Source organism: Delphinus delphis, chromosome 4 (genome assembly GCF_949987515.2).
Source record: "Delphinus delphis chromosome 4, mDelDel1.2, whole genome shotgun sequence".
In the NCBI taxonomy this organism is placed as follows: Eukaryota; Metazoa; Chordata; class Mammalia; order Artiodactyla; family Delphinidae; genus Delphinus; species Delphinus delphis.
The window spans coordinates 116,306,669-116,450,847 of record NC_082686.1 but is presented as its reverse complement, the minus strand read 5'-3'; the positions used below and the strand labels follow the sequence as shown (position 1 = coordinate 116,450,847).

At 44.6% G+C, this 144,179-nt stretch overlaps 3 protein-coding genes across 3 annotated transcripts in view; 2 read left to right on the top strand and 1 right to left on the bottom strand.

Moving 5' to 3' along the window:
* Positions 1 to 2,789, top strand: part of RBP2 (retinol binding protein 2) — a 22,112-nt gene extending 19,323 nt beyond the window's left edge. The window contains exons 3-4 of the mRNA XM_060011336.1: positions 787 to 888; positions 2,437 to 2,789. Of these exons, the coding sequence (XP_059867319.1) occupies positions 787 to 888; positions 2,437 to 2,487 (153 nt within the window). The 3' untranslated portion in view covers positions 2,488 to 2,789. The remainder of the gene's footprint in view (positions 1 to 786; positions 889 to 2,436) is intronic.
* Positions 2,790 to 52,095: 49,306 nt separating this feature from the next.
* COPB2 (COPI coat complex subunit beta 2) lies at positions 52,096 to 83,278 on the top strand. The gene is made up of 22 exons (XM_060011334.1): positions 52,096 to 52,205; positions 56,344 to 56,481; positions 59,990 to 60,076; positions 60,284 to 60,410; positions 61,285 to 61,433; positions 63,280 to 63,426; positions 64,356 to 64,455; positions 65,104 to 65,246; positions 65,496 to 65,695; positions 67,015 to 67,125; positions 70,170 to 70,258; positions 70,349 to 70,455; positions 71,525 to 71,668; positions 72,315 to 72,445; positions 72,716 to 72,923; positions 78,737 to 78,847; positions 80,099 to 80,313; positions 81,686 to 81,778; positions 81,867 to 82,047; positions 82,234 to 82,302; positions 82,456 to 82,527; positions 82,789 to 83,278. Exons 1-22 carry the CDS (start codon positions 52,203 to 52,205, stop codon positions 82,882 to 82,884), a joined length of 2,721 nt encoding a protein of 906 aa, XP_059867317.1. The 5' UTR covers positions 52,096 to 52,202; the 3' UTR covers positions 82,885 to 83,278.
* Positions 83,279 to 83,667: 389 nt separating this feature from the next.
* MRPS22 (mitochondrial ribosomal protein S22) lies at positions 83,668 to 103,022 on the bottom strand. The gene is made up of 8 exons (XM_060011335.1): positions 102,844 to 103,022; positions 96,231 to 96,394; positions 95,000 to 95,164; positions 93,014 to 93,157; positions 92,625 to 92,708; positions 90,995 to 91,140; positions 84,894 to 85,002; positions 83,668 to 83,896 (listed from the first exon to the last, which is right to left on the bottom strand). The coding sequence occupies exons 1-8, from the start codon at positions 103,013 to 103,015 to the stop codon at positions 83,801 to 83,803; spliced, it is 1,080 nt and encodes a 359-aa protein (XP_059867318.1). The 5' UTR covers positions 103,016 to 103,022; the 3' UTR covers positions 83,668 to 83,800.
* Between the last annotated feature and the right edge of the window lie 41,157 nt (positions 103,023 to 144,179).

The following is a 144,179-nucleotide window of genomic DNA, read 5'->3' as shown; positions in this document are numbered from 1 at the left end:
AAAGAGTATACACAATGTTATACTTTGAAAGGTAATGTAAAATTGCCCTGCAAAAAGATTCATACCGATTTATATATGCACCAGCCCTGTGTGAGGGTCCATGCTTCTCTGTACCCCCTCCAACCCAGCGTGTTATTAGACTCTTTGATCTTTGACCACAGGATGAATTGTATCTGAAAAACAAACAGACTTAACTTGCATTTCTCTTGTTATAAGTGAGGTTGAATATATTTTCTTATGTTTAAAAGCCATCTGCTAGGGTGTTTTGTTTTGTTTTGTTTATCCTTGTAAGCTGTTGGGTTGGTGTCCTGTGTTGAAATTCCTATTAGGTTAATGATCTTTTCCTTATTGATGTACAGGTGTCCTTTGTATGTAAGGAAATCGGGTCTTTGTCTGATACGTGTTACAATTATTTTTCCCAGTTTGTTATTCACCTATTGACTTTGAGGTATCTTTCCCTTCCAGAAATTTTACCTTGTGACATAGTTCAATTCATCATCTTTTCCCCCACCGATCTGGAATGCTGTCTTTACCATATGGTAAAATGGAAGAGTAGAAGTCTTTCAAAGAGAACAGAACCGGCCAAGATAAGTCGGTCTGGCTAGAATGAAGGGCATATGCGGAAATGAGGCTGGTGGGATGCTGGCGCGGCTGTGGCCGAGAGCTCTGCTCTGGGGACGGAGCAGAAGCCCAGGAGTGGCTGCAGGAAATGCAACTGCAGGTTTACATGTGTTCAGTCCCCATCAAGACCATACATTTGATTTGCCTGGAAACCTCTCATTACAGACTCTGATCACCTGGGAAGGTGATGTCCTCGTGTGCGTGCAGAAGGGGGAAAAGAAGAACCGAGGCTGGAAGCAGTGGGTCGAGGGGGACAAGCTGCACCTGGTAAGTCCCCAGCTCCCCTCCACTCTGCTTATGCCAACCGCCGGTTCACCCAGCCAGGTGCTTTGACGAGAAAAAATGGCCTTGTCCTCCTCCCCTAAGCTCCAGCCAAATGCCTGTGGTCAAATGCGTGAGCCATTCCCATCTGGCTCAGGGGACTCCAGGAGGAAATCTATATGTCTGTTTCTGTGAACGGCTGAAATTAAAAGGAAAGTTCAAGATGCTGAGTTAGGAAGCCGAGATCCAAGGAGAAATACAGGGAAGCTGTCAAAGGTCAGCCGGGGAGAAATGCGAGGCACAGAATTAAGATGCCCTGGAGGAGGGTGAGACCCGGCCTCCTCAGTGATGTGAGCCTAGGAAGGAGAGGGGTTGTCGTGGGCTCGGGATGCATGGGAGCGGGTTGCACTGGGAACTGCCTGTAGACCGCAGGCACTGGCCTCACACCCTAAGCTATGTCCACCTGATCCCCAAATATTTTAGTTTAATTTGACACCGGAACAGAGCAGTTGGAATAAATTATTTCTGATTTCCTTGTATAAATTATATCCGTCTACATAGCTTAATTTTTCACTCTTCAGTCTTTAAGGCAAGCGATTTGTCCAACATTCAATAGTGAAAGATCTTTCACTCCTTCATGCATTCAGTCACTCGCTTGTTAAAGGAATGGCTCATTTAATGGATGGCTCTTTATTCATTCACCTGTGGAGTCAAGCAGGTACCTGGCTCTAGTGTCAGCATTCATGTCACAGGGTGCCCTTCAGAGCCAGCCTTGCCTCACCTGAGCTCTTTATTTCAGAGACAATGTCAACTGGTGATAAATGGGAAGCAGTCACTGTTTTCCATCGACAGTTTTCCCTACCTGCTCCGGTTTGGAAGGTGGATTTTTTTAATTGTAGTACAAACCCCAGCTGTCCCTGTGGCTAAGCCAGGGGATTCATCATCAACTGCAATGATTTTTGTGGTCGTTCCCACACTCGTGTTTTTCCTCTCCTCCCTCAAAGGGTCACGAGGCGCAGATAAGGCCTGGGGGCTCCCTCTGTCCAGATGAAAGGCAGCATCTTGTCTGCCCAGGCAGGCCTGGGGGAGCCCTTCCGCAGCCCATGCCCTGTCATTGCCTGTGCTGCCACCAACCAACGTTCTCATCACCAGAGGCCAGAAAACCCACAGGGTGCAGGGACAGCTCACCAGGCCCTTGCCTTCCAAATGCTCCCCACTAGATCCTGCCCTTCTTTGTGGCTTTGCTGCCTTTTATAAATTAAGCGATGTTGCTTTAATCACGAGAGTAGGAGAAATCCTGCTCAAGAGGATAATTTCTTTGCATTTTTCATTTTTATAGTTGTTCAAGCTCAATTCAAGTGTCAAAATCAAATTACTGCTACCTGCAGGGCACGCCAGCTGATTGGGTCTCTGAGAGGCTCTTTGCGCAGAATGACTGAGTGTCCTCTTCATTCCGGCTCCTCCCCCACCCCAACTCACAGGCACCCAGAGGGCTGGGGGTGGGCGGAAGGAAGGCCTGGCTTGTTAGTCACTCACCTGCTTCTGATGTTGCAGGAGCTGACGTGCGACGACCAGGTGTGCCATCAAGTGTTCAAGAAGAAGTGATGGCCGTGAGAAGTGGACCCCTTGTCCCCAGCTTCCCCAGAGCCTCTCGAGGAGCCCCATGTCTCCAGATGACCCCTCCCAAGTCTCGCCTTTGCTCACCACAGCCTCAAATGACCCTCAAAAGCACGCGCTCCATGCTCCCCATGAAGAGCTCTCTGCTGGCTTTGGGGAGCAGCCGCAGGAACCCCCTACTCCCGATAGAGCCCATGGAGGCACCTGGATGGGTTTTAAACAGAACGAGTATGTGACAGACATAGTCAGCCTTCCTTGAAAACTGGCATTAAACGAGAAAACAAAAATCACTCCCATACTTTGAAACCCTTCCATCTATTCCCCTTTATTTCTAGAACTGTCACTTTTATCCGCAAGCAGAAGAGGTCATTGCCTGCATGGTGGTTTTCTGTGCAGCTTTTGTTGTTTAGTTTTCAGTTTAGTTTAGCTTCGTTTCTTTGTCGTTAGTTTGGGTGTAGGGGTTGTTTTACCTGGAAACACTCTCCGGCCAGCACAACATATCCCCTGCTAATTCGTGGACATTGCCTATTGGAGATTCTTTCCTATGGGTAGCACATTTATTTCTCCAAGGTCCTATTTTAGGAAGCATACGCTTTCCAGTTTGTACTTCCCCTTAAGCAGCCTGAGTGGCTCTAACCTCTAAAGGCCTCTGCAGGTCTGCAGTATCATCTGCTTTTGGTCCAGGCCAGTCCTTTGCCCTTCAGCCCTGGGCAGACTTTCACCCCTGCAGAGGGGTCACCAAGCTCTGCCAGGTAGCCTTAGTTCAAGCCCTGTGCTCCACTTCTTAGCTGGGTGACCATAGGCACATCATTGGGACTCTCTATCCTTGTTGATGTCTTCTATAAAATGGAGGAGACAAAAATAGCATCTCCTCCACTGGGATGGGTCTCTGTGAGGATTAAGGGAGTTAACACGTACAGAGTGCTTGGAACAGGACCTGGTACGTGGTGAGGGCTCAGTCCCTGCTAGCTCTGGTCATTGTGTGGATCTGCCCCCTCCACCACTTTTGGGGTCCAGATGAGTGGACGCTCAGTAGCAGTAGGTCAACACCTCCGAGACTTCCTGCTGCTTCCAGAACATTAGGTGCGTTACTCCGAGGAAGCACTGTATTTTCCTGCTGGATATGCAAATGGAATAGTGCACCTGGAACAGGAGAGTAGTTAATAGGGATGGATTTATGCTGGATCCTTCATGGGATCCTGAGAAGGCACTGCAGGTCAGAGCCATCTCTGTATCCTTCTGTAGCGGAGCCTGGAATCCCACCATTAGACAAGCACTGCCTTTGAAAGGTAGGTTCATGCCAGGAGGGATAGCAGGTGGTATTAGCACCCTCTCGTATGATTTTTTTTTTTTTTTTTTTTTTTTTTTTTTTTTGTGGTACGCGTGCCTCTCACTGTCGTGGCCTCTCCAGTTGCGGAGCACAGGCTCCGGACACGCAGGCTCAGCAGCCATGGCTCACGGGCCCAGCCGCTCCGTGGCATGTGGGATCTTCCCGGACCGGGGCATGAACCCGTGTCCCCTGCATCGGCAGGCGGACTCTCAACCACTGAGCCACCAGGGAAGCCCTCTGGTATAATTTGAATGATCACTGATCCTGAACATCCTAAAAGGAGAGAAAGTCTGTCAGCTGCCCACGTGACCCAGGGCCAGCCTTCGCTCAAGTGCTTGTGACAGGCGGCCACGACGTGGACCTCCTGGCAGGCCGTGCTCTCCAGCAACTATTGCCATGTCCAAGAAAGTGCCTGGTGGGGCCTCATGCTGGCTGAGGACCTAGGGGAGGTGTGGTCCTCTCTCAGGTGCCGGGGAGGGCGGGCCTCCTGAGGAGGTGCAGGCCCGTCTCCTGGGGCAGACCAGGGACCAAGTGGAGGGACTGGTGAAGTGGGCCCCTTGTCCCCAGCTTCCCCAGAGCCTCTCGAGGAGCCCCATGTCTCCAGATGACCCCTCCCAAGTCTTGCCTTTGCTCACCACAGCCTCAAATGACCCTCTCCTTTGTCGCTCAAGAAAACTCTGTTGAACGAGATCATTGAGGACTAGCTAAAAAGTGTTCTGCACATGTAAGGGGTTATATTTATTAGTAATATTTGATCCTAGTTTTTGCAAAGTATATTCTAGGGAATGTTAGCCACTCAAGATTCTGCAGAACGGTTCATGGTCAAATGAACGTCGGAAATGCTGAGAACTATATCGCCTTCTTAGAAATGTACAGTGAGCATTAGTGTGTTTAAAGCCCTGAAAACTCCTGTAGCAAAGAAGCCCGGCCTTAAACCCCAGGACCCCCTTCACCCTGCAGCGTTTCCTGTCCACAGGGTGTTTTGGAAACACTGTACATCTGCATTCAATGAGAGAAAACAAACAATATCATTTAAAACTCCCCTTTCCCAAGTGGGATTTTCTCAGTATATTTTCTTTCCACAAAGGAAGAGTAACTGAATTACTTTACATATGGTATGAAAGACTGGTTGTGGCAGTATTCATTCTACTGACCCTTCTTTCTCAACTAAGATGCATCTGAACTCATCAGAAGTAGTCAAGAGGGAGGTACCCATTTTAAAGCAAGGGCAGGTATTTGGGGCCAGGGCTGGCCTCCCAGTCCTGCACTCACTGCGGATAAGGTAGGGCAAGTCCCCTGCCTCCTATTCCTGTTCCCTCAGCCTATTTCAAAACCAAATCATGACAGGAATGCCTCACCCTGATACCGACAAGGCTGTCTGGGGACAGAGTGGAAAGGGTCACCTTGGTGGGAAAGGCACCCAGACCTTCAGGACCCCAGCCTCCAAGGCGTGTCAGGAGAGAGACTGGGGTTAACATAAACCAGGGGGCCTGATCTGTCCCATGAAAATCCCAGTGCACATCTGGGCAGTGCCGCTGAGTGGTTTAAGCATGGCCTTCTCTGTCAGCCCTTGGATCAAATCCTGCCCCGCCTCTCTCCAGCTGTGTGACAGTCTGGCAGTTACTTTCCCCCTCTGAGCCTCTGTTTGTCCATCTGCAAAATGAGGAATAAGGACTGTGATTCATGAGGGGTAGTCAGGATTGAATAAGATCTTAGCACGGTAACCGAACCAACAGTCAGTTACCCTTATTACCTACCCTCAGTGCTCTGTATCCTCAGGTTCTGAATTTAGATCCCCGCTTGGTTGAATCCATGGGTTCAGAACCTGCCAATGCAGAGGGTCAACTGTATTATGCCATTTCATATAAGGGATTTAAGCATCCACGGACTTTGGTATCCGTGGGTAGCCTGGCACCAATCCCCTCGGATACTGAGGGACGACCACATGTGTGTGTATATTACATATACACACACACACATATATATACACATTCTCCACCCCAGTCCCACATATCTATACATACATACATACATACATACATAGTGAGATAGTGATTCCCTTCATTAAAACTCTTTGCTTTCTAAAAGCTTCAACACTGAGATCCTTACTACAATCCCCAGATGGGAAGATCACTAGTAAGACTTACTAAGAAGACAGATTCCTGCCCCCCACACCCCTTCCGAGACTCTGGCTCTGAGGTCACGGGCGGGGTCCAGGCATGTGTGTGCTTACAAGCTCCCTAGGTGAGCGCCCTCAGGTGCTTGGCAAGCACACCGACAAACGCTACGTTGTTCAGGTAAAGCATGATTCACTTTAAACGTGTACCCACCCACGTGTCACCCACGAACACCCTCAAGCAAAAGCCGGGTCTATCTCTGCAGGTGGCCAAAGGTCACGTGACCCACCCACACGTTTTTTTCCCTGCCATATGGCATCGGGGCCGCTGCCTGTGTGGCTGAGCCCTGTAACAGAAGTGACGGCACACTTTCTGGAGCTGCTGTGTGACAGGGGACGCACTTGGGCCCTGGAGGATGGCGGTGGGTGATGGAGACAGGGCACAGCGGAGAAGGAAGTGACGTGAACAAAGTCAGGGGGCGGAAAAGGCAAAGCGGGCTGGGGTGGGGGGAGTGGAGCACCTGCCGTGAGGGTCAGTGAGGAGGCCGGGTGCGGAAGGTGTTCGTCAGCCGAGGGAGGTTGTAAAGGCCTTGCTGGGCCTCATGGAAGCATCATGGGGGCCGGTGCAGGCTTCTGAGCAGCAAGTGATGTGATCCGATTCATGCACCAGGAGTAATGCTCGGCCACTGTTGGCAGGACGGATGGAGGCGGGCAGAGGGACTCAGGATTACCTGCTCAGAGGCTGTTACAGTGTCATTCCCAGGAGAGGCTGTGAGGGACCCACCTCAGGGCCAGGGAGTGGTTGCAGGGAGGGAGGGAGGGAGGGAAGTGAGAGGTGCTGGGAGGGGCCCCTGCACTAGGTGATGGCTGCACAAAGCTCCTAGAGGACGTGAGGCAACAGGATGGTGTGAGTTTGGGGAAGAGGGGAAGGAGGAGCATCAATGCGGCTTAGCAGTGGGGGGGGGGTGGGGGTGGGGAGTGGGGCCAGAGGGAAGGTCATGGGTTTGGGTTAGGCCTGCTGCACATGCGGTGACAGAGCAGTGATGGCAAAGCCCACACGCCTCTCCCATTACCCACTGCCACCCTCCGATGGCCAAGTGTCACCCCCTTCATCTTACCTTCCTGCTGGGGTGGGAGGCTGGGCTGGGGCTGGAGTGGCCAGCTGTCACAGACACTCATGAGGCCAGGAAGTGATGATGACACCAGAGGGGGGGAGGGGGGAGGGGAGGGGAGGAGGGGAAGGAAGGGGAGGGGTGGGGAGAGAGGCAGAGGGGAGGGGGGAGGGGAGGGGAGGGGGGAGGGGAGGGGAGGGGAGGGGGAGGGGAGGGGAGGGGGAGGAGGGGAGGAGGGGAGGAGGGGAGGGAGGGGAGGGGAGGGGAGGGGGGAGGAGGGGAGGAGGGGAGGGAGGGGAGGGGAGGGGAGGGGGGAGGAGGGGAGGAGGGGAGGGAGGGGAGGGGAGGGGAGGGGAGGGGAGGGGAGGGGAGGGGAGGGGAGGGAGGAGGAGGGATGCCTTGACTAACCAAGTACACAGACCATAGCCAGAGTGGCAGTGACTGAGACACACCCCAGGGGCTTTATCTAGTTTTGTTCCCCACAGACACTCCCGAAGCACAGGAAGGTTTCTTTAAATATAACTAGGCAAGTCAACACAGAGCAGTTGTAATTACAGGCGCTCAATAGGCTTGAACACCTTAATCGGTGTTCAAAGAGAGGATACTGGGCCTTTTGTTAGGCACCTCATCAGTACTGGGGCACTTTCTAGGACTAGGATAGAGGAGCCCACTTCACAGAGGAGGAAACTGAGGCTCTGACTGAGTCCAACACTCACCCAGGACTCCACAGCTGGTAAGTCACAGAGGCAGAATTCGAACCCAGGTGGGTCTGTCTCCAGAGTTGGAGACCTGCCACCGAGGAGGCAGCCCCTGTCAGGCACAAGGTGGCCGTCCCCATTCCTGGACGTCCAGTCCCACCCCTGCAGGCTCCGGGCCCCCGGCATGTTCAGGAGACCACGAATGCCATTTTTTCCCAATCGTTTGAAATCAGGTTTTATTTTTCTTAAATCAACATTCACTTTGTCTCCTTCAAGACTAATGCTGCTGCTGACGGGACGTCATTGGAAGTGACTCATTTTCATTCTCCCGGCTGGGGGCTTGGGTCCTGCCGCTGTGCAGAGCCTGACAGAGCTGATGGACAGAGCAGGCTTCCTGGAACTGATTTTTCCACTTGCACTGGCATTTTTCACTCGTGATTTGTGATTGATTAGAAGGTCAGGAGTTGGGGATATTTAATTTTGGCTCACTGATTACACTGGTTATATAGATGGATCCTATTAGAAGCTGGGGCTTAAGAAAATGAAATAGAATTTTCAGAACTTTCAAGATTTGTTCATAGATTTTCTGGGACTGGCCCTTACTTTAGTTGTTCCTCATGCTTCTGATTGCTAAGGTTATGGAAAATGAAGGAGCGCCAAGGGGAAGGCCTGGAAAATGTGGTCAGACTCCACCTTTTTAGAATATTATAATAGAAAACGCACTTGACCAATAAGAGATTAGTGAACTCTTGCCATGGTCAGAGGCTGGAGACACAGATGTGTCAGTCTGCTCCTGTCAGGGAAATAGCCATGGAAGGCATTTCTCATGGAGGGCATTCAGTTCAGGGGATTGCTTACACAGAAGATGGGAAAGCTTGGAAGCCTACTAGGAGATGTGGAACAGCTGGGAGCTTGGCCACAGCAGGAAGCTGAGGGACAGATGCGTCAGGAGGAAAATGGTTATCAGAAGCCAGAAGCCAGCTGCCAGGTGGGGCTGGACCATAACAGGAGAGGCTATCCGATGAGACCAAAAAGCACCACCAAAACAGAAGAGGGAGGAAAAGACAGAGAAACACCTTGGCTTCTCCTTTCTTTCCACGTCTCAATCTCCAATCAGTGCTCCCACGAGTAGAAACTAGCCCAAAGCCTGTTGCCAGGAAGCCTAGGAAACGGAGGCAACAGCACAGGGAAAGGAGGGGAAGGCATCTGAGAGCAAATGGACACCGAGGGGCACTCGGAGGAGTGGCCCCCAGGCCCTGCCCTCCAAGACCTCCCAGTCTGACTCAGGCCAGGGAAGAGGGGAAGGGTCATGATGAACTGACCCTTCCTTGTGCCGTGCGGTGTGCCAGGTGCTTTCCATATGTACCGTAGCTCTCTTAATCCTCAACACAACCTTGCACGGCAGTACCATCCCCACTTTACACAAGAGGCTTGGCAGGGTTGGGAGAGTGACAGTAAAGACACGGGAGGGCGGGGGTTTGGATGCAGCCTACAGAGCCCAGGCTCCTGTTGGCATTTCCAGTGCCTGTGGCTGCCTTACTCCTGACATCCGTCAGCCTTTGGGCTAATGTGACCTTTTCCAAGTGCAGACAAACTCATCCCAATCCTAAAGGACAATGAAGTTGATAAAAGGGAGCACTTACCGAATTGAAACAAAACAGACTATTTTATTCGCCTTACTTTTAACTCCTATTAAGTACTTAAAAGCTCAATGGAAATGTTTTCTTTTATTAAAGTTCACTGTTTTAAGCTTTAAAAGCGATGGAAGGGTCTTCCCTGGTGGCGCAGTGGTTGGGAGTCGGCCTGCTGATGCAGGGGACACGGGTTCGTGCCCCGGTCCGGGAAGATCCCACATGCCGCGGAGCCTGCGCGTCCGGAGCCTGTGCTCCGCAACGGGAGAGGCCACAGCAGTGAGAGGCCCACGTACCGCAAAAAAAAAAAAAAAAAGCGATGGAAACCTCTCTAAAACTTCCCTAGAGCCCAGATCTTTGGCTAACCACAATCCCACAGGCTAGCCCACGGCTGTAGCCGGCGTGCTTACATGTGTCTGGGCAAGTGTGAGATGTGAGTGACTCTGAACACCCGCTTTGTGGCACCTTTCACACTTGTAATTGTATAGTGATTTGTAATTCTTATTCACTGTCATTCCCATCCTCCCGGCTCACAAACTCCCGCAAGGGCAGAGGCGGTTCTGGTTTGTATCCTGCTCTCTACAACCTCTGGTGCCTGCTGCTGCCTCTGCCCTTTGCCTGTCTGCATCGCAGACATGGTCAGCCAGGAAGTATTTATCAGACACCTTGGTGCCAGGGCCTGTGACAGATGCAGACATTTTTCTTCATCAACCTATTCATTCCAGGAACACTATCAATCATCTACTCTGAACCAGACCCAGTGGCCAGGCACTGACGGGTTAGAGAGAAACGAAGTAGCCATGTTCCCTCCTACCAAATTTTGTTTCTAAGCCCCACAGGCTTGCAAGGCAGGCGTCATTATCCTCTTTTTATACATGAGGCTCAAACAGGATAAGAAGCCTTCCAAAACACACTCCTGATTTGGAAGTGACCGGGCCAGGCATCTCACCTCCTCTCCCTGCCTGGCACTGCCCCTCCTCCTTGCTGGGCAGGGCAGGAGGCAGAGAGAGAACCTGCAAAGTAACTAGAGAAATTGGAAGATGCTGTTGCTTTATGTGTTTCCCATAATAAGAGAAGAAAATAAAAGACCCTTGTAATCCACTAGCCACTGATAAACAAGATCTTGTCTGTAAGGCCCTTAACCCAGCACCTGGCAGGTAACAGTCACACAGCAAATCTAAGACAATAGTCTGTAATTACTTGTTTTTAAGAACAAAATGGGACCATTTTTTAAAACCCAAAAAGGAACAATTTTGCCCTCCAGGGGACATTCAGCCTTGTCTGGAGACAGTTGTCATAACTAGGGGTGGGGTGCTACTGACATCTAATGGGTAGAGACCAGAGATGCTGCTAAACGTCCTACAATGCACAGGACGGCCCTACAACAAAGAATGTTGTGGCCCCAATGCCAATAGTGCAGAGGATGGGAAGCCGGTCTCCTGGAGACTTTTCTTGCATCATTATTTTTTATAACATTATTTTCAGCAGACACAGAGAGATCGATTACATGGCTGATGATCTAGACAGTTGGAAGACTCTTTTTTCCTTGTAACCTAAGTATAGGATTAATCTGCTTTATCCCAGCTTCACAGATGAGCTTCGGCGCGTTGCCACCCATTGACTCATCCCACCCCCCCTCCAACTTGTTGGCTCTCTCAGGGACCATGGAGGAGTTAGACAAACCTACTTCTTTGCAGAAAGAGAACTCCAAGACTTAGTTCCTATTTTAAGTGCTCTCCCTCTCTGAGTTCCTTCTCTCCCTGTCACAGGCCTGGAGGCCCCTCTTAGCCCCATTATGGTCTTGAGGGAATGTTAATGCACTTTCCAATAATGGGAAATCTGAAAGCCAGCGCCATGTGATGTGAGCCCAGCCAGATTAGAACAACTTCAAATCCCTTTAGACTTAAAGAACAGTGGCCTTGTCGGAACTGTAGGGATAATTAGAAAATATGGTGCCGCTTTCTCTAATCCGAGTGAGGTTCTAGGATTGCAGAGGTGTCAGCTGGGAAGCAGCTACATCTTCTGTAACAGGTGAGGCTATAGAAGACCTTCCAAGATACCCTTCACACATAACCAAAGGGACCCTAGTCCCTTTGCTCTACCTTGGCCAGAGGTCGGGTCCCTAGTTTGTCGTATGTCCATGGCACCTCAATAGAGCTCTTTTTTTAAAAGTCAAAGCTCTGTGGTGGGAACCTGGTTATAACTCTGGCTGTAGAGATAAGGATTTCAATAAAATTCACAGAACAGGAGCCAGGAGGAGCCTTGGTGGTCATCTGACATCCCTCCCCCTGCTAGAAGCCAGAGAAGGGACTTGCTAAAATGGCCTACTGATGTGGAAGCTGGGACTCGAATTCATGTTTTCCCAACTTCCGCTCTAGATCGTTTCCCAATCACAATGACACCTAAGGAGAATAAGCTCCTCACTGAATGCCATGCTGCCCACTCCCATGCTCTTCTTTCCAAATAGGGAGAAATCATAAGGCACAGCGCTGGGGTCACTAAAAGGGCCACCTGACATTCATGAAACATCTCTAAGTTTGCACGGAATTTTCATCCTTGTTATTGTGTGTAATCTTCTTAAAAACCAAGAAGAAAAGGCAGGTAGTGTTAAAATTTCCTCGGCAGATGAGGAAACTGAGGCACAATGGGGTTCAGTGACTTTCCCCAGGTCACTCAGATGCTAACAGCAGAGCAGGCCCTCAGCTGCAGTTCTCCTAACCTGTGTTCCAGGCCATCACCCACTCCTCTGAGGACTACATTTGTTCCAGCCCCAGGAAATCCAAAAGGCAGTAGAAACCTCAGGGTGCCCAGAAATCCCCAGTGGGAGCCACCCAAGTTTGGGAGACTCCCTTTGGAAAAGGAGAGAAAGAACCTGGAAGAACAAGGCACTCACTGACATGGAGGGTGGGCGTCTGAAAGGCCAGAGGAGCCCAGAGCCTCCTGCTGGCGCCTGGGAAGGGAAGGCCCCTTGTCCAGGGCAGGGGGATGGAATGGATCTTCCTTGACTCTGGTTCTCCCATCAGAATAAGAAGAAGAAAGAGAAAAAGGCCACACACACCCATCTCCCTGCACCCCTCCAGGAGCAAAGGTTAGGCGCCTCCAGCCCACAAGTGGACTCTGCCCCTTGGCTACTTTGAAAACCAGCTTGTCCAAAGTCCTGTTTCCATTCCCGTATTTTGCACCAAACATCAACAGGGAAACTCCTTGGAAGGAACCACATCTTCCAATGGGTGAGTCAGTGTGTTTGCCTCAATGGCATCGACATTCCAGGGGCAGGACCTGTACTGATCCACTCAAACCTGCCCGGATGGGCTTCACTGCCATGTAGCCTCCGGGGGAGCTGCCCCAGCCTCTCTGTATGGGAATGTCCTTCTTCTCTCCCTCCTCCCTGTCCCCTGCCTGTCACACCCACACTGGGAGGACTTCATCATTAACTGATAGTGGGGAGTCGGGAGACAAAGGTACATAGAGGTAGGAAGGGAAAACGTGAAAAAGCATTGCCTGTGGGTAGGACGCAGGGGAAGGGCTGGGTGCCGGGGAGCAGCTGGTTGGCGGCTAAGGGCTGGGGGTTGGTACAAGTCTAGCACCAAAGTTCTAGGATGTGCATGTGGCGGGATTGTCTCTGAGTGCATTGTTGGGTACCAGGCAACTACAGAGCCCAAACTCAATGGCCTCTGGGCCTCCATAGGGCTCTAGACCACAAAGAAGCTCTGAGTGGGCAGGGAAGGGAAAAAAGACCCACTGTTTCTCCTCCACCCGTGTGACACTGAGTCCTTTCTTTACCTCTCTGAGCCCCTTCTGGCAAGTAGGTAGACTAATCCTTGCCCACCTCTCAAAGTTGCCATGGGTCTTCTTATGGTCAGGCTACTCAAGATGGCTGTTCTCCTGTTCTCTGGACATCCCCGGCTCAACCAGTGCCTGTTTCACCTACACCCTACACGCATGACTACATACTTACCCCAGGCCCCAGCTAGCGACAGCTTCTCAAAGGGGTGGTGAGGGGTGTGCGCCTCTGCTGGTTTCCCTGCTAACTAATGAACCCACCTGATGTCACTCCCTTATAACTGGCAACCCCCCCTTGCCCCTGGGCGTGAAGACTGCCACCACTTCCTGCCCACCATCTGTCTCACACGATGGAGTGTCACTCCAGGACCTTACTTCAGATGTGTAAGCTCTCCTATCCATTAAAACACAGACGTCTCTGTTGCTGACTCTGGACTCTTTTTTGGTCTTGAAGCTGGGCAAGCATAGGCCTTGTAGGCCTCCTGGGTGCATCCCAACAGACTTCAAGAAGCTAGAGGAGGGGCTTCCCTGGTGGCGCAGTGGTTGAGAGTCCGCCTGCCGATGCAGGGGACATGGGTTCATGCCCTGGTCCGGGAAGATCCCACGTGCCGCAGAGCAGCTGGGCCCGTGAGCCATGGCCGCTGAGCCTGCACGTCCGGAGCCTGTGCTCCGCAACGGGAGGGGCCACAACAGTGAGAGGCCCACATACCGCAAAAAAAAAAAAAGAAAAAATAGAAAAGAAAAAAGAAGCTAGAGGATATGACAGTCCTAAAATCCTGGGAGTGCTTCCCGTGTGCCAGGGTGAGGCATGTATCTGTTAGGACATGTTGGGGGGTTGCTTGCCTACCCAATCCACAATTCTCCCCTGCCCCCACTTCCAGTCCAGTCTCACGTTTGTTCTGGGACCCACCCAGCTCCAGCAGGAAACCATGTTATTGGCTCTGGGGTGCCCTTAGTTGCCCGGTCGGGCTGCAAGGATTTACATTTCATGGTTAGGGGAGGGGGCTCTTGTACCCCTCATGGTTAGGGGAGGGGGCTCTTGTACCCCACCCTCACAAGAAGGCAGGTACTTGCCATTTTCCCTGCAGCCATGTGGAGACTGAAGAAAACCATCTTAGGAGGATGTCCACAGCAAGATGGCAGAGCCCAGACGCAAGGACGGCCAGCATTCTTAATGACATCGTTGAGCCACCTGTAGTCCCTCACCTGTGTAGTCAAAATTCAGCCTCTGTACCTTGACACGAAATTGAATCTCGGAGACAGAGTTTTGGGTGAAGTCGAAAAAAATTGCTTTGCCAGGCAAAAGGGGCCACAGTGGGCTAATGCCCTCAAAACTGTGCATCCCGACCTGGAATGGGTAGTGAGGAGTTTTACAGTAACGGTTCAAAGAGGGTGTGATCAGCTCGTGGACATTCTTCTGATTGGCTGGTGGGGAGGTAAGTGGGAGTCAGCCTCATCAACCTTCTGGTTCCAGTAGGTCTGGAGTCTACATGCTTGTGAGCAGCATACAGTTAACTTCTCCCACCTGCAGGGTGTTTCAGCATCTGCAGAACAGCTCAAAGATACTGTTGTGTGTATCCCTTGAGGGGGTGCCAGGACCCTGCCCCATGACTGCACTATTGTTTCTTTTAACTGTTACTCTCCTGCCTCTCCATCCCCTCCGTTCTCTGATTAGCAACTGTTTGAACCTGCCTGTTGGAATTCAGGGAAGGTCATGGAGGCTGAATGAAGCCTATTTCCTGCAAACAAGAAAACAGGAGGACACAGAAAGGCTTTTGTGCCCAAGAGCCCCGCTGGGTCCTGCTCAGTTTCACATGGAGCCCGCCTTACCCCTGCACTTCTAGAATTGTGCGAAAACAAATAGCCCTATTTTTCAAGCCCATTTCTGAGACTGGCTACCCAAGCATCTTAACTGCCTGAGGTGTGGGTGTCTTTCTCACACCAGCCACTGAAGCTGTCCCAGGTGCTGCTAGAAACTGCCCCACTTCTCCTCACACCCTAGGAAGCAAAGCAGCCACACGGTGGTGGGACAGAGCGAGGTCACTATCTCCCCCCACCCCCAGGATCAATGGTCACTCTCGGGGCCCCCTGTCGTTCAGGTGCTCTCCTCCTCCCAGCTTGCCTTACGTCCTGGAATGCCTGTCCCAAATCTCTGTTTCCATTCTGTTCCTGATTCTTCTCCAGACCTGGATGGAACCCTGGACGCTGACCCATGCAGACCCCCAGGCCCTTCCCTTATGGGCAGACTCCTCATTTGGACCTGCACACCTTGCCTCTGCTCAGGGGCCCAGACCCCACAGGACTCAGAGGGACCCTCCATCTTACAAGAAGCCCCTGCCCCTCTCCTGTCATCAGTGGCAGCCACCGAAGGGCTTCAAGTAGTGCGAAAGGTATGTTTAATAGCTCCATGTTTAGAAAGACCCTACTGGAGGCCCTGTGGAGGGTGGATCATGAAGTGGGCCCAGTGGACCTGTGTCTGGGCCTCAGGCCCCAGGGTCTGTGCAAGGCTGACAGGTTGATCAGTCTTCTCTGGAGTCCCAGCTTTGACACTGAGTCATTGTTTTGAAAGGAATAATAAATATACAGTAATAAAGGTTCCCATTTTTGAATACTTACCATATCCCAGGCACAGTGCTAGATCCCTCCCAACCATTTACTTATTGAGTCCTCACAATAGCTCAATAACCATTTTTGATCCCCATTTTAGAGATGAGGCTCCGTGCTGTTCAGAACGTTTATGTAAACTGTCCAAGCACCCCCAGCTGCAAAGCAGCAGAGCCCACAGTAAACCCAGATCCAAAAGCCCCGCTGGCTCTTAAGCAAGTGCTGGTTCCCGTCCTATAACACACATCATGAACAGCACATCTCTCACAGGGCAGGAGAGAAGAAGGGCTGGCCAGCGGGGCTTTCTCAGGAGCACCGTGTCAGATACGCTTGTTCATTGTTCATTGGGGCAGAGCCCTGCCCGGGCTCTGGGACCTGAGCGGCCACCCAGGGCAGAAGAGGCCGGTCTAGGAGGAGGTCTCAAGGCCCTTCAGAATCCTGATTCCCCTCGGCTCTGAGCTCAGGGATGTGAAAATGATACATGTGGGAACAGTGGGCCCCACTGTATTCAGGTTGTGCTCTCTTTATGGGTGGGCAGTGGGTGGGCATGATGCCGGCGGTGGGGGGCTGGGGAAAGCATGCCAAAAAAACCCCAAGGTTCTTGTGTGTCCTAGAGGTGGGCCCTGGGTGGGTGAGAAGGTCAGTCCACAAGACCAGATACTTGCAAACGAAGAGGAGGAAGAAAAGTTTTCATGATCTGTCCCCTTTTGGATTTCTGGATGCCAGTGGGAAATGCTGGTAAGAATCCAGCAGGTCCTCAATCAGTAATGCTGTTAAATCTCTAGAACCTGAGATTTTATTTTATTTTTTTATTATTATTTTTTTAAAGCACGATCTTTCTTTTTTTTTTTTTTAAGATGTTGGGGGTAGGGCTTCCTTGGTGGCACAGTGGTTGAGAGTCTGCCTGCGGATGCAGGGGACACGGGTTCATGCCCCGGTCCAGGAAGATCCCACATACCGTGGAGTGGCTGGGCCCATGAGCCATGGCCACTGAGCCTGCGTGTCCGGAGCCTGTGCTCCGCAAAGGGAGAGGCCACAATAGTGAGAGGACTGCGTACCGAAGAAAAAAAAAAAAAAAGATGTTGGGGGTAAGAGTTTATTAATTTATTTTATTTTTATTTTTTGCTGTGTTGGGTCTTCATTTCTGTGCGAGGGCTTTCTCTAGTTGTGGCAAGCGGGGGCCACTCTTCATCACGGTGTGCGGGCCTCTCGCTATCGCGGCCTCTCTTGTTGCAGAGCACAGGCTCCAAACGCTCAGGCTCAGTAGCTGTGGCTCACGGGCCTAGTTGCTCCGCGGCATGTGGGATCCTCCCAGACCAGGGCTCGAACCCGTGTCCCCTGCAATAGCAGGCAGATTCTCAACCACTGCACCACCAGGGAAGCCCCTGAGATTTTATTTATATTCACTTGTCTTTCATTTTTGCTTATTCACCACCATGCTTTGAAAAAAGAGACCTTTAGCTGATTGCAAAACGTCCCTGATCAGCCGGACTCTGGCCCTGCCCTGCCTCCGCCTGCAGTATTTCCTCCAATTCAGAGGCCAGGCAGGCCGCCCTCAAGCTGGAGAAATCACTGAAAAGGGAGTCTAGCTGAGCTCCCATATCCCAGTCACAGCACTTTCCCGCCCTGGTTTCAACCTTGTTAGTTAAGAAAGCAGACTAGGCCTGGTTGTAAGGGAGACTATTGAGCCTGCTTCTCAAAAGCAAGGGCACCACTGTAAGAACCAGTTGGCACAGCGACTGAGCCAGGAAGGTGCTTTCAAAATGGACAATTTAATTTAAAAAATCATTCCGTTTTTAACTAAATGTCACATTCCCATGATTCCAAGGACAGCTAATTGGGCAATTAATTGTTTGCAATCTTTTATTTCTGTTCTCTTAGTCCACTTAATGTGTGTGAAGGCACACACACACACGCACACACACACACACAATCCCTCACAATACGGGCCAAGTTACTTAATCCCATGGTTACCAATGACGGAAATTTTGAAGAGCTTAGTCTCAACGATTGACCGTTTGGTGGTGGTTGATTCATGGCTGATTCATCAGCTTCATCATTTCCTAATCGTGTTCACCCCAAGACGTCACCTCATCCCCTCCTCCCACACCGAGGATGTTGATACCCTCCCATCCAGAGAAGGTTGATGAGGGTCAAGATACTGTCAAGCCCCATGCAGAGGCACACCCACCTGACAGAGATGAAATTTACCTAGTGGAGGGACTCTGACTTGGGAAAGTTATCACCTGGACCTTCATGCATTTTTAAATTCTGAAGGCCCTGGCCTAAGCACACACCTAGGTTCACTTGTATATCCATTTTTCTAAACACTGACCTCAGTGAAAAAAGCAGATGTTGTCCTCTGAGGGAGAAATCGCTTGGACGATGTGCAGGCGTGCTGTTTGCTGTGATGAATCCTGGGTTCATGGCTATAGGCTTGGTGCCTGAACTGGAACTCAGCTCTTTGAGTTCACTGCTTTGATATACTAATTGCCATAAAATAGGCTTTGTTTTAAACGTTGTTTCCAAAACTCTGATCCTGTGAACAGCTCCATTTTGCTGGGTTCCTGTGTTAGCTGACTTCAGAGAGAATGTTTTCACCGTACCCTGGGACAGGCTGTCCCTCCAAAAACAACATGGAGGGCTGGTTCACTCATCTTAATTATTTTTTAAAATCCAAATTGCTGTTCTGAATAAGCTAGAAGGAACCGAATGTGCTCAACTTGTGTTTCCGCCCAGGGCAGCAGGCTGACTCTGCTGTTTGATTGAGCTGAAATCCAGAGATGAAGAGCTGGGAAGCAAGAGCCCGTCACCCCGTGGGGGAAATGGAAACCCTACTCATCTCAGAGGACAAACGCCATTCTGACCTCTCAACGTTGACCGTGAGCCTTTTCAGCGCAAAGCTTTCCCTTTGTTCTGATTTCCTGACAAATGTTTAATCATGCTCTATTCATAGAAGTTACAGTAGAATTCTCTTGTTTCCCACATATCAAATAAGATAATGCACAGGGAAATCAAGTTCTGGAAACAAATATTTGAGTTATAAGTCTCCCGCCAGTAGTGAAATCCTAAATTGTGTTGAAGGCTAGATATGTGGATACGGACCAGGGGACAGGGAGGGCATTTATCCTCCACAAATATTTCCTTGTAAATTTGCCCTCAACCCAAGGTCCAATCATCAATAAAATTTTAAAAATCTAATTTTAACAGCACAATGGAAAGACTTTAAAGAGGGAAACTGACATTTATGGAGTATCTTTCTAGTATGTTATTTTATCTGATTCCTACTATGACCCTATAACATAGGCTCCATTAACTGTATTTTATGGACAGAGAAACTGAGCTAGAGAGGAGAAATAATTGCCCAAGATTGCCTTCCCAAAAAGTTGCTGGGTTCTTAATCTTTCACCACCCCATTCTGCTTCCCAAAACAGGTCATCTGCCACAAGTCCGACGTCCCAACAGCTGCCTGCCCAGCTGGTCATCGGTAGCTTTAGGTCAAGCAGCTGTTGCTGAAACTTCCCAAAGGCTCAGGGCTATAGAACTGTCCTAAGACCAGGCAAGGTGTTCGGCCACTCATTACAAAGCAAACGTGACCTGGTTTCATTCTGTCTGGTCCATCTCATCCCAGATGGCTTCAGCGACCTTGCAAGTCCCCTGAGCCCAAGAAAGGCAGAAGGGGGTATAAGCTTCTTTTTTTTAACAAAAATGAAATCAATATATATATGACGTAGAAGAAAAAAGTCAACTCAATACAGAGAAATGCAGAGAATGAGAAATGAGAGTGAAAAATGAGAAATCCCATCATCCCGAGACAGCCATTGATAACATCTTAGCAAACACTCTCTTGGGCACTTTTCCAAACATAAGTACACAACTACAAGTATGCAGATCAGCATCCAAAGGGTCTTCCTTGGGAATTCCCTGGTGGTCCAGTGGTTAAGACTCCATGCTCTCACTGCTAAGGGCCTGGGTTCAATCCCTGATCAGAGAACTAAGATCCCACAAGCCACACGGTACAGCCAGAAATGAAAGGGGGTGGGGTCTTCCTTTACATGTTGCTTCATATCCTAATTATTTTCACTCAGAAATCTTAAAATCCCAATCTTCAATCTCAACACTACAAGGTATTCCTTGTATGATTTTCCATCCTTTACCCAACCAAGTTTTGACTATATAAATCATTTTTGCTTATGATTGTAGACAACAGTAGAAATATCCCTGAACGTATATTGTTTTTGTTTGTTTCATTTTCTCCTTAAGCATGAATTCCCAGAAGTAGAGGGCTAATCAAAGATCTAAGGCCATTTCTTTCTTTTCGTTTTCTTTCATTGCTATAAAAATCTGGTGAACGGCCAACTGGACAAAAACAACTGCCTCAAAATGGCTAGAGGGAATTTTCTTTTATTCCTTGAGATTTTCTTCTAATCAATGTTCTTCATCTATCCTCTGACTTCTATGTGTTGCTTGCTTTCATATTTACATATTTCTTTTTGCTTTGGTCATTATAATGTAGGTACCTCTGACAAAACTTCCTTTGTGGACTCTGTTCCAATGTACCCAAAGGCTGTTTGTCTTCTCCAAGCTCTAGAAACTGGGGTAATGCAAGTCTCTCCAATTTTTTATATCCTGAGGGTGCAGTAAGGAAGAGGACTCATGTATAAACCTGGAGGATTTTGGCTTCCTCTCCTGGGATTTTATTTAAGCTATAGGCAGCTCCCCTAAGGCTTTAGAATGGTCCCTTATAACCCCCCTTCAGAAAGGAGCCTAAGGAATGTTAAGTCTTATTGCTAATGAGACCTTTCTAGGGTAGTTAGGGGCTTCTACTTGAGGTGCTTATGTTTTTTTTTTGGTTTTTTTTCTGTATGCGGGCCTCTCACTGTTGTGGCCTCTCCATTGCGGAGCACAGGCTCCGGACGCGCAGGCTCAGCGGCCATGGCTCACGGGCCCAGCCGCTCCGCGGCATGTGGGATCTTCCCGGACCAGGGCACGAACCCGTGTCCCCTGCATCGGCAGGCAGACTCTCAACCACTGCGCCACCAGGTAAGCCCCGGTGCTTATGTTTTGTTTTTTAATTTTCTACAGAGTATCTGCTCATTACCTCGGTCTAGTGTTGCCAGATTTAATAATAATAATAATAATAATAATAATAATAATAATAATAATAATAATACCAGGACTCCCAGTTAAATTTGAACTTCAGATAAAGAAAAAAAATAATTTTTTAGGATCCATAAGTCCCAAGTATTGCATGGAATAAATATTATATTATAATATTTATAAGTATAATTTAAAATTATATTGCAATGAACAAAGAATTATTCATTGTTTATCTGAAATTCACATTTCACTAGATATTCTATATTTAAGCTGGCAGCCCTGCCTTTGTCACTCTTGCTCCAGATGCGGGCATAGTTGTGTGAATTCTCAGAATTTTGTTCACTCACATTCTTCTGGAAAGTTTACAAGTCATGGCAAGTCAAGCCAGACTTCTTTGCTTTGTTCCTTGACCGCCACTCTTTGGACTTTTTGGCATGAAGTTGTACCCCTTTCCTTGATTGGCTGCTGCTGGTTTTTATTTGTAGGGTGGGGTGGGTGGGAGGGGGAGGTTGGTTTTAATTTTGTGATTCTTTCATTAAGTATCCCAGGAAAGTGAGTTTGTGATCCAACTTCATTCTCTCTCTAGAGCTCAGGAATTATATTCTCTATTGGAACGTTTTGAAAAACACAAAGGTGAATCCAACCCATAACCCCCAGCAAATCTCCTTGGAAATGTTTTCTCTCCTTCCTAATTCTCTTCTACTCCACCCTCTCTGAAGACCTTCATCAGCCAAAATGCCCTCAAACTTATGACCCTCTACCTCTACCCTTCACAACTTTTTTTTTCTCACCTCCTCCATTTTTTCTCTCAACTCTTTACTCTCCTGGTGTGGACGAGGGGTGGGAAAGTATTGAGGTAGGGCTAGAATGGAACCAGGTAGAAATTAAGGGGAGTGGGTTCTCTTTGGTGGGCTGGGAAAGGGGAATATCTTTGAATCTCTCCATGCTAATAATTGGTATCTTATCTCAAGTTCAGTAGTGGCCTTTACAGTTTAATGGTTCAGAGGGCTTAAGTTGAATTGCGCAAAGTCACATAACTAGTCAGGGATACAGCTTGAACCCAGACCTTCGGATTCCAAAGCCTGGGCAGTTTCTATCTCATGATCCTGCTTGTCTCATATTTTAAGTGTACATCATAGTAGCGATATTAGTATAACATTCTTTACCTGATGGTAAATGTAGTGAACATGATGATTCGCTCCCCAACGTCTAGTCTGCCTCTGTATTAGTTTGCAAGGGCTGCCATAATAAAGTACCAAAAGTGAGTGACTTAAGCAAAAGAAATGTATTGTCTTATAGTTCTGGAGGCTAGAAGGCCAAGATCAATGTGTCTGAAGGGCTGGTTCCTTCGAACAGCTGTGAGGAAGAATCTACTCCCAGCCTCTCCCCTAGTTCCTAGTGTTTGATGGCAATGTTTGGTGTCCCTTGGCTTCTGCTGCATCACCCCAATAGCTGCCTTCATCTACCCATACTGTTCTCCCTGTGTGCAGGTCTCCCTGTGTCCAAGCTTCCCTTTTTATAAGGATAACAAGCATATTGGTGTAGGGGTCCACCCTACTCCAGTATGACCTCATCTTAACTAATACATCTACAATGACCCTATTTCCAAATAAGGTCACCTTCAGAAGTACTGCAGGTTAAGACTTCAACATGGAAATTTGGGAGATGGGAAATGGGGACACAGTTCAACCCATAACAACTCCCCAAGATTGGTATAAGCCAATACGGTTCTTCACCACCTTGTTGGTTACAGGTTTAGAAGTGGGCATGTAGTTTAGGACCCGCCAATGAGACCTGAAGGTAACCCTTCCAGGACCTTGCAGAAAAAGATTCCTGGTTCCTAAAGAAAGAGCCACAAAAATGGATTTCTTTCTTGCAGTGTTGACAAAGTCTGGGTGTGACATCTAGAATCTCCGCAGCCATCATACCCCTACCCTGAGAATACACCAACACATAAGAGCCTGCAGAACAGAAACTGTCACAGAGCAGCCAAGTGCCCCAGATGAGCCGGCATTTGATTTTTCTCCACAGAGACCACGCACTGCTGGAGCTGGACAGGCAGGGCGGGAGGAAACCTGGGGAGGCAGACCCTGTCCGTCTGGTGAGGCCAGGATCTGAAGCACTCCCTAGATGGTAGTTTGCTCCCATAGGAGATGTCTTACTCATCACGAAGGATACAGATGAGCAAGGAGCCAAGTCCACACTGCAGCCCCCGCTCAGGACATGTTAGCGCGAGTTCGTGGGCCCGACGCATAGTGAAGCCAAATACAGCAAAACGTCGGAGTTTGGAGCATAGAAAGGTTTATTGCAGGGCCATACAAGGAGATGGGTGGCTCGTGCCCTAAAAAGCCCCAAGCTCCCCGAAGGGTTTCAGCAAAGCATTTTTAAAAGCCAAGTGAGGGAGGGGTGGGTCCCAGGGTAAGTGATCAGCTCGGGCACAATTCTCCGATTGGCTGAAGGTGAGGTAACCAGGCAGTGTCACAGGGGTTAACCTTATCAGTCCGTAGGCTCCAGGAGGCCTGGGACTATGCGCTCATGGTCATCAAGTAGTTAACATCTTCCATTTGGGGGGACAGAGTTCACATACGTAAAACAACTCAGGAAATGGGCATCAAATACGGTTATCTAGGTACTTCAGAGAGGAACTAAAGCAGAGGATATGAGGGAAGGTCTGTCCTGGGAAAGACCCATAGGATCCTGCTGGGTTATAGAAAGACATGCCAAAATGGGTAGCCCCCAACCAAAAGTAGGCGGCTGAGAAGCTAGATTGTTTGTTGTTGTTGTTTTCACTGCCTTTAGTCTGAAAGAAAGAACAGGAAAACTAGAAATTCAAGAAGGCAGGCTGCTGCCAAGTACCATTGTTCTTTGGAAGCCACTGATGGGTCTGCTGTGCTGGGGAAGAGAGCAGGTCAGCGCCTCTGCTTTAGACACTCAGGGACCCTGAGTGACTTTCCTCCGAGAAAGGACAGTGCCCCCATCCAACACACAACATTTTGCAGGGTGGGGCGTTGTGCCAGTGGGGAAACAGAGACCACTCTGAATTCACCATCCTTCTTCTCTAGCTCTAGACAGACACGAAGGTTCCCTTTCCATTCACAGCTGGACCACAGGCCCAGGCCCAAGGTCCCAGAGGATCTGTCTCTTCCCTTGGACTTTCATATGCAACTGTTTCTTGAGTCCTGCCATTTCTTCACTCCTAGACTGTAATCTTGGAGTGAAGGAGCTGATAAGTGGAACCCAGAGCAATCATCTAGCCCAAGCCTTTCATTTTGGAGAAGATGCCCAAAGAAGGAAGTTGACTTGTCCAAGTCACACAGGATGTTAGTGACCAAGGTGTGCTGAAGAAAGACCCAACTGAGGGCTGGTGCTGAGAAAAAGCTGGCCAGGAGACACATTTTGGCCCAGGTTTATGCTTATATTTCTTACCAAAGAGAAGCAGAGGGAAGGGGCAAGGTACATGTCAATGAGGTGCAAGGCGAAGAAACACACAGGGAAAAGAGTTAATCTTCAAAAAGCCCCACCTCTGTTCTGGGTATGAGACACTTTACCTATAACTCCAGTTTACCCCTATTTTACTGATGAGAAAACTGAGGCCCAGAGAGGTTAAGTGACTTGCTCAATGGCACACAGCCCATCTCTAGTAGAGCCAGGGTGAGAAGCCAAGTCTCTGTATAATGCCCTTGATGTTCATACCTTCTCTCTAATCCCCCCAGGCTCCCAGCAGGTCATATCAAGGTTATAGCCAACCTCCTGGCAGGTACACCACCATGGTGTTCTCCACAAGTCAAGTAACCTCCACATCACCCCTAAATCACTTTTCCCAGAACATCCCTGTTTAAAGTTGACAGAACACCATGTAAGTGGAATTGTGTAATTATGTGTCTGCCTTCGTTCACTTACCATGTTTTTGAGATTCACTCACGTTTTGCATGTTCATCCCTGGTTTTAAAATTGCTGCACAGCATTGCATTGTATGGACATACCACAGCCTTTCATCCATTCACCAGCTGATGGGCATTTGGACTGCTCCCAGTTTTTGGCTACTATGAATAAAGCTGCTATGAACATTCACATACAAGCAGTGTGAGGACTTATGCTTTCATTTCTCTTGGGTAAATACGTACGAGTAGAATTTCTAGGAATTATATTAAGTGTGTGTTTTACTTTATAAGAAACTGACAAACTGTTTTCCCAAGTGGCCTTATGATTTTACATTCACACCAGCAGTGTATGAAAGTTTCAGTTGCTCCATATTCTTGCCAACTCTTAGTATTGTCTTTTTAATTTTAGTCATCTAGTGGGTGTGTGGTAGTATCTCACAGAGTTTGTGACTAGCATTGAGCACCTTTTCATGTGTTTATTTGACATCTATATATGTTCTTTATTAAAGTATTTGTTCAAGTCTTCTGTCCATTTTTTTAATTGGGTTGCTTGTCTTCTCATTATTGAGTTGTAAGAAATGTTTCATGTATTCTAGATACAAGTCCCCATTGTCAGATATATGTTTTGCAAACATTTTCTACTAGTCTGGGGCTTGCTGTTTCATTTTCTTAACAGTGTCTTTTGAAGGCACTGTCTTTTTTTTTTTTTTTTTTTTTTTTTTTTTTTTTGCGGTACACGGGCCTCTCACTGTTGTGGCCTCTCCCATTGCGGAGCACAGGCTCTGGACGCGCAAGCTCAGCAGCCACAGCTCACGGGCCCAGCCGCTCCGTGGCATGTGGGATCTTCCCGGACCGGGGCACGAACCCATGTCCCCTGCATCGGTAGGTGGACTCTCAACCACTGCGCCACCAGAGAAGCCCCTAAGACACTGTCTTTTAATGAAGTTCAATTTAATCATTTTTTCTTTTATGATTCATAATTTTTGTGTCCTATTTAAGAAATCTTTGCCTAACCCAAGATCGTTAAGGTTTTATTCTATATTTTCTTCTAGAAGTCTTTTAGTTGGCTCTTACATTTAAGTCTATGATCCATTTCATGTTAATTTTTGTATATAGTGTCACATAAGGGTCAAGGATTGTGTTTTTGCATGATATCCAACTGTCAACCCTTCTATTCTTGAGGCTCCTGATACTGAAAAAAAAGAAGCTACACCAAAACAGAATCTTAAAATATTCTCAAGTATTTTAAGTGGTCACATTTAATAAGTTAGTACTCTTAACCTCAAATTATGATGAGACAGTGATTATATGTAAAATCTCATTTGCTCAAATTATCTCGAGGTCCCTGAAGACAGGCCCCACCCACAAGCCTTCTTCCATCAGTCAACCTGTAACTCCCCAGGGCCTGAGCTATTATCTTCACACTCCCTACACTCTTCAGAAGGACTGGAGGGCAGGCAGGGACTCACAAGAGATGGATAGATATGTTACCCACATCCATATTACACAGCATGTACAAATGGAAATAACATGCTACTGTCCTCATTTTACAGTTGCAGAAACTGAGGCCCTGAAGTTTTAAGTTCCTTAGCCAACGTCACTGAATGATGAAACAGCAGGGGAGCTGGGATTTGAGGCCAGATATGCAGAGACTAGAGCTCTACTCCCCACCCCTAACCATCTCTCCACAGATCCAGGCTTGATACTTGTGATCCCATTCGTGTGGGTTCCTGAAGCCCTGCTCACGTAATCATTTCAGTTGGATGGAAGTGACTTTTGCCAGTTTTATGGGAATAAAGGGAAGAGGGTGTTTCTTCAATAAATGAAGGATATAAAACCAGGTTGTAAAAGTAATTTTCCTTCAGACTTTTTATTTTGAAAAATTTCAAACAGAATACTGAATGAGGATGACTGTCGTGTTATACGCCTAGATTAACAACTGTTAACATTTCGCCACATTTGCTTTACTTTATAGACTTTTTCTCGGAATTATTTGAGAGTAAGTTGCAGACATCACCCTTAAGACACTTCACCCTTATATAGTTCAGCATGTATCTCCTAAGAACAAAGATGTTCTTCTACAGAATGATGATACCATGATTACACCTAAGGAAATTAATAATTTCTTGGTGTCTAATATCCAGTTCGAGTTCAGATCTCCTCAAATGTCTCCAAAATGGCTTTTATAACTTTTTTTTTTTTTTTGGCTGTACGCGGGCCTCTCACTGCTGTGGCCTCTCCCGTTGCGGAGCACAGCCTCCGGACACGCAGGCTCAGCGGCCATGGCTCACGGGCCCAGCCACTCCGCGACATGTGGAATCCTCCCGGACCGGGGCACGAACCCGTGTCCCCTGCATCAGCAGGCGAACTCTCAACCACTGCACCACCAGGGAAGCCCGGCTTTTATAACTTTTTAAAAATCAGGATCCCATCAAGGATTGACACATGGTATTTTGTTTTATGTTTTTACGACACTGACTTTGTAAAGAGTCCAGGCCAATTTTCTTGTAGAACATTCCACACTCTGGATATGTCTTGATGTTTCCTGGTGGTATGCTTTCACTTACTCCTCTCTCTGTAGAGGAAAGAGTTTTCAGCTTAGACATCCTGGTTCCTTTAACCAGCCTCATCTGCATTTGAACCATTATTATGTGAATAAGAAATGCATTGTACTTACAAGAGCTCTGGCTGTCCACACCAGCTGAAAAATGAGATGATTTACTTTTATAGTCATATAACAGCAACAATAACGATAACCTAAAGGTTTACCTTCCCAAACGATTGACTGCTTGCCAGGAGCTGGGTAAGACACAAAGAGCCACCAGAGGCCAGTCCTCCATGGCACTTGGCTCCAGGAGTTGTCAGGCGTAAGTGGAGAGAGAGCCATGGCTCCCAGCCTCCCAGTGACAGGCTGAGCCCTGGGAATCAGAAATGGGAGGGATGCCTGGGATTACATGAATTTCTTGGTAAACAAAGGCTGTGAAGTGCAGAGAGGCAACAGGTCCCTTGGCAGAGAGCAGGACAGGCATTCAGGAGACCTGGCTTCTAAGCCCAACCACCCCTAACAGCAGCCTGCCTTCTCAGACCCTCCCCCCCAGTGTATGATGGGGGATATGCCCAGGTGATCTCCACGGTTACCAGATATGACCTTATGGGAGGGCTCAGGAAAAACTGGGGCACGTGACAAGACACACCACCAACCTGAAGGCAACCCCATCGGCCAAAACTGGAACAAAATGAGAAATAAGTAAGGACTGTGTAATAATCCATAAAATAATATAAACATCCATGATTCCATACTGATATAAATTTTCAATTGCATAAATAAATGGGGAAGAAGGGACAGCTCTTCCTTAAAGAATTCCAAGAAATAAATGTAGAAGAAATAAGAAATGTAACCAATCACGATTAGGCAAACACCACAGTGATAGTTATCACAGGCAAAACCTACAGATGGATGCTCAAATTAGTATGAGAAGGTTTGAGGAGAAACAGAATAGTTGCAGAGTTTCAAAGTATTTCCCCCGAGATGTTTATTAATTATAAAGGGAAAATAACAATTTTACAGTAGAGAAACCCAGCAGACACCACCTTAACCAACTGCTCAAGGTTAATTATCACCAGTAGTAAGGCATATTGACATCATCTACCCCCAATATGTACGCTGAGAAGGTCACATCCCTCTGAGATATTCCTGCCAAAAATCCTTAACCTCAATCTAGTAGTGAGAAACATCTAACAAACCCCAATTGACAGATATTCTACAGTATAACTGACCAGTATGCTTTAAAATTGGCAAAGTCACCAAAGTTGAGGAAAGACTAAGAAACGGTCACAGGTTGGTAGAGACTAGGAGATGTGGCAACTAAATGCAATGTGAGAGCCACATCAGTGGAAGAACTGGTGAAATTCAAATCATAATAGTGCTAATAATAACATTCATAGTACCACTGTTAATTTCATGGTATTGATCACTGGACTACAACTAGGTAAGATGTTAGCATTTACTTCCAGAGGAGCTGAGAGATGGGTCCTTTCGGGGCAACTTTTCTGTAAGTCAAAATTCATTTCAAAATAAAAAGTGAAAAAAAAAATACTGCTGTATACTTAAGTGAAGTAGGAGTTCCCTTAGACACTGTGGTCTGAGGGACACAGGTAGGAGTCCCCTGCTTTCATGTTTTCCTCTCCAGCCTGTCAAGATGTCTGAAATCCCATCAGTCAAGACGCATGCCTTTCAACTAAGGTCCAAATAGTCATGCAACAGATATTTATTGAGCACTTTCTACGTTCAGAAACCAAAGACATGCAACACCATTGTCCAGATAGTAGGTATGGCATTTCATAAAAAAGATGTTCTTCCTGGCATCACAACTTGGTGCATTGCACCCATGTCACTGTGTAAAAGAAGTAACACAACACAGTATAGATAAGAACCCCACCTGGCAACTGTTAGGTACTAGGGATAGGCGGAGAAAAAGACAGATGAGACGCCTCTTCCCCTTGAGCTTATAAACAGTCATTAGCATCTTAGTATGAATTAGTTGGTTTGCTCCATTTTCTACAGCAGCTACAAATCAGGCTACTAAGGAGGGGGAAATTTCAACAAGTAAAAGAGGGAAGGTTTAGAGCATGGGGCAGGTGCCGTATGCAGAAGGTAGGTCTGCATAGGGACTTCTAGAAGTTCCAAGATCTGAGCATGGCACTGAGACAAACAGGTTGGGGCACTGGGTGGCAATACAGCCCCTACCCTGGGTGTGAAGGCCAGCGAAGAGGTGAATGCACATGAGTCCTGAATTGAACCTGAAATAATAGGAGTAGCCAACACCTGCAGAGCACTAACTATGCAGCAGGTACTGTTCTCATGGTTTTAGAAATGATGACTCATTCGACCCATCTAACAACCCTATGAGACAAGGTACTATTACTATCCCCTTTTATAGATAAAGAAACTGAGGCACTAGGAGTTTAGAAATTTGCCCAAGGTCCCACAGCGGGTATGTGGTGGAGCTGGGCCACGGACCGGGGCTGTTTGGCTCCTGAGTCCATGCACTTAACATCCGTGCTCTAATGCTTCTCCCAGAGCTAAGGGGAAACACTTTGGCACGGGGCAGGAAGAAGAGTGCCACAGAGCCAGGACAAAGGCCTTCTCTGCCTCTAAAGGAGCAAAAAGAAAAAACCCCGAATCTTGTTTTATATGAGTGCCTGCTATGTGTTAGACGATGCCCACGGCTTTTCATGTATTCGACATGTAACACTCATACTTCTGAGGTCCTATCATTCCTTTTTTACAGATGAGGAAGCCGAGGCTTAGGGAGGTTAAGTGTTTTGCCCAAGGTCACATAATTCTAGCTAGGATTTCGTGGATTTGTGGAAAGAGACTTGGAGGCTATCAGTCTCCCCCATGGCCTAGTACTAAATAAGCTCCCCCCCCCGTCTCCTTCTCTCCTCCTCTCTTCTTCTCTCCCTCTCTCCCTCCCCTTCACGCGATAAAGTTTATTATTTGATGCCCACAATATAGATCTTGAGTATGGCATTTTGCAGCCCTGAGCTTTAACAGTGCATGTTTAAATACATTTAATCCAATGACTATTTCAAGGTAATTAATCTCCATGCAGTGAGAGAATGCTCAGGTTTCCCAGCACATCATAATACATCTGAATCAGCAGAGGGAATGATTTGCTCACTCTGCAGTAGGTTGAGAAAGAAAGATTCACTTAAAGGCTTTTAGAGCTGACTCCCTGGTGTTGACAAGCAAAAATGCTGCCACTGAGGAGAACTAAAGCACTGTCTAGTGGCTGAAACTATTTATGCAGAGACAGAATATGGCTAACAATTGTAGGACAGGATACCGGCTTGTTTGTGTGGGGTTTTTTGGAGCGGATGCCCTGCAAATATCTGTTGAAAATTATATATATATATATATATATATATATATATATATATATATATATATATATATATAATGTATCAAATAACATGACCACTTTAAAAAATAAATTTACTTATTTATTTATTTATGGCTGCATTGGGTCTTCATTGCTGTGCGTGGGCTTTCTCTAGTTGCTGTGACCGGGGGCTACTTTTCGTTGCGGTGTACGGGCTTCTCATCACGGTGGCTTCTCTTGTTGCAGAGCACGGGCTCCAGGCGTGCGGGCTCAGTAGTTGTGGTTCGCAAGCTCTAGAGCGCAGGCTCAGTAGTTGTGGCGCACGGGCTTAGTTGCTCTGCAGCATGTGGCATCTTCCCAGACCAGGGCTCGAACCCATCTCCCCTGCATCAGCAGGCTGATTCTTAACCACTGTGCCACCAGGGAAGTCCCCATCACCATTTTTTATGGAGATGAGAGTGGGATGGGGATAAGAGTGGGTGAGAATTATGGTCACACACCCACACGTCCCTGCCTGGATCCTGTAACCCTTCTGTGAGGTGTTGAAATGACTGTGTTTGTTGAAGGTTGAGTTTGAGGCCACAGAATTCCATGGAGTTAATAGACCTTCAGTGATTTCCAACCCATGACATTAGTAGTCGTAATAGCCGCCATCAACTGAAGGCTTATGGCTGTGACCATGTGTGTATATAAGTATGTTGTATGCCATGTATATATATGGCTCAGAACTTAAGCAACTTGCCCAAGGTCACACAACCTGTCAAAACCAAGCCTACTAACTCCTGAACGCATGTTATTAACCTCCATATTACACTGCCTTTGTGGCACATATTACACTGCAGTGAGCTTGTGTTACCGGCATCCAATCAACTAATATTGTATATCCACTTGATGCATGGTACTGTGCTTGGTACTGTTGAGAGAACACACACACACACACACACACACACACACATACACACACACACACAGAGTATGATGCCCATCCTTGAGAATTAAATAGTTTTATTGGATAAGGTAATGCATAATTGGTTAAGAAGTTAAGTAATCTCAATGTATATATGCATATGTATTCAAGCCGACAGAACAACCGTAGAAGATAAGGCATTAAGACAATGCTTGTTTAATTGCCAAATAGTATTGACAAGAATTGTCATGATAAAGTTTAATTCAGGGGACATATGGGGGGGCGGATTTGAAAGCTGGGTAAGATTTAGGTGGGCTGCGGGAGCAGGTAGTGCTTTCCCAGGTGGAGGCTACCCCAGAGGGTCATGAAATGTGGTGAAGTAGCCAGAAAACACTGGGATGGGGGCTCAGAGACCCAGAGACTCAGTCACTGGCTTGCTGGGCACGCTTAGACCAGGAATCCTTCTCTATTTGTGCCTCAGTCTCTCCACTTGTAAAATCTTTGGTGTTGGCTCCTCTAGGAACCTCTTTGGTCTGAAATTCTATCATTCCACAAGCCTGGAAGTCTGAGTCCCAGTCCATAAAGAGCTGCAGGGTGTTAGGGAGTTTTCTTGGTGGTGAACTGGCTGAGCTGTCCCTTCAGCGGCTCATCACTTGGGTGAAGGAGAGGCAAGTCGCCCCACCCACACTCATAAACGTGCTGAGGGCGCCCCCTCATGGTCAATGGCAGCACACCCTCTGGGATGGTCTGGAGAACCAAAGACATGCAACACCATTGTCCAGATAGTAGGTATGGCATTTCATAAAAAAGATGTTCTTCCTGGCATCACAACTTGGTGCATTGCACCCATGTCACTGTGTAAAAGAAGTAACACAACACAGTATAGATAAGAACCCCACCTGCCAAGTACAGCCAATTGATGTGTACTTTCCCATGAATGGTCTGAAGTTCCCAAAATATACATGCTCTCTTCTATCTCCAGGATTTGAGCATGTTGCTCTTTCTGCTCAGAACAGACCACACACTCATACTCATTCATACATTACTAGGCATATGCATATATATACCTTTATTCACAATACTCACTGTAATTTATTCAGTTATTACCAAGGGGTATACAAATATTTATCCCAGTCTGTAGCTTGTCTTTTTATCCTCTTTACAGGGTCTTTCACAGAGCAAAAAGTTTTCCATTTTGATGAAGTTCAATTTATCAGTTTTTCCTTTTATGGATTGTGCTTTCGGTGCCAAGTGTAAGAACTCTTTGCCTAACTCTAGATATGAAGATTTTTCTCCTATTTTTCCTCTATAGTTTCATGTTTTACATTTAAGTCCATGATCCATCTTGAGTTTATTTTTATGCAAAGTATGAGACTTAGCGTGAGGTTCTCTTTTTTCCCTCTGTGGATATTCAACTGCTCCAGTACCATTCGTTGAAAAGCCCATATTTCTTCAATTGAATTGTGTTTGCACTTCTGTTAAAAACCAGTACAGCATCTATGTGTGCATCTATTTCTGGATTCGCTATTCTGTTCCTTTGATCTATGTGAATATCCCTCTTCCAATACCACATGGTCTTGTTACTGTAGCTACATAATAAGACTTAAAAAGACTATTCCTCTCACTTTTCCTTTCAAAATTGTTTTAGCCATTCTAGTTCCGTTGCCTTTCAATATAAATTTTAGAATAATCTTGTCTATATGTACAAAATACTTTTCTGGAATTTTGATAGGAATTGCAAATATGTACAAATCTCTGTATCAATCTGGGGAGACTTGACACCTCTACTATGTTGAATCTTCTAATCTGTGAACAAGAGCTGTCTCTCCATTTATTTTAGATCTTCTTTATTTTATCAGTGTTATGCAGTTTTCAGCATACAAGTTTTATACATGTTTTGTTACATTTACATCTAAGTATTTAATTTTTAAAGCAATTGTAAATGGTATTGTATTTTTAATTTCATTGTCTACATGTTCATTGCTAGTATATAGCAATAAATTATTCTTGCATGTTTATCTTATATCCTGCAAATTTGCTAAACGCACTTATTAGTTATAGTTATATGGAGAATACTTGAGATTTTCTACATAGACACCCATGTCATCTGTAAATAGGAACAGTTTTATTTCTTCCTTTCCAATATGCATGCTTTTTATTTTTCTTTTCTTGCCTTATTGCATGTGTTAGAACTTCTATCACTATGTTGAATAAGAGTGATGAAAGTCGACATCTTTGCCTTGTTCCTGATCTTAGGGGGAAAGTATTCAATCCTTTGCCATTAAGTATAATGTTAGCTAAAGGTTTTTATAGATGCTTTGTATCAAGGTGAGGAAGTTTCCCTCTATTCCTACTTTCCTGAGAGATTTTATCATGAATAGATGTTACAATTTGTCACCTGCTTCTTCTGCACCAACTGGTACTATCATGTGATTTTTTTTTTTGGCCCATTGATGTGGTGGATTACACTTTTTACAAATATTGAAGCAGCCTTGCATTCTTGGTAAATAAACCCCACTTGGCCCTGGTGTATAATTATTTTTATGTATTGCTGAATTATAGGTGCTAATATTTTTGAGACTTTTTGTTTCTAAGTTCATGAGGGATATTTGTCTGTAGGGTTTTTACTTTTATTTTTGGTACTATCTCTGCCTAGTTTTGGTATTAGGGTAACACTAGTTTTATAAAATGAAGTGAAAAGTTCTCTATTTTCTTTTCTCTAGAAGAGACTGTGTAGAATCAGTGTTAACTTGTCTTTAAACATTTGGTAGAATTCTCCAGTGAAATCACTGGAGCCTGGAGATTCTCTTTGGAGAGTTTTAAAATTATAAACTCAATTTTCTTAGTAGTCATAAAGCTATTCAAATTTTCTATTTCATATTAGATGAGTTATGGTAATTTGTGTTTCTTTTAGAAATTGACCCATTTCATCTAAGTGGTCATATTCATGTAGAGTCATTGTAGTATTCCTTTATTAACCTTTTGATGTCTGTGCAGAGTCTGTATTCATTTCTGTTATTGGTAATTTGCGTCTCCTTTCTTTTTTATTCCTTTGTCAGTCTTGCTAGAGATTTGTCTATTTTATTGATATTTTCAAAGAACAAGCTCTTTGCTTCATTGATTCTCTCTATTATTTTTCTGTTTTCATTTCACTGATTTCTGCTCTTATCTTTATTACAGTTGACCCCTGACCAATGCGGGGGCAGAGAGCGCTGACGCTTCACACAGTAAAAAGTCCCCGTATAACTTTGCAATCGGCCCTCCATATCTGGGTTCCACATCCACAGATTCAACCAACCACAGATCGCGCACTACTGTAGTACATATTGATTGAAAAAAATCTGGACCCACGCAGTTCAAACCCATGTTGTTAAAGGGTCAACTTTTTTTTCTTTCTGCTTAAGCGTTTTGGGTTTATTTTGCTCTTCTTCTTCTAGGTTCTTGAGACGGGAACTTAGGTAATTGATTTGAGATTTCCCCTTTGCTAATGTAGGCATTTAGTGCTATAAACGTCCCTGTCAGCACTGCCTTAGCCGTGATCCACAAGTTTTGATACGTTTTATTTTCATTTTCATTCCTTTCAATGTATTTTTTTCTTTCCCTTGAGATTTCCTCTGTGATCCATTGATTATTTAGATGTGTATCATCTAGTTTTCAAGTGTTTGGAGATTTTCCTGTTATCTTTCAGTTATTGATTTCTAGTTTGATTCAATTGTCATCAGATAACACACTCTGTATTATTTAAATACTTAAAAAAATTTTTCTTTAGAATTTTTGTTCTATGGCCCAAGATATGGTTTATCTTGGTGTATATTCTGTGAGCATTTGGAAAGAATGTGTATTCTGGTATTGTATGGTAGAATGGTCTATATATGTTGATTAGATACTGTTTGTTGATGATGTTGTTCAGTTCACAGAGTTCTCTTATGTCCTTGCTTACTTTCTGTCTAGTTGTTTTTACCAGTCATTGAGAGAGGGGTGTTGAAGTCTCCAGCTATAATTTGTTTTATTCTCTGTTCAGTTCTGTCACTTTTTGCCTTACATAGTTTGTGGCACTATTTTTGGTACATACATATTTGGGATTGCTGTGTCTTTTTTATTGCTATTATCATTATATAATTTCCCTCTCTGTCTCTGGAAATTCTTTGCTCTGAAGTCTATTTAATATAATATAGCCATCTATGCTTTCTGTTGACTAATGTTTGTATGATATATCTTATCCCATCCGTTTCCTTTCAATCTGCCTGTGTCATTATATTTGAAGTGAGTTTCCTATAGATAACACGTAATTGGGTCAGTTTTTAATCCACCCTGTCAATTCTTGCCTTTTAATTAGTGTATCGATATTCAGACCATTTACATTTAGTGTAACTATTGATCTGTCAAGACATAAGTTTGTCATTTTATTTTTTGTTTTCTATTTGCTCTGTTTTTCACTTCTGTTTCCTTTTTCCTGCCTACCTGTGGGTTACCTAAACTTTCTAAAGAATTCCATTTTAGTTTATCTATAGTTTTCTTAGCATATCTCTTTGTATAGCTCTTTTAGCAGTTGGTATAGGTATTACACTATATGTATGTAACATCAAAGTCTACTGATATTATTTTACCAGTTTGAGTGAAGTGTAGAAACTTTATCACCCTTTACATATTTTCACCCTCTCTCACCTATGATACTGATATAATTGTCTTAAACATTTCCTCCACATTCATTAGAACCATATTAGACAATGGTATACTTTTTGCCTAATTATCAAACATAGTTAGAAAACATAACAGGAAAAGGAAAGTCTATTGTATTTACCCAGATTTTGCTTTCAAGTTTTTGTTTCACTCTGATGTTTCAAATTTCCTTCTTTTATCATTTCCTTTCTGTTTAGAGAATTTCCTTTAGCCATTCTTTTAGAGCAGCAGCCCCCAACCTCTTTGGCACCAGGGAATGGTTTCGTGGAAGACAATTTTTCCATGGAGTGACGGTGGGTGGGGCGGAAATGGTTCAGGTGGTAATGCGAGTGATGGGTAATGATGGGGAGCGGCAGATGAAGCTTTGCTCGCTTGCCCGCTGCACACCTCCTGCTGTGCAGCCCGGTTCCTAACAGGCTGAGGACCAGTAGCAGTCCATGGTCTGGGGGTTGGGGACCCCTGTTTTAGAGCAGGTCTACTGGTGACACGTTTTCTTAGTTTTCCTTCATCTGCAAATGTCTTGAGTTTCCCCTTCAATCTTGAAGGTTAGTTTTGCTTGATACAGTGTTCTGAGTTGACAGTGCCTTCTTTCAGCATATGAAAAATATTATGCTACTTCCTCTGCCTCCATGGTTTCTGATGAGAAATCTGTCATCCAGATGGTTTTCCCCCTATAAGTTGCATTTCTCTTGCTGCTTTCAAGATTTTTTTCTTTGTCTTCAGTTTTCAAAAGTTTGACTATGATATAGTCTTGGTATGGATTTCTTTGGGTTTATCATGTTTGGCGTTCTCTCAGCTTCTTGAATCTGTTGGTTTATGTCTTTTGCCAAATTTAGGAAGTTTATGGTCATTATTTCTTTGAAGATTTTTTCAGCCTCATCCTCCTTTTCCTCTCCTTTCAGGACTCTGATAACACAAATATTCTTCTTCTTATATATTTTGTTTCTTTGCTGAGACTTTCTTTTTACTTTTCATTTATTCAAGCATGTTCATAATCGCTTGTGAATCATTTTTAAGATGGCTGCTTTAAAATCCTTTTCAGATAATTCTAACAATTCTGGGATATTGGTGTTGACATCTACTGATTGTATTTTCCCCTTCAGTTTGAAATCTTCCTGGTTCTTGGTATGATGAGTGATTTTCAATTGGAATCTGGACATTTGGGGTATTATGTTTGACTCTTGACCTTATTTGAACCTTCTGTTTTAGCTGACTTCCTCTGACACTGCTCTAGTGATGGGGGGAGAAGAGGGGCATCTCATTGCCAGATGCAGATAGAAGTTCAGGTTCACTATGTAGCCTCTTTTGACACCTAAAAGCAGGATGGGGGAAGATCCCTGTTATTGTTAGGTGGAGGGAGGCCCCACTAAGCCTCCAATGATACCTCTCTATCTGGGAGGGGTAAGAGTGTCTCATTGTTTTTCCCCACGTGGCCTCCACTAACATCCTGGTGTGGGAGGGGAAGGTGGTCACCTTACTGCTAACTCTCCACTGATATCACTCCAGCAGAATGGAGGGGTACCTCCTTACTAACAGGTAGAGGGGGAAGTCCAGGCTTCCCACATTGTCTCCACACTGTGGAGAGCTGGGCCTCCTTATCATCCAGTGGGGACAAAGGATCCAGCTCTGTGCTAGCCTTCTCTGACACCACTGCAGCAAGAGGGTTGGGACATCTCATCATAGTCTGACCAGGGTGGAAGTCTAGGCTCACTACTTGGTCTTTGCTGTCATGAGTGGGGTGGGGCAGCATTTTTTTCTGTGGTGTTTGGCTATAGTTGAGTGTTTATCATCTAAAAGCTTTCTGTCTCTCTAGACTGCCTCTTCCCTGGTCCATTGATTAGTAAGAACAGGCTCTTATTTGGGCTTTTTTGTTTGTTTGTTTGTGCCCATCAGTGTTTCCAGATTGCTGGCTTCTTCAGCTCCAATTCTGGGATGTATAGTAAATACAAAGAGAGAAGCCAGGGAACTCACCATTGTGCTGTTATTTGGGTCTTGGGGTCCCTAGCTGGTGTCTTACACTTAGGGAGAAGACTAGGGAAAAATCCATCTATTTAATTTTCCTGGAAGTGGAAGTCAAGTACTGATATTTACAAATTTTAAAACATCCAAATTGTTGAGTTCTATGGTCTATGTCCTGTGTCTTTCTTTTCTCATCTACACCTACTCAGTGACTAAAAGGGACTTCTGTTTTTATACAGTACATCTCATCCCTGTGGTAGTAATCATATGAAAAAGGGGATGGGGGTGGGGAATTTTAGCACACACAAAAAAAGGAAATATGAGGTGCAAAAGAAATGAGTTAATATTTTTAAAATGGTATCCTCATTTCAAATATATTATCTTTATAACTCTTGCAGCAATCCATGAGTTAGGTATTATTATCAGTTTACATTGAAAAGGCTGAGGTTGCTAGAGGTTGCGAACTTCCCCAAGTTAAGAAAAAGATGTGAAGAGACTGAGCCAGCTATGTCTGTCCCCTTTATTAGTAAAAGCAAAGGTTTTCCCAGAACCTTCAGAACCTGGCAGACTTCTATTTGCATATCACTGGTACAATAACTATGTAACGTGGCCATTGCTCACTGCAAGGGAATCTGGAAAATCTGGTCACTGTTTCAAGTGGATGGCTATAAGGAGAAGGTTGAGAATGGCTGTTGGATCCACCACCCTGCAGGTCTGCCATAATCCATAACTGTTAACCAAGGGCCTCTCCCTACGCTAGCTGACCCAAATCTCCAGGGAATCTACTTCATTTCTAAAAGGCATATTCAATATGCTTCCATATTTGGGAAGTTTTAAAGTAAGTGATAGGTTTAAAGAAAATTAAACTTAACATCTTCTTCACATCTGGGAATCTGTGAAAGATGTAATGACCAATATATGGTATGGGAGAATTTTTATATTTAACCAAAGAGGGCATGAATTTAAGCAGGTTAAAAAACATGATATCAGGAAGTAAGCACTATGGGCACTATTAAGAGACACCACCTGTATTAGGGTCCTTCATGAAACAGAACAAATACGTGTGTGTATATATATATATATATATATATATATATATATATATATATATATACATAAAATGAAGTTTATTATGAGGAATACAGTTATGGAGGCTTAGAAGTCCTGTGATCTGCCATCTGCAAGCTGAAGACTCAGGTAAGACAGTGGTGTAATTCAATCTGAGTCCAAAGGTCTGAGAACCAGGGAAGCCAAAGGTCTAAGTCTCAGTCCAAAAGCAGGAGAAGACTGATGTCCCAGCTCTAACAGGCAGAGAGCAAATTCTCCCTTCCTCCACTTTTTTGCCCCACACTGGGGAGGACCATCTGCTTTACTCAGTCCAACTCAAATGCTAATTTCATCTGGAAACACACCCGCAGACACCCCCTCCCCCCAAGATAATGTTTAGTTAAGTAGCTGGGCACCCATGATCCTGTTAAGTTGACCCATGAAATTAACAATCACATTACCCTACCCTGAAAGTTACAGGAACTCTAATAGCCATATACAAAGATGAATTGACTTCCCTCTATGTCAGCTTCAACACATCTATTGAAAGGGGCCAGTGTGTTCTCTGGACCTGTCTAGAGTCAAGCTGCAAGTTGTCACAAATAGTTTGGTGACAGTGTCACCTGTTCCTAAAGTGCAAGGAAGATCCACAGGGGTAGGGAGAAAAGGAGACACCTGCTGTAAACCACGGCCAGGGCTAAGTGCCTTGTTTGGCTATGTTTTCCTTCAGGGTCACTTGGCATAGAGAACAGTCAAGCCCACGATTTGAGGAAAAGCTCTTCCACTCTACATGATTGCTAATTGTCCAAGGAGAAAATCACAGTAGAAATAACAGGCAGATACAAGACTCCAAATGTTGGTGATAACTGTATTTAACCTTTCCTAAAGGAACGTTAGAGAGGCTTTAATACTTTGGTTGGGGGACCCCCAATGTGTGAAAAAAGAAACAGCAATTGCTGACAGAGTCACTTTCCACCTGAAGGAACCATGCCAGAACCAGTTTCTAATAGGAGGGAAGGGTAACGAGAGTGCATTGTGGATAACAGTCACATTCAACATCACGTTCTACATCTCTGAAAGCTTCTCTGGACAGACTGTAAATTACTCTGACCTTGCAGAAAATGTTCACACTAAGGCTTTGGTTTTTATGAACATTCCACCTGAACAGTCTGACCTGGCTTCTGATAAAATAAGAAACCAACCAAGAAATCAGCTGAGCCACACAGAGCCGAGGGTCAGGCCTGGTTTGATGGTTGATTCAGACTGTTTTCTTACCACCCATATATCTAAGAGAGAAAAGAGCATAATTTCCATAAATGATAACCAAACCCAGGGCTAATTTGGAATGGCTACTTGCTACCCCAAACTTGCTTTGGCTATTGTTAAAATCAACGTGACATCTGGGGCTTTCTTTCAGGTTTCAAAACTACAGTTGAGAGGACCATACCATCTTTTGTTTGTGGGCAGGTTATTGGATGCTGTACTACGCAGGGCTCTTTATTGAAAACAACAGACACTAACTCTAGGTATGTATCAGGTGCATATTTGCTGGGGAACAAGGCCCACCCATGATGCCACCAAGGATCTGTGTATGCACCATACTGTTATGGGCACTGCATAGGCATCATGGTCCTGCATCCTGTCCATTGGTGCTACTGCAGCTTATCACCCTGGACATGTCCTCTATGCTGTTGGATTCCACTGTGAATTATCAGCAGCTGACCAGTCTCTCAAGATTCAGCTCGGACAGGAACACTCTGACAGTTTGTACCGAGGCCACATGGCCATGCTTAAGTCCAAGCTGCCAGGGGATGGGGAAATACCCCACAAGGGAAGGACGTACTGAGCAGACAAACAATAATGCTCACTGTAGATGAGTTAGAAAAAAATAAAAATAGCTACCCTCACATGATATCCAGATAGACAGATGATAAATAGATATGGTGTATTAGATATATACCATATATTAGTGTGTGTGTGTGTGTGTGTGTGTGTGTGTGTGTATTTTTTCTGGAAATCAGTCAACAAATATTTATAGATAGTAGGTTTAGGTGTCCTCGTGAAGATCTTATTTTCAACTCCTTAGCAATAGAAGACCAGCTAGAAACTTTTACATGGGATTTGCACTGGGTCCTCTTCCAGCCTGCCAGGCCCCAATGATTTGTACCAGTTTCCTGCCCTACACACCTCAACCCCATCCTCCAGCCCATTTTTTCTTGGTCCTTTTCTTAAACATTTACTTCTGAGCTAGATGCTGTAAAGGGACACAATATAGAATGATGGGAAGGGAACTAACATTTACCAAGTGCTCGTTTATTATTGAGTGTTCTGGGACCTGGTTAAGTTAACATTATCCTTATAATAGGTAGGGCTGTTACCTTCCAAGACTCATCTGGATTTGAGGCCCAGCTCTTTCACATACTGTGACCTGGAGCAAGTTATTTAACCTTTGCAACCACCAGATTTCTCATCTACAAAATGGAGATACTTTCAGGATTGCTGGATGAAGCGTCAAACCCTGTGGCAGATGGCCAACTGTTGTTACTAGCCAGCAGCTGAAATCTGGACTATTCTTAAGTGTCTCCTCCTCCCAGAAGCCTTCCTCAATCGCCCAAGGCAGATGGTATCCCACCCTCCTCCTTTTGTCTTTGGTTTTTACCTTCTCGGTGAAGCTCAATACAGGCAGTTAAAACTATTGAATACCAGGCATCTTCACCAAATCCCCAGCAGCACCTAACAATGCTTTGCACACAGTAGGTCTTCTATAAAAAGCCATTGAATTGAAATAGTCAAACTAAATTCTTCATGGCAAGCTATCCTTTTAGCAACCTAAATGTGCTAGTTAGTTGTCTAAATTGCTCTTTCTCAACAAAAAAAGGAGATGTTTCGCACTTAGAGTCACACCAGCAAGGTTTGGATTCCACATTTAGTATATTATACAAAATCATGACAAAATAACCCTTAAACACATCCTTAGAAAGGAGCCATGCTGGAGACTGACATATGGCCTTTCCATAAATCCAGCGTAGCCATTTTCCACTTTGATTACTGTCAAGTACTAGAGGACACAGATGGATTGCATTTAAGGACAAGTGATAGGAATATCACCTGTTTTTAAACCCCAGGCTCTCATCCAGTGAGGGAACAGGTTCTCATCATGGGCGGTACAAAGGAACTGAGGTGTTTGGAAGGAAAGGCAGATTCACTTCTGGCTTGTGTTCATTCCAAGAGGAGAGAGGTACTGCTAATATCATTTAAATTATTTTTTATTTCTGAAATCAAATAGCTGAATTTGTATAAATTTAAGTGCGTGATGCAATTTCACTATGCAGTCACAGACTAAGGAACTCACTCTGTCTTAACTCACTGGTGAATCCTACTCAGGGTTTTGTTGTACACATTAGCCTTTCAGCAAATTGCAAAGAAAATGGTAGAGAATAAGACAGAGGGAACATATTTGATCTGAAAATGTTCTAAAGCTTCATTAAGAGCCCTCTTCACTGTAATCTTGACTGTTGGAAGGTGTGGCTAAATTTCTAGTCTTTCTGCCTTCTCCCCTAATATCAAATACAAGATTGATGCTCCTCCTTATCCAGGGCTCTTAGGGGCTGTGTACACCTTGCATTTCTCGTTGGTGTCCCATGGATGCCCTCTTACCACTGCCATTGGTCCCAGCTCCGTATGGAACATGGCCTTCCATGTCCAGGGTACAGGGGGGAGGAGCCTCTTGTGTAAGCACTGCTGATTCCTGCAGTGTGACCACTGCACTGTGTCCTTCATTCTTTCCTTGTTTAGCCATGTGGCTACAAGCCACTAAAATCTGTAGCTAGCCCCCTACTCTTTCTGCTATAATTGGAATTTATAGTGCATCCAGTCTTCCTGGGTTTTGGCGTTTTTTTTGAGCAGGCAAAATAATTGTATAAAGTCCTTTAAAGAGTACTCCCCCTGGATATGTTTGTGAGGACAGTGTTTTTATTATATTATCGCAGTAAGCTCAAGCACCTTTAGGATAGGAATGGTGTCTCTTTTATCTAGATCTAGAACTCTGCATGATTCCTAGCACATAACAGGTCATCAGGAAATGTTTATTGAATTTGATTGCATTGTCTGCATCATAGTCTTGGTGCTTGGATTTTTTACACGGTTTCCATGAAATCTTGAAACTGTATGAAAAGTACATGTATATATACCTTTTTTTCCCGTTGGGAGAATATTCTACTGTAATCTGGGAATTCTAGTGACTGCTGTGAACCTTTCCCTCATATTCTGACCCAGGTGAGAGAGGCAGCAGTGGTGGAAAGAATGGAGGGAGAACCTGAGACAGATGATTGAACAGAGGTTGTTGGAGAGTCAAGGCTGAGAGATGCTGGCAGAAAGTAGGCACATGAAGGAACGTGGGGAAAATTCTCGTCAAATATGTCAAAATGTTTTCCTGCCACATCACCCATAGTGGGGTCAGTTTTCAGGAGTACTGTGAAGGGTTCTATCTCACCTCCTTTAAAAGCATAGAGTTGGCATATGCTCCTTGCCATTTCAGCCTAGATCTCTTTCCTCCATTCTAAATCGGGATAATTTCTCATCGTTTTTGTTTTTCATGCTCAAAATGCCTTCATTAAGACCCAATTATAAACTCTCTCGAGGTTTCTGGTTTCTGTTAATAGCAAGCTGGTTTACTCAGATCAAAACTCTTGCTGAAAACAACAGTAAAAACTACTGCTAAAATAGATTTAAATAAACACCACTACCTTAAAATAATCAAAGATTTGAAAACACAGTAAAGAACTTCCAGGTCAGTATCTGGATGAAAGCCTGCTATAGAAATGGCGGGAAGGCTATTGGATGATCAAAACCCCTAAGATCATCTGTCATTACTGCTGTGGCCACAAGGGGCTAGATGGGCACAAGTCAAGGCCTGGAACCCACAGAAACTGAAGAGTCTTATAGGACATAAGTCTTATAATTTCCCCAAATTAATACACACACAGATTGAGGCTAAACCAGATCTAAATCTGCCTTCCCTACCCCTCAACATCAAGGGACTGCAGGAAAGCCTGCCATGGCAATAAGCAAGGCAAAAGAATTAGAAAGAAAAGGGACAAAAAGTCTTCAAGAATTTGTAGCCACAGAATACCCTGTTGTGGGTTTGTACTGTGGGTACACTTAGCCTGGGTGGGCCAGAGGCGTTTAAGCCATGAATTCGGTGTGAAGAGATCTAAATTGTTATCAGGTGCCTGGAAAAACCAAAATGAAACCTCTCTGGAGGGGGACACATTCAAACTAGGCTTCAGAGTACCCCCCAAAATAATTTAAAGACAGTGACCAGTTATCCAATCAAAGATAACTAAGCATAAAGGGAACAAGAACCAGCAAAACAACAGACAGAAGAAATATACCCGCAGAGACTTCTGCTGTTAGAGCCAGGTTTAAAAACCCAGGTTTCCATGTTTATGGAAATGACAACCTTGAAAAGAACTGTAAGGAGACTATGAAAAGTTACATACCATATCTGAAAAAAAGAACCAAACTAAAAATAAAGATAGTAATTGAAATTTAAAACTCAATAATCACATTTGCAACATACTGACACTATGAGGGAGAAATAATGAACTGGAAGGTGGGGTAGAGGACCTTATACAGCATGCAGGACTGAGAGAAGAAAATGGAAAAAATACACAGAAGTGTGTAGAAGATGTGGAGAATGCGGTACAAAGTTCTAACTTTGGCATGCCAGGAAGAGACAAAAGAGGGAAAAGAGGATAGGGGTTGAGAATTTCTCAGAACTGATGAAAGATACCTATTCACAGATTTAAGACACTCAGTGGATCCGAAGCAGAATAAAATAAAACCCATGCCTCAACAACTCATAATGAAACTTCAGAAAACCAAGACAGAGAGAAAATCTTAAAGCAACCAGAGAAAAAATTTATCGTCAAAGGAGGAACTGACAAAGAACTTTTAACAGCAAGTCAGAAAAGGGTAGACTGATACAGCTTCAATGTGCTCAAAGAAAATTAGTGCTAACCTAGAATTCTATATACAACCACAAAAAAAATACCATTCAAAAATGAATTTGGTCCCCTTTCCTAGAGTGTGGTCCCCTGTAAAATTCTGGACACTCTGAGAGAGGCTTGAAAAACCCATGTTGATTGATTGCACTTTAAAGTAATGGGCTAGGTGATGAGTTTATCAGTCCGATATTTGAGAAAGTCATAGAACAAGTCCTTGTAACCACACACAGAGTTGGTGGGAAAGGGAGAAGAGGGTACCTGAAAGGTTGGAAGTGGCTGCCAAAGACCAATTACGCTTATTTGCCCTACCGTGAAGATAGCTCGTCAGTGTAAAATACCTGCTTTCTCCTTTCATTGATTCCTCAAATAGATGCATCAAGGACCAGTTCATTATCCTTACCTTACAGGCAGGGTTGATGCTCAAAATACTTAACAGTACTCAGGCACCAGCACTCATCAATCAGAAGAGTTGTCTAATCTCAGACTAGATGCTGGCTGTTGCACAAGATCAGGGGCCTGGGGGCCTATTGCAGTGTAAATTGTTATCCCTTTCGTGGCCACAATAGGGAGAAACCCAGGGGAGAGACCTGATCCGCTTCAGCTAGGATGGTGGAGTCATTCAAGGTAACAGCTATCTAATAACTGGTACATGAATACATTTGTTGACATACAAATACATATCTGCTGAACATGAGCCCTTCCAGCCCTTCCACCAGACTCCTTAGTGGGTCTCATCCTTCCCCTGCTCCCTGATCACTGCCTCACCTTTCTCCCTTGCAACTTTAAACCTTTCAACAAAGCTGCCTTCTTGTCTAGTTTTACCAGGAACACACCTTACCAAAAAAATCCTTTCTCAAAACCCTCAAACAGGGATTGCATGTTCTACCTTGGTAACTGTTCACTCCTGGATATGACCATACCATTTTGTTGCACCTCAAATGGGCTTTATAAAATGAAAATCGAGATTTATGCAGAAAATAAGAGGTATTTCTTTGCTTTATAGTCAGATTCAAACTAAGCTTCCTTTAAATGACAAGCTCCTTTGCTACATTTTATATTTGCATAAAGTAATTTATTTTCTTTATTACAGTATATGTTTATAATAGAAAAGTTAGAAAATATAACCAAAAGCACCTGTAATCTTTTTCTACCTCCCTCAGATATTGACTTTACCTATATATGTATGTCTGTATGTCTGTATGCATGGATATATATATATATGATCCAATTTAACATTCACTTTATATATAAATCTTTTCAGGATAAAGTTATCTCCGTATTCATTGTCACTGTCAGATGCACCAAAGTATGGCCATATTTAGCAAAGAAAACACTTTCTTCTTCCTATATTTGGATTTTAATGACTGGATCAAGCATTATCAATACGAAGTTGCTTTGACATCAAGTGAAAAGTCCTGTAGCAGCACAGCTCAGTATAATTTGGATTATCACCTTCAGGTACAAAACCATATCATGAGTTCAGAGCTCAAGGACTTTAAAACTTGGAGCTTGAACTACATTTGAATTCAAACTCAGTAATGCCCTTAGATCAACTTGGGCTGACAAATTCTTTAGAAGACAGTGGAATAAGGCAATTTGATCGAAATTATACTGTGCAGTGCCTTGTCACTCCAGATATTTCACTTTTACATTAAATTTTTTTCAATTAATTTAAAGGTAACTGCTATGTGCCAGATATCCAGGCTATTTGTCATTATTATTCATTTATTTATATGCAGCACTATCATTTACAAGCACATAATTCTTAAGGAAACATCATTGCTCTAAACTTCTCAATTTGCTTATATAAAACTTTGTAAAGTCTTTTCTCTGGAAAGAAAGTTAAGCATTGATTGTCAGAGAATGTCCCCCCAGGACCTCTGCATACCATGCACACTTGGGCCTCTGCCGCTGGTCCCCTCACACCCACCAGGCTCCTTGCCCTGAATTCCAGGACCCTCAAATTTATACAGCACTGTTTCAAGCATAATAAAGCCTCAACAAACATTCGCTGATTTAAGGTGGCTTCCTGAGAAAAAGAGCAATGCATACTATAAAATATGCAGGAAGAACTACTTCACTGGCACATGAATGAAGTAAAAAATGTCTAATATATCCTGCAGCCACTCCCTTTGCCCATTTCATTTGACGAAAATATAGAATCACAGACTCAAAATTCTAAAGAAACTTGGAGTAGAAAGGGACTTTAGAGTTCATTTTTCCAACATTATCTTGTAGGTAATGAAACTGAGACCCAGAGAGTTCATTCCACAAGACAACCCTGAGTCAAAGAAGTCTCCAGAACCTGCTGGGCATGACTTAACCACAGGTTGTCTTAGCACTCCACATGTGAAGAGCTGGATATAGAATGTCCAGGGTGTGGACCATTATGGAGGTCACTAAATGACCAAGTCCCAAAACTCTGCTGCCATATTTACAATGTCCAGCAATTGCTACCTATGAAATCACTGCCTTCATTCATTCAAAGCTCACTTTAAACCCTGCCTCCTCTAAATAGGTTTATTAAAAAGACATAGAGTGAATGCCATTTTTAAGAAGGTAAAATACACTCGTGTCAAAAACATGACTAACAATCTGGATATTTACACTTTCAAGTACACAAAAGTGAACATTCCCTCTATCCCAAATCCCACGTCAAACTCACACGGAGTAAATTTAACAGATTTTAAATTCTGAGAACGTAATCATACAAAGTGTACAGCACATTGTAGTTGATCAGTGCTTTTCAATCCATCAAAGCTTTGCCTCTGTCAGGCAACCTTATTAAGCTTCATTCTTCTTGGAAGACAACTCAGTGGTTCTCCAATTCAATTCAGTCTCCTGCTGGTTAGTATGTGATTATGTGGTCAAGACTCCCACTTTCATTCACTTCATGCAGAAGTCCAGCTGAGAACCTTAACATTTCCTTTAATAGGGAAAGTAACTGACATGGAATGATGAATCAATAATAGAGCATGAAGATTACCCCACTTAACATTCTTCAGTGCTTCTCTAGGTCCTTCAGGGTAAAGTCCAGACTTCTTAAACTGGCAATCATGGACTTTCAAGGATCTGAGCGTCATCTATCTTTCTAGTCCCATTTCTCACTCCTCCCCCTTCTTACTCTCTGGTCCAAGCATGCCAAACTACTTTTAGTTCTCTGGAAAAATCGAAATCTCAAGTCTCTCCACTTAAAATGCCCTACATATACCCTCTTGACACTTGTCTGGCTAGTTCCTAACTCATACTGTGAAGGTCCATTCAGTTGCATGCATCCATGTGGAGCGTCATCATGAAGTAATTAACGTCAACTATACCCCAAATACAGGAACAATCAATCCGCTTTCAGTAGGACATCAACATTTGTCTTTCTATGACTAAACTTTTGGTAAAATAGTTTATACCCACCATTTCCACTTCTTTATCATCCAATCCTTTCTTAATCCCTTGCAAACCTGCTTCCCCTAGCATTACTCAACTGAAAAAAAAATTTTTTTTAAGGCTACTAGTGTCCTCATAATCATCTAATTCACTGACAATAGTTTTTTTTTCTCCAAATACCAAGTTTCCTTAAGTTCTCTAAAGCCATCTAGACTGCTAGTCACCCTATTATATTCTACCTCCCTTCCCTTCTGTGGCATACTGTTTTCCTTGCTGCTTTATTCAAATTGTTCCTTTACTGTGTCATTTACTGGCTCCACTTCTTCCTCTAATTAAAGATATTCCTCTGGGTTCACTATTTTCAAAACATGAGCATTAGGATGCCTCCCAATTCCCTAACTCACAAAACAAATGCAAATTATTTGTGTACCCTGTTGATTCTAGCTTCTTAGTGAGAAAGGAAGAACTCACAGTCCAGTAAAAAGAGCATTCATTTTGGAGATAAACTTGGGTTCAGATCTCAAGTATGTCACCAACTCTTGAGCAGTGTGGCATGGAGCATATCTACTCAACTCATTTGGGCCTCAGTGTTTCATCTATAAGTTGAAGAAAATAATGGCTATCTTTCAGTATTACTATATGAATTGCAGTATGCAAAGTGCATATTTCAATGCTGGGTACAAAATTGGGCACTCAGTGAAATCTATTCAATATTATTATTTCCACACCCACTTCCTCCAAACTTGTATAGTATCTCACTGTTCCAATCCATTTCTTCATACACATCAACAAAAGATAAATCTTATAGAGGGCATATATGAACATGTTTTTTTTCTGGCTTAATTGTTCCCGAGTGCTTACTGAATCAAAGCCCGATTCCTCCCTATTAAATTTTCAGATTTTAGCCCCATCCTTCATTTCCAGCCTTCTCCCTCACTGCCATTCTAAATGAATACCATTTTCCAAACAAACTGGATTTTTGTGGTCCAAAGGTCCACCTCAAATTCTGCCTCCTTTATGAAAATTATCTCCCCAGCTGGTTATTTTATCCTGAGTATTTTATTGGTACTTCTTATAAATTGTAACCCTTTTGAAGGGAGAAACTAGGTTCTTATTCATTCTCCTACTCACCACTTTGCTAAGTGATGAGACATGTATATATTTTAAAAATACCAACTAGACTTTTCCTCAAGGAATTATTTTCACTTCCTCAACTTCTCATGAAAGGGTGGGAATAGAATAGGGAGGGAAGGGTGTATGTAGAGTACTGACAGAGACACTGCTGGCTGAACTTCCACTTGGAATTCTCCCAGCAGCAGCAAAAAGGCAGGGTTGAAACAGTCATCCTAGAAACTGACCAGGTAAGACTTTAAGATCTGTTGATCAATTGCACTCAAACTCTTGGGAAACCCTTTCCCAATTTGCTAAGCTTGTCCATATTTCTTTTCTTTCCCAGACTTATTTTTCTACCTTCTAGTCTTCTCTAAACTGAAGAGTAAACAAAAGATTTTATTTTAAACCCACAGTTGAACACACAGGAATATACACACATATATTTAATGTTATTTTATGTATTAGTTCATATTTGAGAATCTTATTTCTTTAAAGTGAAATTCCTTTCAACCCAAATCCAAGACTAAATTTTTACAGGTATAATCTTCAGGCAGCACCTAGTATAGTGCTTTGGATACAGTACAAATTCATTATGTAATATCTGAAAGAAGAATGAATTTATAATGCACAACTCCAGAACTTAATGTTGGTTAACTGCCATGGAAAAAAATGAGAAAATATATAGTCAAAGTGAGTGTGATACTTCGGGACTCAGCATCTTGGGTGCCTAGCGGTGTACAAAGATTTTTTTTTTTTAAGATGAGGAAAACTAAGACCCACAAAGAGGTCACATTGGCAACAAACTCCTGCTAAAGGCAAATTACTGATGGCAAATTACCTGATGCAGAGTCCATATGTCTCCCTCTGAATATTACTTTCCACACACACACATACACACACCTTTTTTTTTTTTTTCTGATAATCTAGAGGTCTAAAAAACCCCCAAGGCTACTCTCAGGCCTGAGGTACACGTTTACATGTAGCAAAAGGGCAAGTGTTACTTGGTCCACGGTGTTTAAAAAATAAAATAAAATTTTAAAATAAATAAATTTATTTTAAAAAGTGGGAAGGGATTTCCCTGATGGCGCAGTGGTAGGATCTGCCTGACAATGCAGGGGACACGGGTTTGAGCCCTGGTCTGGGAAGATCCCACATGCCGTGGAGCAACTAAGCCCGTGCGCCACAACTACTGAGACTGTGCTCTAGAGCCTGTGAGCCACAACTACTGAGCCTGCATGCCACAACTACTGAAGCCTGCGTGCCTAGAGCCCGTGCTCCGCAGCAAGAGAAGCCACCACAGTGAGAAGCCCAAGCACCGCAACGAAGAGTAGCCCCCGCTCGCCGCAACTAGAGAAAGACAGGGTGCAGCAACGAAGACCCAACGCAGCCAAAAATAAACAAAATTTAAAAAAATAAAAATAAAAAGGCGAGAAGAGGGTGCGGGTAGGCAAATGCTCTAGCACTTTACTTTGCAACCGCTATGGCTCAGGTCCTTATTCTAGAGTTCAACTACCTTAATGAAGATATACTTTGGTGTAATAGAGCACAGGACTTGGAGGACTTATCAGTCTGGTATCAAATCCTGACTCTACCATTTAGTGTGGCCTTGGCGGGGACCCTTAACTTCTTTGAGCCTTAGCTTCCTCATCAGTAAAATGGAGATAATTCAGATTCGATGTGAAGATTTGAGAGGGAAGTATTCTGGCACACAGCCGAAGATCAATAAATAGTTATAAATGAACGAACAACGCGGTCGACGCTCAATAGAAGGAGATCCTGCAGGGTCGGATACTCCCATATCCTGGGGAGCTCCAGAGCTGAAGACTCTTCGCAGCCCTCAGACCACCAATGCCTGAAGCTCAGCCCAGAAACCGGCCCACATCCTTCCAGCCTCAATCAGGGCCCCGAGCAGGCCCCGCAGAGGACTCTCTGGGCCTCGTTCTCAGGTCCACCAGAGTACAGTAGGCTTAGAGCCTAGCTTCGCCTTCCCTTCTCTTCCCCGCCCTCTCCTCAGAGCCAGAATCAGAGGAAGCTTCACAGCGCTTCTCAGCCCCTGCGACACAACTCCACTATAGGGGAGTTTCTCCGGCCGTTAGCATTCGGATGAAGCATTTCACTTTTCCTCATCTCATTTAACTCGCGGTTTTCTGATTCTCGTACAAGCTCAGCAGCCCCAGGACACTGCAGCGGATAGTGGAGGCCACACCCCCACGTCCCCAGCAGCGCCAGGTGGGCTCGAGGCCATTTAGGAGGCCCTGTTGCCTTGGAAATTGGGGCGGGGCTTGGGAATCGTCAGCCCCCCGCGCCGCGTTTGCGCAGGCGCTCGGGCCCTGGACTCGAGTTCTATCGCGAGAACTCCTCCCGGAAGTTCCACGTCAAGCAGTCGGCAGGTCGGCTGGTCGGTGGGTCTCTCCCGGACTGCTTCGTCCGCAGCGAGTAAAGGCGCCCGGGCTCGGACCAACGGAGCCATGGTAGGTCCAGGCCCTGCAGGAGGGAGTGGGGCCCCTGCGGCCAAGGCCAATTCCTGGGGCTCCTGGCCTGAGGACCGTAGTCAGCAGCGGCCTGCGCTCCCGTTGCGGCCGCCGCCTCAGGCCTTGCGGGGTCTTGGTCCAGTTTGAACTCTGGGAGGGAGTGGTTTGAGGAGGCAGTGCCTGGAATTGAGGGGTCCCTGACTCCTCCGGTGCTTACGGCGTTTGCCAGAGGTCGTGCGGTCTGCAGCGGGATCCTTGGTGTAGGGAAATAGAAGAGACTGAAAACGTTGAACTCCGTAGAAGGCTTTGGCGAAACTGCCTCATTGTGCCTTTAAAACGACGACAGCTGATTTTGCAGTCATGTTGGGTTTGCAGTCATGTTGGGTATAGTATGTGCTGACCGCAAACTACGAACTTAAACAGGCAAGCCCCCCCCCCCCAAAAAAAGTAAATAAAATGCATAGAGAGTCAAGAGTGGAATTTCAGATGCTTTGGGACCCCAGCTTAAGTTTCTAGGGAGAAACGAAGAGTTGGGGAGTTGTTTATAAAACTGGTTGGCGTGTTTTTCTTCATTTGCAAATATAGCGGCTGATAAGAATGACAGTCATGACAGCATTTTTTATTATCACCCCCAAATATGCTCTAAAATACTTTTGCACAAAAAGAGTTATAATAGTAAGAAAAACAGTATAATAGTGTGAGAATTTCTTTCCAAAAAGATGTAAGAAATTCAATATTTTGTATTTAAACATTTTCCTGCTTTTCTTCACTTGTTAGGAAGCACAGGTTCGAGGATTTTGGAGCTTGAAGACCGTAGGGATTAATAAGTCCAAGTTCCTCGCCTTGCTGTTAAAGGAAAAAAAATAAATAAAAACTTAAAATCAAGTTAGTTTAAGGCTCATTGCTGCAGAGTTTTAACTACAACAAGTTGATTTCCTGGGGAAACTTGTGAACATTATGGATACTTCCAGAAAAATGCATAGAGAAGCACGCTGTGTTTTAGTGGGTTCACTCACAGATACCGCCCCCCCCCAATCCTCATCCATGAACTTTATTGGGTTCCCAGGTTAAGAGCCTCTGAACAATACTGAAGTCACTTAATTATGCCCCCTCGTATTACCAACCACCTGCTCTGGGGTGTGCTGTGCTTTCAGCACTGGACATTTTTGGAAACAGCCCTTGCATCTGCCTAATTTAGTTTTCTTTTGCAATGTTTAAGAGTATTTTTATAATTACATATTTCATTCTTTAACACATTTAAAATCTTTTATATAACTACAAAATGTGAATTTATTTATTCACTCATTTACCATAGAGTGTTTGCTATGTGCCATGGATTTTGCTAAACATTTGCCTCCTAATTCTCACAGCACCTGGGAGAGTGAATTATAAATGCTTATGGAGTGGTTACAGTAGGCCAGGCACTGTTCTGTTTAACACTGAATTTAATTCTCATTATACTAAGCGGTAGATAATAGTCAATGGTTTTACATTTTTCAAACCTGAGAGTTAAGTAAATTTACCCACTGTTGTACGTTTGAAATGAGTAGTGGAACTGAAGTTTGAGTCCATCATGATTCTTTAGACCTCGATTATACTGTCTGTACTTAAACCTCTATACCCAAATATATAAGATGCTGTGGAGATAAACACATGAATAAGCAGTGACCCTGCCCTTAAGTAGCATCTGTTCTAGAAAGCAAAAACAGACATGTGCACAAATGTTAAATGTTAAAATTAAAACCTGTAGGATCCCGTAGGAAAGGATGCTTCTGGTAGGGTAATCTGAAAGATCATAGTAGTGGCAGTAGCATTTAAGCTGAGTCCTAAATGCATCCAGCTTTTGGGAGATATAAGGAGACATTTAGAGTTAAGGCTGCAGTATGAGTACCTTACTCATTTTGTATTCCACAGTGCCTAGTACAATGTCTCATTCAAAGTAGGCACTAAAATCTTGGGAGAAATACAGCAGGAGCTCTTGGCTGTGCTTTTTGAACTGAGATTGTGCATTGGGGGTATGTAGAGTTATACTGGGGTTGCTCAGTCCCCTGGACCACCTTCCTGAAGCATCACTTTTACTCAGTAATCAAGCATTTAAAATATTTTTAATGGTAAAATATACATAGTTTATAAGTGTACAGTTTCCTCATTTACTAGAGGAAAAAGCCTCCACCGTGCTTCCTGGCATATAATAGACACATAATGTTTGCTGACTCTGAAGAGACCAGAAAAAAAGAGTTAACATTTGTGATGATAATTAATGGGACAAAATTCAGAAATGGGTGAAGTAAGAGGTCCTGCTTCAGCAAGGTATGTGAAGATGATGGTTTGAAAGTAGCAAGTTTGAGATGGAGAAGAAGGTAAGACAGTGGAAACATTTTTGTGGCTATTGAAGAGAAGAGCCAGAGAACTCGGATCTTTTAAAGGGAAGTAAGAGGTGTAGGTTGTTGCCAAAAGTGAGGGAGGCCTGTATAGAAGTCAGAGCAAGGTTCGAAGCAGTCAGTGACCCAGATTTGATAGAGATCCAAAACGATGAATAAAAGCCTTGTGAGGTGTTCGCTTTGTCTCAGGAAATTATCTCTGCGGAAATTATGTAGCAGTCTTCATTTGTGTAGAAAAGTAACGTTAAATTTCTGTCCAATTCATGATCATCATGGAAGATCGCAAAAATAAAAATTGGATGATAACGCAACTTGCCAAATAAACTTTTAGGTTGTGTGTAAAACCTGTTGAAGGAGAAATATATTTTAAATCAGTCTTCCTCAGGTCTGCTTCCAAGAGAGAATTAAGACTACTGCCCTAAGCCATCATTATATATAATGAGTTAACTTTTCTCCTAGAGAGGTATCCTTGGGAGAATTGAGAAAGTAGTTATTCAGATCATTTTCTTTCTGTGGTTTAGATGAGGAATCCAGGTTGAAAAAGGCTGTTTTAAACTATTAGTATTTTATGACTCGAGAGAGTATTTTAGCTTCGGTTTAAAATTGTAATTTCCGTTTGGTTCTTGTAACTTAAATACATTAAAACATTATAAACATTCCCATTTGGCTCCAAAGCCCTTCATGGACATGGATATAACCCCTATTGATCCCACATTACATTGCCTAGCATTTACTGATACTATTGCCAAAATAAATCTAATACTTTTCTCTGAAGAACTCAATTTTTTAAAAAAATAATTGAGGTATAATTGACATATGACATTATATTAGTTTTAGGTGTCCAATATAATGATTTGATATTTGTGTATATTGTGAAACAATCACCACAATAAGTCTAAACACCTGTCACCATACATAGTTACAAAAATGTGTTTTTTCTTGCAATGAAAACGTTTAAGATCTACTCTCTTAGCAACTGTCAAATATGCAACACTGTATTATTAACTACTGTGCTGTACATTACATCTCCATGACCTACTTATTTTATAACTGGAAGTTTGTACCCTTTGACCCCCTTCACCCATTTCTCCCTCTTCCACACTCCACCTCTGGGAGTTACCAATCTGTTCTCAGTATCTGTGAGCCAGGTTTTTGTGTTTTGTTTTTTTTTTGGTTTTTTTCATATACATCAACCAAAACAATATATCACAACATATTGAGGGCCGAAGCAGATATGGGAAAACAAATGTCCTCTATTAAGTCAGAATTTAAAGAGTTTTGCAAAAATGTGAAACATTGCTACTCTTCTCACTAAATTTCTTTTGAAACTATAGTTAGTTTTCATAACAATATCTTACTTAAGTTAACATGTAATGGGTTTAGTTCATTTTTGAAAATGAATTAATACACAAATATTTTAATGTCTCAATTTTAATTTTTAGCATGGTAAATATTAATAAATATAATCTACCTAAAAAGAAGCTTTTTAGTGTCCTCAAAAATTAAGACTGTAAAGGTGTCCTAAGACCAAAAAGTTTGACAAGTGCTGCTACAAATTAAAAATTCTTAAATACTCATATTTTTTGTATATATTAGTGAATAAGTAGGTGCTTTAGACTTCAAATTGTGTCTGTAATTTAGCAAAGTAAAAACTGAATTGTTTTGTAGGCATGTTAATGCACTGTTTTTAGTTAAGATCTCAAGCATGTTTTATTTGGCATAGCAATTTAATGTTTGTTTTTTATGTTTGTCCTTAGCCTCTGCGACTGGATATCAAGAGAAAGCTAACTGCTCGATCTGATCGAGTTAAGAGTGTGGATTTGCATCCTACAGAGCCGTGGATGTTGGCGAGTCTTTACAATGGCAGTGTCTGTGTTTGGAATCATGAAACACAGGTAGGAATTTTTAAAGACTTTATTAGAAATACCATCTTAATCTGTTTACAATGAAAGAGAAGAAATATAACAGAGTTCAGTAGTATATGCCTACTGCTTTCTTAAATAAAATTAGTACGAAGTATTTTTAATAAACTAACATTTTTGAGGGTAGAGCTTGTGGGAAAAACTGTCTGGGCTCATTATATCCAATATTTAAGTGTTAAGTTCTGAGATAGGTAGTATTAGCTCTACTTTGAAATTAAGGAAACTGACACCAATATAAGATCACTTGCTCTAGATGAAAGTATTTAATGGTACTTAAGTTTCCATTCAGTGAGTATTCTAACCATCTTAAGAATGGGATTTTTACTTTTACTAAATTGTCCCCAAGTGCTCACTGTAATGCATGATGCAGGTAACTTCCAGTCAGCCATACAAATTATAGATTATATCAGAGAGAGATTTGTAGTCAGCTTTTCATTACACATGAGAATGTGCCTTTTACAGATTATTTCCCTTAAATGCTTTCATCTGAGTAAATAATAGGTCTTTCAGCTTCGTTTGTCTTATCTTTTCCAGTCTTTGTTGGCCATCCTTAATCTTTTTCTTTCAAAGTACAGAACATATCATAGTTTTGAGTCTATTTATACAGTAATTATCCCCAACATCCAAGGTTAAGTTCTTAAAATCCAGATAAAATTCACATTTGAGGGACTTAAGATGGCAAAAATAGGCCTTAGGGAACCAAGTTCAGTAGTAAACCTAAAAACACCCTTACAGCTTATATCACTCTAATGAAACAGTAAGGACTACACAGTCAGCCAAGTCCCACCAGTGACATTTTATTCACATTAACACTTTGATCTCTGCTGTATCCCAGTGCCTATGACATTACCTGACACACAGTAAGGGCTCAGTAATTATTTGTTGACCTAGTGAATAATAAACTTTCCTTTTATCAGTATATCACTAATTCAGAATTTCTGTCCAGCGACTTCAAATCTTTATCTTGTGAATTCCTTTTGCCTTGATGCGGAGAGTATGCTTGTTAACTGCTTTTGTGTGGGTGGGGTCGGGGGGAGGATCTACTCTCTCTGTGTGTTTAAAACCTTTCAGATTTTATGCTTAGCAGATACACTGGTACCTGCTCCACCGCCACCTTGCTTCCTGATGCTCCCTGGAGTCCCCTCTGTCAGCTCCATTTAACCATTTCTCAGCTCTGTCATTTCACTATAGTTGTGCTCTAAAGCCCTGGTGTACTTCCCTTATCTTTCTCCAGGCTTTACTGTAACATAACTGCTTTATCTGGGTCATCTACTTTGCTTCGTTTTTCTTTCTGTACCCTTCTGTGCCCTCCTGCAGGGCCACCTACTTCCCCTTTCATAATTCATCTCATTGGTAAGTTTTTGTTTAATTTCCTTCTTTCCTTCAAAAATGGAGGTTTTATGAGGACAGGGATTATCCTAGTGTTAATTCCCATTGTTATTCCAAGTGGGTACCTGGCAGACAGGCTCATAGTAGATACTCAGTAAGTTTTTGTTGAATGGTTGATCTATTTTTGGTTCTACCTGCTTTTCCTCCTCTTTTTATCACCAACAGAAGTTACTTGCCACTCGTGTATTGAGAGCAAAATTTTTGAAAGAGCCAAAAAATGTTTTTGGAAGTAAATTCAAATGTACTTGAATTTCAAATAAGGAGATATTATACTCTTTGAGGTGATGGGTGCAGCAGTTAAAAAATCAGTATGTTATATATACAATGGAATATTTCTCAGTCATGAAAAGGAACGAAACTGAGTTATTTGTAGTGAGGTGGATGGACCTAGAGTCTGTCGTATAGAGTGAAGTAAGTCAGAAAGAGAAAGACAAATACTGTACACTAACATATATATGGAAGCTAAAAAATTGGTACTGAAGAACTTAGTGGCAGGGCAGGAATAAAGACACAGATATGGAGAATGGACTTGAGGACACAGTGGGGGAAGGGGAAGCTGGGACGAAGTGAGAGAGTAGCATTGACATATATACCCCACCAAATGTAAAATAGACAGCTAGTGGGAAACTGCTACATAGTTTCCCTGCTAATTAAATGATGTGGGCAAGCCTTTTAACCACATTGAGGCTCGGTTTACTTACCTAAATGAAGATGATATGTTGCCTTCTTTACTTCGCAGGATTGTCAGAAGGATTAAATCAAATTGATAAAATTGTGTAGGAGACCTATAAGGCCCCATACAAGTGTTTCTTTCTTTTCTTATATTTCGCTGCTGGTTTACATGTTGAGTGTGTAGCGTTTCCTCCTGTTTAGCTTGTTTAGCTTCTGGAGTGGGAAGACCATCCCTTAGGTCATTTGTATCAGCCACAGCACTTAACGTGGACCTGAAACATGACTGTTAGTTCTGTAGCTGCTTTATTTTTTATTGCTCAGCAGATCCCTGAATTTGTTGGCTCCTCACGAGCTTTCGTGGATTTGTCTGTCATCTTATAGGTTGCATGTTCTACCTGTTTGCAGTGTCTGTATCACAGTCAGCTGCTAGTGGTTGTGCAGGTTGGAGCTTATGTCCCCACTCATTCAGCCTTTGACTGAAGAATCTTTGAAGTCTTGCTCAGGAAGCCAGAGTGGGCTCAACAGTTCTTGTGAACCAGTCCCTATTTTTAAATTTGGTGCACATGGTTAATCAATCAGAATATGCTCTTTTCATTATTCTCTCGTACAGAAAGAGAGATTGAAAAGTGATAGTTTGATTGTCAGAATTTTAAAGAACAAAGCATCAAAGTGGGAGGACAAAGAGATGCATTCATCCCTGCTCTTTCTAGCAGGGTCTAGTTTTCCACCTTTATCCTGTGTATATAATTCTATTCTGAGCAGCTTTAAGGGACATCTGAATCACTGTGTTCTCGTACTTCACGAAAAGGAAATGGCATCTGTATGGAAGCATATTGCTGAAGTGTACAAAAGAGTTGTATCTTGTTTATAAATTTATTTTACGAGTTTATGGGTTTAATTTTTAAAAGGAGAAAACTAGGGGCTAATTCATTCAACAAATACTTATTACACATTCATTGTTTTTCAGCAGCTGTTCTAGGCTCTAGGTATACAGTGGTGAACAAGATTCCTGCCCTCAGGGGGCTTAGCAGGAAAGATTGATGTTAAACACGTAATTATGAAGGTGCTATGTTGTGAAAGTGGAGTATAAGGTCCTCTGGGTGGGTTTTCAGGCGGAGGGAACATGAGCAAAGAAGGCACTGGGAGTAGCCAAGGATGAAGCTGGAGCACAGAGGATGGGGAACTTCATCTTGTTGACATTTGCTTTCTTTTGTCATTTATAAGTATTTGCACTTTGAATCTGTTAAAGAAAAGATCTTTGGTCTATTGTTTTCATTTGACTGTTGCACTTTTATATTTTAGCCTGAGAACATTTTATGATTAGTAGTGATACAAAAAATCGGATGTTTTAAATATAACAGGATAGATTTTTTCAGTTATTTTCTCATGACTCAAAGTGTATTCTTGTGAAATTTTTAAGACACTGGTGAAAACATTTGAAGTATGTGATCTTCCTGTTCGAGCTGCCAAGTTTGTTGCGAGGAAGAATTGGGCTGTGACGGGGGCGGTAAGTAATTCCCTGCGCTTCTAACCCATCCATGAACCTGTCAGTGGCTTCTTTGGCGGCGGCAAGTCAAAGAGCTTTGGCTCTTGCTTTGTTTTGTTAATTAGTGCATTGTTTTGGAACCTGGGCTTTATACCCTGAGCCTATAATATACTTTTTTGTGCAATTTACTTCGTAACATAATGATGGTGTTAAACTTTCCATTTCCAGGATGACATGCAGATTAGAGTGTTCAACTACAACACTCTGGAGAGAGTTCATATGTTTGAAGCTCATTCAGACTACATTCGCTGTATTGCTGTTCATCCAACCCAGCCTTTCATTCTAACTAGCAGCGGTAAGAGATGACCCCTTTTGGTCCTGTGCGTCTCTTTGAGTAATTCATTTTCATTCAGTGAGACATGCAATTCTTTTACTGCTGTTACAAGCAGAGTTCTAATTCCAAGCAGCCTTTAAACTATTTAAATCCATTAACGTGCTATCAGTGCTGCTTACTTTTGTATTTTAATGAATATCAGTTCTACTTAGGATTTGTATAGCAGTTGCTCCAATTCCCGTCAGGGAAGACCTGAAGGTCTAGATGCTGAAAAGTCTGCTGAACAGAAAGCTAATTTACATGCTCATTGAGTGAGTTTTTGGCAGATTGCCATATACCCTAGTCAACTTTATCTTTATACTCAGATTAGTTTGCTCCTTGGTATTATGTATAAAACAGTGGCGCTTTTGGAAGGCATTTAAAACCAGTTGCACTGAACTGGTAATAGCTCTTTGAAACATTTTAATTTAGAGATTGAGAAGTAACTCAGAACTTTTTTTTTTTTTTAACCAATCTTGTATTAAAAGAGAAATGCTTATTTCTGAAATAATCATTGCCATCATTATTCATTCATACTTAGACTCTAATCAAACTTGTTCCTCTTTCATCATTCTGTAAAGCCCATTGAGTCTGTCTTAAATTTTTTTCCATGAAATTTGTATATTTGCTATTAGTAATCTCTCTCTTTTATCTCCACTCTTTAGAGAGTTAAATTTATTCTTAGAATAAATAAGCATATTGAAAAATCTGTTCAATTCCGATTCTGTTTCTTTAAGACATGGAATATATGCTTTGTGTTAGATTTGCTGCCTTAAAAGGCACAGAGACTCTGCACCTTAGTTCTGAATGAAAGAAATAGAAATTGCAACTAACTGGAGACTTTCTTTTGGTCTAGATGACATGCTTATTAAACTCTGGGACTGGGATAAAAAATGGTCTTGCTCACAAGTGTTTGAAGGACACACCCATTATGTTATGCAGATTGTGATCAACCCCAAAGATAACAATCAGTTTGCCAGTGCTTCTTTGGACAGGACTATCAAGGTAGGATGTCTACTGTTGGTGTCAGTTATGCTTGTTGGTGATTTTACTACTGGCTGCCCAGAAAGTTATTCCTGAGAAGTTTCTCTCAAAAGCTCATTTTGAAGCAAAATAGGACTTCTCATTTTGAACCAGAAGGGCATATTCTGTTGAGAAGAACAGTGTGGCAGCTCAGTGTTCTTAATGAAGGAGTGTTTTTCCACGTGGAAGCAATATGGTGTAAGACTTAAACCTCTGCACACCCAGAATAAGAAAATGCCTGTATCTTCTCTAGGTCACTGTTTCCTCTCCTTTAGTATATTTGTTGTTGACTTCTGCTGATTATTAATCTGTTTTATATTTAAATGTCATCTGCCTTCATTCTTTTTCTTACTTCATTTCTCCATACTGCTTCCAGTTATCTTTCTAAAGCATGGATTCCATCTTGTCAGTTCCCAGTCTAAGGGTAAAGTCCAAATGCCTTGGTGTGGAATACAAGCGTTTCCAAGACTAGCCTTAGCTAATGTTATGAGATATCTCCAGTAACCCTGGTCTACTCACCATTTTCTAGAGAAGCCCTGAATGTTCACAGAACCTTACCTAATTCAGCTGGTCCTTCTGCCTGCAGTATTCTTTATTCTGCCATTTTGATTTCTTTTCCTCTGGATAATTAATTACTCATCTTTCAAGGCTTATTAGCACAGTTATTTACTCTGAGAAGCTCTCTTCAGACATACATTTCACCTCTAGACAGAGCCAGTCATTTTCATCCCGTTCCTTCCATCGCTTTTTGCCTCTATTATGACCTTCATGTTGAATAATAATGAACGTGTCTCCGGAAATTTTTATCCCTGAAATGTTGATGTTTGGGGCAGGAACTGTGTGTTACCCCCTCCCCCAGGCACACGTTAGCAAGCAGCACAGTGCCTTGCCTATACTAGATGCTTAATACATGTTGCAGTGAGTGTAAATACATTTCTTTTCCCACTGTAGTATTTAAATTATTTCTGTATGCATAGATTTAAAATATACATTACATAAACTTTTGTTTGCATGTATAGGCTTACATCTATATAACATTTTTATTAGCTTTCCTTTAACTTTTATAAAATGTTATATGCTGTTTGTCTGACAATTTATTATTAAATGTTATATGTTGAATATCTTAGGACTTCGGCCTACTTTATTTTTTTTCCTTTCACTGGATTGTCCTTGCTTTTGACATAGGTTGAAACTTTGAAATTAGTTTTAAACTTTCTTCACTAAATTAGGTATATCTTGAAGACAAAAATTATCTTATCTTTGGCTCTAGTAAAATTTGTTTACACATCTTTATACTTCCCACAGGGCCTCCCATGTAGTAGGCATACAAAATAAATATTTGTAAAGGTAAAGCTCAATACCAGTGCTGTAGTAATATTTGACTACTTTTCCATACTTTTAATTTTTTGACTAAGCAGTAGTTTTCTCCTTTTAATATGTCCTACTAAGTCCACTTTCATTAGCTTTATATTAAATCTCTCATGAAGTCATTTCCTGCCCTTAAAGTAGTGTTTCTCAAAGTCAAGACACCTGGGTGTCTGTTAAAAAAAATCTAGATTCCTGGACTTCCTTGTAGATCCATTGAGTCATAATCTCTGGGGATAAAGCCTGGAAATTGGCATTTTTCAGAGAATGCTATAGTGATTCTGCCCCCTGGAAATTCAAGGAAAGTGAGAAAAAACAAAAACAAGTGGGTGAAAAAATGAGCTTTCTTCACCCCCCCCCGCCCCCAGCTTTGGCATTTACATGACCTGTCGGGGGTGTGGTGGAGCTGCCTTCTGAAAAGCAAGGCCCCATATTGACTGGCAGATGCTGTTGCTCTCTGAAGGTGTGGCAGCTGGGCTCCTCATCACCAAACTTCACTCTGGAGGGACATGAAAAAGGTGTGAACTGCATTGATTACTACAGTGGAGGCGACAAACCATACCTCATTTCAGGTGCAGATGACCGTCTTGTGAAAATATGGGACTATCAGGTACAGTTTTTTCATAACTTACTTGCCATATATTAGATATGCTTCTTACTGTTTCTTACAGGACAGTTAAAACTTGGGTTGTTGAACTCTGTTTATAGCATAATAACTTAAGGCATCAGAATTTGCACCTAAAATGTGGTCTCAGACTTTCATTTATATTTGAAAACTAGCAGACAAATGAATAATGTCATGACATCACCATGGTACAATCATTTTGCCACAAAGACTCTTGTAAACCTAGGTATGTAAATATACTTTTTTTTTTTTTGCGGTACGCGGGCCTTTTTTTAATGCGGTACGCGGGCCTCTCACTGTTGTGGCCTCCCCCGTTGCGGAGCACAGGTTCCGAACGCACAGGCTCAGCGGCCATGGCTCACGGGCCCAGCCGCTCCGCGGCATGTGGGATCCTCCCGGACCGGGGCACGAACCCGTGTCCCCTGCATCGGCAGGTGGACTCTCAACCACTGCACCACGAGGGAAGCCCTGTTACTACACTTTTTATCTCTAATAGTATGTTAAATTTTTATTTTTTTGTTTCTCACATCAAAATTTCAATAAACAGTTAATAAAATGAGGCCTAGAAACCAGTTGTACTGAGATACTCAAATTTGTGTTTAAATACAGGATAAAATATTAAAGACATTATCTTCGGAATTTGAGGGAGTGATACTTAGATGAAGACCACATCTTTCAGGGGTGTGTTGTGTTTTCTTCTTTAAATGTGATAGTTACATTTATATTTGCCTGTACTATCAAATAATTAGAGAAAATGTGTACACGGTAAGATGGTTCTATTCCAAAAATCTCTGTATTGAATACTGTTAAGATGTCATAACCACTCTTATTTATTATGTATCTGTGCACTGAGAAAATTAAGGATGAGTTATTGTTTGCCACGAATAAAAGTGTTTTCTGTGTACTGATTACAGAATAAAACATGTGTACAGACACTGGAGGGACACGCCCAGAATGTGTCTTGTGCCAGTTTTCATCCTGAGCTGCCAATTATCATCACAGGTTCAGAAGATGGTAAGTTAGAAATGGATATTTAGTCCTGTGTTTAATAGCATTACTAAGTGGATATTTAAGCAGGCTAGTGCCCTGCATTTTCTTTGGAAGTTTTAAAGGATTTTGATATTTTTATTAGAGTAGACTACTTAAGCTGTAAAAGAGTAAAGGGGCGTTGTTACCAGCATCATTCTAATGTGTTTTGACTCTGTTACTTAAATAAGAGGACACCCAGAAGTGCTAGAGAAAAGCTGAAAAAGCCTGTGCTTTGGAGTCTAAAAGCCCGGGGTCAAATTCAGCCTCTGCCACTTCATAGGTGTGTGGTTTGGGTACATTATGAAATGGGCATAGATACATCTGCCTCATAGGATTACAGTGAAAGGATGTGAAGAAATCATGTATAGAAAGCATCTGGCACATAGTGGGCACTGTACCCAGGAATCCTGTCATTATTTCACACTTAAGATCACATTTCTTAGTTTTAGTTTCTTATAAATGTTCTATTATTTATTTATGTTGCTTTATAAAATCACAGAATATAGATCAAGAAATTAAGCTGTCAGGAAGTGTGTTCTGTTTGAATATAAAGACTTCCATGTGGCTGGTTCACCTGACAGTTCATTCTTGGATGTTCAAATCAAAAGGGCGTATTCACATGGCTCTTTTCAGGAACCGTGCGTATTTGGCATTCAAGCACCTATCGCCTTGAGAGCACGTTGAATTATGGCATGGAGAGGGTATGGTGTGTGGCCAGCCTGCGAGGATCCAACAACGTTGCTTTGGGCTATGATGAAGGGAGCATCATTGTGAAGGTAATCTCTCATTACACTGTCTCTGAATAGATGGACATAGGGGAAGCAGTTATCTTCCAAGTCACCAGTTTTGTTAAACTGGCATTTCTGTCATTAAGCTCAAGAGATTAGCACCGGAGATTTAAAGTGGAAGAAAGGAACCCTCCATTAAATGAAAATAGGAAATGTTTATTTTGTCGTGGTTTTATTTTGTTGTGGTTTTATTTTGTTTTCCTTTTCATTGCTAAGAGTCATTTGTCATTCCTCCAGCTTGGTCGGGAGGAACCTGCCATGTCCATGGATGCCAATGGAAAGATAATTTGGGCCAAACATTCAGAAGTCCAGCAGGCCAACCTAAAAGCAATGGGAGATGCTGAAATTAAAGATGGAGAAAGATTGCCACTGGCAGTAAAGGATATGGGCAGTTGTGAAATATACCCTCAGACTATCCAGCACAATCCTAATGGGCGGTAAGCCACCACCAAAATCTCTCTCTGGGCTTCTGTGTATGTTTGCATATCCACAGCATATCCCACCCCTGCCCTTTGGTGGGCATTCCTCATTGAGCTTTTGCTGTGGCCTCACAGTCCTCAACACAGCAGCAGGCAGCCATGCTTCTGATCGGGTTGGCATGCAAGGTGAAGTATAGTTGCCTTCCTGGCCTTATCCCACCACGCAGTTTTGAACAGTTGAATAGTTTTGTGTTGACTCTTTATTTCAGATGTGTTGGTATGTGTCCTTCCACTCCTTCAAGGCATAGAATCATGTCTTATCCTGAGACTTAGTAGGTGCTCTCTAAATACTTGCTGACTCAGTGCTCTTAAGAAGAAGAGTTGTGAGGTCTTTGTCTTTTGAAAACATTTGGGGACTGCTAATAATTCTGCTTCCTCTCTGTAATTTGAATCGTCAGCTCTGTTTCTCCCTTAAGATTTGTAAAGCACTGAACATCTTGTGAGAGGAGAGTTTCTAGTACAATAAGTTTAAACCTGTGAGTTTTAAAAATTATTTTACAATAGATCTTGGCATTTTATAATGCTGTCCTGAGTATTAAAAAAGACAGAGTATATAAACCAAGTATGCTGCCTAGTTCAGTAAATGGTATCCATAATTACTTGTAATAAAATTTTCTTATGAAGATTAAGAACGCATTGCATTTTTTCCCCTTAATATCATAAAATGTTTCTTGCTGAAGTTTTACATTTCACCTTTGGCAATCTAATAACAGCCAATATGTCTACTGAGAAAATTTTGACTATGCAACATTCTTTTTTTCTTATATTTAAATGTTAAAATATCCTGTTTATTTTGATAAATTTAACAGTCATTAAAAACTGGGGTAAGATATCTTTATTCATTTGCATGATCAGCTTTAAAATGAAGATAGCCTTGCAACAAGGTAGTGCCTCCCTATGGTGTAAATGTAATGAGCAAACTGCCAAGCATCTTGGTGCTCAACAGGTGCTCGTTGAATTAGGGGAATCTTCCCCTGGTGCCTCCACACTTTCTCATCTTCCTGACCCTTTGTTTATAAGAGAGGCCACTGCAGTAACATTTTCAGTAGTAACCCCCTCTTCATAATCTGCTTTTGATTTGTTGGGTGGAATATTTATGTCTAGCTCCATATTCAGAGAAATATATAACTTTAAAAGGTAATAGGTTCATTTGTAACAGTCAACTGAAATAACGTTTGTTATTAGAAATATTTCACCATAAAGATGAATCATTGTTACTTAAATTTTACATGTCATTGGTCCTCTGTACTTCCCTCCCTGGGTTCTATAATTTCTAGGTTTGTTGTGGTGTGTGGTGATGGCGAATATATCATCTACACAGCAATGGCGCTGAGAAACAAGAGCTTTGGGTCTGCCCAGGAGTTTGCGTGGGCCCACGATTCTTCAGAGTAAGTTTTGGCTGTGTCATATCCAGCTTGCCCTGATTGCCAATGTGTGTTCTCTGTGCAGCTGTATTAAAGAGGTTTGCAAGGCTCAATGTAGGCTGTTCTTCACCATGTTAAAGAACAGTTCTCACCAGAGCTGTGTTGGAAGATTGGTCAGGGGCAGCTATGCAGCCTGAGCTGCCTCTGCCTTTTCTGTGTTCAGTATTGAGCGGGCACTCAATCTGATATAATAATCACATTAAACCGGGGACCCAGCACCTATTTCCTTGGTGGAGCCCGTGGCAGGGCCTGGTACTTATGGGCTGAAGGCAAAGTAGGCCCTCAAATCAAGACCATGGCAGGCCCTCCCCAGGACCTGGCATCCTGAGCTGCAGCTGCCCTTTTCTGAGCTACTGGGGAGAGATGCTGAGTTCTGATGTAATCTTGATGAAAACCTCAATGAATCTTTTTTTTTAAAATATCTTTATTGGAGTATAACTGATTTACAATGTTGTGTTGGTTTCTACTGTACAACAAAGTGAATCAGCTATATGTATACATATATCTCCATATCCCCTCCCTCTTGAGCCTCCCTCCCACCCTCCCTGTCACACCCCTCTAGGTGGTCACAAAGCATCAAACTGAATCCCTGTGCTATGCAGCAGCTTCCCACTGGCCATCCATTTTACATTTGGTAGTGTATATATGTCAGTGCTACTCGCTCACTTCATCCCAGCTTCCCCTCCCCGCCGCGTCCTCAAGTGAGTTCTCTACGTCTGCGTCTTTATTCCTGCCCTGCCATTGCAGGTCTGTTTACAATAGCCAGGACATGGAAGCAACCTGAGTGTCCATCAACAGATGAATGGATAAAGAGGATGTGGCACATATATACAATGGAATATTACTCAGCCATAAAAAGAAACGAAATCGAGTTATTTGTAGTGGATGGACCTAGAGTCTGTCATACAGAGTGAAGTAAGTCAGAAAGAGAAAAACAAATACCATATGCTAACACATATATATGGAATCTTTAAAAAAAAAAAAGGTTCTGATGAACCTAGGGGCAGGACAGGAATAAAGACATAGATGTAGAGAGTGGACTTGACACGGGGAGGGGGAAGGGTAAGCTGGGACGAAGTGAGACAGTGGCATGGACATATATACACTACCAAATGTAAAATAGCTAGCTAGTGGGAAGCAGCTGCATAGCACAGGGAGATCAGCTCCGTGCTTTGTGACCACCTAGAGGGGTGGGATAGGGAGGGTGGGAGGGAGATGCAAGAGGGAGGGGATAGGGGGATATACGTATGCATATAGCTGATTCACTTTGTTATACAGCAGAAACTAACACAACATTGTAAAGCAATTATATTCCAATAAAGATGTTAAAAAAAAAACTCATTTTCTGTAATGTTATCTCCCATTCTTTTTTTTTTTTTTTAATAATCTTAGGATCCATTTAATTTTATTTAAATATATCATCACCCTCCTTGAGACTCTAAATCAAGGACTTGGGATCCTAATTTGAAAATGAAACAGAACAACACAGAGGAACCTGTTTCCTCAAAACAGTAATGGGCTTACAGAATGCCTTCTAGGAACTTATACCTAATTAAGTCTGTTCATTCCTTGCATAAACTTTAAGCTTCCTCAAATTTTATACATCTCTAAATAAAGTGGAGAAAAGGGGAAAAACCACATTTAGCTGCGTAATTCAAATAAAAGTATTTCTTTACTCACGTCCCATTCTTAACAAATTCTGTCAGAATTCAAAATGTTCATAAAATAGTCTCATTAAAAACAGGAAAAATTTACGTCTCAATTATTATAGTCACTGATCGGTTCCATTTTGATTCCTGTTTGGTGCATGTAATAAACTTCGGGGCTTACACGTTTTTTTCAGATACTGAATTACATCTTTACAGTTTTCTTAGTTTTGTTTTCCCCATATTTTGTGTTGCCTCTTCTGCCAGCAGTGGGTAACGTAAGCCTCGGTGTTGCATAGTAAGATGCATGCTTTTTATTTTTTAACAAAAAGGTCACTGAAAAGGTAAGATCTTTTCATAAATTTCCTAAATAAACTCATTCATGCACAGTTCCATATACTAAAAGGTACTTTGTAGGTACTTAGTTACCATCTTAAGCATGGTCGCCTTACCTCTCTCAACATACCTCTCTCTCTGTTTTGATAGTTTCCTCTTTTCAGCTTTATCCAGCCCAGACCCTGTTCAGCATCTTTCCCGTCTTGAGCAAAGCACTTGTCAGATCACTTCCTCATATACTCCCAAGTATCCAACCACAGCCCCTTTTCAAGGCAGAGGCCCGAGTATATATGATTTATTAAGTTGTTGCCAAACATGGCTGACTAATGAGCCCTTTATAATAAAAGTTTTATTTTTTAAGTTACTTTTATTGAGGTATCATTTATACCAAATAAAATGCACTGTTTTAAATGTATATTTCAGTGAATTTGGACAAATGGATATAATCCGCAACCACCAGCACAATCAAGAGATATAGAACATTTCTGTCATCTCAAAAACAATCCCCTTGTGTCCCTTAACAGTCAGCACCCCAGCCCCTACTCCCCAGTAGATTAAATTTGTCTTCTTTAGGGTTTCATGTCAGTGGAGTTGTGTGGTATGCACTCTTAGTCTGGCTTGTTTTGCTCAGCATTAATGTTTTTGAGATTCATCCATGTTGTTGCATGGATGGGTAATTGGTTCCCTTTTTTGCAGAGTAGTGTTCCATTGTATGAACAGACCACAGTTGGTTTAGTTATTCATCTGTTGAGGAACATTTGGATCTTTTCAGCTTCTAAAATAGTTTGTAAGCCCTAGTAATTTGTGTAATAGACCTTGTGAAACCCATTCATTATTTGTCCAACTGTAAGCAGGTCACTGATCTCTCAGGAAAAAATATAATATTGAATTTTCAACTATTAATTTTATATTTTTGCATAATTCACTACTCATATATATTTGAAGATATTTGTAACATTCGGTGGAATTGCAGTTTAGTATATACATAATATGCTATTTGCTTTCCTTTTTTTTCCCACCCCCCAGATATGCAATAAGAGAGAGCAACAGTGTTGTAAAGATATTTAAGAACTTTAAGGAAAAAAAATCATTTAAACCAGATTTTGGAGCTGAAAGTGAGTGCTGTTTATATATGATACAATTTTAGAAGCTTTGTAATGGCTCAGAAACATCTGAAGATCTAAAATTTTTTTTGTTCTTTTTAGGTATCTATGGAGGCTTCTTACTGGGAGTCAGATCTGTAAATGGCTTAGCTTTCTATGACTGGGACAATACAGAACTCATACGCAGAATTGAAATTCAGCCCAAACACGTGAGCTCCCTCCATTGCTGTTTTTGGAGTGTACATCTTTGTGACAAGCTCTGAGTTCCTGAGGCCAAAAAACATCCTTGTACCCTGCTGTCCCTGTTCCATTGTGCGGGACACAGTGCCATGTACCTCAGGATTGCTTAGAAAAGGAGAGTCGTGGTATTTGAGTGAGGCAGTAGATGTTGGGCTTTTTGAAAAGTATAAAAAGTTATACAAATGCCAAGTGCTGTTCATATTTTAAATGGCTTTAATGCTTTGAAGATAAGTAGCCAGGGAGTTCTTGACCTGGATGGGCCTACAAGTCTCCCACTCAGTTCAGAAAGCCTTTTCATACCTTACCTGATAATGGCTGTTTAAAATTTAGGTAGCCATTCTCCAGTGACAAAGTTTTCAACCTTTACATCTGCCTGCTTCTTTGACAACTTTAACTGTCAGGAAATTATCTGTGGAGGCAAATCCACCTCCCCAGGGTCCTGGTTCTGTCTTCTAGAGCATGCATTTTCAGCAGGGGGACGTTGTCCCCTAGGGGGAAGAAATTGGTTCCTGAAACCAATTGATGAAAAAAAGTACTCTCTTTATCTATAAAGCATAGGTGCTCATATGTTTATACACATTATGTGTTTGTGTACCTTATGTATATGTTTATGTACTAATATATGTGTAGACATATAGTATCTGTGATACTAAAACCTCAGGGGAAGATGATTGGGAAAAAAATGCCTAAAAAAAGTTTGGGGTGGGGGTCATAATGGGAAAGAAAAAAAAGAGTGAGAAACACTATTCTAGAGCAATAGGGAACAGGCTAGTGCTCCTCTGAATCTCAGCACACCTGGCACTTACTGCCAGCTCTCCTTGCTGCCTCCCTTAGGTCTTTCCATTTCTATGAATGGAACAGTACTGCCCTGTCCACCCTCCCAAATATGTGTGTATATACATGACAAAATTGTTAAGTGTATACTTAGTATCTTAATGTAGGAAGATAAATCTTGTAGGAAACAAAGTGTATGCAGTTTCTCATACCCACTTAGAAATCCGAAATCATTTATCTGTGTTTTTGTTTGTCATGTTGCAGATTTTCTGGTCTGACTCTGGAGAGCTAGTCTGTATTGCCACTGAAGAGTCATTTTTTATCCTTAAATATCTGTCGGAAAAAGTTTTGGCTGCACAGGAAACACATGAGGGAGTTACTGAAGATGGCATTGAAGATGGCTTTGAAGTAATTGCATCAGCACAACTTCAGCTTTGTTTTTAAATGATTTATATTCTTATAGCAGAACTTCACTCATTGTAACATTTTACTATAAAATAGGTTTGGGGAAACTAATAAGCATTTAAGGAGTTACGGTAAAATGTGAAAATTAAAATCTTGGCTCAGAGATCAGGGTCTGAAAGTTTTTGTTCAAAAGAAATTTGTGCTTTGATTTTAGGAAACCTTTAGACTAACTTTGATTATCTTTCAGTAAGGAAATTAGAAGGTGTTTTGGTCTTAAGATAGTTTAGCCAGAGTTATTTGAAATGAGCTCTCAAATGTAAAGATAAATCGTCCATTGTGGAGGTGTCTTGGAAGACATTTTGAAATACTTATTATGCCAGTCTCATGTATGTTAGGAGTTTAGATCAACACATTCTTAGATTACAGCTTTGACGCTACAGTGAGATTTTACAGTACAGATACTCATCCAGGAATCTGTTCTTAAATGAAGAAAGTAGAAATTCCAAGGAAAGATTTTCTGTCTTGAAATAGGATTCTTTCTTTGCATTTCTTATTTTACGTATCACCCCTAATTATATTCAGTTTTTTGTCATTGACAGGATTCCTGTTGCTGAATAAGACAATAATAGACTTTATTCTTTTCCTGCAGGTTCTTGGTGAGATTCAGGAAATCGTGAAAACCGGGCTGTGGGTAGGCGACTGCTTCATTTACACAAGTTCTGTGAACAGATTAAATTATTATGTCGGAGGAGAAATAGTCACCATTGCCCACTTGGACAGGTAGCTGAGTATCGTTTTGCTTTTGTCTTTAGCATCCTAAATTTAAAAGTATACTTTTTAAACATAAAACCAGTTGCTGGCTTTTAACAATGATAGGCCTGATTTTTCAGTGTTATCGTTTTAATAGATGGCAGTTGCTAACCAAAATTGCATCAATCAAATGGAAAGATTTTGAGCAAGAGGCAGAGTGAGTGAGTGACTGCAAGAGAGAGAGTGTGTGTATGTACTGACTTGGGCTTAGTTCTAAATTAGTTTCCGTTTCTCTTACAGGACGATGTATCTCCTGGGCTATATTCCGAAAGACAACAGGCTTTATCTGGGGGATAAGGAACTCAACATCGTTAGCTACTCCCTGCTGGTTTCAGTGCTGGAATACCAGACAGCTGTCATGCGGAGAGACTTCAGCATGGCTGATAAGGTCCTTCCGACCATTCCCAAAGAGCAGAGGACCAGAGTTGCTCACTTCTTGGAAAAGCAGGTAAGGGGGTGGGGGTTGTTTGTTTGTTTTGTGTGTGTTTTTGAAAACCAGCAATTTGAAAGAATGTTAATACAAATTTGAAGAACTTTATTTCTTAACTGCCACTGATTTCCTTATGGCAATGGAATTTCTCTTGTAAATTTAAGTCACTTGTACACTCCTCCTCCTCCTTTCTCATTGCCCTTCGCATCCTCTTTAAATGTTGGAGGTGATTACTAGTCTTCCCTTTTTGTAGACTGCTTTTCCGTTCTATCAATATTTTCATTTCTATGCTGCATTTTTCTCTATCCTAGCTGGCTTCTCTCTCTGTCTCTGTCTCTCTCTCTTTGTAAAATATACATAAAATTTACCATTACTGATAAGCCTTTTCCTTGATGTAGCACTTTTTAGTATAAATTCAAAGTTATATGTGCACAAAGTACTACGTTTTGCAAGGCTTAGGAAAAAAACAGCCCTCCCTCTCTCATTTCTCCTCCCTAGCGGTAATCACTTGTAATTCTTTTAGCTGACTCTGTTGGCATTTATTTTCACATGTCTAACACGCTTATATTGCTGTTTCTCAGCTTTAGGCATTTCTTGGGACTTTCCACTCTATACAAGATGAGGAATTTATCTTTCACTCCACCTGCTTCTACCACATACATGCCACACTCCTATTCCTTATCCTCCCAATATAGTTACATCATAATTTTGATTAAATTGGTATTCATTGTTTATATTGTTGTGGCTGTGTAAACACTGTTCATAGCTGAGCCATGTGATATATTATGGCAATAGCTTTCTCTTCTTGCAGTTGTTTGTTTTCCTTGGAGTTAATAATTGTTTCTTTTTTTAAAACTTTGCTTATTTTTCTATGTGCTTAGGGTTATTCTCCCTACTCTGATGGTTCTCCAGATTTCCTTGAAATCTCCTTTCAGTATGTTCAGTCTGCTTCAGGCTAAACTGGTTTCTGCCCTCATCATGGATATCCCCTCACCATCGTGTTGAGGCTTCCCTTTGGCTCTCTTGAGTTGGATCCGTTGTTTCCTATATTCCCTATCTTTCCTGGTTTACTCCCGCATTTTGCTGGAGTATGTCCTTCAGTAGTTTCCTGAGAAAAGGGTTATTTATTAATAGCAAGTAAATTTTTTTGTGACCTCGATTATCTGAAAGTGCCATTGTTCTACCTTAAAACATATTTGGCTATTTAACTGGATATAGAATTCTAGGTTGGAGATGATTTTCTCTCAGAATTTTGAAGACGAAACTCTTATTTTGCCTTCTGCCTTCTAGCTTCTAGTTGTTGAGGTCTAAAGCCATTTATATGCCTGATTCTTGGTACCTGATCTGTTTATTTCTCTTTGGAAGTTTTTTGGGTCTTGTCCCTATTGTTCTGTGATGTTATCATGATGGTGGGCCTTGGTGTAGGGGTTAATTATTGTTCATTCTGCTGGGTATTAGATGAGCTCTCTTAGTTGGAAACTCATTCCTTCTTTTTTTTTTTCGATACAGTGCCTGTGAAGTTGGCACTATTTTTATTTTTTATTTTTTTAACATCTTTATTGGAGAATAATTGCTTTACAATGGTGTGTTAGTTTCTGCTTTACAACAAAATGAATCAGTTATATATATACATATGTTCCCATATCTCTTTCCTCTTGCGTCTCCCTCCCTCCCACTCTCCCTATCCCACCCCTCCAGGCGGTCACAAAGCACCGAGCTGATCTCCCTGTGCTATGCGGCTGCTTCCCACTAGCTATCTACCTTACGTTTGGTAGTGTATATATGTCCATGCCTCTCTCTCGCTTTGTCACACCTTAACCCTTCCCCCTCCCCATATCCTCAAGTCCATTCTCTAGTAGGTCTGTGTCTTTATTCCTGTCTTACCCCTAGGTTCTTCATGACATTTTTTTTTCTTAAATTCCATATATATGTGTTAGCATACGGTATTTGTCTCTCTCTTTCTGACTTACTTCACTCTGTATGACAGACTCTAGGTCTATCCACCTCATTACAAATAGCTCAATTTCGTTTCTGTTTATGGCTGAGTAATATTCCATTGTATATATGTGCCACATCTTCTTTATCCATTCATCCGATGGTGGACACTTAGGTTGTTTCCATCTCCGGGCTATTGTAAATAGAGCTGCAATGAACATTTTGGTACATGACTCTTTTTGAATTATGGTTTTCTCAGGGTATATGCCCAGTAGTGGGATTGCTGGGTCATATGGTAGTTCTATTTGTAGTTTTTTAAGGAACCCTCATACTGTTCTCCACAGTAGCTGTATCAATTTACATTCCCACCAACAGTGCAAGAGTGTTCCCTTTTCTCCACACCCTCTCCAGCATTTATTGTTTGTAGATTTTTTGATGATGGCCATTCTGACTGGTGTGAGATGATACCTCATTGTAGTTTTGGTTTGCATTTCTCTAATGATTAGTGATGTTGAGCATTCTTTCATGTGTTTGTTGGCAGTCTGTATATCTTCTTTGGAGAAATGTCTATTTAGGTCTTCTGCCCATTTTTGGATTGGGTTTTTTTTTTGTTGTTGTTATTAAGCTGCATGAGCTGCTTATAAATTTTGGAGAGTAATCCTTTGTCAGTTTCTTCATTTGCAAATATTTTCTCCCATTCTGAGGGTTGTCTTTTGGTCTTGTTTATGGTTTCCTTTGCTGTGCAAAAGCTTTAAAGTTTCATTAGGTCCCATTTGTTTATTTTTGTTTTTATTTCCATTTCTCTAGGAGGTGTGTCAAAAAGGATCTTGCTGTGATTTATGTCATAGAGTGTCCTGCCTATGTTTTCCTCTAAGAGTTTGATAGTTTCTGGCCTTACATTTAGGTCTTTAATCCATTTTGAGCTTATTTTTGTGTATGGTGTTAGGGAGTGATCTAATCTCATACTTTTACATGTACCTGTCCAGTTTTCCCAGTACCACTTATTGAAGAGGCTGTCCTTTCTCCACTGTACACTCCTGCCTCCTTTATCAAAGATAAGGTGACCATATGTGCGTGGGTTTATCTCTGGGCTTTCTATCCTGTTTCATTGATCTATATTTCTGTTTTTGTGCCAGTACCATACTGTCTTGATTACTGTAGCTTTGTAGTATAGTTTGAAGTCAGGGAGCCTGATTCCTCCAGCTCCGTTTTTCGTTCTCAAGATTGCTTTGGCTGTTCGGGGTCTTTTGTGTTTCCATACAAATTATGAAATTTTTTGTTCTAGTTCTGTGAAAAATGCCAGTGGTAGTTTGATAGGGATTGCATTGAATCTGTAGATTGCTTTGGGTAGTAGAGTCATTTTCACAATGTTGATTCTTCCAATCCAAGAACATGGTGTATCTCTCCATCTATTTGTATCATCTTTAATTTCTTTCATCAGTGTCTTATAATTTTCTGCATACAGGTCTTTTGTCTCCTTAGGTAGGTTTATTCCTAGATATTTTATTCTTTTTGTTGCAGTGGTAAATGGGAGTGTTCTCTTGATTTCACGTTCAGATTTTTCATCATTACTGTATAGGTCATTCCTTCATTTTTGAGAGATTTTCTTGAATCATTTCTCTGTTGATTTCCTTCCTTTGTTTTCTATATTCTCTCTGTGCAACTGTTATTCAGATGTTGGACCTCTTGCACTGGTTTTCTCATTTTGTTATTCTTGGACTTTTTAAATCTTGTTTATGGATCAGAGTTTGTCTTCATACCTTCTGTAAGGGTATGAATGATAGTTTTTGTTGTTGAGTTTTCTTTTCCCCTTATGTGGTATGCTTTCTTCAGATTGCTGTTATTGGTTCATTTTGATCTCTGTCTTTCCTTTTAAAGATTTTCCTCAGGTATCTGATGATCTTTGGGCACTCATTTAAGAGTGGAGGTCTAAGAAGCAGGTCAAAAGATCTGAGTTTATGGGTGAATTTATTGGCTGGACTAAAAATATGTGATGTGGCTGGGCCTTTTGATTGGGGAGCCTCAATCAGTATCAGTATCTTCATCTAATGAATTTAATGACTCTTCACTTATTCATTTAGTGAATTTAATGAGCACTTAATATTGTACCAGGCACTGTTCAGGCTGGCATATGGCCCTCGTTGACATTTTAGCATTTTTAAGTCTTACCCCTTTGACTTGTTAGTTTACAGAGAAGCTCCCCAATCACCATCCTTGTGTGGGCTGAGCAGAGTGTGACTTGGTGTCTCAGTATTTAGTATTTCAAATATTTCGTGTCAACATCTATTCTTATAATCTCCTGTTTTCCTTTTGCCACTCAGCACTCCTTCTGGGTGTGCAGGGATCCCTTGGTGTGCAGGGATCCCTCAGACTGGAGACCCTCTAGTTTACTCTCTCCAAAGAACAAGATTCCTGTCTTCTGTGTGTGTCGAGAGGTCGGGGCAGGGAGAGGAGTGGGGACCTGGGGTATCTAACGGCTTCTTATATAGACTTTCAGGCAGTTATGTTTATTTGCTGGTTTTAGCACTACCCTTCACAAGACACCTCTGGGGATTCTGAGGTGTGAATCAGGTTGTTTCTATGCTGTCTTCACTCCTGATTTAGGGATTAGTCCTCTCTCGTGTTTTAACTTGAATGTTTGTACTCCTCCACCAGCTTTCAAGCTTCCAAAATTGTTACTCATGTCTCTGCTGCCTTTATGTGTGTCCTTGGGAGTTTATGCTTTTAAAAAAGAACCCCCTAAGTGTCATTTCAGTGGGGATTTGCAGGAAAGCAAAAGTAAGTGTATATAGCCCACCTCATTTCATCTGCTTTGCCCTCACCTATATCTGACTAGTTCTATAGATCTTCCATCCTCCACTCTTGGATTTTATATTGTCTACATCAGTGCTAGGGAAAAAAGGGAGTAATGCAGATTATTCAGAATGCCTTGTTACATTGTACTCCTGGGAGAATGAAGGGAGGGGCAGCTTGTATAGTCTGGGAAGTTATTTTAAACACAGTGATACAGCAATGCTGAATATCTACCCAGACAGAACTCAGACAGCTGTCCAGCTTCTCCCTCCTGACCACCCCCTAACAGAGCATTCACTCTCAGTCTGAGGAAGTCATATACCACATCCCTGGAGCTGAAGAACTTACCCATAGGGCAGACCCCATCAGCCCTGTTTGTCTTGGGGGAGAGGCTAATATAGTAATTACAGTAGTTGGTTTAAAAGCTTGTTGCTGATGACTGGAGCATGGGAAGGCAGTTTTAGACTTCTGTGCTCTGGAATACTTGCTCATGAGTAAACTGGACATGAGACCAACAGTAAAGGCATAGGTAATGACACCAGATCAATATCAGGACCTGAAAGCAAAATGTTTGCTAAATGACCTGCAGATGATAGAAAATTGGAAGGTTTTACATTCGACTTCCTTTTCTCTGAAGCACTGGACTAGATCTCTAAGGCCCAGCTCGGAGATTACGGACAGCTAGGTTTACACCACTGTGTCTGTCTTTCTCTTTTTGAAGTGGCTCTTGTTCAGTCAACTTTCCAAAATCCTTTTCTTTTTGACATTCGTTTACTTTTACATTTCTAAATTTTACTGATTGTTGTTTTACTTGAGTTTATCAAGCATTGGTCAGCTCCCACTGCTTAGAAAACAGTAGATGTTGTGTGACTGAATTTTGTCTGCCCTGTTTTTTACCGGTTAATTTAACAACTCCTTAATTTTTCTGTCTTCTAATTGAAGAGCATTTTTTATTTGTTACTTTGTTTAAGTAATGGGGCTTCCAGTGTCAGCAGCCTGTTTAGTTTGAGAGAGCAATGGATTGTTTGCCATGTGTGTGCACTGTATATGTAGACTACACACACAGGTTTTTCTGTACATAAACACGTATTTTATCTGTTTAGGGCTTCAAGCAGCAAGCTCTTACAGTATCCACAGACCCTGAGCATCGCTTCGAACTTGCTCTTCAGCTTGGAGAACTAAAAATTGCGTACCAATTAGCAGTGGAAGCAGAGGTATGTACTAATTTATGATTTTTTGTAACTGATGGAAGGGTCAGTAGGTACTTACATGTGTTTACTATAAGTTATGTTTTAAAGTTTTCTGAAATGCAAATTAGTGACTCATTTTGGTGAGGTTGTTGCCTTTCTTTGGTCTTCTTAAAAAATGAATTACGTTTATCTTTGCATAAATTAAATGGATTATATTGGAGATATATATTATTATATTCTTATTAATATATTCTTAGCATTCTAATTTAAGAAAAAGTGGGGTTTTTTTAATCTTACATGAGATCTGTTTTGGAAGAGAAGGAAAGCTAGAAGATAGTAGATAAAGGAGTCTGGAACTCTAAAAGGATGCAGACACAGCAGTAATTTGCCAATATTAGTGAGGAAGATGTTGGTTTTAAAGAAGGGTTTTGACATTTTGAGACAGTTTGATGACATTTTTATGGATCGTTGTATATTTTGTGTACTGAGGGCTCCCAGTTGTGGTTTAAGTCTAGCATTTACTGGTAAATTCATTTCAGATGTACTAAATAAATTTTAGCTATGTTAAGATCATCCAAATGAGCAGCATTTTATTTGATTTCTGAGAAGCTACAAATGACAGAAATGTTTATTATTAAATATTTAAGGACATAAAAAGTTTTTTCTGGGGCTTCCCTGGTGGCGCAGTGGTTGAGAGTCCGCCTGCTGATGCAGGGGACACGGGTTCGTGCCCCGGTCCGGGAAGATCCCACATGCTGTGGAGCAGCTGGGCCCGTGAGCCATGGCCGCTGAGCCTGTGCGTCCGGAGCTTGTGCTCCGCAGCGGGAGAGGCCACAACAGTGAGAGGCCCGCGTACCGGAAAAAAAAAAAAAAAAAAAAAGTTTTTTCTGCTTTCAAAAAATGGTATTAAATCGTTCCTTAAAATAATTACAGTCTAATTACCTTAAAACTCGTTAGTTTTAGTTTCACTGTGTAATTACAAAATAAAAATATAATGGGCTGATGATTATTCACATGCAGCATTAAATTTGTGTTTGAATTAATCTTATGTATGTGAATAATTTCAATTTCCTCATTATACATTTTGTCATTCCGTTCTTAATTTGATAGAACCTACTTAAGCACAGCTCAGTATATATAAAATATGTATTTTATAATTATAGAAAATATAAAATTGTCATTACAGTAATGTTCAGACTAACAGAATAACATTGATGTTGGAAATTCAAATGTTTATTTAAAAGATATTTTAATGTGGAATCTCTTTTCTTACAGTCAGAACAGAAGTGGAAACAACTTGCTGAACTTGCCATTAGTAAATGCCAGTTTGGCCTAGCCCAGGAGTGCCTGCACCATGCACAGGATTATGGGGGTCTGTTGCTTTTGGCCACTGCCTCTGGAAATGCTACTATGGTGAACAAGCTAGCAGAGGGTGCGGAGAGAGACGGCAAGAATAATGTGGCATTCATGAGCTACTTTTTACAGGGCAAGTAAGTATTAACCCAAGGTCTAAAAGAGGTGGGCACAGTAATAAAGCACTGACTTCAGGGGTGGTCTTTGGAGAGGAGCATGAAGAAGGAACCCTGGAGAGAGCGCTGATGCCTGGCCAAGTGGTGCCCCTGACGGGAGCAGGCAGGAGGACAGTGCTGCTTTGGAAGAACTCAAAGGATGCTCTTCAGCAAAGGATGCTCTTACCACTAACATTAGGTCTGATGTTCGAGCAAAAGGAGCTGCTCAGGGAGGCTCAACTGGGAGAAATGGTAAACCCCTTTCTCAACAGCCCTGCCACTTACTGGCGAAGGTATTTTATTTAATGAAGGCAGGAGGCTCTTGGGCTGCTTGCTTCATTTGGTACCTGAACGGCAGGTGATTTTACCCAAGTTGAATAATTCTGATCTGCTTACAACAAAAATAAGGCGGATGAGGATGCCAGTTACTTTTAGATTTGATTTCAACTGTAAAGCATAAAAATGTCATGTATTAAAAAGTCTAGCAGTTAGTGCATATCAGATCATTAGTTGACCATATGATGAAATAAAACACAAAAGTATTCATTAACTTTGCCCTACATACTTTTTAAACCTCGCACTTAATCATAGAAACTTTGAATGTGTTTTTTATAACATATGTATGTGTAAATTTATATACCTGTAAGAATAGGTCCACTATTTCTTATCAATAGCTCAAAAACCCAAAAACATTCTGAGAATATTTTATTTGGTGGCAAAACTTGGCCTAAACGCTGAAGTGTTATTATTAGTTGCTTTTATGCCACTTGGTTTGTTTTTATTGCATTTAGTATTCATGTGTTATAGCAGAATACTGATGTGTGTGACTCTGATGCTGAGGGTATTATGGAACGTATGGTATATGTACTTCCTAAAATCCAAAAAATTCTGAGTTCTAAAGCATGTTATCCACTTTATCAAACTTACCCAAGAAAAAGTTAAAAAAAGAAAATGGACACCTGGATATTTTCCTACTGGGCACCACTGGATTGTCCAGCACAGTCCATGTTAGAGATGCTGCCCTCAAAACTGTATTTGTGAAACCGAGTTTCTGCTCTTCATATTCTGAAGCCCTTAAATGTGCTCATCTAAGCTTCCTTGTTTTAAAAAGCCCCTTTAGATTCTTCTTAGGGAAGTTAAGGAGATTGAAAAATCTCTCACACTCCTGGAGTCCGTTATGTAACACACTGGTGATGACAAGTTAGTGGCTCAGTGACAGAAAAGAGGTGTATGCGTGAGAGTTGGAGAGGGAGTGCTGACTTGCCAGCACTAAACCCACATGTCTTTAATGTGTTAAGTGCCATTATTATAGCGTTTATTCTTGGTAACAGTGCCTCTCCTTTTTAATCTTTAGGCTTGATGCTTGCCTGGAGCTCTTGATTAGAACTGGACGACTGCCAGAAGCTGCCTTCCTGGCACGGACTTACTTACCCAGTCAGGTTTCAAGGTACAGACTTTTCATTTTAGGAAGAAATGTTTCAGATAAAAACAGAGCCCCTAACAGTCTCCCAATGGTTCTATGATATCTGTAATAGGGTGGTGAAACTCTGGAGAGAAAATCTCTCAAAAGTCAATCAGAAAGCAGCAGAATCCCTTGCTGATCCAACAGAATATGAAAACCTTTTCCCTGGATTAAAAGAAGCCTTCGTTGTAGAAGAATGGGTGAAGGAAACACATGCTGACCTGTGGCCAGCCAAACAATACCCACTTGTCACGGTGAGTGCCTGGGGTGCCTCATCCCGTGTGACTACGGGGTGGAAAGGCATTCACGACTTAAGGTTTTGAACTGCACCACATACATTATGGTTCGATTAGGAGCTAGTATCTGGGATTTAGGCCAAGTTTATAGATGACTTACGCTTTCAGAATATCTCATTTCATCATTGCTTTATTCTCTGATAGCCAAATGAAGAAAGAAATGTTATGGAAGAGGCAAAAGGCTTTCAGCCCTCAAGATCTGCATCTCAGCAGGTCAGTCAGACATGAGAAAGTCTGGCTGAGATTTGGTGATTTTTAAGTACCATTTCCCACTTCCTAATCCTCGTCTGCCTTCTCTTCGGGAAAAATTTCAAATTCCTAAACAGATTCCTTTGTTTTTATGTGTGTTTCTACTTGGGTTTTCAGGAACTTGATGGGAAACCTGCTTCTCCTACTCCTGTTATTGTGGCCCCCCACACAGACAACAAAGAAGAAAAGGTACGGACATCATACCCAACTTCCTATTGGACCCCAGCCTCACCCTCCCTCCTCGCAAATGTCTGCAGGATGTGCAGGCCTCTGCGTTTTAAGTGATGTAATCAGTTTCAGAGCAGGGGTTCTGAAATGAGAAAATGCCCCCTTTTGACTGTTGTTTTAGTTCTCTTTGGTTCATGAATCACAGATAACTCTTCTTTAATAACTTTGCTTTAACACAGTACTATATAACTATATTACTCACCCTCTTCCTTTTCTTTGCAGAGTTTACTTGAACTGGAAGTAGATTTGGATAATTTGGAATTAGAAGATATTGACACAACAGATATCAACCTGGATGAAGATATTTTGGATGACTGAATAATGTTTCCCATTTACTCAACTAAACAGATCATTATTATGGACAGGTATTGATCATCACCCTGACCACAGTGCTTTGGACTCTGAGAAACTCCTTAGATTTTTATATGCAGATGCTGTGGCCCACTGGGAGCACAATGCCCTCATCTTCGGAGGAGTTTATGTGCAGCATCTAAATCACAATGTTTCCTTGTTAACTAAGACTGCTGTGCGCTTTGATTTTTTTCATACTGTCATTAAGACCATATCTCATAAAATCTTTTGAATTAATGAAGATACTTCAAAGTTTCCTTTCTGCATAATGAAAATAGGATTCTAGTTTTAGAAGGCTGAGCCAAAACTACACCTCACCTAGGGATCAGCCCGCATTCTCTTTTCTTTGAATAAGTATTTTCAAATACCATCAATCACATTTTTCTTAGAACTGAATATCCGTGCTAAACCATTTTCCTTGACCTCATGGCATTATTCCTCTCTATGTAGCTTTCTTATGCCTTGCCCTGACTTTGTCTGGTAGGTACCCGTTTCTGGAATCAGGGTCTGAAACTCCAGCTCCTCTGACCTCATTAAGCTGGGCTCTAGTTAAATTACCGACTGACTGGCCCATTTGGTAACACAGAGAGGCATAGTACTTTTTTTTTCCTTTCTTGTTACACTACTCATCTGACATGATTAGAAAAATTCATAACCAGGCACTAAGATGTACTTCTCAGTTATCCCCTTGTAGCCTAGGAAAGTGAGCAGAGTAACAAGTTTTTCTTTGTATTTCTGATAGAGGCACTACTTGGAACTTAAAAAACAAAAGAAGTAATTTTATAGGGAGGGAACTCCCAATTTTGACATTTTTAAACCGCTCAGTATTAACAGAGAAAACTAGCCAGTATTTAGTAAAATGAAATTTATTTAAAAAGTATTTTTAGGAAGCTGCAGAATTGCTAATGAATGCATCTTGATAAGCTTGCAGTGTTAATTCTATATATGCTCCCTTCTGTGCTTCTGTTTCTGCAAAGACCTGTTTAAAAAAAAAAAGTTTGAAAATAATAGAGCATATACTATTGATAGTTTTTAGTTTTGAGACATCACTAACATTTCTGTAGCAGCAAAGGAAAGTCTCAGTTTAAAAAGCCTTCCACATTTCCAGTATTTTTCTGATTACCAAACAATAAGCATACTACATGAACAGAAAACAGTATCACATTTAAAGCAACACTAATTCTAAACACCAGAGGTATCCAAATATGGATGCCATCTTTCAGAAAAAAATTAAGAAACCTGACATTGCTGGATCAAAATAAAAACCATTAGGTTCAAGAGAAATCTGGAGGATAAGAGTTAGCAAACTGATTTTTCACTTTAAAGAATGGGTTTTTTTCTACCCCACCGATGATGTCATCATCACTGGTTGTTTTTATCCTTAGTAAGCTTTGTAACTGCTTTGAAGTATGCATGAAGTAATATTGGGATAGAAGCCAGATCCACAAATACATGTCTAACCTGAGCATTAGAATCTAGAGATGAAAATTATACAATGGTCTCCCCTTCCCTTCCTGAAAAAAATCGTCTCTCAACATTTACAGAGACATCTATGTTAGCCCATAGTTTTGAGAGGTATGCAATTCCAAAATGATAGCACAACTAAGGCTTGGTATTATACAAGCACTACCCTCCCAGCTTCTGGACACCTGAACAGGAATGTGACCGAAGTGGAGGACAGGAAGCTGCACTGGGGACGTGTACTACCCAGCAGTCCTCCACCACGCCCTGCTGGTGACCTGACCACTTAGTTGCCAGTACTGCAAAAAACAAGGGGGCTACTGCCCCACTGTGTGAACTTCTTGGACTCCAGCAGCAGCTCTGTTTCTACTGTCCAGGCTAAAGAAATATGGTAGCTCTGATCACTCTGGTTCAAGGCCACAAATCTATTTAGTTACCATTAAATATGACCCACTTAAAAATTCTTTCCAACTCAGTCACCACACAGTAGCTAATGTGAAAAAAAGTCCCTTTACCTTAACTAAATGTAATCCCTCAGCCGCCTGCTTTTTGGCCTCTTGAGCTGACTGGCCATCTGGATGGAGGATGTGATAGAGCTGGACCAAGCTGGTGGCATCATCGACTCTAGAGGGAAAGGGTTTACTGTTAAAAAGGTTTATTGTTTTCTTCTTTTTTAATTTTTGTTTGTACTGTTTTCTTCTTTTGCTTCACAGTCCTATAAATCTGCCAAACTTTAAATTACATTTCAAACTTCCCCTGGGCCAGAAAAAATTTTTTATGGCCTTCAGTTTCATATTTTCAAAGGCACTTTCAGGAATACTGTCTAATTTAGGCTTCATTTCAACTCTGAGATAGGTAGGGCAGGAGTCAATACAGGCAGGGCCCAATTTCTGACAGTGAATATATTCTAAATGTGGCTGTATCCTTTTTGGAAGCAGAACATCATTTCTTGTAGAGACAGCATTCTAATGGTAGATGATTTCCAAGCCAGCCCACATCATCAGCAGATAACATAATCCAACTCAGGGGGGGTTTGACTGTACCTTCATCCTACATAAGCTGGAGGCTGGTGGTCATGGGGATTGCTCAGTGCCACCACTGCAGTGACATCTGCTAACAAATTTTCATTGAGACAGATGCCTCTGTATGAAGCATTTTACGAGTCCAAGGCAAGACTCCCAGGCCTCCTGTATTCCCAGGAACCCATCAGTTAAAAATCAGCATCCTAGGGAAGCAAATGTGCAATTATGCATACCAAACAAAAGGAAAGTCAGGTTCTACCTCAGCAACCTATGTAGTGTCACACAACTATCTATGATGAAGCCATAACAAAAAAGCTCAATTCTTACAGTTTGTACTTACCTTTTGTGAAACCTATAAACAATTTTCAACCTTAAAACTTACCTAGCCTTTCCCAAACTAAATAATCTCTGTGCTCTCACATAGTCAATACCTTCCTACCATTTGCCACCTCAAAGCTGAGAGGGTACATAAAAATAACCCTTCTAATGGCTTCACAGGCAAATTCTATCAAACATTTAGAGAAGAGCTAACACCTATCCTTCTCAAACTCTTCCAAAATATAGCAGAGGGAGGAACACTCACAAACTCATTCTAAGAGGCCACCATCACCCTGATACCAAAACCAGACAAAGATGTCACAAAGAAAGAAAACTACAGGCCAATATCACTGATGAACATAGATGCAAAAATCCTCAACAAAATACTAGCAAACAGAATCCAACAGCACATTAAACGGATCATACACCATGATCAAGTGGGGTTTATCCCAGGAATGCAAGGATTCTTCAATATAGGCAAGTCAATCAATGTGATACACCATATTAACAAGTTGAAGAATACAAACCATATGATCATCTCAATAGATGCAGAAAAAGCTTTTGACAAAATTTAAACCCATTTATGATAAAAACCTGCAAGAAAGTAGGCATAGAGGGAACTTTCCTCAACATAATAAAGGCCATATATGACAAACCCACAGCCAACATCGTTCTCAGTGGTAAGAAACTGAAACCATTTCTGCTAAGATCAGGAAGAAGACAAGGTTGCCCACTCTCACCACTATTATTCAACATAGGTTGGAAGTTTTAGCCACAGCAATCAGAGAAGAAAAAGAAATAAAAGGAATCCAAATCAGAAAAGTAAAACTGTCACTGTCTGCAGATGACATGATACTATACATAGAGAATTCTAAAGATGCTACCAGAAAACTTCTAGAGCTAATCAAGGAATTTGGTAGAGTAGCAGGATACAAAATGCAGAAATCTCTTGCATTCCTACATGCTAAAGATGAAAAATCTGAAAGAGAAATTAAGGAAACACTCCCATTTACCACTGCAACAGAAAGAATAAAATAGAAACCTACCTAAGGAGACAAAAGACCTGTATGCAGAAAACTGTAAGACACTGATGAAAGAAATTAAAGACACAAACAGATGGAGAGATATACCATGTTCTTGGATTGGAAGAATCAACATTGTGAAAATGACTCTACTACCCAAAGCAATCTACAGATTCAATGCAATCCCTATCAAACTACCACTGGCATTTTTCACAGAACTAGAACAAAAAGTTTCACAATTTGTATGGAAACACAAAAGACCCCAAATAGCCAAAGCAATCTTGAGAAAGAAAAATGGAGCTGGAGGAGTCAGGCTCCCGGACTTTATACTACAAAGCTACAGTAATCAAGACAGTATGGCACTGGCACAAAAACAGAAATATAAATCAATGGAACAGGATAGAAAGCCCAGAGATAAACCCACGCACATATGGTCACCTTATCTTTGATAAAGGAGGCAAGAATATACAATGGAGAAAAGCCAGCCTCTTCAATAAGTGGTGCTGGGAAAACTGGACAGCTACGTGTAAAAGAATGAAATTAGAACACTCCCTAACACCTATGCAAAAATAAACTCAAAATGGATTAAAGACCTAAATGTAAGTCCAGACACTATAAAACTCTTAGAGGAAAACATAGGCAGAACACTGTGACATAAATAAAAGCAACATCTTTTTTGACCCACCTCCTAGAGAAATGGAAATTAAAACAAAAATGAATGGGACCTAATTAAACGTAAAAGCTTTTGCACAGCAAAGGAGACGATAAACAAGATGAAAAAACAACTCGCAGAATGGGAGAAAATATTTGCTAATGAAGCAACTGACAAAGGATTAACCTCCAAAATATACAAGAAGCTCATGCAACTCAATATCAAAAAAACAAACAACCCAATCCAGAAATGGGCAGAAGACCTAAGTAGTCATTTCTCCAAAGAAGAAATAAATATGGCCAAAAAGCACATGAAAAGATGCTCAACATCGCTAATCATTAGAGAAATGCAAATTAAAGCTACAATGAGCTATCACCTCACACCGGTCAGAATGGCCATCATCAAAAAATCTAGAAACAATAAATGCAGGAGAGGGTGTGGAGAAAAGGGAACACTCTTGCACTGTTGGTGGGAAGGTAAACTGATACAGCCACTATGGAGAACAGTATGGAGGTGCCTTAAAAAACTAAAAGTATAACTACCATACAACCCAGCAATCCCACTACTGGGCATATACCCTGAGAAAACCATCATTCAAAAAGAGACATATACCACAATGTTCTTTGCAGCTCTATTTACAATACCCAGGACATGGAAGCAACCTAAGTGTCCGCTGACAGACGAATGGATAAAGAAGATGTGGCACATATATACAATGGAATATTACTCAGCCATAAAAAGAAATTGAGTTATTTGTAGTAAGGTGGATGGACCTAGAGTCAGTCATACAGAGTGAAGTCAGAAAGAGAAAAACAAATACTGTATGCTAACACATATATATGGAATCTAAAAAAAAAAAAAAATTGGTTCTGTAGAACCTAGGGGCAGGACAGGAATAAAGACACACACGTGGAGAATGGTCTTGAGGACACGGGGAGGGGGAATGGTAAGCTGGGACAAAGTGAGAGAGTGGCACTGACATATATACACTACCAAATGTGAAATAGATAGCTAGTGGGAAGCAGCCGCATAGCACGGAGATCAGCTCGGTGCTTTGCGACCACCTTAGAGGGGTGGGATAAGGAGGATGGGAGGGTGATGCCAGAGGAAGGGGATATAGGGATATATGTATCCATATAGCTGATTCACTTTGTTATAGAGCAGAAACTAACACAACATTGTAAAGCAATTATACTCCAATAAAGATGTTAAAAGAAAAATAAAAACCCTTCTAGAGTGGGATAAAGAATTTCTCAAGACATGGTGACCTTTGAGAGATGCTCTGGGCTCATTCCAAGGCCCATCCACCCTAAAGGCCATGTCTTGGTAGAACTGAGAAGCCAGAAGTGAGAAAGTAAAACTTTCCAGAGGAAAAATATTTTTTAAACGTTCAGTATAAATCTGTTGTGTTTGTTGTAATCTAATAGTCCAGTAGACGTGACAACAAAAGATAACAGTAATTCTCTTTAGAGCATAACCATGTGAACCCATCAAGAGCTTAAATGGGTTTCTATATCTTAGTCATGCTTAGGGCTTCTTTACGTTCATGCTACGGTACAATGCCTGTGTCTCACAGAATAATTTAGCTTCACACCCAGCCCATATTTGAAATTAAAAAAAAAATAAATTTACATGCAAAGATTTTAAAGGCATCTCAATTCAAAACCAACAGTGGAACTTCAGTTTGAAATAAATGTGCAGAATCTCAATTCTGGCCTGGGCTCCGTTCACTGAGGACATGCACCCTCTACTGTTTAGCCTGGGATTTGCAGCAAACTGTCCTGTTCAGCATTCCCACAGGAAGTTTTACTTAAGCAGATCAGGAAATTCAGGGAACTCAAAATTCCCTCCCAGTATGCAAATTAACTGCTTCAGAGGTAAAGCGTACGTGTGATGAGTATTATTACTATAATATCGCTTATTAGTACTCCTCGATAAAGAACCTTAATTTTCAAAGAAATACATTTTTTTTTTTTAATTTATTCCTTTTTGGCTGTGTTGGGTCTCCATTGCTGTGCATGTGCTTTCTCCAGTTGTGGTGAATAGGGTCTACTCTTCACAGCGGTGCGCAGGCTTACTGCGGTGGCTTCTCGTTGCAGAGCTCGGGCTCTAGGCAAGTGGGCGCAGTAGTTGTGGCTCGCAGGCTCTAGAGCGCAGGCTTGTGATGCATGGGCTTAGTTGCTCCTCGGCATGTGGGATCTTCCTGGACCAGGGATAGAACCCGTGTCCCCTGAATTGGCAGGTGGATTCTTAACCACTGCGCCACCAGGGAAGTCCAGAAGTACATTTCTCTGTTGCTCTAATTTCTTATAAAAAATGTTAAATTCGGGCTTCCCTGGTGGCGCAGTGGTTAAGAGTCCACCTGCCGATGCAGAGGACGCGGGTTCGTGCCCCGGTCCGGGAAGATCCCACATGCCGCGGAGCGGCTGGGCCCGTGAGCCGTGGCCCCTGAGCCTGCGCCTCCAGAGCCTGTGCTCCGCAACGGGAGAGGCCACAACAGTGAGAGGCCCGCGTAGCGCAAAAAATAAAAAGAAGTTAAATTCTTTTTATAATAAAATAATTTCAGAATATTTACATTTGAGAAGCTTTATAAGAAAATTCATTCACAGGAGATGTCACTGCTAATGCACCTAAAGGCAAGTCATTTTTGAGCATCCTCATGACCAGCAGCAGCCTCTTGCTTATGTGGGATGAAGGTATATTTCTGCCCTCTGAATTGGATTACACTACATATGCTGGAGAAGAGGGCTAGCCTGGAAATCACTTACCATTAGGAATGATGTTTCTATGAGAAATGACACTGTTTCCACATGGGCTGTAATTCTTAGACAATATGGAACCTTCTAGTTCCAAATGCCTTACCTTTGTGTGAACGATTCAGATTACACGGAGGATAGTCTGAGTCAAAACTCCTTACATTCAAGATGGCAATAATCACTAAGCTCTCTGGTGACTTTCTTACTACAGCCGTGTTGGTTTCTTTTCCTTGTTATTTTGGCCTTTCTCTAACTCAACCAATGGAAAGATACTCGAAAATAATCTCCTCAGTTCATCACAAGTTGTAAAGTATTATTTCAGCTAGAAGGCTGGGTGCACACCAGTTGAATGCTAAAATACAACAGACATTCTTTGTTTCACACAACTTTGAAAAAAACCTGTAACCTTTTTAATGCCTTAAAAATCTTGCAAAAACAAGGAGGATCAAAAGCAAGAGTATTTTCATAAATTAAATGACTTTTACTGAAAAGCACCCATCAGAGCTTATGTCTACTTCTTTACATTTCCTATTTAATCCCCTTTAAGTATATGGAAAGTTCACTGGTATCCAGGAGCACCAGTAAGGCCAGGGATAAGTCAATATCCAGGGTATACAGTACAGATCCAAAGCCATTTACTCTTTCAAAGAATCCAGCCCCGTTTACACAACACAGAAGCAAAGACTGAGAAAACTGGATTATACTGGAAAAACAAACCCATAAACAAACTGAGGTAAGTGAAATCTATCACTGGACAGTACATTGTTATCACTGGAAAAATAACATAGATTAAATACAAGTTTAATGATAATTAAGAATTTCTTTACTTACTAAGATCATACTTACAAATCTCTCTGAATCTGGTCAATCAGTAAACCATCAATCTTTTTCTTATTTACAAAATACCAAGCCATTCCACCGAAGTGTCTTGTTGAACGTAAAACGTCATACTTTCCATATTTATCTATATCTTCGTAGGTCTGATGATGAATCTGTCCACACAAAATGCAACTTTTCAGAGATATGAAAATAAATAGAAGTGAGCAGCATTACTGGGTATACATCTACTAGCATGTGAGCTGCCCAAGAAGGTATCAGTAAACGAGGTCTACTTATACCGGCCTCCACTATCACTAACCAGCAGATATGATTTAGACCAGCCTCTACTGTCAAAGTATATAGGGCCTGGAACAAGTCTGCCAAACATTTATAGCCAGATCAATTACTCTTCAGCAGCCACACACTTTTTTTTTTTTTTTTTGCGGTACGCGGGTCTTTCACTGTTGCGGCCTCTTCCCTTGCAGAGCACAGGCTCCAGATGTGCAGGCTCAGCAGCCATGGCCCACGGGCCCAGCCGCTCCGCGGCATGCGGGATCCTCCCAGACCAGGGCACAAACCCGTGTCCCCCACATTTGCAGGCGGACTCTCAACAACTGCGCCACCAGGGAAGCCCAGCCACGCACTATTTATTAAGCTCCTATTACATATATATATATATATGGACCACTGGAAATAATGGGCCACCACTCCCTTTTTTCCCTATCCAATCAGCTACCCCACACTAACTTACTAACGAATGTTCCTTCAGTTCTTCTAGAGTGATCTTCCTAAATGAGGACTTTGATGAGGGCATTCTTGTGTTCAAAAGGCTGCTGACTGAAGTCCAGATTCATCAGCCTAGCATCTGAGGTCACCTGTGATATGGCCCCATCTACCTTTCTAGCTTAATCTTGAACCACTCCCCTACATATACACTGCATGTACAAGCAAACCAGATGACTGGCCATTTCTCAAGTATACTTTGTTTCCTGCCTGTTGTTCATACTTTCCCCTCTACCTGAAACACCTCTCCTCACCCAACTCCACCAGCCATAATGTTCCCTGCCCTTCTAGAACCCTCTTCAAGAACCCTATGACGCCTGAGAGCACGTTGTAACCTTCTCTTAGCACCTAACATCTTAGACCTACAGTGCTAATTATCTGTATACTTAACTAGCACTCTTCCCCACAATCATTTGTGGACTCTGACAGGGCTCCCTATCCTAGTTCATGCCATAACCTACACCTCCACAACAATACCTTATACATGGAAGGTACTATATGATTATTTATTAAACTGAACTGTAAGATACATACACTGCATTCTGGCAAATTTCCGTGAACAACTGTTTTCTTGTGTGATTAACTGAAAAAGGAATAGTCTTTGCCGTCAAGTTTGGGTCTTACCTCTACCACTGACTAGCTGTGCAACTTTCAACAAGTTACTTAACTCTCTTAAATTCTCTCATCCTTCAGTCAAGGGTTGTGAGAATGAAAATATCTATCTGGTGTACATCAGGCACTTGATAGGTGTTCAGGCATTTCCCTTCTTTTCCCCTGTATCAAAGCTTATAACCTAACTCATTGTGCTGGATTAAAAAATCATACTCGTAATCACACTTAAGCCCATACTTTAGAAACTGTAGAATATACTCACTTTGATATATTCAGCAGAATCTGGCTCAAACTGGGCAACGCAGAGATTGAGGACATCAGCATGCCGGTCCTGGCTGTACATGGTCTAAACCAACACACAGAATTAGATGAGAAGAACATGAGAGTGCAACACCTGTCCTGACGCCATGCCGGACCTGCCCATCCACACACAGGCCACATCTGTGCCCAGCAAGAGGGATGCAGAAACAACATAGGCTTCGTAACTGTCACACCTGGATTCAAATCCTACCTAAGCCAATTACAAGATAAATAACCCTCCTTATCGTTAGAAATGTCTGTTTATCAAAGCAAAAGGCCCAGCAGCACCAGAGCCAACTGTTCAACGAAGAAACCATCAGCGCTACCTCTATGAAACCAAAATCACCTTACCTGAAGATTTTCTTCCTTAAAAATTACTGGTGTTAAAACTCTACGACCTTCTTTTGGGAAATAAACTTGAATCATCCGGTCCCTTTCTTCCCAAGTGGCTTTGCGTAGTGTGCCACTTGGTTCTCTGACGACAATAAAACGCTCCTGAAATAGAAAACGTAGTCAAGGATGAGGCCGTGAGGACTTAATTTTTAGTTCCAGTGTCCCACTAAGCACGATTATAAGAATAACCTGCAATCAACAATATAAAATGCAACCGGGAAACATAAGATGCAATCATCTGTATGATTTCAACGATAACTGTAAGCCTCAAAGACCTGGCGAGATTTGATACTCCCTTCACTAATCACTGCAGTGCCTCTGACAAGCAGAAACCTAAATCAAAGTATGTACTAAATGTGATCTATAGCCTTCAAGTGGGTTCAATACATAAAACGGTTCAACAAAAAAAGGTGACCTGAGATTCATCTAAATCCATTTCAAAAGAAAGAAGTGCTATAAAACCTTTCTGAATTATTTCATTTCCCCATCCTAAAGTCTCACACAGACAGACTTTACTACTTTATGATTTATGTTTAAAGTCCCAGGGATTGAAGGAACAAACCCAAAGGTGGGGAGTCTTAATCCCACACCTCTGCGATGCCTCATACTGGAGACAAAAGTGTCAGACTGGCTGGTCCGCCTGCCAAATCCCAGGCCACAGGACTGCTTCCTCCACTGAATTCCACCCACTGTGTGTACCACCCAACTGGCAATTTATCATGTGCAGGATTCTTAACACCTCTCAGATATTGTTAATATTGTTACAGAACTGGAAGAGGTCAGGAACTGTGGATTACAATTCTTTGCAACACCCAGAGTGACTTACACAGAGCCTTGCACATAGCAGATAAATGAGACCCATCTGATTAATGTTTAAATTAACCAGATGGTACTGACACTCAACTCTTCAGAAATGTTAAGAGTCTCTGAATGTGTTCTGAGGATAATATAATTAAAACTTTCATCAAGCACTGCAAATAGAAAAAAAATAGCAGATGGCAAAGTACCACAGTTATTCCTCAAAAGGATTTTGGTAATTTGAATTCCAAGTTCCTTTCTCCCTCTCAGGTTATAGAATGCTCCCACAACCAGCCTGCACAGCACTGCAAACATATATAAAAGCAAAAACTCTATAATTAAAAATGAAAATTCTGATCCCTGTTCATTATGTCAGATATACAGGTGATTGATGTACAGACATGGACATTGCTCAAATCATGTCTTCCAACCAAAATCACATATGATAGAAAGATTAGTACAGGGTGGCCCTTTTCCCAGCCCTATCACTATGCAATATTCTACTGCATTTTGCGGGCTGAACTGTAAATTACTCTTTTGCTCTTTACTTGAAAAGGCTCAAACAACAACTAATATATTTTGTAAGTGCCAGAGTGTTCTTTTGGAACTGGCAATCATAGGAAGAGGAGCTAGACAATAAAAACTACAACAGATGAAGTGGTGCCTGAAAATTATCTGGGGAAACCTGCCATTTTTACTGCAAATTCTGAACAGTGAAAATCCTTCAGGAAGTCTGAGTTTTTTTGGCATCAGCAAGAATTTCCATCTTAAAAAGCTTCAGCTACGGAAATCAGTCTAACTTGAGCAGAATCTCCCTTCTCCTATATTGCCTTGAAGATACTTTCCTATTTGTGGTTTGAGGGTAGGTTTCTGTCTTGTTCTGTCTCAGCACACCTGTCTCTTTTTCTGCAGTCAATCTGGAAATACTGTGTCCATAATCTGTAAGGAAATGGTGACATGATGATGTGGTACTGGTTTGCATTTTTCTTCTTTATGCTGTATCTGCCAGGTCTCACTCAGTCGCAGAAATTCTGGTTTGGAAGATTCAGAGACAGCTGGGTCACACGATGTTGACCCTCGTCCCTCAGGCCCATCTCTACACAGTATTTCAAATAAAAATCATTTTGCAATTAGACATACACTTACCCGGTGTGGTATGCTATATGATATATCAGTAAACACATATTTGGCTGTTTCTGTTCCTTCCAAAATCTTATCTTCAGCTAACACGTCATTTATTGGCGCTCGCTCTTCCAGAACTGGTGGCATTTTTAATCGGACTTTAGCCGCCTCGACTGCCTGTCTTGTAGCCTAATGAAATAAAATATTTCTTGGGAAAGCCGCAAGGTTACAGACCAAAAGGATCACCTGACAAAAGCAGACACTAATGAAAAATGCTAAAGACTTCAAAGAGAAGAGGCTGTAGCCATGAATAAGTGGGCTCCTGGGCCCTGGTCTTTGCCTCTGTGGTGTGGCTGAGAGCACTAGCTACAGGCTTAACCACTCTCAAAACAGCAAAGGGATGCTCTAAGACAGAGCCAGGCCACAAAAGCTGCCTGAAATAGGACAAAGGATTTCACTTATTGGGTGCTTACTATGTGTTTAAATATTTTGTATTAAATTTGGCTCATTTAATGCCCACAACTACCTTATGAGCTAAGTGCTACTGTTATGTCATTTTATGAGACAGAAAATAGAGGCACACAAATGTTAAGTAAATTGCTAAGAAGCTGCAGCACTAGGATTTGAACCCAGGCAACTTAACTCCAGAGCCCCTGCCCTTAACCACTGAGCACACTGCTCCATGCCATACTGTTAACGGTGGTTACCTCTGAGAGGTGAAAGGGGCCCTTCGTGTGATATGCTATTGGGTATTTGAATTTTTTGCTATGACTCTTAATTATTTTTGAATTAGAAAGAAGAGCTATTGCTCTTCACATATTCATACATCAAAGCATTTTCCACAAAGCACTCAATACTCACGACTCCAGGAGGACCCTTGCCTGGAGTTGGACGCTGTCCAGAAGGATCTCATAATCTCACCAAAGCCTCAGCCTCAAAGTACTCACAACAAATGCTCCTCTAGGAAGGAAGCTGGAACAGGCAGCACAAAGGGAGGCTGATCAAGCTGGTTCTGGAGCAGAGGCAGCTCTGCCGGACAGCCAGGCCTGGACCACACGCCCAGTCTGCCTAATTTTGGCCATACCCCCTGCTCCTCTCTGCCTGCCTGCTCACATTTCTTTTCTCACTTCTGTGCCTGCAACTCCCCCTCACTAGCACCTGTGGAAGAGCAGCTACCAGCGTCTGAAGGGGTCCTGGAAATCTTGTTTAATCCTTTAAAGGAAGGTATTATACCAATATTCTTACATTCACATACCTCTTCCAACTGTGCCTGGGTCATTAGCTTATACGTTGGTGGCTTCGCTTCTTGTATAGCTGGCTTAAAAATCTTCTTCAGATCTAAGCCTGTCATCTTGATGAGTATGCTTTGGACTTCCTCATCCATAAAGGTAGGTTTCTTGATCTTTGAGCTACCAGATTCTGTTAAAATGAATTTTTAGTAAATAAGATGTCAAAAATGACAAACCAATAAGACCTCTAAATGGAAAAGTCAACAATAAAAATTATTAACACAAGGTCTACCTCAGTATGCATAATACTAATACCTCCAAGATTCCTTCATTCGTTCATTTAAAATTACTGAGCATTCACTATGATAAAGATACAGTTTCTGTCAAAAAGGCACTGAAAGTCTAGTGAAGAAAGCAACATGAAAAAAGTAGCTAATGCAACATTAACAACAATCATGGTTACTACCATCTACAGAGTTGTCTCCTATATGCCACTCATTACATACATTTTCAGGAATGCTTACAACAACCCACAAAATACTGATATCCCAGTTTTGTAGATGAGGATATCGGATATTGGAGTCTTCCTAAAGACAACTAGCTATTAAATGATAGAGCCAGGATTTAAACTGCAGTTTATCTGATGCCAGAGCCTAGATCAATTCCACTCTTCCATTACATTCCTTAGAGCAAGTGCTACATACAAGGAAGGTACAGGGGGTTGTGTGATTACAGAGGCAGAAACTAAACATAGCCTGGGAGCAGAGAAGGGCATGGTAGGGTCAAAGAAGGCTTCCCAGGTGCCTGAATAGAGCAGAGAAAAAGGGAAGGAAATTCTAGGCTGAGGGGATCCAGCTAGGAAAAAGAGGCCCGGGTCACTGGACATGACACTGAAGAGGTCATGTGGCATCATGGAAGAAAGCTGGACGGAAGAGGAGGAGACTCAGATCTCAGCTCTGCCTTATGCAGCTTGCCTATCCCTTTGCCCAACCTCCATTTCCATTAAAAAAAAAAAGCCATTCCTTCCCAACCACCTCTTCCTCTGCTAGTCCTATAAATGCTGGCGTCCTGGTGTCCCTCAGGATTCTGAACTACACTCTTCTTTCCTCCCTTCTCACAGTCTTGATGGATGATCTCCTAACCTCCTATAATTACTTCTATATGCTGGAGACTCTACAATCTGAATCTCCAGCCAAGATCATCTTCCATCCAACCACCCAATGGATATCTCACACGCAGTTCAATGCTGCCAAAGCAGAACCCATAATTTCTCTCCTGTCACAAACCTGCTTTTCCTATTATCCTTAGCACCATCCAACAGGTCACGTGGGCCAGAAGCCTACAGTCATTCTTGATTTCTCCTTTACCCTCCACATCTAGCCAACAGCAGGAGTACTGTTAGCAGCTGACACTTGTTAGATATTTACTATGTGCCGGTACTAACTACTTTACATACTTGGCACGTTTAATCCTCCTAACAACCCCACAAATACTACGATTATCCCCATTTTACAAAAAAGGATACTGACACAAAACATACTGCCTGTTACACCTCATAAATCGGTCTTTAAGCCTCCATTTCCCACTGCCACTACTCTAGTCAAGGCCATCCTATCTCTTGCCTTAGCCTCCTAACCTATCCCCCTGCCTCCATTCTGACCGTTCTCCACAGAACAATCACAGTCATCTCTTAAAAATGTAATTCAAACAACAGAAAAGATTAACAAAGAGTTCGTTCATTGAAAAGCTAAGCAAAATTGACAAACTTTTAGCTAGACCAAGGAAAAAAGAGGATCCAAACCAACAAAATTGTAACTGAAAAACACATTACAACTGATACTACAGAATTTCAAAGGATCATAAGAGGCACGAACAACTATATGCCAACAAACTGGACAACCTAGAAGAAATGGAAAAATTCTTAGAAATATACAATCTACCGAGACAAAATTGGGAAGAAATAGAAAATCAAAACAGACCAGTTACTAGTAAGAAGACTGAATCAGTAATAAAAAATTCTCCCAATGAAGAAAGGCCCAGGACCAGATGGCTTCACAGATGAATTTTACCAAACATTTAAAGAATTAATGCCCATCCTTCTCAAACTCTTCCAAAAAATCGAAGAGGAGGGAACACTCCCAAACTCATTTTATGAGGCCAGCATTAACCTGATACCAAAGCCAATAAAGGATACTAACAGAAAACTACAGGCCAGGACTTCCCTGGTGGTGCAGTGGTTAAGAATCCGCCTGCCAATGCAGGGGATATGGGTTTGAGCCCTGGTCCAGGAAGATCCCACAAGTCGCGAAGCAACTAAGCCCATGCACCAGGACTACTGAGCCTGTGCTCTAGGGGCTGCGCGTTGCGACTACCGAGCCCACATGCTGCAACTACTGAAGCCCGTGAGCCTAGAGCTCAGGCTCCGCAACAAGAGAAGCCACCACAATGAGAAGCCCGCGCACCACAACGAAAAGCAGCCCCCGCTCAGCAACAAAGACCCAACAATAAATAAATAAATAAATAAAAACTACAGGTCAAACATTCTCAATAAAATACTAGCAAATTGATTCAGCATAACATTAAAAAGATCATTCACCATGATCAAATGGGATTTATTTCTTGGGCTGCGAAGACGATTCAACATACTCAGGTCAATCAATCAATATTCATAGAATGAAAGGAAGAAAACATGATTACTTTGACAGATGCAGAAAAAGCATTTGACAAAATTCACGATTAAAAACTTCTAACAAATTAAGTACAAAAGGATCACACCTCAACATAATAAAGGCCATATATGACAAACCCACAGCTAACAATCTACTCAATGGTGAAAGGCTGAAAGCCTCTCCTCCAAGGTCAGGACCAAGACAGGGCTGTCCAATCTCATCACTCCTATTCAACACAGTACTGGAAGTTCTAGCCAGAGTACTCAGGCAAGAAAAAGAAATAAAATGCAACAGAATTGAAAAGGAAACTGTCTCTATTTGCAGATGACATGATTTTATCTATAAAAATATCCTAAAGACTCCATCAATAAACCATTAGATCTAATCAACAAATTCAGTAAAGTTGCAGGACACAAAATTAATATACCAAAACCAATACCATTTCTGTACACTAACAACAAATTATCTGAAAAAGAAAGCATCAAAAACTATACAATATTTATGGCTTCCCTGGTGGCGCAGTGGTTGAGAGTCAGCCTGCCGATGCAGTGGGACACGGGTTCGTGCCCTGGTCCGGGAAGATCCCACATGCCGCGGAGCGGCTGGGCCCGTGAGCCATGGCCGCTGAGCCTGCGTGTCCGGAGCCTGTGCTCCGCAACGGGAGAGGCCACAACAGTGAGAGGCCCGCGTACCGCCAAAAAAAAAAAAAAAAAAAAAAACCCACAATATTTAGTAATAAATTTAACCAAGGAGGTGAAAGATTGCTATGCTGAAAACCACAAAACACTGCTGAAAAGAAATCAAAGACGACACAAATAAATGGAAAGGTATCCTGTGTTCATGGATTAGAAGAATTAATATTGTTAAAATGTCCATACTACCCAGCATCATCTATAGATTCAATGCAACCCCTATCGAGGGTCCAATGGCATTTTTTTACAGAGGCAGAAGAAACAAACCTAAAATTTGTATGGAACCACAAAAGACCCTGAATAGCCAAAGTAATCCTAAGAAAGAACAACAAAGCAGGAGGCATCACACTTCCTGATTTCAAGCTATATAATCAAAACAGTATGGTACTGGCATAAAAACAGACACAGAGACCAAGGGAACAGAATTGAGAGTGCATAAATAAACTCATGCATATAGAGCCAACTAATATTTGACAAAGAAACCAAGAATACTCAAAGGAGAAAAGACAGTCTCTTCAATAAACGGTGCTGGGAAAACTGGATATTCACATGTAAAAGAATGAAACTAGACCCCTAGCTTACACCATTCACAAAAATTAACTCGAAGTGAATTAAAGACTTAAATGTAAGACCAGAAACCATAAAACTCCCAGAAGAAAACACAGGAAAACAGCTCCTTGACATTCGTCTTGGCAATGATTTTTTGTATATGACACCTAAAGCACAAGCAACAAGATTAAAAATAAACAAGCGGGACTACATCAAACTGAAAAGCTGCTGCACAGCAAAAGAAACAACCAACAAATGGAAAGACAACCTACGAAACGCAAAAAAAATTGCAAACCATATATCTGATGAGGAATTAATATCCAAAATATATAAAGAATTCATACAACTCAATAACAAAAAAACAAATAATCCAGCTAAAAAATGGGCAAAGGGGCTGAACAGACATTTCTCCAAAGAAGATGTATGAAAGGTACATGTAAAGTACTCAACATCACTAGTCATTAAAGAAATGCAAATTAAAACCACAATGAGATATCATCTCATACCTGTTAGAATGGCTATCATCAAAAAGACAAGAGATAACAAATGCTGGTGTGGATGTGCAGAAAAAAGGAACCCCTCTGCACTGTTGGTGAGAATGTAAACTGGTACAGCCACTATGGAAACAGTATGGAGGTTCCTAAAAAAAAAAAAAACTACCATATGACCCAGCAATTCCACTTCTGGGAATATATCTGAAGGAAATGAAAACACTATGTTGAAGAGATACCTGCAACCCCATGTTAATAGCAGTATTATTTACAATAGCCAAGACATAGAAACAACCTAAGTACCGACTGATAAATGATACATATTTACATACATACATATTTACATACATACGTATATGTTTATGTGTACACAAGAGTGAGATGTTATATACCTCACATCTTTATATACACATAAACACATATACATACGCATGTGTATGTAAAATATATATATGTAAAATATAGTGAATAACATACAATTTTGTTACAGATACTTCTGAATTTTTCCAGAAAGATAGTTTAAAAACATGTAAAAGGTGGTTCTGTTAGAGTAGGCACTCCTGATAGCATCCTGTCTTTACAGTTACTAAGAAAGAATATTATTAGTGAGAAGAAAAGCATCCCAAAGATCACGCCCTCGTAGAAAATCATGGCTGTCAGAGAAGTTTAAAATTTAATATGTAAAATAATACACACACACAGAATATTTTTCAGCCACAAAAAATGAGGAAATCCTGCCATTTGTGACAACATGGATGGACCCTGAGGGCATTACACTAAGATAAGTCAGGCAGAGAAAGACAAATACCGTATGACCTTTGTGAAGTGCAAGGTGCTGGGGGGGCGGGGCGGTCAAAAGGTATAAACTTTCAGTTATAAGATAAATAAATTCTAGGAATGCTGTATGGTATACATGAAAGTTGTTGAGAGTAAATCCTAAAAATTCTCATCATGAGAAAAAAAACCTTTTTCTTCCTGTTTTTGGATCTCTATGAGAAGATGGATGAGAAGATGGACGTTAACTTACTGGGGTAACGATTTCACGATATATGTAAATCAAATTATGTTGTACACCTTGAAGTTATACACTGCTGTATATCAAATATATCTCAATAAAACTGGAAAAGAACTTTTATCTTAACAGTGTAATCAAGGTCACTCCCATACTTAAAACTCACCAATGGCTTTCAACACCATTTAGAAAAAAAGTTAAGGTGATCTGCTTACTGCACCGTGTCCCCACTAGACTCTGTGTTCTCCCAAGGCCACAATCCTGTTTTGTACTGGTCTCTGGCACCCAGGGTCTCTTACAGTGCCTGGCACACAGTCGTGCTCAGCACTACTCTCCCCTCAGACAGTCCCTCCCACTCCGCCAGCTTCGGTTAACATTTTTACTCCAGTACTTCTCAATGTCTATGTAACTGCATACCCAACACCTCCACTTGAATCTCAAAGGCACCTCAAATTTAATGCGTCCAAAACAGACGTTTAACTTTGCTTCCCTTCCCATCTCCTTACCTCATCTACTCCTGCCTTTTCTCCCCGATTTCTCCTCCTCTCATTCCCATCTAAAAAACTGCCCTATAATTAATCTTCTCTGTCTTGGTGTAAATGGGACTACTCTCCACTCAACTGCTCAAGCCAGAAACTTGAGAAGTAACATTGATTTCTCCTTTGATATCCAGATTCAAAGTCATAACCAGCCTCATCAATCCTACCTCCAAAGTGGGTTCCCAAACTACCTGTGTTCGGTCTCATTTCTGGACTTTTGTTTATGCTGTTTCCTCCGCGTGGAATGCTTCTTGTTTTCTCCCTGGCACGATTAACCAGGTCTCAGCTTTGGCCATATTTTCCAGGAATCCTTCCTTGCCTTTTCAACCTAGTCTGAGTGCCACTCTTCTCTGCGACCCCTATCACAGTCCGGGTCACAATGTACTGCCATTCCCCACTGGGCCGCCAGTTAGCTCAGGGCAAAACCCATGTCAGTCCTAGTCCACCGTATCCCCTAAACGTAGCTCTGTGCTTTACAAAGAGCGGAGTCCAGGCACTGACGCTTAAGTGAAGGAATTAATGAACAAACGCGGTAGACTACAGACCCCGCGGGTACAGGAGAGAGACGACTGGGTCTAAGGTCGCGCTGCAGGAAGAGCCGGGGCCCCCGTGTGGGTCTCGCCAGCCTGAAGCAGGCTCTAGATCTCCCAGGAGAACGCCCAAGCGGACGCCTCGCAGGTCACTTACCTGCCTCGGAGCCGAGCCCACGGCATGGCGTTCCCGCCCCGCAGACCCCGGGCAGAGGCTGGAACAGGGAACCGGGCCGGGGCCGAGTGCGGGCCCGGAAACAGACCCGCCAGGTGACCCGAGAACCTGCCTGCGGGGTGAACAGGGACACAAACGCTCTCAGGATCGCCATACTTATCCGGGCCACTTACGCCGGAAGCGTCTGAGAGCGATCCCGGGTCTCGCGCGGTTCTTAGGGCATTCTGGGAAATGTAGTGTGGAAGAGGGAGGAGGGAGGAGGCTGCGGGAAGCTACGCAATTTCTATCTATAAAACAATAAATTTCTGCTTATGAAGCAATAGATTGTTTCTTGTAAACCGCTTGTTCACAAGTAGAAGGTGTTTATGTGCTCTTTTTCCTAGACCTTTCCTTCGTTTCCATGGCTCTCAATAACAAATTTCCTGCCCAAACCTTTTCTCCCAGCCCCAGGTTTAAATCCAACTGCCCATTCGACTTCTCCGTTCAAACTTCTCACGGGGCCCCACCCCACCAACCCCGCCAAATAACACCTGATTCCAGGCTCTGATTGCCACCACCATTCCCCATCAACTCATGCACCGTTTGCTGTCTTGGAATCTTAAGTCTCTTCTGTAGTAGCTCTTTTCTCAATTTGTGCCCAATTATTTTGCTCATTTATCTGCTTGCTTATTTTTCTCATGCCATGAAGACAATGACTTTATACACTGTATTATAATATCACCTAGCCTGGTACATATGTACACAGGAAACATTTGTTGAATAAATGACTAACTGAACAATGAAAGGATCCCGTTAAGTTCTTCCCAGCTGTCCAGGATGTGCAGGTTTTGCCCTCCACCAGACTATAGGCTGGTGCCTGTACTAACTTGTCCCAACACCTGGCTAAAGAAGGGTGTTAAGTAAACGATTGTTTGAATTAGCTAGACAGATAGACTCATCTTCTAACCTCACCTCACCCACTGCCCAGTAAGAGCTCTGTTTATGAACTCATTCCCTATTCAGGCAGGGAAGGAGAGACCCCTAGGCTTGGTGATGCATTCAGGCATGACTGCTGCCCAGTGTGTCCCAACACTTCCTCTCACACCTATTGGATAAAAGGTGTCAGGGAGTAGTAGTGGGATGCATGCAAGTGTCTCCCAGCTATGTCCTTTCTCTGAGAATATACCAACTACTTTCCCAGAGGATAGGCCTCTGTGATTGTTCATTTAACATCCCCCCGGATAAAACTAACTGATTGGACAATGAGTGGACACCTAACGCAGGAGAAGTGAATCCATTGGCTGCTGTATTAGTTCCCTGTAGCTTCTGTAGCAAATCATAACAAATTTGGTTACTTTAAACAATAGAAATGTATTCTCCCCCAGTTCTGGTTGCCAGTAATCTAAAATCAGTAGTACTGGACTCAGGTCAAAGTATTAGCAGAGCTGTGCTCCCTTCAGAGGCTGTAGGGGAGAATCTGTCTCTTCCAGATTCTTGTGACTGCAAACATTCCTTGGTTTATGGCTGCATCACTCCAATCTCTGCTTCATATCACCTTCTCTTCTGTCTGTGCCCAATCTCTCTTTGCCTCACTCTGTAAGGTTATACATACGATTGCCTTTAGGGCCCACCCAGATAAACCAGGGTAATTTCTCCATCTTCAAATCCTTAACACTTCTACAAAGACCCTGTTTCCATATAACATTCACAGGTTCCAGGGATTCTTTTCAGGAGGGTGGACATTTTTCAGCTGACCCCAGCTGTCCAGGTACCAAGCAGATTTTATCTCAATATTTCAAACTAAGAAACACAGAAACTATAGTTGATGGTAGAAGCTTGAAGTGAGTAACTATTTAGAGTTAGGTTTGGAACAGCCTTTTTCAGCAATATGCTCACTAATGAGTGAGCAAAGAAAGCCAGTCTACAGAGAAAGGCAGGAAAATGGAGCAGAAGCAGAAATGGCAGAGTAGGAGGTCTGAGAAAGAGAGAGACGGAGGGAGGTGCTATCTTGGCCAGAGATGCTCCCACTTTCCTTCTGTTAACCTCCTTTTCTTGGGCTACACTAAATTTTACTAATGGGATGACCAAGTTTCCTGGTCCCAGCTTTAATCCTCGGCAGATGCCCACATCTTTCAGAGCCTCAGTCTCTCACCTGAAAAATGGGTATGATGATAGTACTTATCTTGCAGACTCTGAGGATAAAGTACTTTCAGGATCTAATGCCTGGTGTTTCCAAAGAGGGTACAAGAAGGTCATGTGGTAGCCAAGTCGGTGGCTTTCTGAAGATCTTCAGAGGGAGAGCTTTACAGAGGTATATGCTTATCAGTTAAGATTCTCTGGTTACAAGCGACTAAAATCTTTCCTATAAAACAGAGATGGAAGTGATGGGAAGGATGCTTAATATCTCACAGAGTTAAAGGGGAAGCTGAACAGCCAAGCCTCAAGAAGGACTTGAAGGATGCAAGCTCCAGGCAAGAACTGAAGAGAAATCTCTCCAGGAGGCTGCTGTCAGAATGACGTGGTTGCAACTACAGTTGGCCCTTTGAATCCACACATGACACATCCACGACGTTTTGTGTTTTTTTTTTGGCTGCATTATGTCTTCGTTGCTGCATGCGGGCTTTTCTCTAGTTGTGATGAGCGGGGGCTACTCTTCGCTGCAGTGTGTGGGCTTCTCACTGGGTGGCTTCTCTTGTTGTGGAGCATGGGCTCTAGGTGCGTGGGCTTCAGTAGTTGTGGCTCGCGGGCTTTAGAGCGCAGGCTCAGTAGTTGTGGCGCAAGGGCTTAGTTGCTCCGCACCACATGGGATCCTCCCGGGCCAGGGCTCGAAACCGTGTCCCCTGCATTGGCAGGCGGATTCTCAACCACTGTGCCACCGGGGAAGTCCCCACATCCACGACTTCTGCATCCATGGGTTCAAACTGTGGATTGAAAATATTCACAGAAACAAAATTCCAGAAAGTTCCAAAAAGCAAAACTTGAATGTGCCAGCAAATATTTACCAAACATTTACATTGTATTTACAACTATTAATATAGCATTTACATTATATTGGGTATTATAAGCAATCTAGAGATGATTTAAAGTGTACGTGAGAATGTGTGTAGGCAATAAGCAAATGCTATGCCATTTTACGTAAGGGATTTGAGCATCCTTGTATTTTGGTATTTAAGGAAGTCCCAGAACCAATCCTCCACGGATTCTGAGGGATGACTTTACATGCTTGCCATCAAATTCAAGTTCTGGTGAAAGAAGCTGATTGGCCTGGGTGGGGTTCTATTTACCCCTGGGAAATGGAGAGAGCTGGTCCTCCGACTGACAGTTTCAAGACAACTTGGCTGCATCTACTGGTAGGATTCATCAGGTCAAATCTGGGAGAGGGATGCCTAGCTCTGTGCAGCAAGAATGAGTCCTATTATTTGTAAAACAAAAGTGATGTTTCAATTACTCAACTGCCAGTGATTTTACAAAGTCTGCACTTTTCATGATTTCCCTAAAGGGACTAGGATTTTAATTCTTCAAGATGAGGGTATGAGGATAGATGTCAGGGAGAGGGACGGAGACAGAAAGAACAGGGACTGAGGGAGAAGGGTGACAGTCTGGACAATCTAAGAACCCTTGCAATTTTCAGCAACACCCTTGCAACTTCCGTAGAGTCTTCAAAACCTTATCGTTGAAGCCTTTCCCAAGGGCCACACCTGCTGCATTTTTGTCCTCACCCAGAGTGTTTCCGCCCTGTTCCTGTTCACGGTCCAAACCCCCAACAGGTTCCTACAGACACAAATTCCTTGGTCAAAGCCCTGTTGCGCGCTGAGAAGGGACCAGTAGCAAGAGAAAGAGTAAAGCGAAAAGGGATACGTGATGAGGGGAGGTCCCCAAGGAAGTATCAGGAAATAAGATTCTAAGTGGGGACGCTGTCCATTGATGGGAAGGGGTCTCTGAACCAGCAGGCAGGGAGTTAAAGATGGGTAGAGTGTGGATAGGTTCTGAGTAGAGAATCAGAGGGCCTTCCTGCCTCTTGGCCTCTCTCTTCTCTGAGCAATGGAAAGCAAAGTCATTGGCTGAGAAAAGGTAGGGTTGTGTTGGGAGCTGCAGGAGTGAGAATTCTGAAGTAGCTGCTGGGGGCTGTGCATGTGGCTGTGATGCTAGAACTTGAATCCACGCAGCCCACCGAGTAGTGGGACGGTCTGTAGCGCTGCAGGGCAGTCCTTCCTGATCACTCAGAGCACAGTCTTCTCATTAGTCCTGTGTGTCCTCATGGCAGACTGGTGAAGTAGACAAGGCAGGCACTGATAGTCCCACCTTCTATATATAAGCTGAGGCTCTGGAATTAAGGGTTTTGACCAAGGCCACCTAATTTATTCAAAGCAGAGACGAGGCTAAACTCTGTGGTCCCTGGCAGCTGTTACGATGGAAAAGCTCTGTTTCACTTGTGTTTCATGGGGCAGGAAAAACACTGAGACTTGTGAAAATAATAGAGACTGCCTTCTGAGCCCAGAATGTGGCCCAAAAGAGAGCAGGCGGGAGACTGTCCTCCACCACGAGATGGTGTGGTGAATGAGTCAGTTCTTCCAACCCTGGAATTATCAGCTTATCCCCAATTTTCCACATGACACTCTGTCTCTTTTCTTCTGACAACACCTACTGAACTACAATTCTACCCCAAACTGAACACTCAAAACAGAAAATAACTGCCCAAGGCTAGGGCTACATCTGTCTGTGATGACAGGCAGACTCTCTGCCCTATAGCACAGGGACATAAATGTCAGAGGCACTTGGGCCGGCTCCTTCCTGCCATCCCGGATGCCCCCACTGTGACGCAGGCCCAGAGCAATCATCCCATGTCACAGCCAACTGTGGACATGATCTATAATAGCTGACACTTGGCTCCCCTCCTCCCCAGAGCAGGCTGCTGTCAGGTTTGGTATGTGGAACATTTTGTCTGAGGGACATGCTGGCCTGGGTTGAAAGTAATTCCCATCAGCTCAGAACCGGGTGGTCCGTCACAAGGTTATTTTTCAGTTTGATCTGGACTCAGGAGGTCTTTGGGACTGAGAGCTGGTATTTTCAAAGGTTAATAAGCACATCAGAAATTTCTTTCATGAGGAAATGTGATGCATCTGACTGCCCTGACTTGCATGCAGTTCCCAGATCAGAGGCCTGGGCGTTATTTCACTTTAGACTCAGGACTGCAGTTTCCTGAAGATTCCTGGGGCCTGGGCTGGGAGAAGCTGGCAGTGGGATGCACTGGCCACTACTAATGGGAAGCCAGAAAGGACAGAATGTATGTTCTTAGGATGCCCTAAGTGTGTGTCTGCGTGTAGGTGCACATGCAGTGCGTGTTTGGCTGTGTGCATCACACAGATGTTTATGTGCATGTTTGTTTGTCTCCGGGGGACATGTGTTTGTGCATATGTGTATGTATGGGTGGTCAATTGGTGTGAGTGTGCATGTGTATTCAAATGTGTGTGTATGTGTGTACACATGTGTATGTGTGTTGAACGTGTGTGTGTGTGTGGTCCTGTGTATGCATAGATGGACATGCATGTGTTCACACATCTATGCTGGCCTGGGAATGGGGAGGTTTAATGGTAAGAGCTTTGGAATCAGACAGATATGGGTTCAAATTCTAACTCTACAATTTATTAGCTATATGAGCCCTTGCTACTCACCACCTTGGCTTCCTCCTCTCCAAGATGGGATGATACCACCTTTCTCATAGGAGCAGGGTGAGGGTTAACAGCCATGAAGTAGATACTGCCCCGGCACATAGTCAGTGCCCAGCAAGTGGTAGATAATATTATTACTATGACTCTCATCACCACCATTATCATCCTTCTTGTCTCATCTTATTTTGTTCCCTGGTTGTGTGGCATCCGTTCTGTCTCTTTAAAACCCATCCAGGGGGCTTCCCTGGTGGCGCGGTGGTTAAGAGTCTGCCTGCTGATGCAGGGGACACGGGTTCGTGCCCCAGTCTGGGAGGATCCCACATGCCGCGGAGCGGCTGGGCCCGTGAGCCATGGCCGCTGAGCCTGCACGTCTGGAGCCTGTGCTCCGCAACGGGAGAGGCCACAACAGTGAGAGGTCCGCGTACCGCAAAAAAAACAAAAAACAAAAAAACAAAAAAAACCATCCAGGGCTGCAAACATTTCAGATGGAAATGAACTAACTTGAACTAGCAGTCCAGAGAAATGGGTGACCACACCAATTCCCCTCACCCACTGTGACTTTGGCTACATCAGTGAATAATAATATCCCCACCAACTAAATGACATGAACTACCATCCCTGCTCAATGAGTTTTATTTCTATGCTGGTACCTCTTGTAGGGATGAAAGTAATCAAATGGTTGTTGGCCACTTTCTGCACACCCAGGCCTGGCATAGCTTCCATGGAACATATGAGAAGAGAATACACATATCCCTGACCTTAACAATTTCCAGTGCAGTTGTCTTGTTGTTTTTAATAAATAAACAAACAGGCTCATTCAGGTATAATTGGCATACGATAAACTACACACATACAAAGCATATGATTTGGTAAGTTTTAACCTATGTACACACCATATAACCATCACCACAATCAAGATAACGAGCATGTCCATCACCCCATCCCTTCCTCCCACTCTTCCTGGCACAGACCTTCCCCCCAGCAACCATGCTTTCTTTCCCTGCAGACTGGTGTGCATTTTCTAGAGTTCTATAATCTTCAGATTATAATCATAAGCATGAATTCTGGGGGGCTTTCTCACTAAGCATAATTATTTTAAGCTTCATCCATGTTGTCATGTCAGTTTAACCCTTTTTATTGCTGAATAATGTTCCATTATATGGATGTACCACAATTTGTTATCCACTCACCTGTTGAGGGACTTTTGGGTTGTTTCCAGCCTTTGACTATTACAAATAAAATTCCTATGAATATTTGTGTACAAGCTTGGATGTATGTTTTCATTTCTCTTGGGAAAACATTTGGGGTGGGATGGTTGAAACATATGACAAGTGTATATTTAACTTTTTGGGCTTCCCTGGTGGCGCAGTGGTTGGGAGTCTGCCTGCCGATGCAGGGGACACGGGTTCGTGCCCCAGTCTGGGAGGATCCCATGTGCTGTGGAGTGGCTGGGCCCGTGAGCCTTGGCCACTGGGCCTGCGCGTCCAGAGCCTGTGCTCTACGGCGCGAGGGGCCACAACAGTGAGAGGCCCACGTACCACAAAAAAAAAAAAAACAAAAAACCAATATCTTTTAAAGAGAAATTTTAAATTTATCACTGTGCTCTTTTATGGGTTGTGCTTTGCCTAATCCAAGGTCACAAAGGTTTTCTCCTATGTTTTCTTCTAGAAAGTTCATAGTTTTATGTGAAATAAATGTGAAATCACATTTAGGTCTATGGTCATTTTGAGTTAATTTTTGAAATATAGGGAAGTCCCTGGAGGTCCAGTGGTTAGGACTCTATGCTTCCACTGCAGGGGGTCCGGGTTCAATCCCTGGTAGGGGAACTAAAATCCCACAAGCCATGTGGCATGGCAAAAAAAAAAAAAAAAAAAAAATATATATATATATATATATATATATATATATAAAATGAGGTACGGATTGAAGTATATTTTTGCATATATATGCCAGTTGTTCCAGAATCATTGTTTAAAAGACTGTCCTTGGGGCTTCCCTGGTGGCGCAGTAGTTGGGGGTCCGCCTGCCAATGCAGGGGACACGGGTTCGAGCCCTGGCCCGGGAAGATCCCACATGCCGCAGGGCAACTAAGCCCGTGCACCACAACTACTGAGCCTGTGCTCTAGAGCCTACGGGCCATAACTACTGAGCCCGTGAACCACAACTACTGAAGCCCACGCGCCTAGAGCCCGTGCTCTGCAACAAGAGAAGCCACCGCAATGAGAAGCCCGCGCACCACCACGAAGAGTAGTTCCCGCTCGCCGCAACTAGAGAAAGGCCACGTGCAACAACGAAGACCCAATGCAGAGAAAAATAAACAAACAAAATTTAAAAAAAAAGAATGTCCTTTCTGCACTGAATTGCCTTTGCAACTTTGTCAAAAGTCAGTTGTCTGTATATGTGTGGGTCTATTTCTGGAAACTGTTCTATTGTGTTGATCTACTTTTATATCTTTATGTCAATACTATGCTGATTGTTACTGTGGTTTTATGATAAATCTTGTAGTGTTAGTTCTCCAATTTTGTTCTCTTTTCTTTCAAAGTTGTTTTGGCTATTTTATGTCCTTTGCATTTCCATATAAAATTTAGAATCAGGTATTCAATTTCTATAAAAATCCTTCCTGGAATTCTGATTCAGATTATATCATATCTCAGATCAAATCTAAGATCTCAGGTCAAATTAAACCTATTCTCTCCAATAAATCAACTTGGAGAGAATTTAGGTCTTAAAAATATTGAGTCTTCCCATCTATGAACAAGGTTTATCTCTCCATTTATGTAGATCTTATTTACTTTCTCTCAGCAATGTTTTGTAGCTTCCAACGTACAGATCATATCTTTTTTAACCCTCATACTAGTCTACACTGAGCCTCCAGCAATTTGTCGATTACAGTTCAAGTTTTCCCACCTCTGTGCTAGTTCCTGCAGAAGTTGTGACTCTATGTATCCACCTATCTGTCTCTCCAATTTGGGGCAGCAGTTTGCCCTGTGATCTCACTTCTCTGACAGACCTAAGAAGGTCTGCCGATTTTCAGTTTGTCCACCCATTTAATTGTTAGGATAGAGTGATGACTTCTAAGCTCCTTACATGCTAAACCAGAAACCTGTTTAGGTTTTATTTGTCCAGACTGTTCATGATCGCTTTTCCTTAATTTTCTGCTTTTTCCCAAAGTGTTCATTTTTTTTTTCATGACCCACTTTATGTCCTTTGTTGGCTTATTGTATTCTTATCTTAGTAATTATTTTAGGATAGTATATATCTATAACACATTTGGTGTGATATTACACACCATAGTATACTTCTGTTTTTTCCCCTCCAGTATTTATGCTATTTTATCATAGCTTTCACATATATATCGACATATATACATATATTTTACATACATATATTCTAGACCCCAGAGTGGGTGGTTACTATTTTTGTTTAAACAGTCAATTACCCTTTACATTTTTAATACTTTAGTTTTTAGAGCAGTTTTAGGTTTACAAAACCTAAAAAGTACAGAGAGTTCCCATATACCCTCTCTCCTGACCTCCACCCCAGTTATTAATATTTTGCATTTGTTGCATTTGTTACCAATGATAAACAATCTTGACACATTTTTTAAAATGCTAATGTTCATAGTTTACTCTAGGGCTCACTCTTTGTGTTATACATTCTATGGGTTTTCACAAATGCATGAGGTCAGGCATCCACCATTACAGTACCATTCAGCATAGTTTCACAGCCATAAAAATGCCCTGTGCTCCAGCTCCTCAACCTTTACTGCTCCCCCAAACCCTTGGCAACCACTGCTTTCTCCAGGATGTCCTATGGTTGGAATCATAAAGTATGTGGCCTTTTTAGACGGGCTTCTTTCACTCAGTAATATGCATTCAACATCACTCCATGTCGTTTTGGGGCTCGATAGCTCATTTCTCTTTGTCACTGAAAAATAATTCCATTGTATGGATGTACCATAGTTTGTTTATCCACTCACGTAATGAGAGACATCTTGACTGCTTCCGATCAAGCATTCCAATATAAACATTCATATCCAGGTTTTTGTGTGGACATAAGTTTCAACTCACTTAGGAAAATACTTAGGAGCATGATTGCTAGATAATATGGTGAGAATATATTTAGTTTCGTAGGAAACAGCCAAACTCTCCCAACGATTACCTTTTAAAGATATTTAAGTAATAAGAATATACACATACATAGATAGAGATAGACAGATACACACATACCCATATATGCCATTTCTAGTGCTCTTCATTCGTGTAGATCCAGATTTTCACCTGGCCGGTAGGACGTGTTCGGGTTCCTGTCCAGCGCCCACCTCTGCAGGGTGAAGGGACGCATGTTATTCTGGGACGACACTAGGTGGTGCTGTGGGACCGCTGTCAGCCCCCAGGCCCCAGGCAATGGGTCCTCCCGGGTGGCTCAGCCCTTGGAAGAGCCCTCTCCCACCTGGTCCTTCGTAAAGCCAGGGTGGCCCCTCTCCCTGTTCTCCTTCTCTCGGAATGATATAGTTGTGTCCTCCCTTTTCATGCAGCTTCTTGGTTCCTTTTCCAACAGCCCTGTGGGCAGAGAGAATCCTCACCCTCCCTCCTTCCCGCAGAGAGAGAGACACTGGATCTCCGAGGATAGAGGAGGAAGTAGGGAGCAGACAGCAGCACCATTCTTGGGGGAGACAGAACCTTGCTACAGAGACCAGTCTACCTCCTAAATGCCCAAAGCCCACATCCAGGCGTGCTAACCCCTCTTTCTAATTTTGGAAGCTTGGTGATAAATCTCTGCAACCCTGTCTTTGGGGAGACTTGCTTTTCTAAACGGGCCTGTTCAGGAGAACCAGAGGACCAACTCTCCTCGCATCTGGCACTGAGGGACCCCCCTTGTGCCCACACGGCTTGGCTGTGGACCTTTCAATGTGGGATAACAGAGAGAGTGTGGGTCAGGAAACGTCAGCCCCGGAAGCAAGCTCAGCCTCACAGACTGGGTGATTTAGAATCAGTCAGCTTCTCTGAGGCTTGTCTGCAGAGTGGGGAGAGGAAGGCCTGCGTTGGAGGGCTGCAGTGAGGAATGAGCGTGTCTTGTGGAGGTGCTTCGTCCACTGGGAAGCTCTGAGCACCTGTGTGAGGTGCTTATCACAAAATGATAACAAACTTGGACAGCCTTGGGACACGTACAGGATGGCTGGTGTGGGCAGCAAGGGCCAGGGAGGCCGGAGGAGGGTGGAAGGGAGAGACGGGCCTTGAGCCAGGCGGTTGGGACGAAGGATGGGGGTTGGGTTCCCAGCAGCACGGGGATTGCAGAGTGCGGGGTGAGTGGGGCTTGGTCCACAGGCTGGAAGGAGAGGATGCAGTCTGAGACGGGGACCTGAGTGCCTGACTGCTGAAGCTGAACCAGTCCTCCAGCCATCAGAGAACTTCTACCCAAGAGGGGCAGCCCTTGCAAAGATCCCTCTGGCAGCAGTGGGATGAGAGGATGGGAAGGCATCCTGGAGGCTACTGAAATCAGCGTGCTTTCACCCTGTTCTTAATTGTGATTTTGGAAGCACTGTTCCTCCTCTAACTTTTCCTGACTACAGTATTGAAATGGGCTTGAGAGCCGAGGTTTGCCCAAGGACGGGACTGGCCGGGTCGAGGCAGGCAGCACTTGACGGATGACACAGGGCTGTTCACACACGTGTTCCCGTCTGCACTGACACCACGGAGAGTGTCCCTAAGGCTTCCCCTCCTTCTTCCCAGCGAGGCAGGGAGCCCAGCTGAGGCCTATCTGGGTTGTCTCAAAGAGAGAGGCTGGGGCTTCCCTGGTGGCGCAGTGGTTGAGAGTCTGCCTGCCGATGCAGGGGACGCGGGTTCGTGCCCCGGTCCGGGAAGATCCCACATGCCGCGGAGCGTCTGGGCCCGTGAGCCATGGCCGCTGAGCCTGCGTGTCCGGAGCCTGTGCTCTGCAACGGGAGAGGCCACAGCAGTGAGATGCCCGCGTACCGCCACAAAAAAAAAAAAAGAGAGAGAGAGAGAGAGGCTGGTCACAGAACCCATGGCAGCACCATCCCAGCACGCGCGCACACACACACACACACACACACACACACACACACACACACACACAGCGGTGGGGCGGGGGATGAAATGTATGACGGACAGGGCTATCTCTGCTCTGAGGGAAAGCCAAAAACCCACAGGGCCATGAGATGTGCCCACACCTCTGGGCTTCATCTCCTCTGCTACCCACCAGAAGGAGAAGGCGCTGCAGGACCTACTTCCTTGGTATCTCCTCCACAGCAACCTTATCGCCGAGCCGTGGAACTGTGGGTCAGGAGGCCTTGGCTGGCCAGAGGTCTGGGGCAGTGGGCTCTTCTGTTGGGGAGGAGAGGGGGCACCTGAAGTCGCTTGCCTTTCCCAGCCTGTGGCTGATAATCTTTCTGAAATCCCAGCACTCTCATCACTGCTGGTGACTCTGGGTGAAATGTCCCTTGAATGTTAACTCTGAACCCCCAGCAACACAAGGACTTCAGAAAGGGAAGGAGCTGGGCTGGCCTGAGGATGCATTTGAGGACTCCGTCCTTAGGGGGAAGCTCGAATCTCATTTCCCTCCATGCATTCATGGAGAAGGCAGAGGAAGGCGGTGGAATGTGGGACAATGGGAGACTTGGTTTGCTGGGTCCCGCCTTAGTGAGATTTCTGTTCTGAGCTCTGGGAGCAACTCCCCATGGCACATGGCTTCCCCACCCCCCCGCCCCCGCCCAGGGTAGCCAGGAAGACCTCTGATCCAGAAAAGAGGCAGAGAAGCCTTCTATGTGCTCTGGACAGCCCCCTACGAGCTTTGCGCTCAATTTTTCCATCTGTAATATGGGGACAACAGTACACAAAGGCACTTCATGGGGTCACTGTGGAGATTAATGGATGTAAAATAATTTGGAAAAGGGCCTGGCACCATTTAGTGAAGGTGGTATTTTTCCCCCCAGTGTGAAAAAGAAGCAATATCTTCTCACTACATAGAAGTAAAACCTTAGTCCCCAGAGCCAAGCGAGTCCAAGAAATGAAGCCAAGAGCAAAACTGGAAGGCTGTGGCTGGAATTCTCAGCGAGGAGGCCTTTGAAGTGAGGCCTCTCCCTCCCTCCAAGGGCTCCGGCAGCTCCCCACTCCGCTCTTGATAAAAGGGAAGACAGGCTCTGTTGTGGTTTGACACATGCCCCAGATGTCAGGTTGCAGCTCCACTTGGCAATTAGCTCTCAGAGGTGGCAGCTGTGTGGAGTGGAAGGGACCCGGTCTTGGAATCAGGGTGCGCGGTGCCAGTGCCAGCTGTGCCTCTATCCTTTGTGAATAAAATGGGGGTGACACCAGCCCACGCCACCTCCTCTGAAATTCAGATCAATCTGAATTTCAGATAATGAACATATGATCTTTTAGTACAAGTATAGCCCATGCAATATTTGAGACATACTTACACTAAAAAAAAAACATTATTTGATGTTTACCTGAAATTCAAATTTTCCTGTATTTTATTTGGCAACTGTATTCCCTCGGAAGGCTTTACAGGGGTCATCTGGGTGAAAGGGCTTCAAACTGTAAATGCTTTGAAAGTACAGGCTGGGGGGTATTCTGGAAAGATGGTGGACGGTAACTTTGGCAACCAAAAAGGCCTTTTATCTTGAAACGCCCAAGGCCCTCCCCGCCCCCCCGCATCCATACCCACTCCCACTGCAGTGGAATCTCTTCATCTCTAAAGGACTCCCCTGCTCTTCTAAGCCCTGCTCCCCTCTGGCTCGCACACCTCCTCCACCCCCAGGTCCTGGAGAGGCTCCCTGGGTTCTTGGAAGCTGAAATCATCCTCTGCTCTGGGTCCTGCGCACTGGGCTTAATCCACCTTGGGTTCAACGTGACTTTGGCCTTCATGGAGTGTGTGATGCAGTGGGGAGGCTCCCGGGTCCGGGCAACAGCCCTGGCTGGAGCGCATGCTCTGCTGTGGAAGCAGAGACCTTGGACAAGCTACTTCTGTCTCTGAGCGTCAGTCCTCACCTGCACGATGGGAAGATGCTAACCCTAGCTCATCTTTAAGACAAGAAAAGAAGACGATGCTGGCAAAGCACCTAATATGGAGCCAGGCGCACAGAGGACACACAGTGGGCCAGTTCCAGTTCCACCTGTTCACCCCGCCCTCCGCCACACCAGGCTGGGCTGCTGGCAGTCCCCCAAGTGTTGTCTAAAGGAAGGCTCTCCCTCACCGTTGCCTCCCCCTATATGTTCCCACACTCTCAGGATTCCAAGCTACTAGCTTTGCCAGCTTCTATCTCCCATCTGTCTGCCCCTCCCCAAACCGCACTGGATACCCTCTCTTATGATGGGAATCTGGTCACTGTCATTGTCCCCCAAGTGCCGCAGAAAAACAGACAGACTTAGCTCACACTGCCTCAATCACACCACCAGCCTATTCCCTTCCCTGCCCAACCAAGACATCCCAGAAATCCAGCCACTTGAGGGAAGCAGGGCAGGTGCCCAAGGTGGGGCTGTCTGCTGCTTCCCTGTTGGGACCCCAAGTGGCTTTCAGGACAAAGTATATTGGGGGATGGGGGTGAGCCGAGGACAATTACAAGAAGCAGGGTTTGGGGGGCTTCTGCTTTTTTTTAATTTTTTTTTAACATCTTTATTGGGGTACAATTGCTTTACAATGGTGTGTTAGTTTCTGCTCCATAACAAAGTGAATCAGTCATACATAAACATATGTTCCCATATGTCTTCCCTCTTGCGTCTCCCTCCCTCCCACCCTCCCTATCCCACCCCTCCAGGCTGTCACAAAGCACCGAGCCAATATCCCTGTGCCATGCGGCTGCTTCCCACTAGCTATCTACCTTACTGCGTTTGTTAGTGTGTATATGGGGGGCTTCTGCTTTTGTTCCCTCAGCCCCAAGTGCAGCTGGGGCCAAGTGTCCCACCGGGAGGGGCAGGGTTAAAGGGTGGGGAGCCTCTGCCTTCCTCCACGGAGCCCTGGCCCATTCTTTTTTTTTTTTTTTTTTTTTGCGGTATGCGGGCCTCTCACTGTTGTGGCCTCTCCCGTTGCGGAGCACAGGCTCTGGACGTGCAGGCTCAGCGGCCATGGCTCACGGGCCTAGCCGCTCCGCAGCATGTGGGATCTTCCCAGACCGGAGCACGAACCCGTGTCCCCTGCATCAGCAGGTGGACTCTCAACCACTGCGCCACCAGGGAAGCCCCCCTGGCCCATCCTTTATCTCCACTGGGCTGCAGCGTCTCCAAACGCATGGACAACCCCCCCCCCCGAATTATTCATTCATTCACCCAACACACAGACTTCTCGTGGGACCGGGGGACACGGCGATGAAGACACATCCCTGCTTTTGTGGGGCTTCCAGGCCTGAGAGAGGGAGGGCCTGAAATGAGGCAGATGCAATGCAGGTAGGAAGAGCTAAGACAGAGGGAGGCTCGGGTCACTCAGGATAGCATGGGGGGCAGGCTCCCAATGGTGTGCAGACCAGTGGGTGTGCAGGATAACAGAGGAGGCACACATGCATCAACAGGTCGGCAAAAATGTTAAAGTTGGCCATCGCAAACGTCGGCAAAGACGTGGAGCAACAGGAATGTTCACACCCTGCCAGAGGGAAGCTGATTTAGTACAACTACTCAAAAACCACTGGAGATGCCCATTCCCTGTGACCGTAGGAGAAAGTCTATGCCCAGGTCTGTGCACCAGGAGGGCTGCTCGAGCCCACTCCCAGTCTCCCTGCTCGCCATAGCCTGAGACCCAAACAGCCCCCAGGGCCACCAGTGCTAGGATGTGGGTGAGTAACGTGTGGCAGGGTCACACGATGGAAGGCTGCACAGCTACGAAAATGCACGGGTGGCAACAACTACAAGCAGTAGCAGGGACGAATCTCACAAACACAGACACAAAACAGCACAGGCATGATTCCATTTTGACCAAGTTTTAGAACAAGCAAAACAAAACCATGTTGCTTTAAGGATGTGCACGTGGGTGTTACAACTCTACACATCAAAGCCGTGACTGTCACCAGTCAGAGTAGTGGCTTCCTCCACGGCAGAGGTCCTGTACTGGGGTGATTCTGCCCCCATGTGCTTGGAGAAGTATTTGATTGCCACAACTGTGGGGGACAGGGGAGTGTGCTACTGGCCAGGGGTGCTGCTAAGGCCCCTCCCCCCATACACACCCCCCATAGTATTATCCTGTCCCAATCTCACAGTGCTGCCCTTGAGACACCTTGATCTAGGGGACAAGGAGGCTGGCTCACACAGGGCTTCTAAAACCTTGGCAATGTACAAAGGGGGTCATTTTATATATATCCTGTAAACCCTATATGGTGTTTTATACGTGCCAAAAATAATTCCAGAGCATGCAATTGGGCTCTGGGGGATGAGGACAGAGGCGCGTGAGATGAGGTCAGCCTTGGCCTCCAGCTGCAAGGGGAGGCCAGGGACCAGTACTGTTGCTGGGACAACGCTCAGAAGGCATTTCAGAGACCTGGGCAGCCCGACATGTGTCCTCAACACTCCTCCAAGAAACTAGAACACAGAGGGGCTCCCCATGCCAAGGACAAGTGCCCTGCCCAGGGAGGTGAGTTCTCTGGGCTCTGCGGCACTGTGTGGCACGGCAGGGTCCATGGAGGGCCAGGTGGACCGATGGCCTGGCAGCCACCTCCCCTCCTCTCTGCTCAGGAGGGCCTGGGTCTCCTGGGCTTCATCAAGGCATTTGGTGGGGGGGGGGGGGGGGGCCGGTCAGGAGGTAGATCCTTTTGGTCCTTGGATTCCACAGGTGGGGGCACCATCCAGACAAGGTCTGAGTGTTTATAACCCAAGATTAGTAAGGAAGGGCAGCAGTAAAGAGTACTGGGATTCAGACTGAGACCTGGGTTCGAATCTGGACGTGCAAGTTATAAGCGGTATGACCTTGGACAAGCTACTTGATTTCGTTGAACCTCAGCTTCATTATGTGTAAAAAATGGAAATAGAGATGCCTCGGTCATAGTGTTCGCAGAGGAAAAGATGTGCTAATGTAGGTAAGACGGCCAGACGAGCTTCAAGGGCACAGTGGCGGCTGTTACTGTGGCAGCTGGGAACCACTGCTGCCACACTGAGTAACACAAAGGTGAGGGCTGCTGTGGGCTCTCAACCTGCTCTGTGCCACCCGCCGTGGTTCAGGCCTCTTGCGTCCTGTTTCCCTGCTAATGTCCCTTGGTATTGACTCATTTAAAAACTAACAGCCCCTTTAGGGAAGGAAGGAAGGAATCTGGTTCCAGGCCTGGGCCAAGGCTTTGGAAGAAGACTGGGGGTCAACCCCAGTGGGCGATGACATGAGAACTCACACATTAGCAGGAAATTTAGGGCCCCTTGGCTCTGCCTTCACCACCTCCACCTGCTCCCCAGACGCTCTTGCCAGTGTCAGAGCCTCTGATTTGTTTTACCAAAGAGATCATGTGCTCTATGAGTCAGGATCCCAGCAGGCAAGGTATGGCACACTCGAATTAGGATGATTTGAAGGGGTTTAACCAATGGACCGTTCAAACGTTGTGCACAAGTGTAGGGCCTCCTCAGGGACAGTGCAGACGCTGAAAGAGTGGGAGTATGGAAGGGTCACCAGAACCTGGAAGGGAGAGTGGTCCAGACAGGACTGCCTTGAGGGGCCTGTGACCTACAGTCCAGGAGCACCGGTGGCCTGCAGCAACCCTACAGGATCTGCTAGAGGAAGAGATACTCCTACTAACCTTCCTCTTCCTTCGAACCTGCTGGTGCCTGTCATTGGCTGAATTTAATAGGAAGACAACTGGCAAGGGGCTGTCCATGCAGCCCATTCTCGTCAGCCTGCCGGAGTGGGGAGAGGGTACCCAGAGATACCCAGCACAGGGGTGTGAGGAGTACGTGAGGGGTGCTACTTAGGGGCTCTCTCTGGTGATGGGTTCCTGCCTGAGTGATATCTTTAAAATCAACTTTCTATGGGACTTCCCTGGCAGTCCAGTGGTTAAGACTCTGCGCTTCCAATGCAGGGAAGATCTAACACAGGTTAGATTCCTGGTCAGGGAACTAGATCCCACATGCCTCGCGGTGCGGCCAAAAAAAAAAAAAAAAAAAATCAGTATTAAAATCAACTTTCTTAAGGTATAATTGAGACACAATAAAATGCACCCATGTTAAGTGTACATTGTGATGAGTCTTGATAAATTTATACACCCACGTAACCATTGCCATAATCAACGTACAGAACATTCTCATCACGCTAAAGTACTCCGTGCCCCTTCCCAGTCAATGCTCCCTTCCCTTTTGGCTCTAAGCAACCGCCGGTCTGCTTTCTATCATTAGAGACTCCATTAATCTTTTCTAGAGGTTCATATAAATGGAAGAATACAGTGTGTAATCTTCTGTGTCTGATTTCTTTCCCTCTGCATGATTTTGAGATGTATCCGTGTTCCTGTGTTCAGTTGTTCGTTGATTTCATTGCTGACTTGGTATTCCATTCTACTAATATGTCACAATTTATTCCTTCACTTGTTGATGGACATTGGGGTTGTTTTTAGGTTTTTGCTGTTGTGAGTAAAGCTTCTACAAACATTTGCATACAAGGCTTTGTAGAGACAGATATTTTCATTTCTCTCAGGCAAATGCCTGGAGTGGGATGGCTGGATCATTTTGTAAGTGTTGTTTAACTTTATGAGAAACTGTCGGAACTTCCCTGGCAGTCCAGTGGTTAAGACTCTGCGCTTCCTCTGAAGGGGTTCAATCCCTGTTCTGGGAACTAAGATCCCACGTCCCACATGCTGTGCAGCATGGCCAAAAAAAAAAAAAAAAACCAAAAAAATAAAAACCTGTCAAACTGTTTTCTAAAGTGGCTGTATCTTTTTGCATCCCATCAGCAAAGGAGGAGCATTCCAGTTGCTCCATATCCTTACCAACACTTGGTATCGTCAGTCTTTTTAACTGTAGCCATCCTCGTGGGGGACGCAGTGATATCTCACTGTGGTTTCATTTGAATGTCTCTATGGCTGATATCCAGCATCTTTTCATGTGCCTGCTGGCTATTCAGATGCATTCTTTTGTGAGGTAGCTATTCAAATCTTTTGCCCATTTTTTTAGGTTGTTTGTATACTTATTAGTGAGTTCGTTGTTCCCTGTCTATAGTTTGCTTTTTTGCTTCTTATCAGTGTATTTGAAGGTCAGAAGTTTTTGATTTCTCATTGAGGCCCTTCTTAAACGTGGCTTCGGTCTGGGTAAGAAGGCGGGTTTCCCTCGGCCCCCGCCCCACTCCATGGTGGAGAGACACGCAGGTCCGGGTCTCTCTTTTATTCCATCAGTTCTCACAAGAGCTCCTGGCTGGAAAGAACTGCCTCTTTATCAGATGAGAGGAACCCAAGAGAGCACTCTCCTTCTTCCTTCAGCTTAAAACAGACACAGGGCGCTGCACTGGGGCCCTCGGCTGCTGAGGCTTCAGGCACCCAAACCAAGTCCTCCCTGGGCGCCAGACCTCGGTCCGTGATGCCCTTCACAGGCATCTCGTCACTGAGCCCTCATGACCACCTGTGTGCGTGGAGTCCCCATTGGACGGATGCAGAATCTGAAGAATGAACAGGTGTGTCCATCAGAAGATGGAAAATGTCTTTTTGACAGAGCTAATTTCACGTAAGCATTGCTAACCAGGAACTGCAGAACTAAAAAGACAAAAGGGAACACAGAGATATCACAGAAGTAGTAACAGCAGGGATGTGGAAAGGACTCCTGTAACTCAACAACAAGAAAGCAATCCAGTTTTTCAAAATAGAAGATTTCAACAGATACCTTAAAGAGAATATAGGAATGGCAATTAAGCACATGAAAAGATGCTCAATAGTGGTAATAGCTCCCAGGGCTGGGGGAACAAAGGTGAGACTCGGGGGTTATAAAGACCTAGACACTTGGAGGAGGGGCCTTTGAGGCTGGGACCCAGACCCTGAAGGTACACGGAGGCCTGTGGAGGACACGGACAACTGGAACCAGCAGCTGCTGCTGGAGTGCAAGGCGACTGCTGGTGGGAACAGGGAGCAGGTCCCTTCTTCCTTCTCCAGGCTGGCGGGCTCCCTCTGGTGTCCCCTCTTGGCGGAGCCTAGAGAGTCCCTGGCAGGGCATAAACCTGACTTGTAGCATCCCACAGGGCGGGTTTGGAGCTGAGAGATAAGAACTCAATAACCAGTAGCACAGATAAAGTCTCTTGCCCAGGGAATACAGCTAGTAAGTGATGCAATGTTGATCCAGGAGCGTGTGGCTCTGAGGCCAACGCCCAGCTGGAGGTTGGCCAAGTGCCAGCCCTGGAGATCAGAAGAGACCCTGAAAAGTCTGATGTGTTGGGCACAGGGGCCGGGGCAGAGGGCTGGGCAGGCACTCCACAGAGGTGCCAGTGGGTACCAGCGACCGGCCCTGAGTCCTGAAGCACAGAGCCGGGGCTGTCGGGGAAGCCAAGCTGGAGCTCAGTTACGGGGCTGGGGTACGTGAGTTACATGCTCCTGAGCTAGCCCCCATTGCAGCCCAGAGGAGGCAGCAAGGCAGCCAGGGTGACCGCATGCCCTGGCTCTGGGCTCTGCATCCATGAGTCGTGGATGGCCCTGCCCAGGATGTCCTGGTGGCCTGAGCCAGGGCCTCCCACCAGGGAGCACAGTGCACAGAGCTGGACACCAGTGCCTCTCCCCTAGACACGGCACCCTCTTCTTCAGCTGAAGTCTTCCCGAGGCAAGGCCATTAGGATCCCATTTGGAACATCTCCCGTCTTTTTTTTTTTTTTGCCGTACGCGGGCCTCTCACTGCTGTGGCCTCTCCCGTTGCGGAGCACAGCCTCCGGACGCGCAGGCTCAGCGGCCATGGCTCACGGGCCCAGACGCTCCGCGGCATGTGGGATCTTCCCAGACCGGGGCACGAACCCATGTCCCCTGCATCGGCAGGCGGATTCTCAACCACTGCGCCACCAGGGAAGCCCCATCTCCCGTCTTTATTTGCAATCTTCTCCTGAGACTAGCCTCCTTGTCGTAATGACCACGAGCCAGCCACCACTCCCTCCACCTCTGTGAGTCCCTTTTTCTCAGAAGTTTCTAGCGGGTGGGGCCACTCCCCAGACTCCAGGGTGCTGGGCAGAGCTGTGAGCTGGGGAGTGTGGGCTGCCCTCCCCAGGCATCTCTGGGCAGGGCCAGCCCGGGCGGTCACCAGCAGGACACACCACACACGCATTTGCTCTGCTCCTCCCCTTGCAGTCTTCCCGGGCGGCGCAGCTGCAGAGCTGCACACGTGGCGGTGCTCAGAGCCAGCCTCCCACTGCAGAGCCCTGCACCCCAAGCTCTCAGGCCCTCTGACACCACCTCTCCTTTCTGGGATGAAGCCACGTCCAGTCTGATCTCTGAACACCCAGGGGTTAGGGGCCCCAACTTTGGGCTCAGCGGCCACGGGTTCCAATCCTAACTCTGCCGCAAGCCAGCCGCGTGACGGTGGGCACGGCACTCGGTCTCTCTGTGCGTCGTTGCGGTATTTGTCAAACCGGGTGACACGAGGATGCCCAGCCTTGCAGCCTGGTGGGTGGACTGCCCGAGGCCAGGTGCGAGAGCGCTGGTGCGGTGCTGGGCGTACGGCTGGGTGCTCACGCAAGGGCGCTGTGGTAGGTGGAGCTAGCTTCAGATTTGGGGCTTCCGGGGCCTCCTTTGGCCCTCCGCCCACCGCTGGGGTATAAATGCTTTCCAATTTCCCACCCAGCCCTGCTCATCAGAGAACCAGATTAATTCCCCAGCCCGGCCCGAGCTGCTGTGGTCAGCTTCGGACAAGAGGAGTCACTGACCCGACACAGACACCTTGGGCGCAGGGTCCATCCAGGTGCCTAACTGGTCAGCAGCGGCTGGCCATCCCCGCTCCCCTCCACAACTAGCGGGGCTGTCGGCCTGCAGTCCCAGCTGGCTCCTCCCCCGTTCCGCTCCAGCACTACCCATGGGCAGCGGACGTCTGCTGCCTCCACTTTGATCAGGACGGGGGGGTGTGCAGCGGTTGGTGTGGGACCATCTCTGTGATGCATTCTGACAGCCTTGGCCAAGCATGTGCTTTAAATCCTCAAGAGAAAGGGTCTTTTTAAGTGGAGAGGAAGCCCACTGCATGCAGCCTTCAAAGGGCTCTCTGGACAAATCGGGGTGCATGGAAAAGACCCCCGGCTCTGGATCACCCTGCGGCCCACGTGCAAGATCAAGGTGGCCTGAGAGAGAAGACTCCTGGCCTGTCCTCAAGTCCAAACGGCAACAGTAGAGTCGAGTCATGGCCTCGCTCAGTCTCCCCCCCCCACCCAGGGTTCGTCCTCCTGCAACTTTTCCCACGTTTTCCATGCCCAGCTTTTTTACAGTCCCTCTAAGCAGGTCTCCCTTTGCTCTCCTTCATCAGCCGCCTTAAGCAGAACCTGCATTCCTTCTAATGGCTTCAGAAGGAGTTAGAGGATTTGTCACTGACACACCTGGAAAAACGTAATGAGATTTCAACTCAGTCCTTTTCAAAAATCAGTGATATCCAGCCACAAGAACTTGGGCAGCAGAAAGAATATTGCCAACAAAAAGATTTCACCTTTTTCTTCTTTTTTTTGTTATTAGTCCCCCTGTTCCAGTCGATATGAACATATCACCTAGATGCAATGCCACCTGGGGGTCACAGCTCCCCAGCTGACAGCAGGGTCAGCCTCTCCCCCGACGGTGCTCAGAGCCAGGCTGGGCCTCCAGGAAGGCAGGGAAGGAACCTCCCTGGAACTGGTGTGTTCTTCTGTGTTTAATTTTCCCACAAGTCAGCTCTGATTAAGGGGGATGGCCTCATGTTTCGCGTATTCAGAGCTGGGTTCTGAGAGCACCTTGCAAGGGCGGGGGAAGCCCCCTGGCTGGCGGGTGGGGGCAGAGGGGTAGCTGCTCGCCCGGTCACCCCCCGCTCCCCCCCCCCCCCCCCGCCAGCACACACGTCTGCTACCTATCAGGTCTCATTGGAGGAATGATCCTCTGGACGCTGAGATCATCTGACAGCCTCCTGCTAATGAGACCCAGGGCTGCTCCCAAGCTTGTGTGGGAGGCCAGATGGAGAGGAAGCCCCACCAATCAGGAGAAACATCTCCAGGGAAGGCGAGATGTTCTCCTCTGAACTTGTTTTCTGTGTGAAATGGTGGACCCAGCACTTCAGAAGCAGATGCCTTCGTGCTCCACTTTCTTCCAGGGACCACGGCTTCTCAGGTCCCTCCAGGTCAAGATAGAACTTTCGATATTTCCTCCTGACATTTCGCATCTCTGTCGCTGGTTCTGTCCTGATGGCTTCAGACGGCTGCAAGAGGAGATGAGTTCAGTTCTCACCTCCAAGAACTTGCAGTCCTCCTGGGGAGACACGGTGGATGCCCACGGAACAAGAAGGGTCAATGTCACCATGGAAAGGGGAGTTCTGTGCATAGGGGCACCCATCTAAAAGCATAGATCAGGTCATGCATCCCGCCGCTGAAGATGCTCTACTGTATCTCACAGCACTTGGGAAAAAATCCAGACTCTTCTCCAAGACACTCCAGTCCCTGCCCAGCTGGGTTCCTGCCAGGGTGGTTTTCTTTCATTTTTCAAATGCAAACTACAACCCTCAGGGCCTGCGCCCTTGCTGTTCTATTGCCTGGAATTCCCTTCCCCCAGATCATCACAAGGCTATGCCATCTCGTCCTTAAAGTTTCGGCCCAAATGCCATCTCCTCAGAGGGCCCTTCCCAGACCAACCCGTATAAACAAGGCTCTCTCCCCAGTCACTCGCAGTAGCACCAGCTCATCAGAATGGCCTACTTAGCCTTTACCATGATATATTTCCTACTGATTGCTTTCTGAATGATCTCCCACACTTCCCACTAGAACGTAGCTCCGTGAGAGCAGGGACCTCATCCATCTTGTTCTCCACTGTATCCTAGAATGTGAGGATGTTTGATGAGTCTAACAGAGGAGACTCATTAAATATCTGTTGAATATGTGATGGAAGAGGGAAGAAGGAATCTACAGACAGCAGCTGTTTCGAAATGCTCCCAACAACCGACATCAGTACCCAGAGTGGTGCAAAAATGACCTCAGTTCCACCACCTGCCAGCACATGGGAATGAGCCTCAATTCCCTTGTAAGTAAATGGGACTGTTTCAGGATTCAGCATGGACCACTTGGTAGGGATCAAGCGTGGCACACAGTAAGTGTTCCATAACTTGGAGTTTCGTCCCCACCACCACCATTGTCATCATCCCCAGCATGCCTGTCATCCCACCACCATCATCATCACCATCATCTACACTGCAGTTCAGCATCGATCCACTTTAAATTCTCTTTGTTGTCTCCTCTTAGCTTTCGCTACATGTCTTCCTGTCCTGGCTCCCTCTCCTTGCCTGGTCTCACTTGAACCATTGGCAAATACTGTTGGTTTCCTGGCCCAAAGTCATCCCAACCTTTATCCCTGCTAATAGAACCCTGATTATCTCATAATAGATGTCTTGATCTTAGGGTAGGTGGGTGCAGAACCTGGTCTGAGGAATGGGCACATGAGCCATCCCTGGTCAAGCTTCTGGAAGAAGTTTTCCTACCAGAAAAGAGAGGTACATGAGCTAGACTTGAATAAAGTTGAATGTGATGTCTGGAGTTGTGGCAGCTATACTGTAATTATGAGGCAACACACATGGGAACAAAAATGCTAACAGGCTGAGGATAGGGAAATAGACAGCTAGAAAGAGCCTTGCTACTAGATGACAGCCTCGAGCTACTGATCTGACTCTGGATACACCTTTCTTCAGTCCTCCTGTAAAGCATCTACATTTTCTAAGTCACCCTTAGTTAAGTTGTTACTTGCAGCCAGAAGCTAAGACAGCGAATGCGGTTTCAGGCCATCTACAAAGCTCTGATCTAGCGGTCCTTGCAGCAGTCTATACTCCAGTGGCCACACACCCTCCCTATGAGACACCAACTAAGCTGGGCCTGCTGGAGAACACACCCCTGCCCTCCCTCCTCTCTCTCCCACCGAAGAAGGGGAGCATACTGGAGAGTAAACAGGAATCGGAATGGGAGAATAGGGAGTACAGCAAGAAGCTTCCCACTTGAAGAGAGGAGGATGTGGGGTATAATGGTCTTCAAAGACCTCTGTTTCTGGGTACTTAAAATGATAAAATGATTTAAAATAATAAATGGTCAATTCTCTGAGAGAGAAAAGAAAAACAACTTCACATGTGAGATACTGTGTCTTAAGCATACACTTATGGCCAAACCTGAGATCAATCTTGTTTCATGTTTAAGAATTTAACACGTTACACACTGAACTATGCCCAAAGTGAGGCTTTCTTTTATATTTTCTGTAATATATCTCCTCTATCAGGATAGTGGAGGGAAACAGGGGCGATTGAGTTTAACAATGAAAGGAATTAGTCCTCTCAGTCTTTCCCCCTCTTTCTTCTTTCTTCCTAAAACAGCCTCCAAGAGTAGGAGAAAGCGTGTGTCCTCTTTTGGTGGAGGAAGAGTCCTCAGGAAAGTGAGAGATAAGCCCCGGAACTGTTCTCTCCACCTACTCCTGCCCTCCTCTGATGGCACTGAGCCTGAGAACTCATGGTCTTTCTTTCAGCATGATCAGTGCCCCCTGGGCTCCCCCAGCTCAGCCCCTGGTTCCATCCTCAGTGATGCTGTGAGCCCTGTGTCTTAGCCACATGCATCACGTGGCCCAGCTCAGTCTCACCATCCTGGTCTCTCCTCTGGGGTCACCTTGGCCCTCATCACAGTGGTCCCCTGGCTGCCCCACTCCCAGCCTCCCACATCTCTCAGCGGGAGCTTGTGAACAACTCCAGATTCCTCCGGAGGAGCCAAAGGAGACCGTCCGCTATTTGTGTAGTCCCCCGTCCAGCCGCTGCCGGCTCTGTCTTCTGGGCAGTGACGCCATGTTGGATGCAGTGCTTCTCTAAGAGGGATCAAAGTTCTCTCAGTCTACCTCCATGGGAACTATAAACAAGCCCTGAAATCAGAAATACCCTCAAATTTATCTGTATCTTCTCACACCACATCTCTCTTAGGTTTCACAGGAGGGAGCCAGATGACATAGTCCGACCACTTCCCCAGCCTTCCTCCCAACACTGGCGGAGACTTGTCCTCCTTTGAAGCCTGACAGGACTCCTCTACTCATTTCCCCTTCCTTGCCCCAGGGATCTCCACCTTCTAGGCTACACCTGCTCTCTTCTCTCCTGGAGCACCAACCTCATGGCTTTGCCTCAGTGGGTAGGTGGGATTTCAGAGGGAAAAAAAGCCAACTTGCCCATTTTAGAATATATGTTGAAAGGCATTTTAACAACAGTATCAGGCTTTCCTGGTGGTGCAATGGTTAAGAATCGCCTGCCAATTCAGGGCACACGGGTTCGAGCCCTGGTCTGGGAGGATCCCACAGGTCGCGGAGCAACTAAGCCCGTGCGCCACAACTACTGAGCCTGCGCTCTAGAGCCTGTGAGCCACAACTACTGAGCCCATGCACCACAACTACTGAAGCTCGTGTGCCTAGAGCCTGTGCTCCGCAACCAGAGAAGCCACCGCAATGAGAAGCCCGCGCACCGCAACGAAGAGTAGCCTCTGCTCGCTGCAACTAGAGAAAGCCCGCGCGCAGCAACGAAGACCCAACGTGGCCAAAAATAAATAAATAAATAAATAAATATTTTAAAAAATAAAAATCAGTATCCTGGTTATATTCACCTCTGTACACTCTTCAAGGAACTGCTTAGTTGCAACTCTTTGAGTAGAATTTATTTCCAAATGAGAACCCATTGAAAGCTCCCTCCCACTGGGTTTGTTCAGCAGATGACAACGGCTCTTTCCCTCCCCTCCCTCTCCATTTCAGGGGGCCCCAGTTTTCTGCAGGACCTCCAGGTGGTGGTGTTTCCACCCAGTGGAGTGCTGGGGTTGGGTCACAATTATCCTGCACACAGGCCAGGGCAGGCCACCCTGAGGGTACCATCAACGTGACTGAACTAGACAAGAAAGGCTTCCTGGGAGAGGTGGGCTTGGAGCTCAGCCCTGAAGGGTGGGTAAGCCTTGGCTTTGCTCAAGGACTGCGAGGCGGGATGAGCCTGGTGAGAACATGCCCTTGCCCTGGAGTCTCCCTGATGAGCCTCTACCTGACCTCTAAGACTCAGATCCAAAGGTCTCTGACATCCTGTCAACACTGCTGACACGAACTCTGTGCCAATCGTGGGAAAACACGAGCCCTCCTTGATCAGAGGCACTGGGCTCCCCGACCAGCTTAGGCCTGGCAGCCCCTCATGTCCATGCTGCGGTGGCCGTAATGCCTTGTAGTGGAGGCCTGATCCCTTAGTCCTGAGTAAGGAAGACCTCCCCGTGGCCCTTTAAGACCCGTTCCCTGGGCTTTAGATTGGTTGCCCTTGCACCACTCAGGAGGGCTGTCGGCTCCAGTCGCTGGAAGTCACGCCCATCCTTGTCCTGATTCATGTTCATCTCTCTGCTGTGCGGCCTAGGCAAGCCTCTTCACCTCTCTCAAGCCTCATTCCTCACTCATGATGTATCCCTTGCAAGGGTCTGAGGACTACAAATGTTCATGCGTTTCACACACACAGCACATAGTAAGTGCTCAGCTAACGACAGTTATTACTGTATCTTTTCATACCTCATCATTGAGACGGGTCCTTGTCCTTTTTTTCCTATGGGTCCACACAAGCCTGTGCCAGGCTGCCCAGCGTCCATGACAGGAGAGTGTCTCCCTCACAGAGGCCTCACCATCTCTGGGCCTCCAGACCCTCTGCACCCCTGTTGGGCCTCCCCTGGCTTGCTCCACCTTTGTCCCTTGTGGGGAGCAGCAGGGCGCTCTGGGAACCCTCGGCCCGTCTTGTCGCCCAGAAATCTGTTCTGCCCAGCACCCTAAGGTCCTTCTGACTTGCCTCCCAGCTCTCATCTCCCATCTCTCCCCACCAACATGGGCACACGACCGCATGCACACCTGCTCTCGTACATGTACACAGATGCACATGACTACTGGCTCCCTTGTGCGTGGAACGACCTTCCAGAAACCACGTGCTGAGGTCTGGCCACACTAAGATGCCTCAAACACACAGGGAAAAACGGGTTTAAGTGGCACCTGGAGATGAAGAGGCCAGTCCCCTCACACCTGGGGGTTTGGCATTAACTAGGAGGCAGGGCGGGAGAACGAGAGCTGGCCTTGTGGGTCGCCTGCACACAGAGAGCGCAGAGGTGAGGGACGCGGGCTCTTCACCATACAGAGGAGGGGTTCAAATCGCAGCTCCGTCATCTCCCAGTCGTGTGGCCTCCAGCAAGTGACTTAACCTCCCTGAGTTTCCGCTGCCTCATCTGAGCAAGGAAGACAAGAGGACCCACCTCTGAGCAGGGCTGGGAGACTTAATGCAAATAATGTGTACAAAACGCTGAGCAGAGCAGGCATATGGCAAGCAATCAATAAGCGGGACAGCTTTTTATTATCAGCATCAGGCCCTCGGAGAACAGGAAATAAACGAGGGCCAGAGGAGCCCAAGGGGGCTGGGCGGAGGGCGTGGACGCTGACCCGCCTTGCAGAGGGGTCAGGGAGCTGGTGGAAACAGTGCGCGTCCAGGAAACGCAGTTTACACATGCGCGGTCCAGGTTGGCAGAGGGTCTGTCCAGTGGGTTGAAGGGCATTCAGAGGACGCTCTGAGCCTGGAGCGAATCTTATTTAAAATCCTCTTACCCCAAACGCCTTTGGAACTGGTGCGAGGCCTCGGTATCAGTCAGCATCCCTGGGTGTGTGACAAGGAACAGCGATCTGCAGCGAGAGGCAGCTCAGGCCCAGGCCTCAGGTCACGGTCCCGCTGAAAGGCCCAACACTGCCCACATCACAGGGCAATCCAGGACAACCCACCCTGGAACCCACAAACCCAGCCTGGATCCCAGCTCCCCACTCACTGGCCACGTGCGCTTAGACAAGGCAATTCACCTCCTTTATGGGACAGGCAAACAGCAGGTGCTCAATGACGGTGCTCAGCAAACACCACTCCAGTACCAGCCTGCCTCCCAGTTCTGCTTCCTGCCCGAGATTTAACCCCCTCTCTGAGGATCCAGGCCACGTGGTCACTGTCCGTGGTGCGCCCCCCCTCCACATGAATGCTATAACGTTCCTCTCCTCTCCGGAAGAATTCAAAGGGCCCTGGAAACTTGTTTATTAGGAAAAGCTGTGGGAGTCTGTCCTGCTTGGTGGATTTGCTGACCTCTCCCATCCTTCCCTGCATATTTCTCCCCAGCGACATCTTTTCATGTTCCCTGGCTCACTTGGGTGAGTCACAGATCTGTAAATCCTGACCACAGAAAGCTTGGCAAAGTATGTTAGGTGTTTATTGGAAGGGGGAAGGAGGCAAACGATCAAAACACTGGCTGTGGCTCTCGTCTCTGATATTTGCAAGAGCAAGTTTTAAAATCTGTGTTTGAAGCATCGAAACAGACTCATGGAGCATTTTTTTTAAAGCCAAAATGAGGATAAGACTGTATCTACTCCTTAGTTATAATCAGATCTTTAAGCTGCCTTTGTATAGTACCAGATATATGAGTGAAAACCAAGAAATACAATTCCGTTTTCAGTTTCCCTATTTAGACAGCCTGTGTTTGCATCAGCTCTGCTGATGCAAACACAGGCTGTAGTTCTCTGTACACTCCACCCCCATGCTGAGTCGTGCCTGCCTCCACGCCTTTGCACATGCTGTTCCCACTGTCTACAACTCTCTTCCACTCATACCCGAGTGGAGTGTTTTTACTCCGTTTGTTGTTACTCTGTGCCAGGCCCTGGGCTGGGCCCTGGGACACAAAAATGAACCAGACACAGTTTCTGACCTCAAGAATTAGTGAGGAAAAGAGGCTAACAGAGGAGGAGGCCCAAGCTCGGTCTTGAGGGATGAGCAGAAGTTCTCCAAACCAACGAAGAAGGGAAGACCCTTCTCATGCAAGCACATCTGCTCATCCTCGAAGACCCTGGTTCTGTCTCCTCTGGGAAGTGTCCCCGTTTGTTAAGTTGGTGACTCCTCTCTGTGTCCACACTGTACCTGGTACACTCCCTCTCCTGCCCACCCTTTCCTGGGTTATTTATCTGCCTGGTGATCTAGTCTGGGGGTTTGGAGAGTAGACATTATCTCCCCTCTGGAGCTGATGGCGGCTAGGTGTTTGGTGGTGTTTGGTGGTGTTTCTAAGCTGAGCTTCACCATTATTATCAGGGGGCAAGAACTGACATGGCCACAGGGTATTATGAGAGTGCTGAGTGCTGTTCTGTCAAAGAATCCACACCTGAACCTCACCCACTGAACCCCCATTGCTCCAGGCATCTGAGCCCTGAAGGGGTCTGGGTGGGATTAACCCCTGGATCCCAGCCTCATTCCAGCATCCGTGGTTTGGTGGTGGTAGTGGGAAGGGGGAGCTATTCAATCAAGGAAGAAATATGCTTTGAAATGAAAACACTTCTCTTTCTGATCTGCCTGGCTCTCCTTTCTCCTGCCTCCTTAGTATGCATGAATTCAGCCCCCATTTCAAGATGTACTCTCAGCATCTTCTCCATGCGGATGGGGCTGGAGTGGGCTCCCTCCCCTCGCCCCTCTCCAGTCCTCTCCAAAGACAAATTGCTTACATCTGTCAAGGCTTTTCTGATTAATAGAGGAATACGCCATGGGATGTCATCAGGGGTTCAGAGGCTTTTGATCAAAGAGGGAGGGGAGCCCAGCCACACATCCCCGTTGGTTCATTTATCAGGTCAGTCTGGCACCTTCTCTCCTGAGTGCCCCCGGCAAAGGCCTGCCCACCAGGCCACCATCAGCTCCCACACCCCTTCTGGAGCAGAGAGGGAAGCAGAGAGGAAACAGTGCTCCAGTGAGGGGGCAGCGGGGGGCCAGATGCAGGGAGAGAGGAAGAAGAGCGAGTTCGGGGCAGCCGGGGTGCTGACTGGGCAGCAGGTCCCAAGTTCTTCCTCGTTTCTGGGCAGCCACTGGGATGAGCATGATTCCCCAAAGCAAGGGATGAAAGGGAGGGAGGGAGGGGCCAGTGGATGAATGAATAAATCAGCGAGAGAATGCGGGATCTAAGAAAAGAACAAATAAAGGAGGGGACGGGGGCGGGGGCGGGGGGGGGGTTGAATTAATGAGTCACTAAGCATCTGAACAGGCGCAGGAATTTACAGTCCTTACAAAAGTTGAGTTTTAGAACACAGATGAGCTCTCGTTCTTTCTTCCATTCACCCGTTGGGTGTTGTCAACAAGACCCAGCTTGGAGGAGCCACACAATGTTGAAGGCAACTCTGGAGGAGTTCAGGCCTCCTCTCCACCCAGCTGCTCCCAGATGACGGGGGAGGAGGGGGCGGTTGGGTGACTCGTGCCCAGGCAGGGGCAGCACGAGACCCGGGCCCGCCTCTTGGCTCAGTTCCCTCCCGCGTGGCCCGGTCCCCGAAGAGCGGCTGGTGTCCATCCCAGGCTCCGAGCGGCCTCAGCTGCAAGGCCACTGCCCACCGTTCCCCCAAAGCTCACTCCTGCTGAGACGCGGCAATGGCAACTGCAGAGAGCCATGTAGGGTAAGGCTTCGGTTGGCCTCGGAGGCTGCTAAATTAGGCTCTGAGGGTTTACATTAGCCTAATTCAATGACACGGATGAGTGGCTGGATTGCAGTGCTCGCTACAATTTTTTTCTTTCAACTTGCTCAACAATTATTTCCCTCAAGTTGGTTGCAGATGCAGCCTGCCCAGGAATTATAATCCATTCCTTACTGAACAGCAAGGAGACCCGAGATGCTGGCCACGTCCACACGCACACCACCCGGGCAGGGGGCCGTGGCTGGAGGGAGGGCAGTGCCACCGTCTGTGTCTGTGCCACGACAAAGAACTTGGAATGGAGAGCCCAGAGCATCTTGCTGGGCTGGGCTGGCTATCCTGGAGGCTGGTAGGCAAGAGGCGTAGCTGCCTGGCTCCTGACTGGGTGGTGACTGTCTCTACCCCCTGCTCTCAGCCCAGAAGGAGCACCCCCTACAGACACGCAACACACACAGGCGCACAGTCACAAAAGACACATATGGACACAGCCAGGAAGAGACAGCCACGGACACTCAGTCACACACACAAGCACGCAAACCTGCATGACACAGACCCAAACCACAAGGTATGACATATACACAGAGACACACCAAACTCCCTACCCTGATATCCCTCCTGTCTTAAGCCTAGTCAGCGAGGCACACAGGTGAACAGGCTAGAGCATCACCACATGTCAGGGCTGTGACGGAGGGGACTGTGGAGTCCTGAGGAGCCCGGGGTGTCTCCAGGTTCTTCCCAGAAGAGGGGATGCCTAAGGCCAGGGATTAGGTGAAAATGGTAGGACGGACATTCCTGGCGTAAGGAGGAGCCCAGGCCAGGACCCAGGGACACCAGGGAGAAACTATGTTCAGAGAAGGGTGGCTCACACAGTGCGGCCTGGCCACAAGGAGGGGCCGGGAGCATCTGAAGAGAGTCAGACCCCGGTCCTGCTGCCCCAGCAAGTCAGCCGCAACCTAGAGGCACTGACACTGCTGTGATTCACATTAAAAACACCTTTTCCCTCTGAGCAGGGGGTCATCTGGGGACTTCCCAGGGCTGGCCAAGTGCACTGGCCACGGCGGCCGACCCTCCTCACCACCACTGGTCTCCAGTCCCTTTAGAGGCTGGTCCAGCCTGAGCAGGAAGGGTGCTCTCTGGAACCACTCACTGCTGTCTGTGGGGCCACTGCCTGGGCCCAGGGCCTGGCTGCAGACCAGGTTTCAGAGTCTGCCGTCTTGATTTCGTCTGTCCTGGGCAGATGCAAGGGGCTCTGCCAGCTGTGAGGCCCTGTATGACAGCCAGTTTTAGAGAGACCTGTCACACACATGCAAAGCGAGCAAAGCCAGGTAACTCCCTGACAGCCACGTCCCGGGGTTCGGCCCCTGATCCAGGTTCTCCGTGGAGTGTCCCATCCCCACACTCTTTCCTATTTTCCGTCTTCCCCCTAGATAACTCTCAGTTGCCCTTCCAGACCAAGCCGAAGTGTCATCTCTTCCAAAATGCCTTTCTGAACCCCCCACCCCCGCGTCCTCACTGTCCCAGGGGAGTTCGATACATTTCCTCAGTGCTTCCCTCTGACCGGCCTTATCAAACAACAGACTCATTGTATGGTTCCTTGGAGATCTCCCCAGAGACCCTGAGAGCTCTCCCTCTCTGTGGGGTCAGCTTCCCCCATAGGACCTACGTATTAGCTATCTAGGGCCACATCACAAACCCTCCCAAAACTTAGTGACTCAAAACAACAACAGTTATTTATCACCTCCCAGATTTCCGGAAGTCAGGAATTCAGCACAGCAGGGACATCTTATCCACAGCATACGAGGCCTCAGCTAGGGTCTGGAACTGTCAAAGTATCATTCACCATGACCAGTGGTTGATGCTGTCTATTGACGGAGGACCAGCTGGGTGTGTCTCCATGTGGCCTGGGCTTCCTCTCAACAGGGTGGCTGGCGCATCCCAGGAGGGAGAGACAGAGACAGACAGGAAGAAGCTGTATCGTTTTTATGACCTAAAATTGGAAGTCATATAGCATCGCTTCTGCCGTACTCTGTTGACTGAGGTGCCCACACACACCCATCCAGATTCAAGGGGAATAAACATAGGTGCCCACTTCTTGGTGGAAGGAGTAACAGTCACCCTGTAGGAAAGGCATGTGGGTGGGATAAATATTGAGGCGTAGCTGTGCTTGGAAAAGGCAATCTGCGGCAAGCAGTTGCCACCAGGTGCTAAACGAAGGGGTGATGAGTGAACGAATGAGTGAAATGAATGAATGCGTGAATGACTCTTGTTCTGCACTGTTCATCTCTCCTCTGTCCTCACACAATTCTCAGTTAAGACTCTAACCCACTGTGACAAGCCCCAGGGCAAGTCACAGCCCCTCCTTCCACTCTGGAAGCTAAGAGGCCATGAAATCCCTTCCAGGTTCCGAGTTCTCAGAGTTGTCCCCTGAGTCTGAGTGGTTCTCACTGTGGTTTCAGGGCACGGGGGCATGCTGAAGGGAGCTAGAGAGGCCGACGGGGGAGGCAGTTTCCTTGCTGATTCACAGACAGGGCTTCAGGAAGCAGATCTACGGAACTAAAATATTAGAGGAAAGTCTCCTTTAAAAGGTTCTCAAGGTTTAAATAACTGTCTTCAGTTCCTTAATATTCTTAGGAGAAAAAGTGCTACTTGTACAAGCTGATTATATTTTACTCCAACTTTTGAACAATTACTATGTGCTTCCACAGCTTTTCTTATTAATAACAGAATGCACTGAACTCTTAAAGGGCCAGGCTCTACGTGCTTCATAAGCACTATTTCTGTAACAGGGCAACGTGATTCTTGTATGAGCATTGAGAGGCTCCCTCCACTTGCCATCTTATGATGGTAACCAGTAGGGAGACAACAGAAAAGCCCTTTGCTGAGGGAGATTTTTTGGAGCAGGTTACGGGAGGACTGAGGGGAAGAGGAAAGCGACCTTGAGAATCATTCTGGTGAGCTACGGACTGGATCTCCGGTGACATTCTGCAAGAAACGCAGTGGAGACTGAAATACTTTTTAAAGTTGCTTTTAGCTCTTGGGACGAGCTTCTGTGAATGTGACTGCAGAGTCTGAGCCACAGGGACGCTGGAACGTATAAGGGCGGCATCTCGCTTGGTCCACACGATGATGAATGAAATAGAAACGCCCATCCTCTCTTTTCAACAGCTGAGAAAAATCAGATGCAGACCTTAAACAACATGCCTGAGGTCACAGCACTAAGGGGTGGCCGAGCAAGGGCTGCAACCCAAATCTCTCTGACCTGGAGGATGATCTCTTAGTGACATGACCACTGTGTGATACCACCTCAATCTTCACAGAGAGGAATTGGAAGAGCACAGGCATTTCACCAGAAAGCAAGGCCAGGTATGATTCCCCAGGTGGGAGAGGGTGGGCAATCCAGCTCCTACCCTACTCGGGTGCCACTCCTCCAGGGGGTCACCTGTGAGCACCCCAGCCCACAGTATATGGAAACGGGTGCCAGTCTTCTCAGCTCCGCCTAGACTGTAAGTCCCTGTGCGCAGGGACCACACCTGCTCCCCTGTCCCGCTCAGGAGCAGCTAGCTCAGGCTAAGTGTCCACTAGAACTCTGGCCTGAATTGGGCAGTGGGGGCAGGGATTAACCGGAGTCTTAGAGGGTGCTTTTTAGAAAGTCAAATCTAGTAAGACAAATCTCACGATCGCAAATTCAGTCTCAGCTGCTCCTATGTTCTCGGTTCTTCCTTTTGTGTTTACTCTGTTGAATGAAAGTCTGGGGAACCTGCAAAATGGACTAGGGTCATCTGATAGACCCAGGGTTCCTGCCTCTTCCAGACCCAGGCCCCCTCTCAAACAACAAATCATCACACACACACAGACACACACACAGACACACACACACACCCCACTTGTTCTAAATCGTGTTTCCGAGGGCCCCATTCTCAGTAGCAATCCCCAGAGTTGCTGGCCTGATACACACACAGCCGTCCCTGGATCCGGACCCACTTCCACCTGTCTTCCCTCCCCTCTCATCACTCCTTGCCTTGAGCCCTCAGTCAGTTGCTTAACCTCTCTGAGTCTCTGTGACTGCAACTTAGAACAGGGGTGATGAGAACGCCTGGCATATGGTAATAACTCATTCAAGAGTCGAGGAACGAATGAAAAATATCTACTTTGTAGGGCCATTGAAGGGGCAGAGTACACAGTAAGCACTCAATAAATAGTAGTTACTATTATACAAGAGGTGGAAGGACCAAAACATTGCACTGAGAGTTTGCATCGCCTCGTGAGCCTTCACGCCATTCACAGCCAACACTCCTTACTTTTTTTGCATAACCACATCTCCGTCTGATCTAAGCATTATGAAGAAACAGTAACAAACAAACAGAACACAAAACCAAAACAACCAGCACCGAGTAACTCCATAACTGTCCCCTGTGACCACACACAAGCCAAGCATCACTTAGCGAGGCCAGTCCAGCCACCATGGAGAGGGAGAAGTCGTGATGAGATCCAGCAAAGGAAACCTGAGACCACTCCTGGGGGTGAGTCAGACTCCGGAGTGGAGACCGAGGCAGCCAGGGCAAGCGGGGTGCCAGTGAGGCCCGTGTGCACATCTGTCCAGCTCCGGTGCCATGGACAACTGTGCCCCACACACTGTGGGTGGGCGGGGAGGCAGCTTGGGAGTGAGCTGAACACGGAACCCCTGGAACAGAGGAGGACCATGCGGAGCTCAGCTTTCCACCCAGTGGAGCCTCACCGTCAACCCGCTACACAGAGGCTGTCGCTCCGCTGGCTCCTCAGGGGCCTTTCTCAGCACCTGTGGCTCTCCTGGAGGCCAGCCCTTCCTGCCCACCCTGCCCCACTGCTCACGTTCAATTCCCCCAGGCGACAGGCCTAGGGCTAGGGCAGGTCCCAGGCAGGGTCCTGCTGACATCTGTATCCACATCTGAGCAGTTCTTGGGGCAGGGCCCACCATGGCAAGACAAGTGCTCAATAGATGGGTGCTACCATTATTGCTGATACAGCCCGGCCTCTCCGGAGCCCACTCAGCTGCGGGCCACAACCTCCGGTGTGCTGCAAGCTCGGTCCACTCACTCCCCGAGCCAGTGGCCTTCCCGGGGTACAAGCATTTGGACCCTCAGCCCCATAGGAGGTGGGCATCTAGTGGGGGCTTTGGCCTGGATTTGATGGACCCGCCAAAGCCTGGAGCTCTAGGCCCCGCCCAGTGTCCTGGACCTGCGTGCAGGAGGCTTCTCCCGACCCTCCAGCCGTCCCAGTGGATATCAACCCCGAACCTGAACTCAGGCCGCTTCTAGCCTGGAGGCTCTGCTTTTTCCTACCTACTCAGCACAGCACTTTGCAGGCAGCACAGACTTTGTCTGGCGCTGCAGAGGGGACAAAGGGAAGTATAACTCTTGGCCGGCAGGGTCACCCTCCTGGTGGGCCTGCTTCTTCCCTGGGCATCAACTAGGAGGCCTGGAAGGGCTGGGCCCTCTCTCTGAGCAACAGGCAAAGTCGGCTCAGCTGGCTGTGTGGAAGAGTACCCATCAGAGAAGTAGCGCCCCATCACCGCCCATTCGCACACTCCTCCCTCCAGGGAGGGCGGGCTCCGAGCCCCACTGCACCCCAGCAGAGGGCTTTCAAGGTCAATTCGGGCACATGGGTCCCCCTGACAGTCCCTGAGCCCCATGGGAGCGGAGAGGGCTGAGGCTGCCCCTGTCCTCCCAGGCTAGAGAGGCACCAACCCCAGGAACGTTCACTTGTATTTATTGTTGTGGCTGGTTAGTTGGGTTTTTTTCCCCAACTACACAAGTAGAGCTAAATCTGCAGAAATTTGTGCAAACAGAAAAGTGCAGAGAGAGGCAACCAACATTATGGGATTTTTCCTTCCAGTCTTTTTTCTCCCCGTTCATTTATTAAAATGCAATAGAAATCCTAGCTCCCCCTACCCACCCTCGGCCTTAATCTTGTATCAGCAGGATTTTCCCCACCTCACCAAACTCTCTTTGTAAACACCATTTTTAGAGTCTGCATAGCCTTCCACCACTGGGCTGAGTCAGGGTTTGTATGAACATTCCCCGAGCGTAAGCTTTGTTCGTTTGTTTTGCGGTATTGCAAAAGTAATGACACGAAAAGCTTTGCCTGAATTCCAAAATATTTCCTTGGGATAGATTCCTAGAAGTGGCATTGTTGGGTAAGGTGTAAGAACATTTTTAGGGTTCTTGGTCTCTGTTGCCCAATCGCCTCTGGGAGGACTGAACCAGTTTACCCTTGATAAACAGAGCCTTCGACACACTGTGCTCGGTGCTAGTGACAACGGGCCCCCAGCCACAGACCTTGCTGCTCTGAACCCGTCATCTTGCCACCACTATCAATTCTGGGATTTCTAAGCCCCAAACAGTCTCCCTTCTCCCATACCCCCAAAAGCCACCTTCCCCACAAAATGAAAAACTTTAAACATCTTTGGAAAGAGTTCTGGGCCCAGGAGATAAGGACAGCAGGTTCCAGACCTCTCCGTCACCGGTGAGCTGGGGAACTCAGGCCTTAGGTCTTCATTGGCCAAGCAGGGCACCTGAACTGGATGGTCCCCAAGGCCCCAGGCCAGGGGCACAGGCTGGCAGTATAGGAGTCAGGGGTCCCAACTGGGGTGTCAAAGGGCCTTGGCTCATGTCCCAGCTTTCACCACTTACCAGCAGCACGACCTTGGGTAAGTTGTTTGACTAGTTTAAGCTTCAATCCTATAATCTTTAAAATGGGAAGGAAGAAAATTAAATTACCTATCAAGGTATCATGATGATTGAATGTAATTATATATTGAAAAATTATACGTTGGCGAAAAAAAAAAGGCAGTGCCTGGCACAAAGTAAACACTACGTAAAGGGCTTGATGCTATTGCATTTGCAAACATCAGTACAACTGAAGGGGGTCCTCTGAGGTTGATATAACCAGTTGGGAAAGAGGCAGTGTTCCCAGCCCACAGCGGCATGGTAACCTGGCAGCTGCCTTACCCATCTCGCTCTGACTAGGTCTGGCTGTGCTGCACCCCTCAGGCTCTGAAACATGATGCTTCCCAGGGAAGGGAGTTGAAGGCCGCTACACCAGGTGGTTATCAAGGCCCAGGCTGCCAGGAGGCTTGGGAACCTAATCTCCAGAAAGAGATTGAACTCAGCCACTGGGGAACGAGGACACTGGGCTCTCATAAGCCTGTGGAGCAGATGAGAGGAATTATACCTGGGGACTTGGGGAGGACCCAAGGCTGACTCAGCCTGCAGACACTTCCTCCGGGCTTCACTGAGCTGGAAGCCAGATCCTTAGACCTAGGTGATAGAGGGCGGCAGAGAGATGGGGACAGAATCCTCTCTGTGGGCTGAGGATGGAGAGAAAGAGCCATGATCAGAAACATGTCTGTCTTATCGCCAGGGGCCAGGCCCCAGCCCGGCATCCAGCCACAGGGCGCGGCCAGGGCCTCTGGGGTGACTGGGGGCTGTCCAGGCTCTCGGGAGGAAGGGGTCACAGCTCTAGGCAATGGGTGTCCTTAGCAGTTTGCTCAGCAGCAACAGGAATGAACCTCTGCTTCCGGGACAGGATGTCCTCACGGTGGAGCCTCGGTGACAGTGACCCTCGGCATTTTACAGATCCCAACCAGACGCTGAGGTTGAGAGCAGTCAGAAAGGTGCCTGACCTGACAAAGTGAATCAGGGGCCAAGCGGCACATGGACACAAGTCTCCTGGGCCTCCTTTCCCTGAGAAGGGCTCATAGGCTTCACCAGCCTTGCAGAAGATGTCAAGAACCCCTGAAGCACATTTCGAGGTGTCGCAGTCACTGACAGAAACTAAGTGAAATGATTCTAGGTACTAGGAATTAAGTTTCTGCAGCAAACTCTGTTCCTTAGTCATTAATGTCCACTTCAGTAGACCCTGTTACCTATGCAGCTGCCACTCTCTTTCTCTCTCTCCCCCAACAGGACCCTAATTTTGCTCAGGTCTCTATGGCACTCATGCCTGGCTCCATAGAGGCACAATCATTACTCTAAGCCAGTGGTTCCCAAATCATGTACCAAAGCACCACAAGGAGGGCCAGTGGATTCACTGTAGCACCAAGTGATAGCTTACATTTCGAGGGAAACGCAGTGACGTCTGTCAGAATCACGAGGACTGCTAGCTCAAGGCACTTCACAGTTTTCACATCAATAACACCATATCTTTGTAAAGCCAGGTTTTCAGTGGTTGCCATCATAAAAAGCAAGTACTGCCTCTTCTTTAACCATATATACAGTGGAATATTACTCGACCATAAAAAAGAATGAAATATTGTCATTTGCAGCAACATGGACGGACCTAGAGATTATCATACTAAGTGAAGTAAATCAGACAGAGAAAGACAAATATCATATGTTATCACTTATATGTGTGGAATCTAAACCAAAATGTTACAAATGAACTCATTCACAAAACAGAAACAGACTCACAGACTTCAAAAACAAACTTATGGTGACCAAAGGGGAAAGGCTGGGGGGGGGGATAAATTAGGAGTTTGGGGTTAACATATACACACTACTATATGTAAAATAGACAACTAACAAGGGCCTACAGTAGAGCACAGGGGACTCTACTCAATACTCTGTAATAACCTATATGGGAAAAAAATCTGAAAAAGAATAGATTATGTATATGTATAACCAAATCACTTTGCTGTACACCTGAAACTAACACAACATTGTAAATCAACTAATATGCCAACGTAAAATAAAAGTTAGAAAAAAAGAGGAAATACCACACAGAAATCCAGGTAAATAGGAAAAAAGGGTGTGGCATCCAGTCTAGCTTCAGGTTTGAGAAGTTGTGCAGTGCCCATCAGGCACACACCTCCCATTAGTAAATAGTTGTGGTTAATTAGGAATAACATAAAAAGATTTTTTTTCAATTTATTTTTCAAACAGCCACTAAGTTGTTAGGACATAAACTCTTATTAAATTGTTTGTACCTAACTAATTAATAAGGAGAACTGTTAGGTATTTCTTTTGCCTTAAGATGCCATGAAAAACTACTGAGATACTTAGGGTGCTATAATTGAGAAAGTTTGGAAACCTCTGCCCTAAGCTAATAAGAACAGGGCATTTCCCTGGCACCTGTCCATGGTCCCTAGTGGGCCACTGTCCCTATCAGACTGAGGATAAGGACACATGCGGCATGGCTGCAGAACTGATTCTCTCACTCTCTCGTGGGGTGAGAACAGAGTGGCACACAGACCCAGGTGCCACTGGTGTCCACCTTGTGATCTCAGGGAACCGCCCTTAGCACGGCACCAATACTGAGGACGGCAGAGGGACAGGAGACCTGGGTCCCCGATACTGTCACTGAGCTACTGGATCTATCGCCCCTGCCTCCGGGCTTCCTGTAGTGGGTAACAGGACACTTCCTATTGACTGAAGTCGTGTGAGTCGGCCTGTGCTGCTTGCAGCCCAAAGCATTCCACGGTATAAACGAACTCACTGTGATTCAGGCTGTGTTAGGAGGAGCTGGGTATGGAGAGGCGCCCTTGAGGACTCATGGGGCAGGGGAGTCACCAGGACTCCCTGCGGCCGAGGTCTGTACAAAGCTCTCCTGGTACGGGGCCTGGAGGACTGGCTTTCCCCGGGGTGAGGGTGAGGGCAGTGGGTGCAGGAGACTTCTGGGGGGCGCTCTCCCCACAACACATCACCCAGGCAGCATGCATGCACTTGTCACACTGCGCCAGAGCTCACTGTTCCCACGTGTCTCCTTCACTCGCCTGAGCTCCTTGAGGGCAAGAACTGAGGACCCACCTAGTCCAGCCGTGGCCAGTAGGCATGAAACCAGGCGCGTTCCCACTCCCCAGACTGCTCGGGCTTCTCCGGGTAGGCAGAGCAAAGCTGCCCTGCCCTTCTGATGGCCGGTGGGATGGAGGCGGTCCCTCACAGAGGCAGGGGGCCCTGGCTAGCTGAAGGGTGGCCTCTGCTCTCCAGCGGCCTCCATACTTTCCTACAGAGGGAGGACTCAGCTCCGGGAGCTCCCATCTCCACAGATCAAAATGGGCTCTAAATGCAAATCAAGAAGGAAATTACAACAATGTGAAGCAGAATTGCCTTCTATTTCTGGCACCTCGGTAA

Bases quoted from the DNA above. Each gene is read 5' to 3' on its own strand.
- COPB2 (XM_060011334.1), top strand. The intron at 60,077-60,283 runs GTAAGTAATTCC...TTCCATTTCCAG, and splicing joins ATTGGGCTGTGACGGGGGCG to GATGACATGCAGATTAGAGT. The intron at 67,126-70,169 runs GTAAGTTTTGGC...CCCACCCCCCAG, and splicing joins TGGGCCCACGATTCTTCAGA to ATATGCAATAAGAGAGAGCA.
- MRPS22 (XM_060011335.1), bottom strand. From the start codon at position 103,015: ATGGCGATCCTGAGAGCGTTTGTGTCCCTGTTCACCCCGCAGGCAGGT. The intron at 91,141-92,624 runs GTGAGTATATTC...TTGTGTGGACAG, and splicing joins ATTCTGCTGAATATATCAAA to ATTCATCATCAGACCTACGA. The intron at 83,897-84,893 runs GTAAAGGGACTT...TTTTTTAAACAG, and splicing joins AGGGATTACATTTAGTTAAG to GTCTTTGCAGAAACAGAAGC.